The sequence below is a fragment of the Saccoglossus kowalevskii genome, chromosome 5 (genome assembly GCF_978046115.1).
Source record: "Saccoglossus kowalevskii chromosome 5, keSacKowa6.1, whole genome shotgun sequence".
In the NCBI taxonomy this organism is placed as follows: Eukaryota; Metazoa; Hemichordata; class Enteropneusta; family Harrimaniidae; genus Saccoglossus; species Saccoglossus kowalevskii.
In genome coordinates, this window is record NC_140645.1 from 37836522 (window position 1) to 37980700 (window position 144179).

At 37.0% G+C, this 144179-nt stretch overlaps 4 protein-coding genes and 3 long non-coding RNA genes across 11 annotated transcripts in view; 3 read left to right on the plus strand and 4 right to left on the minus strand.

The window, feature by feature from the left end:
- Positions 1–16615: 16615 nt before the first annotated feature.
- On the minus strand, positions 16616–17924 carry LOC146746119 (uncharacterized). The gene is made up of 2 exons (XR_014929447.1): positions 17696–17924; positions 16616–16953 (listed from the first exon to the last, which is right to left on the minus strand). It is a non-coding gene; the product is annotated as an uncharacterized LOC146746119 (long non-coding RNA).
- Positions 17925–24170: 6246 nt separating this feature from the next.
- LOC102806376 (uncharacterized) lies at positions 24171–30440 on the plus strand. Its single transcript, XM_006822709.3, has one exon. The coding sequence runs from the start codon at positions 24171–24173 to the stop codon at positions 30438–30440; it is 6270 nt and encodes a 2089-aa protein (XP_006822772.3).
- A 5067-nt stretch (positions 30441–35507) lies between these two features.
- Positions 35508–66861, plus strand: LOC102805703 (uncharacterized). 2 transcript variants are annotated; one of them, XM_006822705.3, is made up of 6 exons: positions 35508–35645; positions 35889–36193; positions 52655–52762; positions 54285–54415; positions 60199–60469; positions 60756–66861. In XM_006822705.3, the coding sequence occupies exons 2-6, from the start codon at positions 36148–36150 to the stop codon at positions 60974–60976; spliced, it is 777 nt and encodes a 258-aa protein (XP_006822768.2). In that variant the 5' UTR covers positions 35508–35645; positions 35889–36147; the 3' UTR covers positions 60977–66861. The 2 variants fall into 2 exon arrangements, with proteins under 2 accessions (XP_006822768.2, XP_085355521.1); XM_085499395.1 differs by having other exon boundaries at positions 36025–36193.
- Positions 44207–45866, plus strand: LOC146746120 (uncharacterized). The gene is made up of 2 exons (XR_014929448.1): positions 44207–44784; positions 45528–45866. It is a non-coding gene; the product is annotated as an uncharacterized LOC146746120 (long non-coding RNA).
- Positions 66862–76029: 9168 nt separating the features above from the next.
- Positions 76030–83643, minus strand: LOC100373886 (uncharacterized). 4 transcript variants are annotated; one of them, XR_013422382.2, is made up of 3 exons: positions 83447–83643; positions 78555–78708; positions 76030–76208 (listed from the first exon to the last, which is right to left on the minus strand). It is a non-coding gene; the product is annotated as an uncharacterized LOC100373886 (long non-coding RNA). The 4 variants fall into 4 exon arrangements; XR_013422381.2 differs by having other exon boundaries at positions 76030–76211; positions 83447–83638; XR_013422380.2 differs by having other exon boundaries at positions 78567–78708; positions 83447–83636.
- An 11183-nt stretch (positions 83644–94826) lies between these two features.
- On the minus strand, positions 94827–96656 carry LOC144361475 (uncharacterized). The gene is made up of 3 exons (XM_078013437.2): positions 96497–96656; positions 96031–96093; positions 94827–95417 (listed from the first exon to the last, which is right to left on the minus strand). The coding sequence occupies exons 1-3, from the start codon at positions 96566–96568 to the stop codon at positions 94971–94973; spliced, it is 582 nt and encodes a 193-aa protein (XP_077869563.2). The 5' UTR covers positions 96569–96656; the 3' UTR covers positions 94827–94970.
- A 36700-nt stretch (positions 96657–133356) lies between these two features.
- LOC102805485 (GPN-loop GTPase 1-like) overlaps positions 133357–144179 on the minus strand; it is an 18628-nt gene continuing 7805 nt past the window's right edge. Inside the window, exons 5-12 of the mRNA XM_006822704.3 lie at positions 142977–143071; positions 142449–142494; positions 141496–141642; positions 138638–138720; positions 137096–137135; positions 136548–136647; positions 136222–136311; positions 133357–135322 (exon numbers count right to left, since the gene is read on the minus strand). Coding sequence (XP_006822767.2) covers positions 135234–135322; positions 136222–136311; positions 136548–136647; positions 137096–137135; positions 138638–138720; positions 141496–141642; positions 142449–142494; positions 142977–143071 — 690 coding nt within the window. The 3' untranslated portion in view covers positions 133357–135233. The remainder of the gene's footprint in view (positions 135323–136221; positions 136312–136547; positions 136648–137095; positions 137136–138637; positions 138721–141495; positions 141643–142448; positions 142495–142976; positions 143072–144179) is intronic.

A 144179-nucleotide genomic window follows, 5' to 3' on the forward strand; every position in this document is an offset into this window, starting at 1 on the left:
ACATATATAGGTACTGTAAAATCTGTATTAGAAGCCGCGGCTTCTATTAAAATGGTACAATGCAACAGAGGGGATGCGGCTTCTATTAGAGCATGTACACATATGAGAAATGATGAATTTTTTATTCTAAATTATTCAAAAAGAATGGGTGCGACTTCTATTAGGGATGCGGCTTCTAATACAGATTTTACGGTACTATATGTGGATCTCTCTCAGATTTGTTCATTTCATAATGATATCTTAAATTCTCTAATTTTGGTGAATATTTTTGGTAAAAAGTGATATTTTTGACTTCTTGTTAAAAACCGCAAGTCCAATTGCTTTGATATTACATATATAGGTACTACACCTGGACCTCTCTCAGATTTGTTCATTTTGTGATGATATCTTTAATTCTCTAGTTTTGATGAATATTTTTGTAGTTTTTGGTAAAAAGTGATATTTTCGACTTCTTGTTGAAAACAGCAAGTCTGATTGCTTTGCTATTATATATATATAAGTACTACATATGGACCTCTCTCAGATTTGTTCATTTTGTGATGATATCTTTAATTTTCTGATTTTAGTCAATATTTTTGTAATTTTTGATAAAAGGTGATATTTTCGACTTCTTGTTAAAAACTGCAAGTCTGATTGCTTTGATACTATACATATATGTACCTCAGGTAAACCTCCCTCAGATTTGTTCATTTCATGATGATATCTTCAATTATCTAATTTTGATGAATATTTTTGTCATTTTTAGTAAAAAGTGATATTTTTGAATTCTTGTTGAAACAGCAAGTCCGATTGCTATACATACCATACATATTGTTCATTTTCTTATATGATATCCTCAGTTCTTTAATTGAAATGTGCCTTGCTAACAGCGGAGCTATCTCAGCCGATAGGCTGCTTGTTTTGCTGTTCTATTTCAAACTTTATTTGATTTGACTTGATAAATACATAAAAGACAATGGAGTAAAATGATATAAAATATCAGACTGTCTCGTCTTTAATTAATTGTAGATAGATTGTTAACTAATTTTATACTAACACAGTTATTGTATCACAATATTCAATGGGAAAATTATGCAAATTAGATACAGTGTTTGACTTGGGGTCTGGGGAGAACACTGAACTTGGACTGGATTTTTTTAATCCTGAGGCCCTGACCTGAATCACTGCACTAACAAGCAATGAGACATTTGTTATCTATAACTAGAACTGGGTTTTACATGTATTAATCCTGAGGCCATGGCCATAATCATTGCACTGATGACCAATGGGACACATAACTAGAACTGGGTATATTAGTTTCAGAGGACCTGACTTGACTCAGTGCACTAACTACCAATGGGTCATTTGTTATCTATAACCAGGACTGGGTATTATTATTCCCAGAGAACCTGACCTAAGTCACTGCACTAACTAGCAATGAAACTTTTGTTACTTATAACTAATACTGGGTATTATTAATCCCAGAGGACCTGACATAACTCACTGTACTAACTAGCAATGGAACTTTTGTTACCTATATCTAGGACTGGGCATTATTATACCCAGGGAATCTGACCTAACTCACTGCATTAACTAGCATTGGGACTTTTGTTACCTATATCTAGGATCAGGCATTATTATACACAGAGAACCTGACCTAACTCACTGCACTAACTAGCAATGGGACTTTTGTTACCTATATCTAGGACTAGGCATTATTATACCCAGGGAACCTGACCTAACTCACTGCATTAACTAGCAATGGGACTTTTGTTACCTATATCTAGGACTAGGCATTATTATACCCAGGGAACCTGACCTAACTCACTGCATTAACTAGCAATGGGACTTTTGTTACCTATATCTAGGACTAGGCATTATTATACCCAGGGAACCTGACCTAACTCACTGCACTAACTAGCAATGGGACCTTTGTTACCTATATCAAGGACTGGACATTATTATACCCAGGGAACCTAACCTGACTCACTGCACTAACTTCATGTACAAATCAGACTTTTGTTACTTATACTAATACTGGGTATTATTAATCCCTGGGGCTCTGTTCTGGCATTTGTTAATGAGGACTGGGTTTTATTAATCCCAGAGAACCTGACCTAACTCACTGCACTAATGACCAATGAGTCATTTGTTACCTATAATTAGGACTGGGTACTACCGGTATTAATATTAATTCCCCGACCTGACTCACTACACTAACTACTAATGGAAGACTTGTTACCAATAACCCTTAGGTCCTATACTGGGATAAATTAGCATAACATACAAGCTTTGTATTTTGATAGATATTTTAACAATTTATTTTTTTATTATTGTAGGAAACTTGGAAATACTATACAGAGAAATGAAAGAATATGGTATCAATGGCTTCAGTAACTGTAACAATGATTTATGACTTTTTAGTAATTGTATTTGTATACCACTTTTTCAGTTTTCTGATTATTTCATGACTGTATGGTGTATTTTGTTATAACATGATGATAATAACAAAAATATTATAAAACTGTATTACAAAGGTACCATACAGTATAACAACAAGAATTAAAGTGTGATTATAAATTTATACTTAATTTAGAAATAACGTTTCTCTTCTGGACCCTTGTCAGTGTTGGTCACTTTGTAGTAAAGCATGTGATCATGTCAGCATTATGCATATTGTCAACAATTATAATATTTGAACTCTCAATATTTTCCAAATGAGTGAGATGATAAGTAAGATGGTGCATTGTTTATTTTCAAACATGCTATATATTAAATTGTTCAGTACTATGGAAAATTCTATAATATTTGAAATTGCAGTGTTAGATTCTTTAATTGGGCAAATAATACAGTTTGTACAACTACAAGACAAAAATATATTATTTCTGCTTCTTGCAATACCACATTGTGTTGTGTTTATATTCTACAAAATGTTTGCTTTAAAAATTTAAACTTGATTGAAGCATAAAGCTTTGATCTCTATGATTTATGTCTAATAATTTAAAAACAACTGTTCATGTGTAGCACAAATTAGGGGCTTACAGTTTGACCTAGGTTCATGGTGTACACTAATTGTGGTTGGCATGGTCACACTAATTTCCCAGCAGTGTAAAGGCAGATCACAACAAACTTGATATGAGCATCATACATAGTGGGTTGTTATGTCACATTGTTTTGTTCAAAAATGGGAACTGATTGGGATTGATCTTTGTGTGTGTGTACAAGCGTACATCTCCAGCTGCATCGTTAACATGCCAGGACTGCTAACATTCTAACTGTACACATGCATCAAACATCTTGTGATATACCGGTATATATCAATATGTATATACCGATATATACATTGTCCTGAAACCAGATCTTGGTCGTGTGTATGGGATTCTTTCCAATTTGGTTTAAACATGGGATCATCCAATACGACAATAAAATTGATCATGTGTGGGGTCCAGTGCCCTTTAGTTTAGTTCTATATTTTCTGATGAGTCAAGTCTACTCAAAAAATGTAGCCCAAATAGAAAAATTCTTGGGATAGATAAGTATATGAGGTGACTGAGATGGTACAATAACCTCAGTGTAGATCCACTGTTATACCACTGCCACCTGCTGTTGATTCATTCGTCGAGCAGAGGGCAGGGATATTAGGTAGGGTTGCAAATTCCACACCACGCCAAAGCACCATTTGATTACAAGTGGGAACATCAGTACTGTATTTCTGGTGACAAACCAGATTGTAAAGGGGACCCTGTATCATATGATCCAGTACTGTTGGTGGGCCCAGATGTACCATTCTTTTGCAAGGAAGAATGTCTAACCTTGGGCACCATGTTAAATAAATTTTAATTTCCACATAAGTTGCATTTTTCTGATTTACCAAGTGCTTGCTGCAGTCTCTGGCTTTAAGCTGGCACTCAATGGACAATACAAGAATTTGCTGATCGTAACGTGTCCCTTTTTTTACATGGCTAACATCACCCAGAATGTTGTATTTATGGTAAAAGGATATTCACTGAACAGGGGCCTGCAAAACTATTTTGATTCAATGGGACCAAATATAAGGAATTAGTTTAGCCCAGTTCTGCCTAGGTAGTTTGCCATTTTGAGGGCCTCAACAGAGTCAGCAGTCAAACATATTGCCAGAACCAATGATGCTAGGCATAGATGCACCAATATAATATGTGTTCTAAATATGATAAACTGAAGACAGATACACACGAACAATAATCTCATTCATAGGGTCAGAATGCCCAATAATGACAGTCTGGTCGAGGGGAATACAGGAACAAACATATCAACCAAGGAAATGATCGTTGAGGTGGATGTGGTTGGGGTCAGGTGTTTTCAGTGGTATGAATTAAAGGATTCATTTTGTTTCCCAAACCTTATTTCCTGTGACGTTAAATTGTTCGGTTACCGTAGCAAACTACCACAATGACCCTGTAGGACCTTTCAGAAGTCAAGCACAGCTACAAGATCAAGTTGGCCAAAAAGCTTCAGTTGACTCCATCACCAGTGTCAATGGCTCTGCCACGAGTAATGGTAGGCATGATTTTCCAGGAAGTGAGAGAATTATTGGCAAATGGCAGCAGTGCAGTGCCTGTTATTCCCCCTTATTTTTGGTGAACAATAAAGAACAATATAGACCCAAGCCAACTGAATCAGTATATTCTCTCAGAGCATTTTATGTGATGGTACCCCAGCAGAGGTACACTGCTGTGTACATCAGGGGATTTCCTGATATCACTCAAACATTTGATTCAAGATATTAGTTCAATGTTTGCCCATTGTAGCCTCACAGTTTTTTTTCCCAAAATTAATGGCAGTGCCAGTTTTGAGGCTGCACAGCAGGCCAACAATCCATTTTATCCATATCTGGTTGATACAAGAGCAGTAATTTTAGCACACATCCTTCAAACAATCATATCCCAGGTTTCAGGTTGAGAGACCCGGCAGCCACACTTTTTGCATGCACGCACAGTTCAGACAATTATTGAGCTTTTTGGAAATGGCTTCATCTATGAGAGGCCTTGTGCCTCAAACAGCTCTCAAAGGTATGCTCGTCCAGGTCCACACACTCCAGTTGTGTGGATCGCCACATGAGAAATATCATGGACCCCACAAAGCTTGACTGCCATCAAGTGGATGGACTTAACCAACATAAGACGGAGATAACAGATTGCTCCATCAACTGCGGCTATAACACTGGTCATGGACGCCTTGAAAATAGAATGGGGAGTGGCTCCCTTGCAAAGCACAGCTCCACATAAACATACCTAATATGTTGGGGGGGGGGGCATTAGATTGCTTTCTAGATGAAGTATAGAATAAAACAGTTCCCATCCATTGCGACAACACAACTGTATTAGCATATATTACAAAACATGGTGGACAAATCCCACAAACTAGCCAGCTAGTGGAGGAGATAAAGAGTGGGAAATAGAGCTGAAGCCCACCTGGCAGGGATTAGAAACAGTGTGGCCAACACAACACGCAATGCCGTGTTTCACATTCCAATCTCGTTTTTCAGTTTATATGTTCATATATGTGCCTGTAATTTTGAATAGATAATTATTTAGCTGCGCCCCTTTCCCCATTTTGGGATTTACTTGAGGGTCACTAATGGGCTTGAACTCCCGCAGTTCAGCCACCACCAGGGTATACTTTGTACCCATTGAACATACATACAATACATTGGTTTTGGCAAGGTAGATATGGCTTCACTATGCAAAATTTCGAATAATTCCCCGGGAATCTGATAATGCAATGATCAGTACATTAACAAAGGGAATTAAAAATTGTTAGGGGTCATGTGACAACAAAAGAATGCACACTCCTATGTTGGAACCTTTCGTATATTGAAAGAGAATAAATACATGCCACTATTTTCGTACCAATCGTATATTAAATAATAGCAGATCCCGACAACAGAATAATACATGCCACTATTTTTGTACCAATCATATATCGAATAATAACAGATACCGACAACAGAATATTACATGCCACTATTTTTGTACCATTCCTATATCGAATAATAACAGATCCCGACAACAGAATAATACATGCCACTATTTTTGTACCATTCCTATATCGAATAATAACAAGATCCCGACAACAGAATAATACATGCCACTATTTTTGTACCATTCCTATATCGAATAATAACAGATCCCGACAACAGAATATTACATGCCACTATTTTTGTACCAATCCTATATCGAATAATAACAGATCCCGACAACAGAATATTACATGCCACTATTTTTGTACCATTCCTATATCGAATAATAACACATCCCGACAACAGAATAATACATGCCACAATTTTTGTACCATTCCTATATCGAATAATAACAGTTCACGACAACAGAATAATACATGCCACTATTTTTGTACCATTCCTATATCGAATAATAACAGATCCCGACAACAGAATATTACATGCCACTATTTTTGTACCAATCCTATATCGAATAATAACAGATCCCGACAACTGAATAATACATGCCACTATTTTTGTACCATTCCTATATCGAATGTTAACAGATCCCGACAACAGAATATAATACATGCCACTATTTTTGTACCAAACCTATATCGAATAATAACAGATCCCGACAACAGAATAATACATGCCACTATTTTTGTACCATTCCTATATCGAATAATAACAGATCCCGACAACAGAATATTACATGCCACTATTTTTGTACCAATCCTATATCGAATAATAACAGATCCCGACAACAGAATAATACATGCCACTATTTTTGTACCATTCCTATATCGAATGTTAACAGATCCCGACAACAGAATATAATACATGCCACTATTTTTGTACCAAACCTATATCGAATAATAACAGATACAGACAACAGAATAATACATGCCACTATTTTGTACCATTCCTATATCCAATAATAATAACAGATACCGACAACAGAATAGTACATGCCACTATTTTGGTTCCAATCCAATATCGAATAATAACAGAACCCGTCTACAGAATAATACTATTTTGGTACTATCCCTATAGTAAAGTATAGCAGTTCCCGACAACTAAATTATATGTGCTACTATTTTGGTACCATCCCTATAGCAGTTCCCGCCAACTATATTATATGTGCTACTATTTTGGTACCATTCCTATAGTGAAGTATAGCAGTTCCCGACAACTAAATTATATGTGCCACTATTTTGGTACCATCCCTATAGGGAAGTATAGCAGTTCCCGACAACTAAATTATATGTGCTACTATTTTGGTACCATCCCTATAGTGAAGTATAGCAGTTCCCGACAACTAAATTGTATGTGCCACTATTTTGGTACCATCCCTATAGTGAAGTATAGCAGTTTCTGCCAACTAAATTATATGTGCCACTATTTTGGTACCATTCCTGTAGTGAAGTGTAGCAGTTCTTGCCAACTAAATTATATGTGCCACTATTTTGGTATCATTCCTATAGGGAAGTATAGCAGTTCCCGCCAACTATATTATATGTGATACTATTTTGGTACCATTCATATAGTGAAGTATAGCAGTTCCCGACAACTAACTTATATGTGCCACTATTTTGGTACCATCCCTATAGTGAAGTACAGCAGTTCCCGCCAACTAAATTATATGTGCTACTATTTTGGTACCATCCCTATAGTAAAGTATAGCATTTCCCGCCAACTAAATTATACGTGCCACTATTTTGGTACCATCCCTATAGTGAGGTATAGCAGTTCCCGACAACTAAATTATATGTGCTACTATTTTGGTATCATCCCTATAGCAGTTCCCGCCAACTATATTATATGTGCTACTATTTTGGTACCATTCCTATAGTGAAGTATAGCAGTTCCCGACAACTAAATTATATGTGCCACTATTTTGGTACCATCCCTATAGGGAAGTATAGCAGTTCCCGACAACTAAATTATATGTGCTACTATTTTGGTACCATCCCTATAGTGAAGTATAGCAGTTCCCAACAACTAAATTATATGTGCCACTATTTTGGTACCATCGCTATAGTGAAGTATAGCAGTTCCCGACAACTAAATTATATGTGCTACTATTTTGGTACCATCCCTATAGCAGTTCCCGCCAACTATATTATATGTGCTACTATTTTGGTACCATTCCTATAGTGAAGTATAGCAGTTCCCGACAACTAAATTATATGTGCCACTATTTTGGTACCATCCCTATAGGGAAGTATAGCAGTTCCCGACAACTAAATTATATGTGCTACTATTTTGGTACCATCCCTATAGTGAAGTATAGCAGTTCCCAACAACTAAATTATATGTGCCACTATTTTGGTACCATCGCTATAGTGAAGTATAGCAGTTCCCGACAACTAAATTATATGTGCTACTATTTTGGTACCATCCCTATAGCAGTTCCCGCCAACTATATTATATGTGCTACTATTTTGGTACCATTCCTATAGTGAAGTATAGCAGTTCCCGACAACTAAATTATATGTGCCACTATTTTGGTACCATCCCTATAGGGAAGTATAGCAGTTCCCGACAACTAAATTATATGTGCTACTATTTTGGTACCATCCCTATAGTGAAGTATAGCAGTTCCCGACAACTAAATTGTATGTGCCACTATTTTGGTACCATCCCTATAGTGAAGTATAGCAGTTCCCGACAACTAAATTATACGTGCCACTATTTTGGTACCATCCCTTTAGTGAAGTATAGCAGTTCCCGACAACTAAATTATATGTGCTACTATTTTGGTACCATCTCTATAGTGAAGTATAGCAGTTCCCGCCAACTATATTATATGTGCTACTATTTTGGTACCATTCCTATAGGGAAGTATAACAGTTCCCGACAACTAAATTATATGTGCTACTATTTTGGTATCATCCCTATAGCAGTTCCCGCCAACTTTATTATATGTGCTACTATTTTGGTACCATCCCTATAGTGAAGTATAGCAGTTCCCGCCAACTAAATTATATGTGCCACTATTTTGGTATCATCCCTATAGTGAAGTATAGCAGTTCTCGACAACTAAATTATATGTGCTACTATTTTGGTACCATCCCTATAGTGAAGTATAGCAGTTCCCGACAACTAAATTATATGTGCTACTATTTTGGTACCATCCCTATAGTGAAGTATAGCAGTTCCCGCCAACTATATTATATGTGCCACTATTTTGGTACCATCCCTATAGTGAAGTACAGCAGTTCCCGCCAACTAAATTATATGTGCTACTATTTTGGTACCATCCCTATAGTAAAGTATAGCATTTCCCGCCAACTAAATTATACGTGCCACTATTTTGGTACCATCCCTATAGTGAGGTATAGCAGTTCCCGACAACTAAATTATATGTGCTACTATTTTGGTATCATCCCTATAGCAGTTCCCGCCAACTATATTATATGTGCTACTATTTTGGTACCATTCCTATAGTGAAGTATAGCAGTTCCCGACAACTAAATTATATGTGCCACTATTTTGGTACCATCCCTATAGGGAAGTATAGCAGTTCCCGACAACTAAATTATATGTGCTACTATTTTGGTACCATCCCTATAGTGAAGTATAGCAGTTCCCAACAACTAAATTATATGTGCCACTATTTTGGTACCATCGCTATAGTGAAGTATAGCAGTTCCCGACAACTAAATTATATGTGCTACTATTTTGGTACCATCCCTATAGCAGTTCCCGCCAACTATATTATATGTGCTACTATTTTGGTACCATCCCTATAGTAAAGTATAGCAGTTTCTGCCAACTAAATTATATGTGCCACTATTTTGGTACCATTCCTGTAGTGAAGTGTAGCAGTTCTTGCCAACTAAATTATATGTGCCACTATTTTGGTATCATTCATATAGGGAAGTATAGCAGTTCCCGCCAACTATATTATATGTGATACTATTTTGGTACCATTCATATAGTGAAGTATAGCAGTTCCCGACAACTAAATTATATGTGCCACTATTTTGGTACCATCCCTATAGTGAAGTATAGCAGTTCCCGACAACTATATTATATGTGCTACTATTTTGGTACCATCCTTATAGTAAAGTATAGCATTTCCCGCCAACTAAATTATACGTGCTACTATTTTGGTACCATCCCTATAGTAAAGTATAGCAGTTCCCGACAACTAAATTATATGTGCCACTATTTTGGTACCATCCCTATAGTGAAGTATAGCAGTTCCCGACAACTAAATTATATGTGCTACTATTTTGGTACCATCCTTATAGTAAAGTATAGCATTTCCCGCCAACTAAATTATACGTGCTACTATTTTGGTACCATCCCTATAGTAAAGTATAGCAGTTCCCGACAACTAAATTATATGTGCTACTATTTTCGTACCATCTCTATAGTGAAGTATAGCAGTTCCCGCCAACTAAATTATATGTGCCACTATTTTGGTATCATCCCTATAGTAAAGTATAGCAGTTCCCGACAACTAAATTATACGTGCCACTATTTTGGTACCATCCCTATAGTGAAGTATAGCAGTTCCCGACAACTAAATTATACGTGCCACTATTTTGGTACCATCCCTTTAGTGAAGTATAGCAGTTCCCGACAACTAAATTATATGTGCTACTATTTTGGTACCATCTCTATAGTGAAGTATAGCAGTTCCCGCCAACTATATTATATGTGCTACTATTTTGGTACCATTCCTATAGGGAAGTATAACAGTTCCCGACAACTAAATTATATGTGCTACTATTTTGGTATCATCCCTATAGCAGTTCCCGCCAACTTTATTATATGTGCTACTATTTTGGTACCATCCCTATAGTGAAGTATAGCAGTTCCCGCCAACTAAATTATATGTGCCACTATTTTGGTATCATCCCTATAGTGAAGTATAGCAGTTCTCGACAACTAAATTATATGTGCTACTATTTTGGTACCATCCCTATAGTGAAGTATAGCAGTTCCCGACAACTAAATTATATGTGCTACTATTTTGGTACCATCCCTATAGTGAAGTATAGCAGTTCCCGCCAACTATATTATATGTGCCACTATTTTGGTACCATCCCTATAGTGAAGTACAGCAGTTCCCGCCAACTAAATTATATGTGCTACTATTTTGGTACCATCCCTATAGTAAAGTATAGCATTTCCCGCCAACTAAATTATACGTGCCACTATTTTGGTACCATCCCTATAGTGAGGTATAGCAGTTCCCGACAACTAAATTATATGTGCTACTATTTTGGTACCATCCCTATAGTAAAGTATAGCAGTTCCCGACAACTAAATTATACGTGCCACTATTTTGGTACCATCCCTATAGTGAAGTATAGCAGTTCCCGACAACTAAATTATACGTGTCACTATTTTGGTACCATCCCTATAGTGAAGTATAGCAGTTCCTGACAACTAAATTATATGTGCCACTATTTTGGTACCATCCCTATAGTAAAGTATAGCAGTTCCCGACAACTAAATTATATGTGCTACTATTTTGGTACCATCCCTATTGTGAAGTGTAGCAGTGCCCGCCAATTAAATCATATGTGCTACTATTTTGTTACTATTCCTATAGTGAAGTATAATTTGTGTGCAATTTTACTGTTAAAGAATTTTTGTCATTAAATCCATTTTCTAAGAAACATTTAATTTGGAACACACCTTCAGTTTATTTTATTTTCAGGCTAAACGTTGATACTTTTACAATCCATATTTTGTTACTAGTGGCGGTCTTTATTGTCGATATAGTTATTGTCCGCTTGCTCATTAGTAGTATTCAATAGGCTTTACTGCCACCTCCTAGGCCGCTCATTATTGACACGGTACCAAAATAGTGGCAAATACCAAAATAGTGGCTTAACAAACGTTTACTTAGCCGATATCTTGATAACAACAACAGAGCTGTGCATTAAGGTCAAAATAAAGATAACAAACCAAAGAGTACAAGCATATTGTAACACTGATCGCATGAGATAAGCAATGGAATGTTTATTCAGTATAAAATTATTTACATCATTAATAACAATATCAAATATATACGGCTAAAAAAGTCGCCACAAATATTGAGTTTTGAGTGTGAAATATCACTTATGAATGTCGATACTTCGGTTTCTAGAATGTCGAATGTGGCTTCTCTATCATCAAGTAATATTTCATTTTGCAGAATATAAACAATGAAAAGAATAATGCACCGATAAATTGTTGTCATTAAAATATCTTATCCACCTGCCGTTGTCAGAGCGACAATAATGAATATTTACTGATTCAACCTGGATGTATGTGTGATTTAAAACCCGCTAAATTGACACATCATTTATCACCTGATATCTAAGATTTGCGGATACAAAACACAATCATTTAATTTTGTGTTTTGTTCATAAACATGTTATGACATGTCCACGTCGCCGTTATTATCACATACAAGAACTTGCAAGCATTCTACATGCCACTGAAGATGCCGTAGCCATAAAAGGGATATAATCGTAATCTTTATAGTAAATATAGGTGTAGTGCATAGATTTAGTTTATAAGTGATCGAGATCGTGTCTTAGGGTCAAATATATCATATCAAGCTTATCATATGTTTGTTTTTTTATTTTGATAGTTTTTTGCCTAATCTCGTAGATTGAGAGCAATCCGTGTATAATCAAGGAAGATAATGGTATTAGAATATCTGATCACGCTTAGTTGATTATGGCGATGTACGTGAATTTACTTGACCATAGCAACCACCTACAGGTAAACGAAAAGCACGGTCATTAATGTATCTCTATTCTCAAAAACTATATGTTATCGAGTTCAGTTCAGTGCAATTCTGATTAACGATAACGCCACTATACTGTATTATCTTATAAGTAACTGTGGTCTTCGCGGTTTACTATCATTTCAGTGGTATTTGACCCACATCACGTGATATTGAGTCTATTGAACCCGTGTCATGTTTTGACCCTAGTGCTATTGTTCGCTCTATTAACCATAACAACCACATCGACACATTAGAGCGCAATTCCAAATTCTAAGACAAGAGAATTGATGATGGTTGTAGAACCATAACTGCCTCAGCTCAAAGATTGTTATGTAATACAAGGGAATGTAAAGGGAAATGTATTGTAGTGTTACCTCTTTGTAATTTACAATATATCTGCATTAACCTTCACTGTGAAGGACAATATGGGAGTTGACTTAAATGACTGGTAAAAGCAAGGCTGGTCAAATTCTGCGAAATAGTAGTTAGAATCACCAGACACGCAATCGACACGTTGTGAGATATCACAATATGGATGATAAACAGCAAGTGATATTTCCAGAGATGTAGTTGGAATTGAAGCAAATGAGTGACCTATTAACCCATGAAACATACACATATCCGTACATATCATCCTGTCTTATTGTGTGTGGGCAAAGCTGTCATGCACACAATCGAAAAAATATGTTATTACTGTAAATAATTATGAACAATAAAAATTGAAAATAAAAACTATGAACAATTAATAAAGAAAATATGTGATTTGCTATGCAGTTTCCAGAAAATTATTACAAGTCCAGAAGTGCATACGAGTCGTCAAAACGTACAGTTTGGTGACAGAACCCAAATGAGAAGTCTGGAGTCACGGCGAATACTTCTAGTGAGTCACCCCTCTAAAAACGTCATTACTGTGCCAATGACATTGAACTTTGCTCTTCCATAAAGCAGCAGTTTCCATCTTCAAATAATCAAAATAAACTTGATACCCTGGCGAAGCATGTCTATTGTTTCACAACGACTGTCCCAGGGGATTTTCGTCTTCTCAACTTGAATTTCTCAAGATAAACGTCCCAGGGTTGTTTTGTGTACTAGAAGGGCATGTTTATTGGCAGCATTTCTTGTATTAATTTCCATTGCACAAAAAAATAAGAAGCAAATACTGTTACTGAAGCACAGAATTTGCATGATTTTTTCTTCCCGGCCATTCACGCAAACTGCAAACGAAGTCTTTTACCTCATCCATAGTTGTTGACACTTTGCAACCGCCTTGATGGATGTATTGTGACGTATTTTGACCCCGGATTCTGACCTTGCGTTCCGGCTACATGTACTGCCATATCATACCAGTTCAATTTCCTTTCATTATTACATCCAAATGTCATGATATTTAAAACCAACCTTTATTTCACAGTCACTTTAGTTTTCACTTTTCTAAAATTATTTTACTGATCAAAAGACTTTTCACTCCCATCATGCAATCTCCCATAGTACTTCTGCAGACACAGCGTCGATCGCCAACATATCTACAAATAACCTCGCTCTCAGGAGCTGGGGAATAACATTGTCAGTTTTGGCCACATTGTAGTGTAACTTCTCGTCATCTTTATAGATACATTAACAACGAAACTAATCCGTCTCGTGATATATTATTAGTTTTCGACGAAGAACCAAAGTTAAAATTAGTGTCAGCCCGATGACTTCTAGTACGTTTTATGAACACACTCGCGGGCGATTCCATTCCTAAGTATGGATATTTTATAGGTGTTCACATTATTCGCAAATTTAACATTACAGATTGAAATTTACTATATATTTCACATTAGCTGGTTTTATAGATATGTGACGTTTGACAGTATTCCCCACGTCAAATATTTGTGTAATAACAAGCACGCGCTTGTGTACGTACATGTTAAACACAATATGGTTAAAGTGCCTGTGCAATGCCCACTCTCACGTTAACTATTTTAGATCCGTGTTCTACTGAAGTGGGCAGTTATTGATTGTTTTTGTCAAAATGGTTACTTCTATCCAAGTAAATTTAAGATATATCTCGTGCTGTAGCCACGCCCACCTATCCTGAAACGGTCGACTGTTTCCGGATTTCCGACTCTCGCCGAAAGTGCGCCACCAAATGCCAAAATATGAGAGGAAGCCATACCCCTGAGCTGTACTTATATAACACTGCGTGATTCAACATACTTTTAAACGATATACATTTTTCGGTCGGCATTTCTTTTTTTTGTCATTTTTTTTTTTTTTTTGAGATAGAGAGTTTTTAGAAGTTGTTTTCAGAACAAACGTTTGTGATGGTTAAACGTTGTGTTGTGGGCGGTTGCAGTAATACGTATAGTCATAGTGTAAGTATTCACACTTTTCCAAACGATCCGAAGGTGCGACGTCAGTAAACGAAAGCCGTGAAAACAACGAGAAAAGGTTGGGGTGGACCTTCTCCTTACAGCGTCATATGTAGTGTCCACTTCACCTCAGATTCTTTTTTCGAAAAACTGTCTTCGGCCGTGAAAAAACAACTAGGTTTTAAAGAGAAGCGCCGACAACTTAAACCTGGCGCAATACCAACAATTTTGAAAGAAATAGATTCCGAACCAGCCCATGATCACCGAGGCGGATTTCAGAAGAGAGAGAGACGTCGGGTAAGTGTTTCAAATCATTTGACTTGTTTTGCCATCCTGATTATCGCTTTATAGAGACAATTAAGTTTGCGTTATGTAAAGGTATCAATAATTTTTTATAGTAACACGAAAACGACATGTCGGACAAACAGGAAATTACGCAGTCCTTACACACTGCTAATTGTTTTCATTTTCGCAGGCTAAAAGTTTCTGAATTGTTCGGTGGTTGGTGTTGAATGTCGAATTCACACCTCTGTTACTTTCCTTCTAGCTTGATCTGCGAAATAATTTTATGGGGGCACTGGACATCTCGACCCCAAAAAATCCCGACCCGTTTTTCATACCTACAGCCAAAACAAAGTCAGCTTGGACTTTCAGTTATGAGACATGACAAAACAAACGCTGCCAGTGATAGATTTCGCGAATAAAAAACAAAATTAACGCAATCAAAGGCGCCGACCACACGCGTTGGAAATACTAGTAGATAGTACACGATGTTTCGAATTAAAAGATGTCGATCAACGTTGAACTAGATAGAGGTTCGCGTCGCCACATTGAGACAGGGTCGCGTCGATGCGGTGGGTCGAGATGTTCAATTTGGGTCGAAATGTCTTGGGTCGAGATGTCTAGAAATCATTTATGGAATAAGAATCCGGGCTTTGGCTGTCAATGCGTTATCACCAAGTAAATAAGTATGACAATCACGCTAACTCGAGTCCACTCTGAATTTGTCTGTATGTGTGTTGCTCTCAATTATTTTTGTTATCCAATTAAACGCCACCAGTCACGCACTTGTCCTCGTCGTGACCCGACGCGTTCACCCATTTCAACTGAATCTATTTCCACGCGGCGGTCATTTATTTAGTAACTGTGATTTGTCGTTTTTTTTAGTTATTTCCCTATTTTATTGATCACTATAGTTTAACGTCTAGAATGTCAAAATATGTTTTCTTTTTATTTTAATTTTGATGCTTCTACTGGAAATGTACTTCAATAGAGCATGTATGATATGATTCTTTATGGTTTTCTATCTACTATTGTTGAATCAAAATGCTCTCATTATAATTTACAGATTACGTAGAAGAGCTCTTCAATACACTAGACTTGTATGTTGGAGGAGATTGTGTATTACATACACTTGATGATGCACCCCTGCCACTCAACAGCCAGTATGCCCACCCTGACAAAGTCTCGGCAGTTCATTGCCACACTACAAGATTCACATAACAGTGTAAATACATTTCCAGATGCTGCAACAATTATGCTAATAAAAAACAGGCTACGTTACACAGTTCACAAATTTTATTTAGACTTGTGATGAACAAAGAAATATGACAATGTAAACATTGGATTGTCTGTACATGTATGTGAGGAAAATAATGTGAATAAAATATAATTTGTACATGGATTACTATTACTATAGTATATGGTTTTAATTGAGTGACACTGTGTGACAATGAAAAAAGGAAACACATCTTCAGATTTTGGAATCTATGAAAAACCAAGATTTGGTAATTTAAGTCCTAAATAATTCTCTGACATAAATATTGATAACTCTGTTACTGCTCACTCTGGTAGTACTGTAGTCTTTTTCAATAAACTTCAAGTATCCCCTCGTTAACCTGTGGAGGTTTAGAAAATAAATAAGGTCACAATCTTTATTTGGCATTTGTTTATACGTAATTCATTCGTTTTATGATGCATCTTTTTTTACTATAATAAAGGCAACTATTATTATGTTATATATGTGTTTGAATTATGGATGAAAAAAATATTGAACACATTTACAATTAGTACATAAGTATAAGCAATTGCCACCCAATCCTCTCAAACGATTATTCAAAAATTAATTAATTTTTTTTTCTTCATTTTCTTTTCATAATAATATGTCAATTTTATTTCACCAAACATTTTTCAAATTTACGTTTAAAATTTTGAAACTTGCGGATGTAATGCACACCCGCGCTTCGTGTGAAGGGAAGCCAGGTCAAAACATTGGGCATTTTACGTGTGTAGAGCAGCCCACAGAGACGTCGGCCGATCCCAACAACCATATCAGAAATTGTTGATGGTGGAAAAAAATAAGAGTTTCATTTGTGCAAAAAAAAAATCAAACGTGATAAAGTAAAACGCCGATGACATTCGGGCCACACGAGACACTCACGCCTTCGACCATGAACGAAAATCCAATATATGGATGCCAATGCACGTTTGAACGAAGCAGGCAATATTTCTGAGGAAATTCGCGATCTAAGTTTATCGAGCATAATAAAGAGTTCACACATACCTCTTTGAAATTATCGATAAGATATTTTATAAAGAGCAGTAAGCTCAACTAGAACAAAAAAAACTAGAACTTCTTACCGACTCGAAAGTTGTCCAGTGCCGAGGTTCAGCGATAGTTTACAAACGTGCGCCGGGGACGGTGACATCACTGCGACCAGCCACACCAGAACGGACATATCTCGCATCTAACTCAACCCCATGCAACAAATTTGATATCCAAGTGTTCATTATGGCCCGTTCTTCCTCGACGAAAAAGTAAATAAGTGACAATTTAGTCAAAGACGAGAAAACTGCACAAGAAATTTGCCTTATTTACACGTATCGGCAATGCGAGCTGCCCAGCAACTTCCCTTTCTGACGTCACAAGGGGAATTTCTGTATGGCAATGAATAGCTAATGAGGAGCCTCGTTTTAAAATACAAAAAATAAAGTTGCTGTAGACTGAGTTTAAAACACATTTTTTCACTTAAAAAAAATAATTTATGCTTAGAAACATAAAAATTAATAATATTTATGTATCAATTGATAATTTTAGACGTGAAAATAGCAGCCATTTCACAGGCACTTTAAATTGAAAAAACAACAACATGACATTTATTACTGCTCCCATCCACGGTCCCTCTATCCCCGGTCTGGAAACGACTAGCGTTCTTTTGTCTCGAACCGCGGTGCGGGTAAACAAACCGTTCACACCCGGGCCGAGGGAGTCAGGAAGTCAGACAGATTACAATACCGTCAAAATATTCATTAAAATCGGAAAATTTACCGTCATGCAAAGCGATACCTCATTGTATGACTTCAGTTTGACTTCAAATTCGGGCAACCACAACGTAAACAAACATGTAAACAAAATTATCACTATAAAATTTGGATTTTTTGAACCCTGATACGCATCACAACCAGCCTACCAACTCATAAACATCCAGTTCCTGCAATGCAAAGATTAATATCGGGAATTATGTTCATTTTATAGTTTTAATAGGGAAAAAACTTCGCGTGCAAACATGCTGACATCGCTAAACAAATCTTGTCAAAATGGCGTCGTTCATGTTAACGTAGTCGATAGAGGGACTGTGTCCCATCGCATACAGTAACATTTGCAGTAAGATTAGGCTAAATGATATGTATGTAAACATTACTATCCCGAAAGAAGCTCAAATTATTGACTTATGTTACCATGGAATCTGACAGTTTAATGTGGAATTAGTTACTGTAAAATACATTATTTTAGCTGGAATTATTTTCGCTGAAAAGACTTTTTGGCTGTTTTGTGTGAAATTTATTTTCACTGATTTTGTTTTAAGTTAAGTTTTTGTTAAAAACAGTATATTCGCTGTATTTTATTTTCACTGAATTATCCCTTTAGCGACAATAGTGAAAATTAATTCCAAGCGAAAATAAAGTATTTTACAGTAAGTGAATTCTAAGTGTAAATGCTAGTTAGTATGCAAATGTAGAAACCCAAGTTATTAACAACAATTGTACGTGCCTGGCATTCAGTACTAACAGAGCATATAATGTCGTCGAGGTGTGCACCGTCATATTGCGAGTCATTGTTATCGTACGCCGTGTTGATTTACACTCACCGTATGTCCATAAATTAATTACGCATTAGGGTTAATTCAGAGGCAATGTGACAAAGAGTTGAGTGTTGCGCCACAAAAGAATGCGTATGACACGAAAATAACACGGTGAAGTGGTCTAATTCCGGAGTTGATAAGGAACGACGTCAACAGATCGATGTCAGATAAAAAACTTATTTGCTTTAGTTTGGGGGTGGGGGATTTTGACCTCAAAAAGTTTCCATCCTACAAAAACGATTTTATTTTTTAATGAAGTCAAACAAATCTTGGAGTATTTGTAGTTCGTTTTTTTTTCTATCCAATCATGGACAGAAATAACCGAAAAGGAAAAAAAACAAACATCCAAGACGAGAAAATGGTTTGGTTCGAGTGTAAATATGTGCGTCAAATGAGGTTCATTTGTAAAGTCTTTTTACACCCACCCGACAACCAACTGCTATGAAATACTACTCTCCGATTATCAATTTGTATTTAATGGTGAATGTAGTCTGACGCTATGACCAATATTTATCAATTAAGTTTCAGTGGGGGGTAGGGGGGGGGGTAGAAAAAAACTAAAGGAATTAAGTTTTTTATCCGACATCGATCTTTTGACGTCGTCCCTAACATGAATTTGTTTTCACCCAATGCGTGATAGCGCGTATATACAACATAACAGAGAGCCAGGTGGCGCGTGATGTTGTGTAACACGTTGCTTTAAGTCGGGGGATAACATATCTGGATTTGTGTCTACGCTATACTGGTACCAGAACCATATAATAGATAAGCGTTTGTTTTCGACCGACACTGAGCATCGCGGATTAACACGACACCTATGATAAGAATCGACGTGAACTAAAAAACGTCGTGATGTGGGATTTTAGTTTCCACCAAGTTACCCAATGAAAACCTCAGGTGAATTTCGTTTATTATGTTTATGTGGACATAAAATGGTTGGATTTACGTAAAGAAAGACGATGCTACTAATACCATTATTATGACATCACTAAAATTCAGTGGATTTTTGTTTATTTATTAGTTTACAATAAAATATTGAAAGTTATTGTCTGTCATCTCCTGGTTTTAATAACACATTTATTTCTGTATCTGATAAGTCACTTTCAATATCACACATAAGTAGTGGTAGCCTAGTGGTTATCACATCAGACTCATGATCAGTATACCTAAGTTCAAATCTTACCACAGGCTGAACATCAAAAGGGTCGACCCCCTACCCAGGGTGAGTGTGCCACAGACTCAATGGGAAGGCCAATTCCACTGGACGAGATTCATTCACTAACGAATGCGACTTTGGGGGAACCTTGGTTTAAGGTCCGCAGGTGCTTGTGTTCGACCGAGCCTGGTTGACGCCAGGATAGCGCATTAAACTGCCATTTGATAGTCCCATGAATATGAATATGACTTCTGTGGCAAAAATGCAAAGATGTGTCAGCACTTACAATTTGCACATACAAAAAAAAAGTCAGGAGAGACAACAGTGACTTTCAATGTCCAAAACTGCCGCCTGGCACAATAAAAAAAAATAAGTACAATTTTCTCTCAACAAAAACATCGATAATTTAAAATTATTCTATGAAAGTTGTATCCACCGAGAATTTAAAATTATAGCCGTCTGTCTGAATTAAAATGACGAGATACTGGCACAGGTGGTGGTGTCAATTCGTATATGCATTCCTTCATTTAAGATAGACTGGAAAGATTCTCTGTGGTTAAAAACAATGTCAGTGCCTTATTTATAGAAAGCCGAAAACCACCATTTCAGAGTTTGTAGCCAGCCTTCTCAACATTCGTTCAAAATTTATAAAGAAATTATATTGATGGGTATTTTAAATTTTGAGTATATTAATTTATAAAGTTCCAGTAATCAGCTAATTTCAATGCTGATCACTGTTCCTACACGTGTTCCCAGCTTGTCCAATACTGTTATTGGTCACATTTATGCAAATTATCATTCACATACAATACATGCTTGGAAATACCAACACTGACAAATAGAAAAAAAATGGTTGTATTCAGAGATTTCAAATCATACAATTGCGAAGTGTTCGACATGACTTACAGAATATTTCATGACAGTCAGTTTATCAAATTAATGACACCAGTGCAGAATTTGTCTTGTTCTCTTGCGTACAGGCGTATGTGATTTGCATTCAAAGACCACCAAAGCAAAATCAAACAAAACTCTGTAGATCACGAAAATCAATTAATACAAAACCTAAATTATACGCAAAGGTAATTACAAGCCATTACGAGTCAGGTGCTGTTTCTAGGTTTAAATCATACAGAAGCATTCTTACTAGTGTACTTATCATTTCCAAATAATCTTACTATACAAACCTGTTGGATGTGAACCATAATATTTCGAGCTGAAATGGGACGTAATCAATGCCGAGAAACAAAACAATCACCAATTTTACAGTGTGCACGCACTCTTACAGATTCAGTTGAAGTCTTTCAAAGTTTCAATGATCATTTCGTTAATGTGGGTGAGAAATTGACTAAAACAATTCCAATTACATCTCTGGACCGCCTCCAGTGCAAAGCTGTTTCCTTCAATCAGTTACTGTAACCATGGAGGTAATAAGAATTCTTATTACCTCCATGCTGTGACATACGTATGTAGTCTTCTAAACAATCGTGTGGCAGAGACACTCTTTCACCAAATCTTCTAATAGATGCTGTATATATTATTGATCATCCCTTGACTTATATTTATAAGCTGACACTAGTGAATGGTAAATTTTCCAATGTCTTGAAATTAGTTAAGGTGATGCCCGTTTTCAAAAAAGGTGAAGAACGCGATTTACAGAATTGTATCTCTATTCAGTAAAGTCATGGAGAAAATAGTTAACAATCGAATTATTAAGTTTTTTGACAAGTTCAATATATTATTCAAATACCTATATAGTTTCAGAAAAAATACAATCTGAAGTTAGCACTCATCAATTTAGTAAATTCCTTATCACGTCAAATGTACCAATGTAATTTAACACGAGGCCTATCTGTCGACTTTAGAAAAGCATTTGATACTATTGATCACAATATCTTATTTGCCAAGCTCGAACATTAGAGGCATTTGTCTTCGAATCAATGGTTAAATGACTATCTACAGCATCTATTACAGTTCATTTCAATGAGCGCTCTTCTCAAGAATCACGTATTAGGTACGGATCGGAGTTACTCAGGGTTCGTTCTTGTGACTTACTCTACCTTACTCTCATAATAATGATCTTTTGAACTAAATTTTTCAATTTTCGTTTGTTTGGTGACGATTCAAATCTGTTTCATACATATCCTGGGCAAGCCATTACATTTAATCTTGATGAGGTCAGCTTTTATTTAACGAATTTGTTGCCATGGTGCAATGATAACAAATTAAAAAGCAAATCGACCAATTATATAATATTTAGAGTTAAGAGAAAAAGTTAATTGGTCTGGATCGATTATTATTAGGAGTGACTATATAGATGAAGTTGATATAGCTCCATTTGATGGATACTTATTGACACATTTTTTAGTTAAACTAACCATATAACTCACGTGAACAAAATCATCAGGCATTTTTTTTTTCAAATCAGACACATCCACATTACGCACATTAATTACTGTATATTACTCGTTCACTCAACTTCACCATACTTCCGGTCTGGATATCTGGGGGAAGGCGTTCTCGTCACATTTAAATCGGGGGGGGGTGTCGTCACCTGCGCACGCGCTGGAATTGAGTCCCAAGCGACGATAACAACACACGCTAAAAACGCAAAAGCTCATGGGCAGGCGCTTGTTTGTAAACAATGACACTATGGCCATCTGACGCATGCGCAGGTGACGACTCCCCCGCTTTAAGTTATGTCACGAGAACTCAGAAAATGACGGGTTCATGCTTCAGCTTGTTCACAAGCCATTCAGCTTCGATAATCAAAAAAACAGACATACTTGATATATCCAAAATGCACAGACTGATGACTAGCACATTTTTCACGATTCAATGAAACACAATTCACCTTACTGTATTTCAGATTACATTAAACAAGTGAGTCATTCATATCACACTAGACAGCACACCAATCATAATCTTTACTTGGAATATAACCACATATAACATCCGGTCGTTTATCACTTTTTTGTATTCAGGTGCTAAATTACAGAATACCATTCCCACTAAGAATTGTTCCATAAGCTAGCCAAGTGGATTCAAATTAGCAATTCAACATAAACGTTTAGTACTTTAGTACCCCAGACCATTCGTCCCGGTGTTATCGCTATCGCCACACGAGATAACACCGGGACGAATGGTCTGGGGTAGTACTTTAGATATGTTTGAATTAATTTGTATTAATTTGAGCAATTCAAAATCTTTACAGTATAACATACATATGTATCAAAGTTCAAATCAATTGTACTAGGGGGACCGGACTAGACTAGTTGCTATTGTTCGATTACCTATTTACCTCATCTTCATTTAGCATTATAAATGATGTATTTATCACATATGATTATGGTGACAGTGAGTAAATTATTATTATTAGTTCCTGACCATTGGTTTGGTCGAGCATTGTAAATATCCCGCTCAGCAACTGACAACTTTGAGTGGGTAGGGTCAAACTACTCAGGGACTCGAGGTCACTTGACTGACTTACACTGCTATCATCATTCTATTTATTGTAGTAATAAATACAGAAATAACTAATTATTGATTTAATTCCAGCGTTGTGTAAAATAAAATCGCAACTTCCACAATATTCAGTCGCAGATTTTAAAATATATATAGATCAACGCTAGCTATAATAGGTACTACTCGGTGACGTGGATAACATAATTAATTATTAACTTGGTTACCTTAACTGTTTTACGTCAGTCACTATTCTAGATTTGTCACAAACACCGCCTCGCGTATGCCCTGTGTGATATATATAGAAGACACACGTCCGCCGATTATTACTCATTGAATTAAGCCTGGTGTTTCAACAATGCGAAAATCGAAGAGACTACGATCTGGGATCTGGACATTATCTGTATTGCTGTTGTTGGTGTTTGTCAATGCTATGATATTATTTAGGAGTGCGAATGAAGGAGACTCGAGTCAAGTACTAGAAAATATTGTCGCTAAGGTAGGTGGCCCAGAACAGCAGACGCTTATAGTCTCACCGCGACGGAGCTCGTCAATACACCGTACGCACAGACATGGTCTACGAAGTTGGATTGATGTGAATATGAATCATAGCAACACCGAGCATGTTACACCCTTGAAGGCTCCACGAACAACTTACGTCGAATTCTATATAACGCAGTCAGAGAAATGCCGAAGCCGGAATTTTGTGACAGGCGTGGTTCTAATAACAAGTGCGTCAGAGAACTGTCAAAACAGGGACGCTATTCGAGAAACTTGGATGAAAGCTTTAATGAAAGACAACGATGCAATAGTTGTATTGTTTTTGGTAAGTGTAACAAAACAGGAGGAACAGTTACATACACTTGACATTGAGTGCAGTAAATATCAGGATATGATTGTCATCGTCAGGGAAGTTCACGAAAGTTCAAACGTAGGGAGCGTGCTGTACTGGACTTCCATGTACTGCCCAGAGTCTAGATACATGCTTAAAGTGGACGACAGCACAATGATTATACCAACAAATTTATTACGCACACTTGGACGCTCTCCAGGTAACAACTTGGCGGCTGGAAAACTAGTAGTTGATAGTAAGCCGATCAGAGATCAGCGTTATTCAAGCTACGTGCCTAAAAGTTCGTGGTCGGGTGAAATATACCCTCCCTACTTACAAAGTCCGTCGTATTTGCTGTCCAGAGACATTGTGTCCAAATTATTAACAGCATATACAGAAGCACCTGATTTCCCAGTAGAGGACGTTTTATTGGGCATACATTTAAACAGATTAAGAATTACCCCCGTGGATTACGCTGACATGGATATACACGGATTAAAGCGGCAATATTGCCATTTGATAACTACGTCACTTTCAGGTAATTATTTGCCAGGTGACCTTTTATTTACCTGGAACCGTATAATGACCGCTAAGGATCTCCCCTGTGTAAATACGACAAATGAAGAACGTGCATTGCTTGATGGAATGTTGATCACCGATCCACATTCCAACGTTTGCTTTAACAGCGATGATGTCAACGAACAGACGGGCGAGGTATTCCTCCTAATACTGGTCAATACACTCGACGACGACGGTAAATGGAGGCGTCAAACTATACGAGACACATACGGTAAAGTGAAACGCGTCGACGATAAAACTGTCGTAACTTTGTTTGTCTCTCAAAGCGATAGTGCGCAGCGTATGTATGACAGTGGTATTATAAACTCGGAAGATGAGCTGGTAGTTCTGGGAAAATATGACGGCAGCAAAGTACGCAGAACTGTCGGTTTGTTATGGTCGAAGTACTATTGCCCAACAGCGAGTTACGTTATGGTAGTGGACGATGACGTTATTGTTAACGTCAGAAATACGGTTAGATATCTGTCGTCAGTAACGTCAAATTCCTTTGCAATGATTGGTTCTGATATGAAAAATGAAAAAAGTAGATTCAATGGCACATTCATATTGTCTGGGCAGCTGATTAATAAATTTGTGTTTCCCGCAGTAAACATAAGTTCCTACTGCGGCAACACGGCTTTCATTGAAAAAGCTATTCGATCTACCAACGTAAGGACGGTTATCCACGATGATATTGACAATGGCGGTAGAGTACGACACCTTTGTGATCTTGATAAATTGATAGCGTCAAGTGGTTTCTATGACAACATGGCTCAATACCTATCCGGTCTCCGGCTGTGGTTGGATTACCTGGAGTGTGGAAACAGTTTTAATAATTTAACTAACCGTAATTTTGAATATCTTTTACAACACGAGGATATGTGCAAGCGTTTCGGTGAAAACACGCGATCACTGACAGTCCTCATTGGCATTTTGTCGTCACCGGGACACTTTATTCAACGACTGGCTATAAGGCAGACCTGGGGAAAAATTTCGTCAAGGAACGATAATACGTTTATAAAGAGGGTTTTCTTACTGGGTAGAAGTAACTCAGAGTCAATACAGAACAAAATCATTAGCGAAAACTCAAAATATCGTGATATTATCCAACAAGATTTCGTTGAACACTATCGGAATTTGACGTATAAAACAATAATGCTATTAGAATGGGCGTCTAACTACTGTAGTTCAGCAGACTACGTCATTAAAATAGACGACGATGTTTTTCTCAACACCGACAATATGATCCGATTTCTAGCGTTGTCGCCACGAAAGCTGTTTTACTTTGGTGATACGCGAATTGACACACAACCAATACGGGACCACCACAGTAAATGGTTCACCCCCGAAGAAGCGTGGCCAGCCGAGCTGTACCCCCCGTATAATAATGGTCCGGCTTACGTGATGTCCATTGATGTTGTTAATGCAGTGTACCGGGAATCCAAACATTACCGTGTTTTCCCCTGGGAAGACGTCTACATTGGTAACATCACTAACGATTTAGGCGTTGGCAGTTTCCCACACCATGGTTTTGATAATAGTAATAACGTTTTTCGTGATGCATGTTCTTTGTCTGTTGGGCTCACTTCTCATAGTTTTACACCAACAATGCTTTACAAGTTTTGGAGTGAAATGAAATCATGTGAAAAATCTCCTCAAACTTGTTGCTACAGGCAACCAGAATTTATGAGGAGAGCGCCATCTTTGTCACAGAGTAGATACGCTGTTCAAAATTTTGATCCGTTGAAACATTTGCCTCAACTGTGTAACCACAGTAACGACGAACATAACATTCACCTGCTTATACTCGTGGCTTCGTCATGTCAAAAATATGACATGCGCAGGTATGCTCGGTTGACGTGGGCAAACGTCGATTCTATAAAAGGCCGCAGAGTGGCGACTTTTTTCGTCGTTGGAAGTCCTTGTTCATCTTCTTCCATGGAAACATTCATTAAAAACGAAATATTTATGCATCGTGACATTATACAAGTGAATGTCAAAGATAAAACATCTAAACAATATCTGAATTTTAAAATGTTATTATCGCTTCAAATGATGTCTCACTTCTGCGCATGTGCAAGTCACGTGATGATCGTCAATGACGACGTTTTCGTGAACGTTCCCGATCTGTTAACATTTCTTGCAAAACACGGGGATAACGACTTAAATTTAAAAGGTGGACGGTTTTGTTACGATGAAAACTGTACTTGTTCCCGTGGAAATCGTGACGTAAACTATTTACGGAGATTGAAATCATCGATTAGCGACGAAGAAGACGACGAAACACTTGAGAGTGGCCAGAAAGGGACGATACAGATTTCTAAGGTGGATTCGACGATAATATTACTTAGTAATAAAACAGTGGCTTCGGTTAGTGAAAATTTGCGAAAATATTCCGGAAAAATTACGAATATCCAAATTGAGAGAATCGTGGAGAAAATTGGAAAAACAATCGACGTACATACAGGTTTTGACGTCAAGGGGAACACGGCGGCAGTTGAAGCTAGAGGTGGCAGCTCCTGCTGGCTGCATAGAACATTGGCGTCGGCGTCATTTCAATATGCTCCTAATATGGGCATGGTTGCAAGAAACATGCACAATGGTGAACACTTTCGCTGTGACAGGAACGAATACAACCCGGATAATGTAACTGCTTACGACTGTGATCGACAAATTTACGTACGAAGTGATGGAAAGACGACGACACTTCATCTGAGACAAAACAAACATTCTGAATCCAAAAATCCACGCGCGTCATTTTTCATCAATCACCCTGAAGTGTGCCAGTTTAGTAACGGTAAACGGAAAGACGTGTTTCTGTTGATCATGGTTACCACATTATCCTACGAAGAAGAATATAGAACAGCAACAAGAGTCACGTGGGCGAGCACTTCCAAGAAAAGTAACAACAATGTTGAAGTACTGTTCTTTCTCGGCGTTCCCGCGAACACAGCTGATCAGATTGCGATTTTACGTGAAGACAGTCTAAATGGTGACATAATTCAGGGTAACTTCATAGATAATTTCCATAATCAAACAACAAAAACACTAGCACTAATAGAGTGGGTCAGTACATTCTGCGCTGGGGCCAGATATGTCTTAAAGACACGTTCAGATATGTTTGTTAATGTTCGAAAACTTGTCGAATATTTGTCACTGCCATATCGAAACCTTCAAAACGGACTAGCATTGGGGCGACTGCTTGTTCACATGACGCCAGTACGCAATGAAAAACACCTGTTCTACACATCGTACGACACGTATCCTAATACAACCTTTCCCCCTTACCTCGGTGCAACTAGTTACATAATGAGCCGCGATGTTGTACAAAAAGTTGACCAAATGTCTAGAAAATCTGCGATGTTTCCATGGGAAGACGTCTTCATGGGTATGATGTTGACAAAAACCGGGATCACTATGCGAGATCACTCGTACTTCGCAGGCGGCTCTATCTTGGATGATCTATCAACATGCGAGACACAGCTTTACTTCTCCTGGAGGATGAAAACTCCTTTTAGTATCTACGCATATCATCTTCAGATCATGAACGCCGATTTGGACGATTGTCCTTCCGAGCAACGTATCACGGAACATGATTTAACATTTATTCAACTCCCCGATAAAAAAGTTGTCAATTGTGATAATGACGTCATTTTTCTGGTAATCTCGGAGAGTTCAAGTTTTTCACGGAGAAGGGCAATTCGCGAGACTTGGGGCCAGTATTATGAGAAAGTCGAATCTAGGAATATGGCAACTGTTTTTCTTCTGGGGAAGAAGAATTCTCGTGATGTTGAAATGGAAGTCAAAACAGAGTCCCGAGATTTTGGTGACATTTTACAGGGCGACTTTATAGAAACATACAGAAACCTGGTGTTGAAAACTATTATGGGATTGAAATGGATTAATGAATATTGTCTGGGTGTGAATTACGTCGTGAAAATTGATGATGACGTTTACGCAAATGTTAAACTTTTGATGACATCACTGGAACAAATAGACAGAGTTAACATTTATCGTGGGTTCACTTATAGGGGTATGATGCCTCTGAGGGACTCTTCAAATAAAAATTCAGTTTCAAAGGAAGTGTGGCCGGATAGGCCTTTCCCTCCGTACAACGCCGGTCCTATGTATGTATTATCGAAGGACGTCGCAAATCGCGTCTACAAAGCTGCGTTTGACGCGCCATTGCTGGCGAACGAGGATGTGTTTATTGGAACGGTGATACAAAACATTGGTTTGTTACCACAGTCAGAAACTAGAATTGACATTAGTGGAGACCAACACAGTGCCTGCCAACTTAACGGGCTTGTCGCGCGCCATCATGCGTCCTCAGATGAAATGTACAGGTTTTGGTACCAACAAAATAAAAACATTCTTTGTGACTCGCACCAAAAATTTACAAAGTTTGAAACCTTCAAACCTAAATCTTACGTAGACACAACTATTGTACGTTATGTAGATGACAGTCATGTGGCACAAAACTGTAGCCCAGAAACTATAATTCTGATTATAACTCGCAGCGCACCGAACAATTTCCGCGTAAGGACATTGATCCGTAAAGTAGTAGCGCAGACGACAGTTCTTCGGGCAATCAGGGTTATTTTCTTTGTCACAAAAAGTGCCAGTGTTTCTGCGCAGGTGAACGATGACGTCACACAGGAAAGCAGCCAACACGGAGATATTGTGTTTGTAGACCTTGTAGACAACATAGAACATTCTACTCAAATTTTAGTATCTGAACTTCAGTGGAGTTCCGCGTTTTGTAAAAACATGCAGTATGTGTTATACAGTGACGATTCCATTTTCGTTAACTACCTCGCCATTTTTGAATATTTGCGTGCGAGTAACAGAAGCAATTTAGCATCCGGGTATGTACAAAGTAACATTGTCCCCGATAGAGAGCCTTCTAGTGATGTCTATACTCCGGTAGATTTGTATCCTGACAATGCGTTTCCAGTATTTATTCAAGGCCCACCATATTTATTCTCCTTTGATGTTGTGAAAAAACTCTCACATACAACAAAATCGACGCCAATATTTATTTGGCCACAAGTATATGTTGGACAATTGTTGGAACAGTTGGGTATTGAACCAGAACACAATCCTGGCTTTGATGTAACGGGACAAATAAGGACGACACACAAATGCAGCCTTAGTTCACTGTTAACGTCAAACTTTTTTACCACGAGGCAGTTAGAGATTGCGTGGAAAGGTATAGCACAATGTAAACAACTTTAAGACAATGATGTCTGCTTATATCATCCAGCCAGCAAAATGTTTTAATTATATTCTAAATTACAGTGAAAGGCAGAAAGCTGTCGTCATTATACACGTTTCGTCAAACAAAAATAGATACTAGTATTGGAATTGAAAAAATCACCATTCCAGAAATGCTAGTGTGATACCATTGTTAGTCCTAATTAATAGTTCAAAAGTATCACATCAGCTAGCGTCTCATTTTAAAAATCTGGGCGGTCGCAGTTACTATGTCGCATGAAGGCTGTGTGCGCTTTATGGACGTTGACATATTTTGCTCTCGGGTCAATAACTATAATTAAATCTCTGCGTTTCAAGAATAAAAGTTGATGACAGGTATGATTTGTATAAATACGTGTATATGTCAAGCACGAGCTTTGTGCCACTCACTGTATATAACGAAATTTTTTACACTCATTCTCGCTTTTACTGATTTTGTTGTACTTCGCTAAACTTTGAACTTTGCTTCGTTCCATTATTACATCAAAATGGCAAGTAAGACGTGTTTTAATACACTTATTTGTCACGTTTTTATCAGTAAACCAGTTGCCATATGACGTCATATGGCAGATAACCAATAATCTATGCAATGCTTCACTCACTATAATTCAACGCCTAGAAACGATGCTAGTAATATCCCATTCAGATCAATGCAAATATAACATACACTGATACGGGATATCATTGGTCTGAGGGAATTAAAATGTTTTTATTGGCGAGTTTGAAAACGGTACACAGGGAATTCAGCATACCCATGGGATGTCTGAATGAATTGCTCATATTGACATTTTAAAACAACTAATCAATTAATTATTACATACATCGAAGCTTGGCGTTAGTGGCATGAAGCTACCCGGACGAACATAAGATATAAGTCCGTTTGACCTATTGCTCAGAACACTCCGTTGTGCTAATAATATTTTACCGATGAATTTTTACTTAAAGGGGAAATGTATGTATTTATTGAGTTTTTTTTATATAAAATTATCATTTCCATATTTTCACCATTGACTGCCATAGTTCAAAGTCCTATATCATTTGCACGTTGTTTGTCCGACACTTAATGTTATGTTTGCTATTATTTTATCTATACGCCTTTTGTATTGTTATATATGTTTTGCATAACTACGTTGGTTAAATATGTGATGCCATTGGTGTTGTCAAGGTTACACTCTGAGATCATTCCGAATGCTTCATTGAGATCTTTGAACTATGATGTGAAATTGTTGTTTGTTTAACTTGTACGAAATTTGCACTGAACGTTCACAATTCAATGATGTATTGAATTCGACTGATTGCAATCGTTGCATTTTTCTAATTCGAATGCACGTTCGAATTTTATTGGCTTACCGGTTTTGACTAATATCCCAATGTTTGCGGAATCTCAAAGATTAGCTTCTGTTCTGATTTACTGTCCTCGGTGAACAAGAACGAAACATCATTTTTCCCGACATGTCACATAATAATCTAAACACCTAACTGAAATTCGAGGACTGATCTCAGAGTGCGCCTTCATTGATAGAGCGCCCTTTTTTTCATTTACCCCACGCAATTATCCATTAGCATTTTTCTATTTTTCTAATTTTTCTAATATTCCAAAAAATATAGCTTACCTTGACATTTTTACTTTATATTTTTGATTTTGTTCATTTTCTCACAATTCACTCATATTTATACCATATTACATGTCGCCAAATCTGAATTAAATAGCACAACTGTGTTTCACTCTTTGAAGGTATTCCTTTCAAAATTATGGTCAACATTTTGCTATTTTTGCTCATTACTACTATGAATTTGTTTACTATTTCAAATCAAATGGCTAAATTTCGTATTGGCTACAAATTTTCATCAATATTTCGTTGACATTGACATTCAATGGGTTAAGTTTTGCTCAACCACAATACTTTTACTTTTGAAGTCATCGTTCAAAGATATATATATATATTATTAGAACGTGACTATCTATGAATTGGCGATTTTTTACGACGTAAAATCATGTGACCAGCAAATCTTTTATTGACTACTTTTTGCCATCAGAGTATCCTTTGTAGAAAAAACACAATTGTTTATTCATGGTAGATGTTTCTATGCCAACCAGGAGTGTTAACCTTCATTTTAATACACACAGTGGGTGCAATGTTTATTATTGATTATAACTTCATGATATTTGTTATAATAAACGAGATATACAACAATGGTCGATATAAATTCTGCGTTATTGAGTCTCAGAGGGACGTACAACGAGATCGGTGATCTCAACTGCGACACTATGTATTTATTGGCGTATAAATCGTCACATTATTGGAGCAGGTCAAAACAGACAATGTCAAATATTTGAAGATAATTGCTACTTTTTTTATGATGTTCAGATAAAAGATCTGAGATAAACGCTACTGTTTAAGAAGGCTAAGAAAGCCTATTGGTTTCCTAATAAACTGCTGTGACAGTACCTGTGCTATTTTTCTTAATGCTAGTTCATTCACATCAGAACAAAATGCATGTTTGCTGTTGTTAGTAACCGGTCTCATTACGCCATGCCTCGTTAAATTCTTACCATGCATATTATAAGATGAGTAATTTATCTTAAAGTTCACTACTTCCGCTGTACTGTCTTCGTGCATACTTTGCAGTATCCTCGTAATAACCTCATATTATCTTACATGCAAGTGTGTTATCCACTGTTTTCTGTTGTTATATGAGTGAAAGTATCAAGCATTACTGCCGTGTTCCAAATGAATTTATTAGTTACGTGATTGGTGTTATTTCATATTTTGACTCCGTGGCTGGAACCACTTTGCGATTGTCGATACACAACAACATAATTCATTTATATTAAAAAAAATGATCCCCAATTATGTGCAAGTATTTCGGAAGTTGTTCCATACAAACTATGTACTTCCATGTAATGTATGTGAGTGTGTCGGTGTCGCCTAGCTCACGATAGCAATGGGGGACGAGGAAATTCACTGTGTTATGATTACGCTGGAAAAAGCAGCAACAGATGATGGGATTTAGCCAACGAATACGTCCCAGCTACGGGCATTCTCTCTCAATTACGAGCAGCAATGTGCCTCTCAAGACTTTCAGTGTCGACTGCATGTCACTGGCAATACCGTTAGCGTTATCCATTTATCCATTTAAATTCCATCTATTCCAAAGCGGTACTACATGATACTAAATCACTGTTCTCTGGGTCGACAAGTAACGGGCGGGACATTTCACGATGTTAGTATCTTCGTAGTATTTATGACATCGATTTTGATTGAACACCAACTGATTGCGTTTCTGTTTGGTGGCCTAATTTTGAAATAGATTGTTTATATTCACAAATAACTGTAATAACACCAAATTTATACATACAAATCCACTGTACAGCAGAAAACGCAATGTGACTCATTAAAAACGTATCACTGACTTTGGGTCATGTCTCCTATGGCTTTAGATACAATAGTGCCACAATAATTAATATTTGACAATTGAACTACTAATTCAATTATGCATGAACAACATTTAATATCTTGATTGCCACATATAAATTTGAAATACTATTAAATTCCGAGACGTATTTACAATGTCAAAAACGGCCTTGTCACGAGTGCGTTATATATCAATCCTCGCATCAAAAGATTCATGCCGAGTGTCATTTGAGGTCGGTCGTCTGGATTAAAGCATTATTTTAGTTTTAACGCTTTATACAAACTGGTGCTTGTATGGTAAAGAGGTTATTTATCAACGACATAAAAATACGACGTGTGAGAATATCGAACATAAAAACGAGTGATATCTCTTACAAAAAATCTTAAAGGCCCCTGTAGTTATAGGCCAGCGCACTGTGACGTTATATGTTTACTGTCTGATTAGAAATATCGCTTACCGATCAGCAATAGTTCGCGATCTGCTATGATGACATGCCTCGAGTGAATACGCCCTCTATTATGTGACTTGAGTATTTCTTATTATACAGTTATTGGCATTGTCGTAGCACGATATTCAGCTTTCGGGCAATAATAGACACTCGAAACAGTGGCGGATCTAGGGGGGTTCTTGGGTCCGGGACCCCTCCCCCGTTAAACAATTTATTCTATAATAAAAAAAATCATTAACTTAGTCTGGCGATTTTAAAGTTTGGACCCCCCCCCCCCCATAACAAATCCTGTATCCGCCCCTGCACAGTCGCGGATCTAGGGGGGTTCTTGGGGCCCGGCCCACCCCCACCCCCCGTTGAAAAATTAGTTCAATTTGTTTTTGTATAATATAAAAAATCATTTGCGTTTATATTTCATTTCATAAAAAAAAAACGTATCCGCCCATGTAGGGGGTTCGGGGCATGCTCCCCTTACATGTAAAAATTTAGAAATCTAGACTCTCTGATATGCTCTCTGATATCCTGCATTTTGAAGGGCAAATTATGATGACACAAGGGGTTTCAAGTTGATGTTGGAGGGGCGACGCCCTCTAAACATTTTTTCGAGGGGTCAGTGATACCAACTAGCTACAGTCGGAGAGATTGAATTTTTCCTGTCTCAAGTAAATTGAAGAAATATTTCGCGGCGAGAGGAGAAATTATTTTTTTAATTGAAAATTACTCCAATGTTTTAAAAAAAAATCGTCCTGACTAGAGCGAGTCTACACATACCCGTATAGCTTTTCTATGAACCCCTATTCCCACCCAGTATTCCGATAAACGCAAACTTTTACCTTTGGCACCAATTTCAGCCACCCGCCAAAAGTTAACCCTATTTGTTTGTACACAAAGTGACGTCAGCTTTCCATTCTCCTTCCATTCACTCTGCAGCGGCACGACTTTTGGCGCGGTTTGGACGAATCTATTATTGTAACGGGGTAGATGCCGATATTGGTATTGGCAAACGTATATACCCGTTCGCCCAGATCTTATTAATATATCATTACGTATAATAAATATTACTTAATCTATCCATTGATTGTGGTATCGTATCTTATGTTTTATAATTTCTTATAAGTTGCAACACAGTATATTTGTTCACACCACTAAAAAATGGTGACTTCTCATTTAAATTAATAATGAGTAAATGGTAAAGGTCACAGAACGACGCGCCTCAAGAGAAAGTATCCTCGTTCGTTGGAAGTGACACTGTGTTGCTTATCTTACACGATCTTTTCCTGGATGACAGAAAGAAGACAGAAAGAAATTCAAATACTATTTAGGTATGTAATATATGAATTACTGGTGACATCAATATTATTAATCTGTTTATATTTCCGTACTGTTCACCATGATAGAACTGTCTACAAGACTGTGTTGACGTTTTGTAAAATTGCCTTTCTACGTTCTGCCTCATGGGCCTCTACTATTAAGCAAGTTCGTAAACTGTAAAAATATTTATAGATCAATGTACTTGGACCGAAACTGGTGATCGAAACTGATATATAGCACTGTTTCCCCCCCAGACTTCCCGTATCGTATGCGGCAACGTATCTGCGAGTGAGTGGCGAATGAAATGGTAGCACGACAGAGGGGCCACGTGTTAATGTTTGTAGTACTAGTTCGTTGACCACGTTTACGTACTTTCTGATATCATCACAGACATTGGTGTGTATGCGGCACTATTGGAAGTGGGAACAAGTATTTACACCTCAATTCGCAGGAAAATTGGATAATTAAAGAAAATCCCTCAGAAAACTGAAAATATCCTCGGTAAAACCGAGAATGTCGACCATGTCTGGCAGGTTATTGTCTGTGTGTACATCGATAGGTAAGTCAGGTCCCTACTAATAAACATTGGACTGAATTTTAAAATTCATGATGCAACTTGAGCTTTAAATTGGCATTCCTCTCCATACTGACATGCTTTTACAGTGTACCATTTAATTGCGATACTTTATTGCAAACATTACAGTTATGTTTATACACTAGTCAAACAAAATGGCGTCGTGAAGCGAAATGTCACTTTGGGTCATGAGAATGACCTTAAGTGACTTGCAACGTATTGGTTAAATAATACGACGTGTATATGATGAATACTGTGCGGTGATCGGCGTTTTGGAAAATATCACTGCTATTGCTAAACATGTGTCACGATTTAAATTTCCTTTACACATATAAGGTATACAGCAAATAGCTATGACTTGTGATCATTTCTGAACACATTTTTGGACACATGCCAATTATTTGTTGCCAAGGCACATGAATGTTTTTGTGCCCATAGAGTTGTTAGTTTATCACATTAAACTAAGAAAACTAAATAAATCCTGTCAACTCATACAAGTTGCACGGTATTTCATAACATGAATTTGTTTTATATAAGAAAATTTAATATGTAGTAGGCAATTCCTAAATAGCCCTATATATAGCTCTGTTTTGATCAGGTGAATTACGGTAATTGACAATGCCCCCTACGCAGTGATAGTAGTTTTGTATTTGATTGGCACAAATAGCGACCATGCATTGGAACATAACTGTTTTTGGACACATTCAAGATGATCAATCTGAAATATCTGGTTTGATTATTATAATATATATTTATTGATCCAACAATATCATTTGATCACAGTTTTAGTTGCATAATTTGTAAATCAACAAACAACACGGTGCACAGCCTACCCAGAGTTCTTTGTGATTTGTACCAATGAATATACCAAAATTCACCACATGGTGGCTTAATAATGAATTGTTAACTTCTGGGATCGAGTTTATTTATAGGTCTATATAATATTATATATATATATATATATATATATAATATTTATAGGTCTACCTCATATAAACATGTCTATTTTGTGTTTTCAACATTTTTTACCCGAACGTTTTAGCCAGTTTTATTAAGTATTGTGGACTTTGTTTGGGTTGAAAAATGGTATTTTTGATGGTTTTTGGTCTACTACTGCCTCACTTATTTTTTTTAAATACGGTGAAAGCGGCTTCTTTAGCTCGGCAACATGGCTTCCCCAAGAGGTACGTTTAGAAATTCATTTTATTTTTATGTTGTACACCAAAAAAAAAACATTTTTTCGAGAATAACTGGTACTATCCTGGGATTTTGGTGCTTTTATCATTTGGTGTTAAAGTCTGTAAAAATAAAAAGTGTAGTTTTGTAGGTGTTAGGTAGGTTCTCTGGTCAGCAAGTTGACAAAAGACACTAGTCCCCAAATTAATTTAGAAACGTAGCACAGGGCGACCAATGTGATATTTGGATAACTAAACTAATGCAATGAAGCGTCACACACCACAATGATTGGTCAAGAACTAGACTAATATGATATATGTCAAAGGTCACTAGCATTTATTCAACCTTGCATGCAAATGGCGAAAATGGATTCCTGTACAGGGTGATACTATGAGGCAATCTCAACATACACTTTAGTTTGCAATAATGCACAATAATAATTAACAACAGTCAACAGTAAACAAGAGTTCACTAAGTATCAGAATATACCAATTATTGACAACAAGAGTTCACTACAATGTCAACGATGTCCTAACAGGGCTGTGCTTCGGCGTTGCTAAGGTAATAATGTCACGACGCGTTTTTCAGCAATGTCGACGTTCACGCGCGGTCACACACATAACGGTCACGTACTCATAACAAAGTCAGGCATAGCCTCCGGCCTCTAGGTCGACTTCGGCGATTAATACACACACGGGTTGGCGAATATGAACGAGTTGTATTTACTCACGTATTGTATAGCACAATGTTGATGAAGGGTATATTAAGTTAAATAAAGTCTCGACCATGCGTTCGTTGAAATCTTCGTAAGCAGATTCATGGAGCGTAGATTGTTCATTCACTTTTTTACGATAAGAGGTTCACACAGTAATGTCACTCATTGACGATATACACAATATACTAGTATATATACGAGGAATACATGATACTGTCACTTGTTGACAACGTACACAGCGCAAGGCATTCACGGTAACGTCACTCGTTGACGATAGTCGCACTAAAACTAAGGGGTATTCACGGTAATGTTACTCATTGATAATCTTCGTGATTAAGATGTACTCACGGCAATGTCATTCATAGATGATTTCTGGGTGAATGCGAACTTCACATGTTAACAATGCCAGTCCAGCAATACTGCCACTTCCGGGTTTGCAGACAAGTAGTCTCACGGAAAATCGTCCGATCCAATTCGGAGTGATGCCGTCTCACAGTTTAAGTTCAATTCAGCAACTTTCCAGTGATGAAAGTGCTCTTTTTAGTCAGCGACTTTCAGTTTCTACCACCGTGTCCCCTCGTCAGTGAATCCTCCTTCCTTCCCGCATGGTTTCCTTTTTTTCCTCTTCTGTCAATCCGCGAGTGCGCGACCAGTTATCTCAAATTGACTAATAACGTGAATGAATCACGTGATAATAAGCAGAATAAGCAGAATAAACAAATTAATCAGAACAAATAATAGGTCACTCATCAATGTGACAAATAAACACTGGGTATGGTACAATACAATCAGAACTATTTTCTAAGCCGCATCACATGCGCTCCTTGATTGCTAAGTGTAGAACTATTTCATAACGCAACAACTAGTACATGTATGTACCATAATAACTCTATTAGACTGATCAGTCATAAAACAACTTATCCACTATGTTGTGCTAACATAGAAATTACACACGGTTACACATGCCATTTCAAGAACTTTGCAATGATAGGTCATTCGAGTAGATTGCAGAAAAGTAGTATTTGTCGTCTCTGAAGGAATATTGTTCATGATTTTCAAGCCTTATATAGCCTGAGTATTCCACTGGTGAATTAATTATTGTATTATTACTATAAACACATTGCAAATTGTCCTCGTAGCTCTTTTCTGTGTTTGTCAACTGAATTCCACATCGTTAAATTTTATTTGGGCGTCTTTTCTTATTGTTTTGTATTGTTCTAATATTGTACTAGGGTAGACACGACTACCTGTGGCTTTCTTGGAAAATGCTGACCTTCCTGACCTGAATAAGACTGAAAGACAGGCATTAAAAATATTCCCTTGAATGCCCTACCTTGTGACCTTTTGCATGGTCAAGGAGCTTTCTTGTTACTTGTTTGACCTGGACTGGCCCTTTCTTGATAATTGTACAAGTATATTGACCTATTTCATTAGCCACATGCGACCTGGCCTTCATTAGCTTAAATCTGTGAAAAATCCTGGTGTTAACAAAATCGTATTCATGGTTTTTTCTAGAAAAAAACTGCAAGCACTGCATTTCAGCGGCGTCACCAAGTGGGGGATATAGGGTTCTCCCTACCAAGGTGTGGAGTTTTTGATAATTCTAAGTTAAAATGAAGCATTCTAAGGCTACCTTGGGGCCAAAATTACTATCAGACAGGTCACAGTTGAAGACTGTAGCCACATGTGATCCCAGGTCAATCAGAATTTTATGGTTGCCAGAGGATCTGCTCCCCAGGGTAAGGGGCCCATGGCCATGGCATGAGGGTGCTGCGCTCCTGTTCCCTTGTTTAAAAAAATCCCTGGTATTGGTTATTCCCATAACGAACAGATCGCTTGACCCAATAGCACGAAGTATTCCCACTTTTTCAAATTTGGCATTTTCGTCATCTTGTTAAAAATACTTGTCAAAATCTCTGAAGAAAATTCGTTAAGTAAAAAACCTTGCTTGACGATCAGGAACGTTCACAATACCTGTTGGTACAAAGCACAATGAATTCTGGGTAAAATATTGTACCGTGCGTTGCCACCAATTAACTGGAAATAAACTATTTTCAAACTCATGGGGGTATATAGCTTTCTTCCAACTCTCTTCTATATAATGCACATGTTATCTGTATTGCTGAAGCCACTCAAAAGGTATGGAAAGCCATTCTAGCTCTGCTTGCTATAAATGTTTTATAATTTTCAAATGGCAAAACAAACCAGACTAATCGCATGCTTTAGCGGATGAATACGGCTCGTATTGAATTTCACTGCGGTCAATTAACCTCAACTTCAGCTTTTACACTCGCTTGTTTCCTGAAACATAGATACATTTCGGAATTCAGCGTCCCGTACAATTGCAGTATTATTTGTACTTGGGTTCATTAAAATCTTTTTTATTGAATGAATCCTTTACTAGCAAGTAATTTGAACAAATGATTGGATCTGTCTCTTGCGTTCATTGGGGTTATTTTTGTTAATAATTGAAGGGAATTGTTTCTGTAGCCAATGGAAGGATTTTTTGATTTGAATAAAGTGAGAGGATCTTTTCAGATAAAGGTTTTAAAAATATTTATAAATATCCAGAAGACGAATTTACGCTTTCATTTAATCCAATGTATGGGTGTATTTTTAATCAAAATGTCATGTGGTTTATTGATATAAAAACAGAATAATATAATTGAAGGGCTGTGGCTGTCTCACTGAATGTATTCAAATTTTATTCACAAAAATTGTGTTTTAAATGTGAATGAAACTATGTTCTCATATAAAACAAGATGCTGTATGACAACCATCCCTTTTTAAATTAAACTCTAAATTTGTTTTATTTCCTGGTATTACTGTAAACAGAAATGTATTACGTTCTATCGTATGAATTTGAAGTTTAGAAATGACATGAAACATTTATAAAACAATTACCTTGGAAAACCCTCTTATTTCCTTGTTCTGAACATTGATCCTACCAGGAAGTAAATATACATAATTCAAACTAATTAACATTTGATATTACATTAGATGCAACTTTCATGTGGTCATGTGACTGCTAAGTAAATAAATCAAACAAGAACTGTGAAAAAATTAAAATCTTTAGAATGCATGAACTTGACAAAAAATGCCATTGCCGTATAACTAGTATGTTCATATATAATGGTCATGAAATCATCTAATGTTTTTGACGTATAGTAAATTATAGATGATCAGTGTTCTCCCCAGGAATTTAAACCACTGTGGCGGTCTAATTTGCATACATTTGCATATCATTTACATAATAATGGAAATTGACCAAAGCACATTTACACCCACACAATAAACAACATATATTTTTAAAAACAAAGTGGCAGATATTTATTTGCTTCACAGTGTTATAAACACTTTTATTTTGGGCACTTTTGTAATATTAATGAGCTCCGTCACAGGGACAATATTTTTTTTTTAGAGTCAAAATATTACGTTTCACAATTTAGAAGAGTTTGAATTTAAAAATGAAACATTCTCGAAATGCAAATGCTGCAGACTAAAAAGAAACAAATAAATTATAAAAGGTTAAATGAAACTCATTTGAAACGTTTGAGCCAGGATTATGTTCACCACTTTCATGATCTTATTTACTACAAAATTCTCCTTCAAAAAATCGATCATGTAGTTATTTGGCGGATTGTTGGTTATTATTCCGACCATCAGCTCCTAACGTTTACATTTACAGTAAATGAACGAACAAATAACACTTCCAAACGATCAAAGTTACGACGTGACATAACTTACTTCGCGATGTTTTACACCGGTTATACCAATACCGTACTCGACCGCGTTAGCGCCCAGGGGCCTCAACTCAGAAAATCACGATTTTTTAGGGGTGGGCGCTTACCCGAGCACCCCCCTCGAAAAACAGTGCAAATGAAATTTGATTCATCAAGTGACAGATTACGTCTTTGAGGGAAATCAAATTACGAAATTAGTTGAGTCGTCATTGATTTTCACAATGAAGAAACAGAAATGATCACAAAAAATATGCACATTTTATTACAATATTAATTACGTACCGCCAGAATTTACGAAATTAAAAACATTTGGGTCTGTTGGAACACAGTCGAAGTCAAAATTGTCATATTATCTCCACTGACGAAGGTGTTGGATCGTACGCAAACTCTCGATGAAAATCACTTTCCGCCATGATGCATTTGCAGATTTCACCTGCAGCGGCGTCCTTTGACCTAATGGGTCAAGTTGGTTATTAACCAATCACAATGCTGTGTTGTACTGACGCAATTCTTCGGAAATTCCCGAAGACTTTCCAGTAACGCAATGCGGAAGTGAATTATCGATGTCGAAGTACGATCTGTTGGAATTGATTTCAGCGAATAAACGACATAGTTTTTCCAAAAAACTAGTAACTCGCCATTTTTGAGAGTTAAACTGTATATGGCATGAAATATTTACCGCATTTTACTTGTATTAACAGGTCATTGTCGAAGCGTAGTTTACGCACGGTTACCATGTTATACGCATTCACAACATGTTCACAGCAGTCGATATCCACGCTGTATCATATAAAAAACGATTACCAAGATTCGTTACGCAAGACCAAGTTTTAAATTAGTTGCATTTTGAAGGGGTGGGCGCTTTGCCGAATGTGACCCCAAATATAAAAATTGCGCAAAAGTGGGGGGTGGGCGCTTGCCCGGGCATGGGCGCTAACGCGGTCGAGTACGGTAATTCCTCTTACTCGGTCATGATGCCATGCAAAAATTAAAGACTTCTTTTTTTTATATGAAAAAACGTAAAATTTGAGCTAGTTTTATCGGGAGAAATTATTTTTGATCACTCGATCACTTCGGTGAAAACGCAGACCCGCCATGATAGCCATGACGCATTAGTTGACCGGCATGTGTCCTTTGACCCGATGGGTCAAAAACGCCATTTACCAATCAAAATGCCGCATGGTATTGCCGGTAGAACCTGAAGTTTTCCGAATGATCGTGATCATAAAAATTACATTGCGGAAGTTAAGCGATGTCGTAGCACGATGTGTTGGTATGAATTTCAGATGAAAACTGCATGATGGTTTTCGAAAGAGGTGATTAGAAATTTTTAAAAGGTAAAAAAAGTATTGAAAGAAGAGTTTTTACATAATTCACGATGATAACAGTTCAAATGTATTTTACCCAATAACGCAATAAACACGTTGTTTTTTTCTTGAGTAGCGTAAAACTGATCGTGAACTCCGATTTGCCCATGTTATATCGATCGGGTGGAATTGATTTTGAAAGAATTTTAGCTTTCAATCTAAAGACTGCGTCTATCGTCAGAAAGTATTTACTTACAAAGAAAGAGGTGCTAATTTTACAAAATTGACTTGTATTGTTCAAAGCCGCTACCACATCACGCGACTATGTCTATTGTTTACAAATTATTATCCATGACTGGCAGGATGCGTGTCGGTCGGTACGTAAGTATAATAACAATATGACAATAGTCGGAAGCGTTTCCGCGGTGGTCGCTAATTTTGAGTGCCGGTCAGGCCGACCAGCGTGACGAGATCCCCCAATGAAAAGAAGCACTGTGGCGGTCTTGCTAATCACCGTGGCGGTGTCAGACCGGTGTGGCGGCAAATCGAAGCACTGTGGCGGGACGGGACCGCCACGCTGTTTACATCCTGGGGAGAACACTGATGATATGTATCAGGGATTATATTAAACGAGGAAACAGGGGTGCAGCTCTCTCATGCCATGGCCATGTGCCCTCTTACCCTGGGGAGCAGATCCTCTGGCAACCATAAAATTCTGATTGACCAGGGATCACTTGTGGCCACAGTCTTCAACTGTGACCTGTCTGATAGTAATTTTGTCCCCAAGAAAGCCATACAATTCTTCATTTCAAGTTAGAAGTATCAACAACTCCACACCCTCGTAGGGAGAACTCTATCTCCCCCACTTGGTGGTGCCGCTGAATTGCAGTGCTCCCTCTAGCAGTTTTTTTCTAGAAAAACCCTTAGATATTAAAGCATCTGAAGATGTTCTAAAACTTTATCATACTTGACTGTGTGATTTATTAATTATTTAAGATTCATAGTCATCACAGCAATGTGGGATGTGGAAATTGTGGAAATTTTCATAAAATAATTAGATACATGTATACTTATAAATGAGATAAAATATAAAAAGTTCATTTTGATTAACATGTGCCAAAAAAACAACTACAATCTACAACCTTAAAGTGCCTGTGAAATGGCTGCTATTTTCACGTCTAAAATTATCAATTGATACATAAATATTATTAATTTTTATGTTTCTAAGCATAAATTATTTTTTTTAAGTGAAAAAATGTGTTTTAAACTCAGTCTACAGCAACTTTATTTTTTGTATTTTAAAACGAGGCTCCTCATTAGCTATTCATTGCCATACAGAAATTCCCCTTGTGACGTCAGAAAGGGAAGTTGCTGGGCAGCTCGCATTGCCGATACGTGTAAATAAGGCAAATTTCTTGTGCAGTTTTCTCGTCTTTGACTAAATTGTCACTTATGTACTTTTTCGTCGAGGAAGAACGGGCCATAATGAACACTTGGATATCAAATTTGTTGCATGGGGTTGAGTTAGATGCGAGATATGTCCGTTCTGGTGTGGCTGGTCGCAGTGATGTCACCGTCCCCGGCGCACGTTTGTAAACTATCGCTGAACCTCGGCACTGGACAACTTTCGAGTCGGTAAGAAGTTCTAGTTTTTTTTGTTCTAGTTGAGCTTACTACTCTTTATAAAATATCTTATCGATAATTTCAAAGAGGTATGTGTGAACTCTGTATTATGCTCGATAAACTTAGATCGCGAATTTCCTCAGAAATATTGCCTGCTTCGTTCAAACGTGCATTGGCATCCATATATTGGATTTTCGTTCATGGTCGAAGTCGTGAGTGTCTCGTGGCCCGAATGTCATCGGCGTTTTACTTTATCACGTTTGATTTTTTTTGTTGCACAAATGAAACTCTTATTTTTTTTCCACCATCAACAATTTCTGATATGGTTGTTGGGATCGGCCGACGTCTCTGTGGGCTGCTCTACACACGTAAAATGCCCAATGTTTTGACCTGGCTTCCCTTCACACGAAGCGCGGGTGTGCATTACATCCGCAAGTTTCAAAATTTTAAACGTAAATTTGAAAAATGTTTGGTGAAATAAAATTGACATATTATTATGAAAAGAAAATGAAGAAAAAAAATTTAATTATTTTTTGAATAATCGTTTGAGAGGATTGGGTGGCAATTGCTTATACTTATCTACTAATTGTAAATGTGTTCAATATTTTTTTCATCCATAATTCAAACACATATATAACATAATAATAGTTGCCTTTATTATAGTAAAAAAAAGATGCATCATAAAACGAATGAATTACGTATAAACAAATGCCAAATAAAGATTGTGACCTTATTTATTTTCTAAACCTCCACAGGTTAACGAGGGGATACTTGAAGTTCCTTGAAAAAGACTACAGTATTACCAGAGTGAGCAGTAACAGATTTATCAATATTTATGTCAGAGAATTATTTATGACTTAAATTACCAAATCTTGGTTTTTCATAGATTCCAAAATCTGAAGATGTGTTTCCTTTTTTTCATTGTCACACAGTGTCACTCAATTAAAACCATATACTATAGTAATAGTAATCCATGTACAAATTATATTTTATTCACATTATTTTCCTCACATACATGTACAGACAATCCAATGTTTACATTGTCATATTTCTTTGTTCATCACAAGTCTAAATAAAATATGTGAACTGTGTAACGTAGCCTGTTTTTTATTAGCATAATTGTTGCAGCATCTGGAAATGTATTTACACTGTTATGTGAATCTTGTAGTGTGGCAATGAACTGCCGAGACTTTGTCAGGGTGGGCATACTGGCTGTTGAGTGGCAGGGGTGCATCATCAAGTGTATGTAATACACAATCTCCTCCAACATACAAGTCTAGTGTATTGAAGAGCTCTTCTACGTAATCTGTAAATTATAATGAGAGCATTTTGATTCAACAATAGTAGACAGAAAACCATAAAGAATCATATCATACATGCTCTATTGAAGTACATTTCCAGTAGAAGCATCAAAATTAAAATAAAAGAAAACATATTTTGACATTCTAGACGTTAAACTATAGTGATCAATAAAATAGGGAAATAGCTAAAAAAAACGACAAATCACAGTTACTAAATAAATGACCGCCGCGTGGAAATAGATTCAGTTGAAATGGGTGAACGCGTCGGGTCACGACGAGGACAAGTGCGTGACTGGTGGCGTTTAATTGGATAACAAAAATAATTGAGAGCAACACACATACAGACAAATTCAGAGTGGACTCGAGTTAGCGTGATTGTCATACTTATTTACTTGGTGATAACGCATTGACAGCCAAAGCCCGGATTCTTATTCCATAAATGATTTCTAGACATCTCGACCCAAGACATTTCGACCCAAATTGAACATCTCGACCCACCGCATCGACGCGACCCTGTCTCAATGTGGCGACGCGAACCTCTATCTAGTTCAACGTTGATCGACATCTTTTGATTCGAAACATCGTGTACTATCTACTAGTATTTCCAACGCGTGTGGTCGGCGCCTTTGATTGCGTTAATTTTGTTTTTTATTCGCGAAATCTATCACTGGCAGCGTTTGTTTTGTCATGTCTCATAACTGAAAGTCCAAGCTGACTTTGTTTTGGCTGTAGGTATGAAAAACGGGTCGGGATTTTTGGGGGTCGAGATGTCCAGTACCCCCATAAATTATTTCGCAGATCAAGCTAGAAGGAAAGTAACAGAGGTGTGAATTCGACATTCAACACCAATCACCGAACAATTCAGAAACTTTTAGCCTGCGAAAATGAAAACAATTAGCAGTGTGTAAGGACTGCGTAATTTCCTGTTTGTCCGACGCGTCGTTTTCATGTTACTATCAAAATTATTGATACCTTTACATAACGCAAACTTAATTGTCTCTATAAAGCGATAATCAGGATGGCAAAACAAGTCAAATGATTTGAAACACTTACCCGACGTCTTTCTCTCTCTTCTGAAATCCGCCTCGGTGATCATGGGCTGGTTCGGAATCTATTTCTTTCAAAATTGTTGGTATTGCGCCAGGTTTAAGTTGTCGGCGCTTCTCTTTAAAACCTAGTTGTTTTTTCACGGCCGAAGACAGTTTTTCGAAAAAAAGAATCTGAGGTGAAGTGGACACTACATATGACGCTGTAAGGAGAAGGTCCACCCCAACCTTTTCTCGTTGTTTTCACGGCTTTCGTTTACTGACGTCGCACCTTCGGATCGTTTGGAAAAGTGTGAATACTTACACTATGACTATACGTATTACTGCAACCGCCCACAACACAACGTTTAACCATCACAAACGTTTGTTCTGAAAACAACTTCTAAAAACTCTCTATCTCATAAAAAAAAAAAAAAATGACAAAAAAAGAAATGCCGACCGAAAAATGTATATCGTTTAAAAGTATGTTGAATCACGCAGTGTTATATAAGTACAGCTCAGGAGTATGGCTTCCTCTCATATTTTGGCATTTGGTGGCGCACTTTCGGCGAGAGTCGGAAATCCGGAAACAGTCGACCGTTTCAGGATAGGTGGGCGTGGCTACAGCACTAGATATATCTTAAATTTACTTGGATAGGAGTAACCATTTTGACAAAAAAAATCAATAACTGCCCACTTCAGTAGGACACGGATCTAAAATAGTTAACGTGAGAGTGGGCATTGCACAGGCACTTTAAAAACTTGATTACAACACAAAATTTGATTTGACAGGCTAAACTCCTATAAACTTTTTCTTTTGATTGAAAAGACAATAACCGTATTAAATAATTAAGAAAAAATAGACTAATGTACCTGTGTCCTCCACAGACTAGCAATTCTAATCTTGAATATAAATGTAGATTTTAGACCTGTTTTTCATTTTCTGGCTATTACTCTGATTTTCTCGTTTCATCAAAGTCCATTCTGACCATAGTGGAATTCTGCACTATAATTCATCCAATAAGGCAAGGTGATTAGTTTGTAAATATTATATATATAAAAAAAATTGTTTTTCCTAAACACTTTGTAGGAAACGATATAAAAATATATGCCTATCGTAAATATTTGATGGCATGGGATTGAAAAAACATGGTATGTTCAGAATTTCATTTCACCACACAATTTGTAACAATCATGATTCATTATTTGTAGTTCATTGCGTACATGTGTATTGATTCAGTTGTTTTTAAGCCATCAACATTTTGCTGGCTTTTTTTAAAATGTCATAATTTTGTATAATCATTTCAGACAAAGCCAGTGTTACACCCACAATATGGCAAATAATTAGAAAAGTCCCAATGACACTAGTTGTCATTGTGACAAAATGTCCTAAGCCGATTTTGAGACAAACCCGATATGGTTAAATACACTTGTGATTCATGTTTAAGGTAACGAGATAGTTTTTTGGCTTGGAAAATGTAAACATCTATAATCGGAGTAAATTTTACAAGAACCTATACAATCTATATATGTTTGGAAAGCCCTTGACTTGTACTTTTCTATTATTAATATTTTGTGAACACTGTGTTTGTTTTAGCGTCACGTGATTCTGAAAATCGGCGCGGCTGATAATTAACTAACGTGAATACATGTTTAAATGTCAGCTCTACGGTCATGCATGCGGCCAAAAACTTTACACTGTTTTGAAGCAAAGGTCATGAAGTTTAAATCCGTATTTCTATTTTTTAAATTAAGTTTTTTTTTCCTCTCCGAAAATGGAAAATTTCAAGCACGTTTTTTGGTGTTGAAGTTAGTGTATACCGGTGGTTTGCGCGAGGTTTGTGAAAATACGCGATAGAATTTCGCAAAAATGTAAATACGGATACGAAGCCAACATATTCGAGAGTACGGAAAGCCAAACGGCGACATCGTAGCGCTACTCACTGAAACGCCATTTAAAATTAGGTCAACGGCAATTGCCAGAAATCGAACACCGAGAAATCGGCACTTTTATGATTTTAAACTTCAATCAAGGTTAACTCCCGTTTTAGCAGCAACAATTATATAGGTTGGCAGTAAATAAATTACCTTGAAGGTTGTTTTCAGAAAAAATCATGATTCAACATTTATGTCTGTGAAAAAACTGTATTTTTACCGTTTTCTTTCTCGCTATGGAGTTTTGACACGGTCTGTGCTGATAACGAACGGTGACGTCATTCATTACAGCTGGGATTATGCAAAGTGGGCGGTTCTGTTTGCAGGTAGCAAACAACACAAATACTACACTGGGCAGTTGTGTTTGTCAACCTAGCGTATTTATGTTTGGGCCGTTTTATTTGCAAACTTATTTTCTTGAGTATTCCACAAGTTTCAAAGTCTTTTAGAGACACAAGAACACTTTCCGACAATAATTATCAGACTCCCGCGAGCAAACTTGCGCAGATTACGGTAGAATAAGAAAATGGAATGACGGCTGTGGGGTAAGTTTTTTTATGTGTGGAATTGGAAGAAATGCAGAGTAAATTTTCAACACGAAAATATTGTAAATCATCATCCGACGAGACCGTTTTTGTTGGACTTGTTATTTTCGGGAGGGACCTTTTGTAGTGTTCGTGCAAGTTTAGTTTTCATTTTACCTGAATAAGCCTAAAGTGATTTTCAGACAAATTCGAAGGAAACTCTGCCCCTCCTTACCAAAGTGTTAGTCTTACAGCACATTTACATGCACTCTTTTTGCAGGTACGTCGGACTTTGGTTTGATTTTATTTTAAGATAGTAACAACCACCATCAGCTAAATTCAAGTCCATTATGTTCGCAAATAATTGTGCTGCATCAAGTTTTAAACTTGCCACTTTATCTTGAAGATTCTGGCGATCTCGGCAAAGGAAGCTACCGTAGTGTGGCTCCCCAACAGCAAGTATATTGCGGATAACTCTTTTTTTCTCATGATGATAACAGTGATCAATCACTGTCAACAGACTGTAATATTTGTTTCAATTGACGACTCTTTCAACGTAATTCGACCAATGAAAATGCAGTGTTCTAAAATATTGACAGACACTAAACAACCCCACGTGGTTTCTTGTTATGGCTATGACGGGGCTTCAAAGTGTCTTTTTGTCGTCTTTTTGTTGCTTTAACCAGACTTTTCTGGTCTGTTTATAATTCACACTTCCGCATTGAATACGTCGTACTATCTTGGGAAACATCCTTTACCATTGTGAGTACCGCCGTTGAGGAAACGAAAACTGCTGTGAATGACGATGGAGTCAATGAAAGTAAATTACTGAACAGCAAACTTCAAGAGGTGTTAGCTGGGGAAGCTAACTGTGGAGAAGAAGATGACGAATTTGACTTTTTAGACGAAGACAGTTTGAAGGTGAAGATATCACAGATGCCCTTCAAGTATTTGTGAATGACGCTGACGAATCCGACGTTGGGGGCTTTTAGTTTTACAGCCAAAACAAAGTCAGCTTGGACTTTCAGTTGCGAGACGTGACCCAAAAAAAAACGCAGCGAGTGATACATTTCGAAGACAAAAATACAAAACAATCGCAATCAAAGACGCTGACCACGCGCGTTAGAAATAAATAGAACACGCTGTTTCACTGGCTTCTTTCACTCACGCAATATAATTATGCTATTTCCAAACGCTTATATTGATCACTGTAAAAGTGGATATATTCAAACCAGCCATCAAATTAAAAATTCGGATCTCGTTGAATGTCAATCAACACGGAACTCGGTAAGGGTCAAGGCCCCCTGATCTGATCCTAAAAAGCATATAATGTATCAAACAGAAATAAAAAAAAATAAAAAATCTCCAACTGTGACATTGTACTTTTATTTTGACAATAGATTTATTAAAATAACATTTAGAACATAAATTTGTCTTCCCAAAATATTTTTAAAAAAATCTTAAAAATTACCAAACTGCCGTTAAACGGCCCGGGCGAATTTATGGCAAAATCCGGTAACATGTGATATACTCATGTACTATTTTGTTTATACAAAATTTGTTGTGTTTCGAAAGTGTTTTTTGTTTTTGTTTTTGCTGTACAGCTTCCTCCTCTTGAAACGAAGCAGTGCACACATCTTATCAGCTGTGTGTAATCTACAAACAGATATCTTATCAGTTGTTTGTAAATAGCTTAGCCCCAGATCAGTTATGTTTGTTAACCATGAATATTAATGAGAAGCACTCATGGGGTGTACACTGGATAAACAAAAAACTTGGGTATTTGTTTGCACACAAGGAAAAAATCAGTTTACTTGTACAAGATATTATTTTTTCAATAAAATAAATACACTAATGTATGTGGCATGCCTTATGGAGCTATGCTTGTGATTTTCAAAAAAAAAAATGTGAAAAGTGCCCAAAAAACTATTCCGCTACCTTAATGTGTATTGAATATATTTGTAGTTTTACTCCGCAAGCTTTGAATTCAAGTCTTGTGGGTAAATATGTCATTACAAAAATGATCTTCTGACTGATTTGAAACTATGGAATGCTGTTATTCATTGGTTCAAATTGACTCACAAATTTCTATTTTTCTTTTCTAAAACATGAAGCACAAATGAAAATGTTGTGGCCGCTGATTTTTCGTTTTTACACTTATTGTGTTTGAAATGTGAATTTTATTTATCAAATTACAAATTTCATAACTATAGTACCGGTAAGATGTTTTTCAAGATCCATTTATAACTTTCTGTTGTCAATTACACTCGGTTAATTAGCATAACTAGTTGCATCATTTGTGTGTCATAACAGTATAGAGGGCGCACTGTAGTGATGTTGTTTTTCTAGTGTTCTTCAATATTCATAGATTGTGTCAATATCTTCACTCACTCATTTTTATTTTCTTTAAGTGGTTACTAAAAGTAGGCTTTTACTAACAAATTTCAGTAGACAGATATATTTAGCTTTTTGCGTCATGTGATAGTGTGACCCAAAGCCATGTAACAGTGTTCCATCTTGCACAGTCTGATTGGTAAATCACATTGATATTATGACATTTCTGATTGGTTGTCCCATAAAATGTCAAAACATAGCTCCTTCAGTGAGCAGACAATTTTATTTTTGTCATCATTGTTTGAAACGTAATCATCAAAGTGAATTTTTTTGTTCCAGATATTCACAAAATGGCAGTTAGCGATTTTTTGGTTTCTAATTTTTACAACCTTCGTCCACACATTAGCCACTACTACTTGACAATTTATTGTTGATACGAGATAGAACATGCCCCAAAATTTTGCAAAAATTGTGTATTAATCACAGGTGAACTAGCTGCCAAGTACAACCAAAAAATGTCATTCGTGTATGCTAATGAGATAGAATGTGAGATAGAAGGTGTTCACACACACGCATATAATAATGATTGATGAAATAGGTTCAAATGCATACATGCAAGAAATTGTCATTATTTCCATGTTTTTTACCAAAAGCATTGAACATATGAAAATTACTACACTTGCTTAATATCATGGGTCATGTACATGTATATATTTAAAAGTTAAAATAAATGTTAATGTGACTTAATTTGCTTTATTTTCAGGTTACCATATTCTGTTAATGCTATATCTTGCATCACAGTGCTCTAGTATACCCTTAGGACCAGCTCATTTAAGTGATATAGAACATAAACGAGGGCAGGCTAATACTGGTGAGTCATGTTTGGATATCTTCTTGATACACATGTATCTTGGGTTGGTATTACTTTCTTGTAGACCCTGACCTATATATGGACCATACCAGAAGTGAAATTATTTTAACATTATAGTTATTTTATCTATCAGAATTGCACCTAATAGTAGCGCAAATAAACTAAGAATTCAATAAATTTGCACATAGATAGAATCATTGATATGCGACTTGTTTTAACCATGGAACACAGTCAGCTGGCGCACACGTGATAATAACATAAATACGATATTTACTATATGGGGGCCGCCATCTTGAATGACGCATAAAACTAAATAAGAGACAAGTTGTGAAACGCGTTTTACAGATTCCTACAAATCAGGACAAAAAACAATCTTTCACAAAAATACGGTCCGTTGGGGTTATATTAAGCCAACCGATAACAAAATTCGACCTAATTTGGCGTTTTTGTGTAGAAAAAAATCCCTTGCATACGAACACCTAATTACGCGAAGAACCTAGAACACTAAGCCGGGGTATTTGAAACCGAAATTGTCATCTAAGCGTTAGGCCGTCGCTGATTGGCTGCTGAGCTGGAATGCCAATTTTTAGTTTTAAATACCCCAGGAAAGTGTTCTAGGTTCTTCGCGTAATTAGGTGTTCGTATGCAAGGGATTTTTCCACGCAAAAATGATGAATTAGGCCGAATTTTGTTATCGGTTGGCTTAATATAACCCTAACGGACCGTATTTTTGTGAAAGATTGTTTTTTTGTCCTGATTTGTAGGAATCTGTAAAACGCGTTTCACAACTTGTCTCTTATTTAGTTTTATGCGTCATTCAAGATGGCGGCCCCCATATAGTAAATATCGTATTTATTTTATTATCACGTGTGCGCCAGCTGACTGTGCCATGGAAATACCTGTCATTTACATCTTCTTACCTGGGTCTCCATGTCGTTGTCTGGGCTACGCCCGTCCTATCTGGGTCCCCCCAAATCTTATCTGGGTCACCCCAAATTTTTATCTGGGTCACCCCAAATCTTGTTAACTTGGTCTCCCATGTCTTGTTACCTGTCTTCTCCATGTCTTATCTGGTTCCCCCAAGCCCTGTTATTCAGATCCCCCATGTCTTGTTACCTGGGTCCTCCATGTCTTATCTGGCTCCCCCAAGCCCTGTTATTCAGATCCCCATGTCTTGTTACCTGGGTCCCCCATGTCTTATCTGGCTCTCCAAGCCCTGTTATTCAGATCCCCCATGTCCCGTTACCTGGGTCTCCCACGTTTTATCTGGCTCCCCCAAGCCCTGTTATTCAGATCCCCCATGTCTTGTTACCTGGGTCCCCCATGTCTTGTTATTCAGATCCCTCATGTCTTGTTACCTGGGTCCCCCATGTCTTGTCACCTGGGTCCCCCATGTCTTGTCACCTGGGTCCCCCATGTCTTGTTAATGTATTATAGTAAGATGCCTTAGAGGATGCACTGCTTTGTTATAAAATAATTATTCACTCAATCACAAACTACTATTTCATGTTTTTTATTGCAGTTACAACTACCCAACACCCAAAACATTTAATACAATATTTACAAGATTTAGTTAATATGAATGATGGTCAAGATCCATTCTTTAGTTTTCCAACTAACCAGCCTCCGCCTAAAATACCAACGTATCCTGAGGTAAGTCTTGTAATACTATTCATATTGGCTGTGTACATCTGAGGTTTCTAGCAAATAATGTGTTAACCCCAATGTTGCACTTTACAAATACTCCAACTGATTACATAATGGCTCCAGACTTGTAATGGAGTTATGGGGAAACTGGGATTGTCATTGCATATTGCAGTGTATGACACTGTGGGAGTGTGTAAAAATCCTCGGCAGTCGCTGGCTTGTTAGCTGTTGTATATATCTGGTAGCGTCGCTTATGTGTGGGCTTCGAATACGAAGGCAACGTTCAGTACCATCAATGTGGTGAAACCCATTGACGGTGCTTAACGTTAGTGTGCATGTAACGTAAATTTCAATTGACCTCACTGTGATGACACATTGGTTGTGGAATACGGAAAAGAGCCCGAAGCATGCGCACTGTGTACACAATATGCTAATAACCTTTAATAAGATTATGATGTAGACATATCTCGTGAATATTATTTGAAAGTGAAATTATTAATAGAAAGCATTTAGTATGAGACGCCGGAATCGCGTATATTCAGTCTTGAACCCCACTTGTGGTTATTTGAAGACTGTAAACACTTTCTATCATATTAAACTGGTCACCAAATTTAACAACTGCTTTCTCGTTTTACAATACAATCTAAATGAGCTGCGGCAAGTCGAAATAGGTCTTGATGCATACAGCGCCATACATGCATCATCTACAACTATAGTGATCATAATGTCTCATGTACAGTAAATCTGCATATTTCACAATCTTTTTATTCTGCAATTTACAACTATGGATATCATGGCACTTATTGTATACCATATTTAATGTATACTGGTTATTTGCTTGAAAACCTAGCATGATTTGAAGTAGAAAGTAGAAAAACAGTCTTGTGTGAATAAACTTGCTGTTTAACATGCAACAGTAATGGTAAATACCATTGTTACCTGTTTATAAGCAGGCTTTCCGTATTTACTTTTACAGTCTTGGTTCTATAGACAGTCAGTTAGAAACCTAAATTTAGATAGCTAAACTTAGATAATTCTGTGTATGGCTCTTCCCAAAGACCTTTGAGGCCTTGAAAAAATCAAAAAATGAGACATGTTTGAAACGATTCAGCAATACAAAATTACATCTGACTTGAAACCTGTATGGGCTTCCAAATATGCAGGGGTCAAGCTGAACAACCACTGCCTTGTCCAGCAGGTGTCAAACTGGAGAGCCATTACCAGTCTTCCAAATATCCAGGGTTGAGCTGAACAACCACTGCCCTGTCCAGCAGGTGTCAAACTGGAGAGCCATTACCAGTCTTCCAAATATGCAGGGGTCAAGCTGAACAACCACTGCCCTGTCCAGCAGGTGTCAAACTGGAGAGCCACTACCAATCTTCCAAATATCCAGGGTTGAGCTGAACAACCACTGCCCTGTCCAGCAGGTGTCAAACTGGAGAGCCATTACCAGTCTTCCAAATATCCAGGGTTGAGCTGAACAACCACTGCCCTGTCCAGCAGGTGTCAAACTGGAGAGCCATTACCAGTCTTCCAAATATCCAGGGTCAAGCTGAACAACCACTGCTCTGTCCAGCAGGTGTCAAACTGGAGAGCCACTACCAATCTTCCAAATATCCAGGGTCAAGCTGAACAACCACTGCCTTGTCCAGCAGGTGTCAAACTGGAGAGCCACTACCAGTCTTCCAAATATGCAGGGGTCAAGCTGAACAACCACTGCCCTGTCCAGCAGGTGTCAAACTGGAGAGCCACTACCAATCTTCCAAATATCCAGGGTCAAGCTGAACAACCACTGCCTTGTCCAACAGGTGTCAAACTGGAGAGCCATTACCAGTCTTCCAAATATGCAGGGGTCAAGCTGAACAACCACTGCCCTGTCCAGCAGGTGTCAAACTGGAGAGCCACTACCAATCTTCCAAATATCCAGGGTCAAGCTGAACAACCACTGCCTTGTCCAGCAGGTGTCAAACTGGAGAGCCACTACCAATCTTCCAAATATCCAGGGTTGAGCTGAACAACCACTGCCCTGTCCAGCAGGTGTCAAACTGGAGAGCCACTACCAGTCTTCCAAATATCCAGGGTTGAGCTGAACAACCACTGCCTTGTCCAGCAGGTGTCAAACTGGAGAGCCACTACCAGTCTTCCAAATATGCAGGGGTCAAGCTGAACAACCACTGCCCTGTCCAGCAGGTGTCAAACTGGAGAGCCACTACCAGTCTTCCAAATATCCAGGGTTGAGCTGAACAACCACTGCCTTGTCCAGCAGGTGTCAAACTGGAGAGCCATTACCAGTCTTCCAAATATCCAGGGTCAAGCTGAACAACCACTGCCTTGTCCAGCAGGTGTCAAACTGGAGAGCCACTACCAGTCTTCCAAATATCCAGGGTCAAGCTGAACAACCACTGCCTTGTCCAGCAGGTGTCAAACTGGAGAGCCATTACCAGTCTTCCAAATATCCAGGGTCAAGCTGAACAACCACTGCCTTGTCCAACAGGTGTCAAACTGGAGAGCCATTACCAGTCTTCCAAATATGCAGGGGTCAAGCTGAACAACCACTGCCCTGTCCAGCAGGTGTCAAACTGGAGAGCCACTACCAATCTTCCAAATATCCAGGGTCAAGCTGAACAACCACTGCCTTGTCCAGCAGGTGTCAAACTGGAGAGCCACTACCAATCTTCCAAATATCCAGGGTTGAGCTGAACAACCACTGCCCTGTCCAGCAGGTGTCAAACTGGAGAGCCACTACCAGTCTTCCAAATATCCAGGGTTGAGCTGAACAACCACTGCCTTGTCCAGCAGGTGTCAAACTGGAGAGCCACTACCAGTCTTCCAAATATGCAGGGGTCAAGCTGAACAACCACTGCCCTGTCCAGCAGGTGTCAAACTGGAGAGCCACTACCAGTCTTCCAAATATCCAGGGTTGAGCTGAACAACCACTGCCTTGTCCAGCAGGTGTCAAACTGGAGAGCCATTACCAGTCTTCCAAATATCCAGGGTCAAGCTGAACAACCACTGCCTTGTCCAGCAGGTGTCAAACTGGAGAGCCACTACCAGTCTTCCAAATATCCAGGGTCAAGCTGAACAACCACTGCCTTGTCCAGCAGGTGTCAAACTGGAGAGCCATTACCAGTCTTCCAAATATGCAGGGGTCAAGCTGAACAACCACTGCCTTGTCCAGCAGGTGTCAAACTGGAGAGCCACTACCAATCTTCCAAATATCCAGGGTCAAGCTGAACAACCACTGCCTTGTCCAGCAGGTGTCAAACTGGAGAGCCATTACCAGTCTTCCAAATATCCAGGGTCAAGCTGAACAACCACTGCCTTGTCCAGCAGGTGTCAAACTGGAGAGCCACTACCAGTCTTCCAAATATCCAGGGTCAAGCTGAACAACCACTGCCTTGTCCAGCAGGTGTCAAACTGGAGAGCCATTACCAGTCTTCCAAATATGCAGGGGTCAAGCTGAACAACCACTGCCTTGTCCAGCAGGTGTCAAACTGGAGAGCCACTACCAATCTTCCAAATATCCAGGGTCAAGCTGAACAACCACTGCCTTGTCCAGCAGGTGTCAAACTGGAGAGCCATTACCAGTCTTCCAAATATCCAGGGTCAAGCTGAACAACCACTGCCTTGTCCAGCAGGTGTCAAACTGGAGAGCCACTACCAGTCTTCCAAATATCCAGGGTTGAGCTGAACAACCACTGCCCTGTCCAGCAGGTGTCAAACTGGAGAGCCATTACCAGTCTTCCATATATGCAGGGGTCAAGCTGAACAACCACTGCCTTGTCCAGCAGGTGTCAAACTGGAGAGCCACTACCAATCTTCCAAATATCCAGGGTCAAGCTGAACAACCACTGCCTTGTCCAGCAGGTGTCAAACTGGAGAGCCACTACCAGTCTTCCAAATATCCAGGGTCAAACTGAACAACCACTGCCCTGTCCAGCAGGTGTCAAACTGGAGAGCCATTACCAGTCTTCCAAATATCCAGGGTTGAGCTGAACAACCACTGCCCTGTCCAGCAGGTGTCAAACTGGAGAGCCATTACCAGTCTTCCAAATATCCAGGGTTGAGCTGAACAACCACTGCCCTGTCCAGCAGGTGTCAAACTGGAGAGCCATTACCAGTCTTCCAAATATCCAGGGTTGAGCTGAACAACCACTGCCTTGTCCAGCAGGTGTCAAACTGGAGAGCCATTACCAGTCTTCCAAATATCCAGGGTTGAGCTGAACAACCACTGCCTTGTCCAGCAGGTGTCAAACTGGAGAGCCACTACCAGTCTTCCAAATATCCAGGGTTGAGCTGAACAACCACTGCCTTGTCCAGCAGGTGTCAAACTGGAGAGCCACTACCAGTCTTCCAAATATCCAGGGTTGAGCTGAACAACCGCTGCCCTGTCCAGCAGGTGTCAAACTGGAGAGCCATTACCAGTCTTCCAAATATCCAGGGTCAAGCTGAACAACCACTGCCCTGTCCAGCAGGTGTCAAACTGGAGAGCCACTACCAATCTTCCAAATATCCAGGGTCAAGCTGAACAACCACTGCCTTGTCCAGCAGGTGTCAAACTGGAGAGCCATTACCAGTCTTCCAAATATGCAGGGGTCAAGCTGAACAACCACTGCCCTGTCCAGCAGGTGTCAAACTAGAGAGCCATTACCAGTCTTCCAAATATGCAGGGGTCAAGCTGAACAACCACTGCCCTGTCCAGCAGGTGTCAAACTGGAGAGCCACTACCAATCTTCCAAATATCCAGGGTTGAGCTGAACAACCACTGCCCTGTCCAGCAGGTGTCAAACTAGAGAGCCACTACCAATCTTCCAAATATCCAGGGTCAAGCTGAACAACCACTGCCTTGTCCAGCAGGTGTCAAACTGGAGAGCCACTACCAATCTTCCAAATATCCAGGGTCAAGCTGAACAACCACTGCCCTGTCCAGCAGGTGTCAAACTGGAGAGCCATTACCAGTCTTCCAAATATGCAGGGGTCAAGCTGAACAACCACTGCCTTGTCCAGCAGGTGTCAAACTGGAGAGCCACTACCAGTCTTCCAAATATCCAGGGTTGAGCTGAACAACCACTGCCTTGTCCAGCAGGTGTCAAACTGGAGCCACTACCAGTCTTCCAAATATCCAGGGTTGAGCTGAACAACCGCTGCCCTGTCCAGCAGGTGTCAAACTGGAGAGCCATTACCAGTCTTCCAAATATGCAGGGTTGAGCTGGACAGTTAATACCAGTCTTCCAAATATGCAGGGGCCAATCTGGACTGCCACTCTGAGAAACTGATTGTTCACATGAAAATGTAGTTACAATTGAAGCTTTAAATTTGTGTACTATGAAATCCACTGTTTGCCATCTTTCTCAAAATAAATCTGATAATTTTTTTGCAACATTAATAGAACATCAAAACAAAATGTAGGTACTATATTAATAATGTGATTTCTGTATTTATTTTTGTGGTTGTCTCAATATATATAATTGGTTATGCCTGGACCAATTAAATTAAAACTTGCATGCATCTTGGGATACATATGCATGTCATTTGGTTTTGTGATGAGATTTAAGATGGCTGAATAGCTGCCAATTTTGTGCTAAAATCATATCAGACCAGATCTTGGGCATGTATGAACAAATTTTATTCGAACTTGGTACATACATTAGAAAATATAGGAACTTTTTTCAGATCGGATTCAAAATGGCTAACTGGTGGCCATTTTGTTTTATTGGATGATGCAAGAACGTCTTGTGTGTGAATTTTTGTTTTATTATGTTTCATATATTATTTCCTTATTTTTTCAGATACAAGAAAACGTAAACAACCTGCCAAATTTTATTCCTACGTACAGTCCATTTGGTCCATTTGAAGTAACTTATGAACCAACAGCATACAACGACAATTCATTTTATGGCAACTCAGTGACAAGTTCATCTTTTATAGCAGTTGCTATAGCGATTGTTGTGATACTGATCATCAGTATTGTGGTGACTATTTATGCCATTAAGGGCCGGAGAAGGAATATTATTATAATGACGATACGAAGAAGTGGACGCATGCTTGACAGAGAAGGAGGTAGGGCGTCTTTTATTTTATAAAATATAAAATAATATGATTAATAATACACATCTAAATCCTTGACAAGTTGACCATTAAACGCAATTATTTTCCCCGCAAAAAATGTTAAATACTTTTTCTAGAATTTTTTGTCAATTTTGGACTAAATAAACATATTTCTACATTTCTTACAGGGCTTTATCAAAATTTTTGAAAAAAGTAAAGCATTTTTTGTTACTTTGAAACCGCGATTGCAAAATTATTAAATGACTATTTATTATTATTGTATCATTTTGTATTGTAGAATACTTTCAAACATTAGCTGATGGAGACAGATCACTACTGGTACAACCAGCTCCAATTGTGTACATGCAAGACGGTCAAGCATCCACTCCACCGACCCAAGTGCCCGAGCCTCCACCATACACAGAACACGAACAAGGAGAAACTCTTCTGCCAAATGAAATGCCCCCACCATACACGGAAGCTTCAGGTTCCAGTACGGATAACCAACCATGTGATTAACACTTGATGGAAGAATGAGTTCTCCGTTTTAATTTCTATATATCACTATGCCATGGATACCTGTAGGCCTAACACCCCACCTTGTTCTCACAGCCATGTATTTGTGAAGGGAAACTTACTGCGAGAAAACCATGTTTGTTTGGTTCAGTGGTACGCTGTGTAAGATGTCAGAACTTCATGTTCATTGTGCATAGCATGTAGTCTGTACTCTCAGCAGGGCCAGACTGTCATTTTGCTAGGATCAAAGCATGTTCATGAGAAACAGTTTTAACAAATAGCAAATTTGTGTTTTTTAAAACTGATTATTACATTAATTATTTGAATGCTGAAATCAAAACTCTCTTGGAAAATGCCAACAAATGTTGGCTTTGTTGGTGGAGGCGCTAACTTCTGATACAACTTGAAAAACTGGCTCTGTGAAAATTGAAATACGCAAAATTTTCACTTGCCCTAACTTGAAAATAACTCAAAAATATTCACATATCTGGACAGATTTTATTAAAATGAAATTAATTTTATTCATTGTTAACCAGTTGGTATATTGGTGTTTGTTACAAAATGGCCGACGAGTGGCCATTTTGCCTTGTACCACTTTCTCAGACTCCATTTGTAATGTACTATATACAAGCATACTAATTCAGGCCTTTAACTTCATGAGCTTTATCAAAATTCATAATTGAAAAGGGTAAATTTTACTATTTCATCTTAAGTTTTTTACCTTGTAACATCAAAGATGGAAGGGAAAGTATATTAGGGGAAAAATGTCTGTCCGGCGGCGGCGTCGTCGTCGTCGTTGTCATTAATAATTGTCATTGTGTGCATAATAACTTTACTAATTCAATTCCAAACTTTATCAAACTTGGTCACCTTATTCATCAGTATAAAGTCTTCCCTGAGTATGAATGACAGATTTCCTGTATGAAAATATCATGCAAAAATTGAGAAAATCTGATAAAATATTTTGACTGATGACTGATTCAAAGGTCACTGATCTCAGTGGAAATATGCATTGTTGTCTGTGTTCAATGAAGCGAATCATTTATCTTGTAATAATATCCTTGGTATCCCATGGGAATACTAGACTGGGTTTCAAAACCAACTCATGGAGAGAGTTTTTGCACAGTCTGATACACATTTGCAAATCTAAAACAGAAAACAAGATGTCAGAAGAAAATAAATATAAGCCCCTCCTATGAATTGGGTGCCAATTGACAAAGAGTTCATTCGATAAATGTAAATTCACAGGAATTTGTTTCAGCTATTGAAACAGAATGACAGAGCTTTTATAGTAATTTAAAATGCACTTTAAAAACAAAGATTGCAGTGTTTGAAGATGTAGATTATAAGGAGGCAAAGTACTGTTGACTTCTCTCTCCACTGGACACCAACTAACTACTAGTATGTAAGTTGATTTACATTACAAAGCAGAGCTTGCAACATGATAGCTATTCATAGAGGGCATTGTTTACTTTTCAAATAATACAGTAGTCACTCAATGAATATAATAAGGCAGTTCATGTTTGTCCCAGTGAATCATTAATTTTTGACAGACACCTGTACAAAATACTTGGGCAAAAGCCAGCTAAGATTTTCTGGTTCTGGTTTCTTGCATGGTCTATGAATCTATTCACGTCTAAATGCAGCACCTTTTTTCCCGAGATGAGGAATTTGTTTTTATACTAAAAAATCTGAATTATTTTGAATAAAGCTGGAAATTATGTCCCTTAAAATAATTAAACAAATCAGGCACCAATGTTTTTGTACTAAAAAATCTGAATTATTTTGAATAAAGCTGGAAATATGTCCCTTAAAATAATTAAACAAATCAGGCACCAATGTTTTTGTAAGATATTTACATCTATCAAGAACATTCGGTAAACTGCTTTCCCACTGTTGTTTCAACCCTAATACTTATTTGTATTCAAAATTAATTATGACAATGCATATTCATATTGAAACAAACTGTGATAGAAAGAATAATATTATATAACAAAGGGCAAGGTCACCAGAGTTCAACTATGTTTAGTAAATTTCTATGAAAAAAATCCCAATTTACTAATGACAGAGAAAGCATAGACTTCACGGAGGCATTGGAAGAAATTTACCCATTGTTCAAGGAGTTTCCCTTGGTTCTTTCAGAAAAATGTAGATTTAATCAAGATTTGCCTTGAAAATAGTGCCCTCTTAAGTTGCAGTGCTAATTAGTCCCCGTTCGGACGTAGTCCGAAAACGGGGACTTATGTTTTGCCCTGTGTGTGTGCGTCCGTGATCACCTGTATCTCGAACATGCATTGACCGATTAAGTTCAAACTTCACTCATACATCACACATTATATGGGACATATGCACATGCATTTTTTTCATGATCCGATTAACGATAGCCGAATAGCGGCCATTTTAAGGCCGAAAATGCATCAAAATCGCACAATTTCACCATTCCGGACCCGGATCTCAGTTATGCATGGACGGATTTTGTTCAAATTTGGTACATACATTAAACATAATAGTTACCATTTAGTTTTAGGCGCAGTTGAACCAGGCCATCTGACTGATATTCTAGTTTTAACAAATTATTTTTACTGATCGTTCTACCTAGTCGGATTTATTTTTATGTCATACATGTATATGATGAGTGTCAGATAGCTGCTTAATGGCCATTTGGTTGTATTTTACAAGGATGAGAATTTTCTGCGGATCCGCAGATTTCTAAAGCCATAGGGATCGATTTTCTGAAACGTCTAAATCCGAAAAGAAAATTTTAGGGTGGGTAAGAATACAAATCATGTTCATTCTTGTTGGTATGGTCGAAGGGAGACAACTCGTGGTGTTTCCAATGCGGAATGTTCGAGACTCTTTTCATCAGTGCAATCGTCAAATCCGAAGTGGTTTTGAAGTAATAAGTAACTATTAACATTGGCTGGGTTTGCTCCGACGGGCCAATCAGTGAAAAGCTTTCATTTTCTTTTCACCAACGGCACCATTTTATTGTTTCAATTGTTAGCTGCCTTGGATCATTGTTTACAAGTTTCATGCAGCGATAATGGTGAAATTGGTTACAAAAGACAACAAATCAGCTTTGTGAGAGATCAATAAAGACATTAGAAACAAATTTCGTTGGGCATGGCTTGACAAAAAGTGACTTTGACAGTGTGAATCGGGAAGAAAGATGAAGTGGTAACTGAAAAAAATTGAGTGACTTCATCGGCAAGTGCGAGGTCCCGGGAAAGGCGCAGTGTCTGTATTGTAACGATTTTATCAACTATGGTTCTCGGACCTCGGCTACTTTACTTCAGTTGAAAATTAAAATTCTCATTCTCATCCCTGACTTTAATGTCAGTTTTCTTCCACTTTCTTTAGCTGTGTTTCAGGAGATATTGTCATACACAATGTCGAAGGTACAGTTATAGGCAGTATGCAAGTACATTCTCTACAAATCAACTGGAAAATTTTTCAATAATAATAAAATGGCCTTATGGTAAAAATATTCAAAGTAAAATGAAATCTGTATTAAACTGAAAGCAGGCAACGTCAAGCAAGTCCTAATTGCTCCATGAATGGTTAATTATTCTAGTTGCATAATCCTTGCAGTGTGTAGCAGAATATGAAGCCTGGTCACTGAATGTAATTTTTCCTGACAATAAGCCAGTGTACTAAAAGAGTTATTTTTTACTACACACTTATCCAAATTACAGTGGTAAAATAAACAAATTTTTGATAAGGGCATTCTCTGTACGATGTTCAACATGCAATAGGCCAGTAGTGTGGGCACTCTATTTATTTCAACATTTTTTGCTGTACATGTTACCATAGTTGCTGCATGTTTGGTAACTTACTGCGAATGCCTTTATTACAAACTAATTATGTATTTTTCCCCTGTAGAGGGTGGTCATATTCAATATATAGGTTATATGTGATGTGTGAGAAATACATATTTTGTTACGAACTTTAAACATGTGCTGCATGACGAAGCCACAGTGTTGCCAATCTCTGTGACTGACTTAAAAACAAGATTGGAGAAAATGTAATTTATAGTTTCACACTGAATTGTAATATAATTAAACTTTTTGTATATATTTAATACTGGTTGGTATACTAAATATCTAAATATGAATCAGTTTGTATTACAATGTTGCATCGTTGAGAGATGAAATCAGTTTGTAATGTGTACATTGGGTAACATAATTATATTTTGATACTTTCACATTTTCAATCAACTAGAACTTTGTATGAAGGATTAGGCTACACTGATTTAATTTTATGGATGACATCCTCTGGAGACCACAAAACTAATGCGTGAGGGCGAAAAAAAAAAAAATCTTGCCAAAAAAAAAATCCTGCTAAATCCACAGGACTCTCCCTGGCCGACGTCAATTGCGTACCAGTCAACAACAATCCCTCCGTTTTTTCTCTGAACTTTTATGCTCGCGTATTTTGGTGGCGCAGTCGCCATGTTGGAATTCTCGGCAACGCAGTACCCATGTGCAGAAGATCATTTACGACAAAATAGGCACGTTTGAAGGTAGTCCAAAACGAGTTTTACGACAAGCCCGGCGCTTTGCGACAATATGAGTCAGCAAGTTCCGGACAGAAAACCGATATGTGGATACTAGTCGTCAGAATTGTTTTTTTGTTTTTTTTGAGAACAGGCTAAAACTAATGCGCGCGCGGATGTCATCCATAAAATTAAGTCGGTGTGGCCTTAGACCAAATGTATGTGGCGTTTTACTCAATACATGCTGCAACACTAATGCTTAAAAAGTATGCAGAGTACTGTATACTGAGTGGAATGCCTCATAGATTACTTGCTTGTGTGGAGTGCCATATAATGGAATGTCTCAGTATGAATTGAGAACCATACCTTGTATGTTTCTAGATTTTTTTAAAAAAAATAGCTAAGATGAAATGCTTTGGAGGTCTTGCATGAATTTACAGATTCTGAAATTTTATATGCTACCAATATCATATTTATATGCAGTAAATTAGTGCTTTAAAAGTGTATAAAATATGGAATAAGTTTTTACATAACTCTTGATGGATTTGTTTTGGATTTTTACATTTATGTGAATTTGACAACATTGACAGTTTTTACATGATCTATCACATGTAGAGGGATTTGTGGGCACATGCATGTCAAATGGAGAGGGCTTTGTGGGCACATGTATGTCGCATGTAGAGGGATTTGTGGGCACATGCATGTCAAATGTAGAGAGCTTTGTGGGCATATGCATGTCACATGGAGAGGGATTTGTGGGCACATGCATGTCGCATGTAGAGGGATTTGTGGGCACATGCATGTCAAATGTAGAGAGCTTTGTGGGCACATGCATGTCACATGGAGAGGGCTTTGTGGGCACATGCATGTCGCATGTAGAGGGATTTGTGGGCACATGCATGTCAAATGTAGAGGGATTTGTGGGCACATGCATGTCAAATGTAGAGAGCTTTGTGGGCACATGCATGTCAAATGTAGAGAGCTTTGTGGTCACATGCATTTCACATGGAGAGGGTTTTGTGGACAACGTGCGTGTCACATTTCCTGTGAAAAATATACACTTTGCTAATCCAATTTGGTATTAAAAGTGAAATTCTGAAGTCCTATATTCTTATTAAGATTATTTATGTAAATAACATTGCATTTTAATTGGGCAAATTGTGTTGTAAAAAAATCAAAGATCATAGGTCCTGTCTGACCACTCAGAAATGTTGAGGTTGCTGCTGATTAGGCATATACCGGGGGTATTGCAATCTGCCATTGGTAATGTCATCCCCTCAGTGGCTGTCAGCCATATTTAATGCATTGTACATTATGTAACTTTCTGACACCCATCCTGTAATGGAATTCTACTTTTTATGTTATCATTAAATAAAGTTGCTGGGATTGTTCAGTGTTTGTTTCAATTGTGTTATTCTAGCTGGGACCACTTATTAGTGTTCTGATACCTCTAATCAGATGCATGTACTCTACCAAGATCTCTGGAATTGGGGGTTGGGGGTTCGTTTTGGTAATATGTTGCATATAACCAGGAAATTTAACAAAAGAATGAAGGCTACACGGCATTAACTTTTTGTTTATTTGCATACTTTGTCATTTCCCAAAATAATAGATTTGTGATTATGTTTCCAGACGTAAATCCTGTCGTGGTCAGAATTTGTAGCTGTTGCCAGAAGGTTCCAGCAGGCTTAGGTATTCAGTCTATCACGCGAGGTTTAGTTAAATGTCTATTTTAAAGTGCCGCATAAATCCTGTTTTATTTCCACAGAACTTGTTTTATTCTGTGCTGACTGGCATTCACATAGGCTGTTGCAGAGAGAGTCTGTGTAACTAGTTGTCATTAACAAATGATTCACCAAAGGTCAGTTGAAACAGGGACTTGTAGTATAGTTTCCATGGGTGAATCAGGAGCTGACACCCCTGTACCTATTTTCTTCAAATCTTTCATATGCTCAATATGTTACCCGATACGTATGCAAATCTAGTGATTCGGTCAAAGATTGGCAACTGGTGGCCATTTGTGGTCAGAATACCATACTGTGGTGTATTTTTTACATGTCTAACTAGATCTCTGGCATGCGTTTCGCTGATTTACTTTAAGCTTGATAGAAGGATTAACTATTACGGGTAGTTGATGCATACCACTTTGATTTGTAATTCACTGGCCAATTCATTTTTAACAAATTGTATTTTAGACGTGTATCTTGTACAAGCTTTGAGCAATTCAAAATTTATACCTTGATTTCCATCATGGCACACATACAATAACATTGTCATCTGATCATAAAACGGCCAACTGCTGACTGTTTTAGTGTTATTTTGACAAGTCCACCACCAGATCATGGGTATAAAACTTGGTGAAAGGAGTAATCATTACTGAAGGTTGATGCATGTCACTTAAGGTAGAGATGCAGTTTATTTGGCTTGCTTTTTAATTGAGTAATTAGACAATGAAGATGGTATTATATGTCCAACATGTTATATATTTTCTGAAAGCTTATTATACAAACTTTGTAAAACTTGTCTTTATTTTAAATATCCAGAATGCGTTTTTGATTTTGGGTCAAAAATATGCTTTTTTGGACAAAAGTGGTTTAAAAAAAATTAGCTTAAAAACTTCAAGTCCGGTTGTGGGTAAAATTACATCACTGGATACCTTGGTATACTACTAATTCAAATGCGTCCACTCATCTCTCTAACGGCTTTCAAAGTCGCACAGCATGACCTCAAAGTTCACTCTTTTCTATTTTTGCATAATTTATATATATCCATGTTAATTGCGGACTTGTTATTTTTGTTCCACTCGCCGTAATAAACTGTCCGGACGCATTTTGAAGGGGGAACACCTTGTCAATAATGTGTGAAATTTTCGAGGCAATTGGCCAAAGCGTCTATCAGCTATTTTAAATTAAAACCCAAGAATTCACCAAAAATAGAAGACGAGAAAAAGGCTAATTTGCATATTTGCGCGTTAAACCGGGAATTACTGCTTTGTCATACTTTCTAGACTATTGAAATTGAAAGTTAATGTATAGACATAGACATTTTATGTAAAATCGTTGGACCAGAACAACTGCTCTTGAATATATAAATCAGAAACACGTCATTCATACCAGTGTTTTGGTGGGGTCGGTAAAAACACGTGTCAATGCCCAGTAAACATTACGTCATCTCATGAATTATTAAACAGGGGGCGGTCCTAGGAAGGTGACCTTTTATCACGATCAAAACATCATGGCTTCTCTTCGATGTATTTTCAATAAAAAATCTACGAGTATTTCAGAGCCTGTGGTTTACCGTGAAGAGTACAAAGTGGGATATTAAATTATTTATCCTCGATGATTTTTATGTAGTATTGAGAACCAACTCCAGGAAGCGAACGCACAATAATGAATAATCGCGTAATCCTAGAATCGAAACGCGAGGCACAGAAGTTTTGTTCAGCGTCTCCAATCCCATTTTTCCCACTGCAACATATTTGTTAAAAGAAATATTTGAATTCTGTTCGTTTTTTAAGGAGGCAATTTTTTTATTTTTTCCATTTTGGTAACGCCTTATTCAGGGATTTTCTAAGACAGTCGCATACAATCAGCGCACGGATGTACGTACAAAACATGCTTTTGTACTACCGGCGACGGTCGCCTGCAAGAAGAGAGCTCCAGCTCCTAACGTAAAAGTTTTAAAATTTCGACCAGTTTTAAATAATTTGTGTTGGAAATTTGACATGTTTTAAGAGTGCAAAATTAAGGTGCATTTTCGAGCGGTCGAATTTTTCTGAATAGAAATCAGCAAATGAAAAAAAATAGGAGTGCTAAACAGTGTGTTCGTTAGTTTTAAAAAAAATGGAATGTCCGTCAAATTGACGTAAACTTCCCCATTTTTCACGGAAAAAGCAAAAAATCATCAATCAGTAAGTATTATGACAAGGAAAACAAAACATCAGACGCGGAGAAGCGGTCAGCGCGTCAAAAGAGTTGTTAATAATAACTTTATTACACTACTAAAAAACCTTCAGAGGGTTTTTGTATGGTAAGGAACATAAATACATACAATACATAAGAGATAAAAAATAAAATGTTAGTAAAATAAAATAAATTAATTACTTTCTGTGGTTTTAAAAATTGTGCTCTTTAAGTATTTTGCTAAAGCTATATTATTCTCCATAATCTTTTTAAATATGGAATTCACATCCATTGTGTAAATATTTATTGAACACTCATCAAACAGTTTTTTTCTTTGTTCTATATAGCCAGTACAAAATAGCAGGAAATGTTTTTCATCTCCTAATGCTTTAGTGTTACATTTATTACAGTGTCTATTTTCTAATTCTATTTTGGGCTTTGTTCTTCTACCTAATTCTATTTCTAAGTTGTGGTCACTCAGACGGAATTTTGAAAGCATTTTCCTGAGACTGAAATTTGAAATGTTTTGCAAATAATTTTCCATATTATAGCTTACTTTGAATAGTTTGTATGTTCTCAGTTTTGTTCCCCTATTTTCATTGGTTTCACTGAAATTTAGTTTTTCTCTCCATCTTTGAATATAAAACTCAGATAGTCTGAGTTTTACTTTTTTTAGTATTTGATTCCAATTTTCCATATTGTGATCATTTTTTATTTTAATTAGATCATGTCCCAGTGTAGCATTAATAGTCCTTACCCAGTTTGAATTAATTTTTATCATTTCATCCAGGGCTAATTTTAAAATGTGATTATCTGGCAGACTATATAGTCTATGGCAGTATTTAATTTGAGCCAAATTAATTTTTAATTTTACTGGTAACCTACCAAGTTCTGCTTTCAAACCACTAATTGGCGTCATTTTACTCACTCCTAGGATAAACCTGTAAAAATGACTGCAAACTTGCTCTAAACTGTTACTGTCAGTTGTGATTTCATTGGCCCAGATTTCTGCACCATACATGAGTATAGGTGAAATTAATTGGTCGAAAATTTTCAAACTAAGTGCTGGTGAAATTATTTTGTGGTTTAAGACTGTTTGTCTGATGCTGAAAAGAGCCTTCATTGATTTATTTTTTAACATAGATAAGTTTGTTTTAAATTTCCCATTTGGAGTAAATATTGCCCCTAAATAGCAAAACTCGCTAACAGCTGTTATGTCTTGGTTGTTGATTTTAAAATTCATGTTTTTAATCAGTCTGTTGCTGCAATTAAATACCATGACTTTAGTTTTCTTTACGTTTACTTCTAAATTCCAATTTATACAATAGTCATTTAATTTGTTCAGACAGCTTTGTAGGCCGTCTTCCGTTTCTGAAATAAGTGCAAGGTCATCTGCATATTGGATGCAATTTATAGGTTTCTCGCCCATTAGAACTGGTTTATCAATTTGATCCCCAAATAATTCTGGCAGATCGTTCAGAAAAATGTTAAATAAAGTTGGTGATAAATTGCAGCCTTGCTTAACTCCACAGGTAGACTGAAATCCATCAGTTATACCCTCTGACAATTTAATTTTATATTTAATATCCTTATACATAGATTTTATTATTTCATAAAAGTTCCCCGTGATACCACTGTTTTGTAACTTCAGAAAGAGTGCATCCCTCCAGATGCTGTCGAAAGCCTTTCTAAAGTCAACAAAACATGTGTATAACCGTCTTCCAGAACTGCTGCTTTTATTTTTATTATAAATTGTTTTTTCAACTGCTGTTTTTAACAGGAAAATTGCGTCTGTCGTTCTCCTGTCTTTCCTAAAGCCAAACTGCATGTCGGTAAATAAATTATTTTCTTCCAAGTATGTGGTCAATCTTTGATTCATTATGCCAGTAAATAGTTTTGAGAGACAACTTGTTAATGCAATAGCTCTATAATTACCAAGATTTAATTTGTCGCCTGATTTGTGTAGTGGAACAAGAATCGTAGATTTCCAGGTTGCAGGAAATTTTCCACTATCTAGAATACAGTTGAAAAGTTTCTGTAAACATCTTATCATTAACTTATTTTTGGTTTTCAACATTTCATTGGCAATGCTGTCATCAGCAGCTGATTTATTGTTTTTTAGTTTGCTAACAGCGCTAAGAATTTCTTTGTATGTGATATTTGAGTTTAGATATTGGTTGGGAATTTGTCGCATTTCTTTTTCTATAAGATTATTTTGTAACTCATGATTTTTAATGTTTGTTTTATTATAGAGTTTTGAAAAATGATCAATCCAATTTTTTCCGGATATTGTTGTGTCTTGATTTTTGGTCTTTTGATTACGTAGGCTTTTCAGCACAGACCAGTACTCATTTTGGTTGGCACTGTCCATATGTTCAAGTTTGGACACCAACATGTTTTTATATTCTCTTTTTTTATATTTTATAAGTTTTGTATAATGCTTTTTAAGAGTATAATATTGGTGTTTGATATACGGGTTGGTTGGTTGTTTTGTTAGCAACTTAGAGGTACTAATTAATTCCCTTTTTAGTGTAGAACACGACTTATCAAACCATTGTTGTTGTTTTGGATGTTTATAGTTTTTATTATTTATTGTTCTTTTATTGGTTACTTTTTTAAGGCAATTATCTGCTGCATTAATTAATATTTTGTTGAATTGATCTGTTGGTTCATTGACATCACTGTCTTTGAAATCATTGGCAAGGTAGTTTTTGAACATTGTTTCAAAATTTGAATTTTGTAACATGATTTTGTACTTTTGCTTTGCCTCAACGTCCCAAATGAATTTTTTACAGTGCGGTTTCAATTTATTCACAAGCTTTGTGTTCTTGGTGTGATTGTAATTTACAGTTAGTGAGAAACCAATAGGACAATGATCTGACAAGTAATTAATATCATGAATTTTAAGATAATCAATATGTCTGTGTAAATCCTTTGTGCTAATGCAGTAATCAACTGTACTTGAACCGACCGGATTATGACAGGTAAAGTTTCCATTTAAATCACCTATCTTCCTACCATTGGCTATTAAAAGATTATTTATAGTACAAAGATCGACTAATTGTTTGCCAAACTTATTGTTAGTTTTATCTTGGGTGTGCCTTTTTTCAAAATTTTCTAAAGTGTAATTATTTGGAGTGGGTACATGAATGTTATCTCCAAAAGCAATGTAATCAATTAGATTTCCAGTGCGACTATTGAAATCACCTGTTATAATTACCTGGCCCTGATTGGAGAAAACTGTTATTTCTTTTTCTAAAATGCCAATGTTAATGTATCAAGTTACCGCTCTCTGTGATTTATTTTTCATTGAAATTATTTGCTTGTTTTCAATTAATTTTAACGTACCTCTGCAATTTAATTTAGCATTGTCAGTTATTTGCTTCATTGAATTAAACGGAGTTCGTCCGGTTGCAAACAAAGCTGTCTCGCACCACCTAGCAAAACTTGCGAATGATCGGAAAGTATGTATCTTCCCGACCCAGTGCAATATATCCGGTTAGAATCAAAGCTCACGTGTCCCTTATTTTAGGGACCAGATTCTGCCGTAAATTCGGGATGGGATTTAGAAAAAAATAAAATAGGACTTTTAAGGTGTATTTTGGCGTCATTTTCGGACATTTCAATCATTCCTGATGTCTAAAATAGAGTCTAAGTTTTACCGTAGTCATTGACGCCTATTCAAGAGTATGATGTTTATTATGACTAGCGTGAATGGGTAAGCTTCGTTTCGACAATGAGCTGTTATCACTGTAAACAATGTTAAATTATTCTTCACATGCTCAGTTTATTTTTTGAGAACAATTATTTAAAAATAAAATCTCTCAGTCAATCAGAAACTCGGATTCACGCCTTCAGGGAAAGTCACGTTTGGACGCTCACATCGATTTTGTTTTTCGTTCGGCGGGCTGATGCCTTCAGTGTAGCTTTTGCCTCTTCCGACATAGAAATCATCTGAATCTTCTTTCTACCTCTCTTTCTTTTCACACCACGCATAATGTAATGATAAAAATTAGGAAAAAACGCTGAGGAAATATAATGTTTGGTTTGCTAGCGAGCGATAACTGATTTGAGAATAATTGCACATGCGCGTGAATTGAATGAACTATGACCCGTACAATCTCGATTTGCATATTGTCAATCAAAGGTCCTGTTATTTGATTACTCATGCAAATTAGGCAATTGGACATAAACATTGCCACGTGTGAGTGTTTTTTATTTTTAATCAGAAAATAACCAGCAATTTTAACGGTGTTCTAATAAGAATTCATTGGTCAAATTTTCACAGAATGTTCTTTAGATAAAAATCTATATAAAAAACGAAAAAAAATATTTTTGATTGAAATTCACAAATAAACTGCATCTCTACCTTAATTTGTAAAGTCAAGGTGGCTGACTCAACCAACTATCACAAGTACTGCAACATCGAATGCTTTTTGCATATATGGGGTAACAAACTTTATTGTCCATCTATGTGGGGTATATGATGTGAAGAACTATATTGTCTTCTGATGTGCACGTGTTGAAAAGTATATAAATTGGCAAAGACACTGATTTGCTTTCAGTATGGAGTACGCTGACTGGTAGATTGGGAGAACACCTGGTGTGCAGATTTTTATTAGCATTTAATGTGACTTCTGTGTGGAATCAATACTCTTGAGAAGGTGTTTTGTGCTCGGCGAACTGTCTACGTCCACCTGTCTTGTCGAGGGTCGACCACGCTAAGTATATCTACGCCTACATGAATCACGACGTGATTTGTTAAAAAACAGAAGAACACCTTGTAACGTGACATTGCATTGCACACCCACATACCCTACTAGGTATGACAGTTTGGGCAAGGTTTATTGTAATATTTTGAGAGAACTCCTTAGAATTTAGGAAATTTAGCGTACCATTATTTTGATCTATAGTGATTAGCGGGGGGGGGGGGGGGCAAGGGTTATTTTCGTTCAACGTAATTACAATATTTTTTGGTTCGTACAACGTAAATTGAAAAAAATAATTCCGTAATTCTGTAGACAGGCTAGACGTACAACGTAATCAAACATTATTTTTTTTCGTACACTGTAAAAATGTGTCATTTTTCTCGGCACGTACAAGAATTAACATCCAAATAAAAAACGTCGTAAAAAATAATCAAGGGAAATTTCATTTTCGAAACTGTAAAACGACTAGATGCCAGTGACACAATTCACTGCAAAATTCAATTTTCACTGTAAACTGTAAAAACGTCTTTTTTTTCTTGTAAATTGTAAAAAGCCATTTTTATTTCCCGTAAAACTGTACCAGCTACCCCCCTTGTCTCCCCTCTGATTACGTAACCGATTGTCAGCTAGTTATCACATTGTTGGCTTAATACTTGGCTGATTTTACCTTAAACTACTATAATAGTAGTCTGAGATTTTAGGTGTGCTTACGTTGTATATCTTTGTGTATTGTAAATGTTATATAATTAATTTGAACGTGTTTCTTGCATTTCAGTAAGACACTGTACAATGCGAGTCATCTCTAAATGTATTGAAGTTATATCGTGTGCTTGGAACCTTGGTGACATAGCATCCTTCCCAGAATGCGTCAATTACTAATACTGCAGGATTTAAGACACTATGTAACCGTGGCAATCTTTCAAAATAAGAGTAGAGCCAAACGAGTTGCCCACAATGCTTGCATTGTAAAATTACCACCAACACATTTTTTGTCAAATGACATGAATTCATGGGAAAATAACAAAAAGATACCGCACAATTGAGTAAAAATATATAATTCGTAGCCGCGCCAAACTATTAAATCTGAGGCAATCTAAGTTTACTGCCGGGTATTCAGAGATCAGTCACGTGAAACAGCGCCACCACCGACTAAGAGCGGACACCTGGTATCGTATCAGAAATGCACTAAATCTGAAATTGGGTTTATCTATAGACAATCATGTATGACCTCAACACTGACTTATATTTGAATGACGTCAGTCCAAATATATCATGTTCAAAGTTTTTTTTTATGACCAGAATGGGTGACAGTCAGCAAACATTTATCCGAATAAATTGGACCTGGTAAACAATATGGTTGAAGCGCGATGGTCGAATTTCATGTAAATAAACAATGTATTTTCCATACATCGCTATGAGTCCCATGTCGAACAGGACGCGGCACGACGACTGCCGCACTTCAAATCACATTAGAGGCGATCAACAATACGCTTACTGACAGGAGAGCTAAAGCCGGGTCACTTGAGTTGATACCTTTATGACTGGTATCACCACAAACATCTGGAGAAATACACGACGATATAGTAAAATTCCCGCCCTCTGGCGACAAGGGATTTTGTGACGTAAATGACCTGGGTAGATGTTGAAAAAAAGGCCGTCCACACGCCGATGTTTAAGTATTTTGATCTGTATTCTCTGTCTATGAAAGTCAATGTTGTCGCCGGAAATTGTCTATTTCTGAACGGAGACTACAGAACAAAAGACAGTGATTTTGTACATTTTTCACGTCATTTGTAATTATAGGAAATATGCATTACGTATATTGCAATGTTTACTATCTAATCAATGAATCAATGAAGTCATTTGGCAACAGAATAATTACCGCCACCTCATATTCAACAGACCGAGTTTGGTCAGTGAAATGACTGAAATAATTTATACAAAAGTCAGTTGTTTGGTAATACATATGATGCTTTAGAAGATTTATTTTGAAATATAATAATAAATAACAGACGTATAAAGTGACGACAAGTTAATAATAGTAATAAATAAATAATTCTTCGTCAAAATGCGTCTTTATTTCTCTTCTCGAGTGTCTAACCGACTCATGAAGTCTCCTGGAAACACGTCTACTGTAATAAAAGCAGAGATAAATCTATATTACATCTTATTGATAAACCCTTGTGCCCGCTGAATGTTTACCCGTCAACAGAGGACGCACGCGCTTATCATATTACACTCTGGCCAAGCCGTGTCAATTACATAATTCGTTTTTAAAATCTTGGTCCGACGCGAAATTGGGAATTTTGAGTCAACACCAGAGATTTTACAGATTCGAACTTAAAAGCAATTATCATATGAAATTATCATGATTCCTCAAAGCATTTTGATTACAGATGAAAACATATATTAACATGTTCAATATTGTGCATTCTGATAACAGACAATTTGAATTATTATTAGTCGTATATTCACACTTCTAATAATCGAATTATGTTATGTATTGATAGTTATTCAGTTGTACATACCAAATCAATATACGCACATGTTATTTTTATTAGCGGATTATATTGTTTCATCGAACGAACGTTTTTAGCTCAAAATAAAACCATATTCCAACGTATTCATCAACATAAAATAACAATATTTAGAATAAGTTACAGATTTTTTTTATTTAATATACATTGCCTCTAATTACATCTGACAATTCGACCTTTGCAAACCGTATTCAGGTGTTTTGATTTATAACCACTCTGTACTCAAGCTACAGATCGCGTTCTGATTGGTTAACATATCTCAGACTCTCAGAACGGAGCTCCAGTTGAGTCGAAGCAGAATTCGATACACCGAAATAACATGTCAACAATTTGCCCTCTGATTGGTCTAGGTGTTATGGTTGGGTAACCAATCAGGGACAATCCTGTGAGTAGGTTTGCATCGAATCAAAAGCTGACTTGGTGCGATTTGCATATTGGGTTGGAACTGATGACGCAGTGGAGTGAAGCACTTTTGTATATGCATAGAATAGTGGAATGGAGGTGAGGGAGTAAAATTCGGAATAAAACAAAATGAGGTAACCAGGAATTTTAAAACGTTATTCACTTTTTGATGTTCTGTTTTTTTATGTTTTTTGCTTTAAATGGTTGAAGTAATTGCAGGCAGCTACGCGTCAGTTAAAATGATTTTTTTAAATAAAATCTAATACCAAATTTTTATATTTAATTTTTAAACATAATTACGCTTAATGTTTAGTCATAAATACGCTTTTCAAAATGGTCAACAACAAAGGGTAATCACAATAATGTTTTACTAAAAGCTGATTGGCTAACCAGCATTCTCTCATTTACTGCCGTTGGTGGCGTGATTGACATAATGACTGATTCAGTGTGCCCAGCCACGAGTACACCAATCCATAATTCCAGGATGAACAGTATATAAAGAAAAAAACATATAGGGCAACCAACGTTTAACAATATATATATTTGTATTCTAAGCACTATTTTCTTAACTCCATACGAATATTGCGTGACGGCTCAACGTATATTGTGACCTCACCGTTACATGTGCAACATGGCCTTATGTGAGTTTCGAGTTAATAAATAACAAACATTACACTTGGCTCAGGCTTGCAAACATGGGATAGTTTTCAATCATTCTCACGGAGAAACATTTAATATTGACGGATACACCGAGTGTATCTATATAAATATTAAACGTCATTTCAAATGTGAAACCAATATTAAAACATATAAGACAAATTTTCTTCAGACAAAGCTCCATGAGTTTAAACGTCACGAAGTCCATTCCAGTTTGACAGGGTCAGATCCCGGGGGCTACTTGCATAGAAGTGCAATATGCGTATGTGTCGCCCGACTGTGGTGTCATTTCACGTTATTTTGTTTAGAAGGGGGTGGGTTATCAATGATTTGGTTTAGAAGTGTGTAGCAGTTATTTACTTTTTCACTGGTTCTTATATTCAAAGCCAAATACTGGAAAAGGCTGAATAAAATGCATTGTCCGGATGCGCTCACTGGTTGCGAAAGTTGTGAGTTGGGTGTTTTTTTTTTCACTGAAAAAAAACTTCTGTTTAGAAGTGGGTATATAAATAGAAAAACAAATGGTTTAGAAGTTAGTATGGTTTACGAGAGGTGGGCTTCACATCCTTACCTACTTAATATGAAAGTAGCCCCTGTGGAGTTCAGATGCTGTTGCTACATCATATTTCAATTACATTGTTCTATACTAAGGTCTAAAAATGTTATGTTTCTGGCCAACGTGCCGTGTCAAATAGCATTAGCGTCCCACCGCCCTATTGAAAAAAAAACTTGAAACAGAGACGTTTTTTTTTTCGCGGGGTATAGTATGTAATTACAAACTGAGTCTGTTGGAGTATGCCTCCAATTTCCAAATGTCCGAGTTACCGCTTGCTGTTATTGAAAACAACTCGAAATGTATGAAAACGTAGTGACACTTACATGCCTACATACCTGACGATGGGTCCATGCACAGAAACTTTCGTTGTTGGTAGTCAAACATGCATTTGTCGGCCCATGGTGGGCATGTACACCGCTGTACGGGCCTGGCACTGATACCGGCAATACGACCCAAGCATGGCTCATTTGTGATACACTGAAATAGATGAAGACGAGACAAAAGTTATTACGAATAAATGTCATCATCGATACAATTAACGTTATACGTTTCATTGTGACAATTTGGTGTCTTTTTCAACCCGTTTTATGTAATTTTATATTTTTTGTTAATAAACACTGTTGGTTTTATCTCATGAAAAGTAACAAAAGTTAACTTTGGTGCTCAAAAGAGTTAAATGGATTTGAAAGTAGTTTATGAAATAAAATAAAATCAAACAATAATCTAACAATTCTTTACTAGTAATCTTAATCTCGAACCACCGTAGCTTACAAGAATAATAAAATAAAATAAAGCTTCGAGATTGCATTCTATAGTTTGGTGAAGAGATTGAACACAACACAATCAGCATCGGTTTCTGAGTGAATGTACGCATGGGAAACATATTAAAAACTAAAAGAAATTCATTTCAAAATGAATTTCATTTTTTTTTTATTTTGAAACATTGTTGCATCAATTCGACATCTTCTTTCCCCGATGGAAGCCATGTATGAACTTCGTATATGTAATCTGCTTAAAAATAACGCGGCACGTTTTTTTTTTTAACAAAAACGATGCGTCAGTGATAGATGCACTTGGTTTATTATATGCTTAGTCACACCATTCAGACACGATCCGTCGGGGCCGAAATAAAAGGCAGGTATATGTTAAATTGAGAAAGACACGGTCCCTGGGGTTTGGAGTAATACAAGAATATGTTAAATTCAGGAAGCTCGCATTTTATCCTAGTAAAAACGAATGGAACAACCTGTCAGTATGTGTAAAATAAGATTGACGTGTTTTTTTGGAATTACGGAAAGTAGAACGAATTTAATCAGCAAAACACGCTTTTCAAATTTACTTGTAGTGAACACGTGTCTGAATTCCGGAAATGGGAAGACATAGTATGTAACAATACAGAAATAACGTAATTAAAATATGTGACGTCATCGTGATTATTAACAGTTTTAAACTATATTGGCAGACAGCATAAAATATATTTTATATCATTATTATCTGGCTATCAGGACGTATAATTAACTGAACGCAAAGATATATTGTACATCGCCAGACATGGAGAGGTCTAGATTATGACTATATGGTCGTATTCAAAATGGCGGCAGCGTGACGATTTCACAATAGACTTGTACTTGGCATCACCAACGACTGATATCATGGGGTACACATTTTTGCGATAATTAGGGAAAAGAAAACCACTAACACATCGTGGAATGGTCAAATCTAAGATTTTAAGCGTTCATATTTGCGAGGAGCGCAGCGCAGCTATTGTTATTCGTCCGTGGTCGCTAGGTCACCAAGACTAATGTCAGATTTCATGAACAATAGCCCGTATATGATAACTGTTACGGTGACAATATTGTCATATTGATCACGTGACAGTTTGAGGTTTATTTATTTATTTATTTTCACCATAACGCAACGGAAAACACCATAATAAGTGAGCACATAATATAAATTCAAATTACCTGTCAGCAGATAACCATGTACCCAATTTGAGTACGGATTTTTTAACACCTATGTTAATAACACGAGTTGGAAATTCTACTGAAACGATGACAAATTTGAATAAAGAATTCCGGTTTCAATTGCTGTTTAGCTATGTTGTGCTCTAGAGAGCTGATCGATGTTGAATCAATTCTGGCCGGCAGTTATTTTAGCATATCAGTTTCGTACCGAGTATGTTGATGTTATGTTGTAGGCATCCAAGTTACCTATGAAAGTATACAATATGCTTGAAAGAAAAAAAAAGTGTTTTTTTTCATATAACATTAACATATAATTTATAACATTTTGGTCTCTGTACATGTTTTTGTAAGATATCTCTGGAGTATAACATCTACTCATCTTGTGAAAAACTGGTTCAAAAGCCACTGGCTATAAAATTTATTGAAATGTTTTGCAGCATCACGTATTATCCGAGTTGAAGAAAACTGAGCGATTGGGTCACTGTTAGTCACAATTTAATTTGAGTGAGTAAATCACGGTAATGTCAGAGATAATTGGTATTTGCGCTATATATCCCGAGGTACATGGCGAGTTTTAAATGTCATACTACGTATTATTAACTAACTGCAAAATATTTCAATTCAAATGAACAAATATTTTAATAAATTATTAACTATGTTTTCATAACATGTTAACCAAGACGAATCGGAACCACGATCTCTATGACAACACAGTTTTATTTGTGAAATACTCCAATTAATGACTTTTTTTTATGGAGCTCATTTTTTTTCACCTAGCTAAAAGTTGCCGATATATACTGTTGCATATATACATCCCTGAGGTACCGACGATTTCCGTCTATTGGATAAAAGAACTTACACTGCTCTCTACGGGACTCCTAGATGCAGTCCGCCGACCTCCCTCTGGGTTCGTCAGTTAGTAGCCGTCAAATTTCATGTTGCGTGACGTATATAGTAGCAGTGAAAGCAGTCATTAATTGACGTTTATTGGACCAGTGTAGTGTGAATTGAGTCATATAAAACGTAAGTTTGATGACACACCTAGTGACGAGGACGTGTTTCGATACAACAACCACGTACAATCGGCTATGGTGTGCGTCAGGTGCCCGTGTATGAGTTACTGAGTTTGATTCCATTCTACGGAAGCATCGCATCTAGTTTAAAAGTTGGCCGAAGATAGGCTGCCTTAAAAAATGTTGTTGTTTTTTTTTAATTTTTTTTATTTGTCTCATATTTTGGGTCAACGTTCTCACATTGTCAACACTTTAGAGCTCTATCATTAACAAATATCAAATTACCGTGAAACGTGCAAACATGTTATTTTTTTGAACGCTCTGCATAACATGCAAGGCTGCACATAAATAATGAAAAGAATAATTGGTTATAGAAGACAATTTGGGAATTTTAAATTCAGTATTCATTAATATATGTCGTGAATTAACGCATTACGTCAAAACGTCATAGGACTAGCATATTTCATTTGAAAATAGGAGCATGGCTCTTTCCCATTACAAATTTCGTGCACAATTGTTATCAGGAATCAACTCACTAAATGACTTCAAAATATAAGAATTCCCCCGAAATATACATCACTTAGATGGTTCGGGATGCTGAGTCCAAAATAGCAAATAAAACCAGACGCTCATCACGATAAAATGTCGAGGCGTTTTATTTCTGATATTCCGGAATATTTCTCGTACGAGGGTTTTATCCTGTACAAATATAAACGAAATAAAAAAAAACATTACGTTAGAACCTTGTCCCTGGGACTCACGTCTCAGGAATCTCGTATGCTAATAGTATTCAGGGACTCGCATTACGTCGTTCTGATACTCCGGCGATTCAGACCAGCTTCCAACAAGTAAAACAATCTACCAATCTTTATAATGTGTGATTAATTGATATAATATAAAAGACAATAATATATTATTATTTAAATAAGTATGAGACGTCAATTGTGAAAACACTATATTTTCTTTCAATATAACGGATATTCTTTCCGCGAAGCACAATAATACAAATTGTCTGAAGACGATTGATTGTCATATTTTTTCAGTTATTAAAAATTGCACAATGTAACTTACAGTTTTGATTGATGTTATAATACACTATGAAATACCCAATTAATCAAACAAATTCGATATTTACACTGAAATTCAACCCATACTCACGGGTTAGCATCTTTAATTCAATATTTAATGTAAAAAAAACACAATATCACAAAATAAATTTGACAACACTTTCTAGCGTATTTACTTCAAGTTGCCGCCGTAATTGTACTATGGGATTTCCTTCCATGCACGATATTTTTAAGCAAGAAATTGAAGTAATGCGCAGTGTGTATTTTCCATACTGCAGATATTTCAAATTATTATTTTTAATCTAACAACAAAAGCCTCAATTGTGTATAGTATCTAAGTCTAAAGCCAGAAATCAAGATGAAAATTGTATCACTACACGCGATATGTTTTTGCATCACTTTACCGTCCGAATTTACAGTGAATTCTGGGTCACTTTTAAGACACATGGAAAATCAGGGATAAGAAAAATGCGTCACAGTGCATCACATATGCATTTCGATGTTATTTTTAAACCCAAGTTCGTAGCGGATTTTGAGTCCGGTATAGATTGTCTGAAACCACCTTCCGTAAACAAAGAAACTTCGCTTTTACAGCTTTCACAGTCGTGTTTTACCCACTACAGGGTAATTGAGTATACGGGCTTGTGTTGTTTAAGTCGTCTGAACATACAAATCGATAATAAAACTGTATATCTAACGTGACTTTGAACTTTTGGGTGTTAGGAATTTTATGCGTTAAATATAATAAAACATTACATGTATCTTGATTGATCGTCGCTGTTAACAGGACACGACGTCATATCATATATAGTATGCCATGTTGTCTACATACTTCAATATTATAATTCAACTTTTTGAAGTTTTATAAACGTGTTACTTCTATTTTTAAACTATATGTGTACTAAATATGTGACCAATTTACAGATTTGATAAATACGGGATTGTCATCGTAAAATATACCCTCACAATGAGTATGAAAAATAAATAAATATTTTGTATTAATAAATACCGCATTTCATCTAATTGTTATCATCTTACTTATAATAATATTCAAATGCAATTATATGTTACGCTCATTATCAGCACCATTCAGCTGTTGTTGGCGATAATATCCGATAAACTACCACAAAAATGCAAGTTATTTTTAAAACAAATTAAAACAGTCACTTACAAAAGATTCTTCGTTAAGACTATATGATGTCACGTCATACGCATTAATGACGATAATAGCGACCATCATGACAACTGTAAACTGCAGCATTGTAGGTGACATGATTTCACGGTTGATTCTTGTAACAGCACACCGTAGTAAAGTGAGAAATGAATGACTGTGTCGATATCATGTACTACCACGCCTTATATAGGTAGTGACGCGGAACACTCAACAGGTGGGCAGGGCTCCCTAAGCGAGCAGTTATTCGCACAAAAGAAACTTTGATTATCTCGATTCGGCGAAATTGGAGTTTTTGAACGAGTGCTCGACTGGGGGGTTTATCCGGTGTGTGTAACTTAATCAGCGAAGTTTGTTTCGTAGAAGGATTCAACTACAAGTTGACGTTTTGAATAAATTTTCCAATATGGGGGAAAGCACGATTATACATTTTAGAAATTATTCAGCACCATGTGAAATAATGGACGTCAAGTTTTGTACATTAGTATGTGTCAGTAAATAAAATAAAATATCTTATATATGTTGATTTGCTTTGATTATTCTTTTTACTGTATTTATTTGGAATATACCGAGATACAAGTCCCCACTTGTTAAGGAACCACATTGTTACATTTCAACCGCTGGCTTGTTTGATTTCATGAGCAAGTGGTCGCACTGTTAACTTGTTTATTTAACTGTTAACTACTAAGCATGTCAATCTTTCCGATTTGAGGAGCCAATTTCATTTCTGAGATTAAATACGGACTCCGAGTAAATAGACTTTTATTATTTCAATTTTAATGAAAAACAAGAACAAATACAAACTAGCGCACACATCGCGCACGATGAGAATTGCTTCCTGCCACCGGTGTCTCTCGAAGTCTATTAATAGGTACATTTTAACGTTTACATCATCTAATATAATAACGTAAAAATATAGGAACAACGGTAAATTCGCTGAATTCTATTTTCACTGAATCATTCCTTAAGCGAAAATAGTGAAAATTAATTCCAAGCGAAAATAAAGCATTTATTTTACAGTACCTGACTCTACTCCAAATGGTCAAAATATGCATCATTTTTTAAACTGGTTTCTAAAGTGAGATTAATTCTTCATATCTCAAAATTAATATAGAAAGAAAAAGTCATATATTAATACGAATCCTTATATTGTTTACACATGATGACTTATAATTTAGTCAGTTCCCATTATGATAATTGTATACCGAAATATACAAAGAGAATACTGTATATTTCCCACAATGCACTGCATATGTGCAGTAACATGCTCAGTAGTTCAAAATTTGAATTTGGTTCGATGATGCTCTGTGTTCGATATAGATGTGAACCCCATACAACACACGTAGCACATGTTGTTTGTTTACACGAAATTCGAAAGCACGCTGCAAAGAACACTCCTCTGACTTATTGTCAAGTTTCATAATATTGTTACATACAATTAAAATATTGAATTGATTCTGTAATCGTGGTTATATTTAGTTCTCCGTGTACATAAATACATACATTTGATAAACGGTTGGAGTGTTCTTAACGGCGAACTTTATGGAATAAAATACTGATTTTTAAAACTGTCACAGGATATAATGCTTAACTTCCCTCTCAGTAACGCCCAAATAATTATTTGAATTTTACGGTCGTAAACAGAACCGAAGTGTAGCCTACAGGAAATGAGTCATCTCAATGAACCAAACCGCTTCCTGGAGTAACGAGATTGTGTTCCCCACACTGACGTACATAGGGGGTGTGCTTATTTGATTTAACAGCAATACGGTGCATCGTGAGAGGAATATTTCGCTTGAAACGTAAACATATCATACAGAGCCACGATTAAGGTGAAATGATGTTTTCTGCAAGATATATTAAGTAGCACCCGTATGTACGTCATCATTAACCTTGTTATACAAGTCGGTTTACGCTTTGATTATTTTACAGTTGTCATGGTTTCATTTGTTGCAGAAAAAATACTATCAGAATTAAACTAGATGGATATATACAAATATTTGCTTTCCAATAAGCTAGAAATTAAGATGTATTTTGTTTAGTGTATGTTTGACTTTATAAGAAGAATGCATGTGATATTTCTACGAACTTGAATCATTCATAGACTCAAATCACAGAATAAAAACCGAGAACAACACAATGCTTCGTCACGGAACAATATATAGACCAAGACAATGCCCCGACACTGAACAATTTATATTCTATAAATAAATTTTGATTATTATAAGTCAATGTTTTTTACGAGGCGACAGGTTTAACTGTTTTCTGGAGCATGTGTTTTCAATAATTTAGGTAGTTTTTCTTTTACTGTAAACTTGAACGTAATGCGCTTCGTTAGTCATACCCCTGCACTTCTCCGGACATAACGAAATGACCACATGGAGGAGATAATCCCATGTTATAAGAAACATGTGCAGTTTATATTATACGTATATTTATCAAGTTGATCACTGGCGAAACTCATGTCAACATTATGACGTTGTCACCAGAGCAGCGCGTCTGATACAGTGTATATGTTCATTCGTCGATTATGATAACTAATCAGAAATCACTCTGTAAGTCTTCTCCGTCATCGCGATAAACATAAACTATATTCATATGACGCGAGAATTTACAGAAAATACAACAAAAAGTGGCTTCCACAAAAGTGGGAATTTAGAAGCATGAGCAAATACATAAATTAAAATAGATGGTTGTTATTAACGGGGTCACACTGTGCTATAATGTGAGCACCGCTGAGGTCAGTGTAATCATGTAAATTATTACTGTATTATTTGTAAGTATTAAACCGCTATCGGCAACAGTTACACATATGATTTTGTAATGCAATTTGACACTAAGTTGTCGCGTATAACACTCCAGCTTAGACAACTAGTGAGTTGATGAAAAAGTGAGACTTAAATAACACAGTTGTTTTTTCTGACTTGTTTCTTTTCCGAGCTACATGCTGAAAAGACATATAATGCATTTTATGACCCGAACTGTGATTTAAGCGAATTTTGACCCGTAATAGTTATATTTCAGTAATGAATGCTGAAATTGTCGACACTTTTGCGCGAAAGAGGTCCCAGTTTGGAGGCACATATGTCTACAACTTTGATTACCCCCAAGTTCAAGTGAGAAAAATACATTCCTGCTGAAGCTAGTAATTTAGTAAATTATTAATAATACATATTGTGTCAAATCATGGTTACCAACTTCAGGTGATATATAGAATAAGTTATAAATACATTGTCACCACGGCCTGGCGTGTTGTTTCTCGTTGCGTGTAATTACAAACGATTTGGTAGATCCCAGCTATCACGAACCTGAAAAACGACTTCGTTGTTTTCCGTTCATTCAATCTCACATTGACTTCAGATGCTTTGATGCGTACAGTTGCTCTTAATCCACACAGTGTTATGTTATAATTCACATACTGTCGGTAAGTGGGAAGGAAAAACTCGGCTTACTTTCATTTGTACACAATGATTCCCCCCACACACTAACATTGCTATCCCGAGTCCCCACCTTCCTTTAGCTGCTTCTGGAAAGCACACAGTCGACATCGACCGGTCGATAATTCTTTTGTACTGCAATTATACTTTGTGGGACTCCTCGTAATAACCACATATTCACTCGTTTTTCTAATATTATGGATACAATTACCCCTTCTCTACGAAGTTCACATGGGAGGCCGATATACATATGTACGACATGTCAGTACTCGACTGATTTTAAAAATGAAATGCCCCTGTAATCAATATATTGTGCAGGAGTGATCCGAATGTGAGGCTGGCTGAGCATGGACATGTCCATTACTGTATTGTAAAGCGTAAGTGGGGTGCATTATCTATGGTTAAACACTGGATAATTACACGCGCATTGGCGTGAAAGCAGTGTATTAACGGTATATTGGTTGTACATCGTGGTTCGCAATCCACTGACGCGTGAATCCGGCATGCGTTTCCGCTTTCCATCCCCTTCAGCAAAGTAGACAGGAAAGTACTAGAATTATAGTTACAGGGTTCGCGTAAGATATGTTCGCTGGAGAGAAGCAGGGTGTAGATTGTGCCAGTGGTGTTAGTCACGTGATTAATAGCAGGAAAAAGAAGGAAATATAAGAGAGTGAGATGAACAAACGAAAAATAATCGTGTAAAATCAAGGACTTTGTATTCGTTATTATTTCTTCATACTTCATGATTGTTTAGTCCTATTTATATTAAAGCAGGGGAGTCGTCACTTGCGCATGCGTCAGATGGCCATAGCGTGTCATTGTTTACAAACAAGCGTCTACCCATGAGCCTTTGCGTTTTAGCGTGAGTTGCTATCGTCGCTTGGGACTCAATTCCCGCGCGTGCGCAGGTGACAAAACTTCCGCTTTAAGACTGTTATGCCGTTGTAAGTTGCAGTCACGTTGTTGTTGTTAAATTTAAGCGCTGAGGGAAACACGGTACGCGATGATTACCGAGTGATGGTCAACTCCCTCAACGGGAAACATTTATCTCGCAATATAACGACAGAACACTTAGTAACAAGTGGTGCATGGATAACTCTAGAATGGAAAATGGGAGTTTGGTTTTCGCCACAGAAATCAGACGGTGGACATTGAAGATTTTTTTTTAGAAAACTGCTCAATAATGTTTTTAATTTAGCCACCCTTTTTATTAATTAATGAAATGACCACTTTCAAATCAAATTAACATCGACCGCTTACAGATAGGTAATTAATTACTGGTTTCTCAGTACATTAATTTATTCTAACGCTGTTGCTACATTGTTTTACGTAGACTGTACCACCAATTACCCACAATGCAACACCAAATGCATCAAGCATCAACGCATCGAGAATGACGTCAGCGTCCCTGTGCAGAATTCATGACACAATATCGCGTTAAGTAAAACAATACTTGTATATTATAGTCAACTCGTCTTTCTTATTGCTGAACACTCCTTTACTCCAGTAGAAAAACAGGCATTTCATGTATTATAATAGCCGCAAAGATTGTAATGAGAATATACGATGATATTTCACTAATAAAACCATCAGTTAATTTTAATATCAGTGCAATCTTTGTATTGAGCAAAAATAGTATGTCATCTCAGCTTCATGTTACGTGACATACTGTAATTTAAAATATTTTATTTTAGCTGGAATTAATTTTTGATGATTTTTGGGTGTTTTGTTTGAAATTTATTTTTACTGATTTTTGACAAGTTAAATGTAAAATATGGGAAAAAGGGTATATTCGCTGGATTTTACTTTCACTGAATCATTCCCTCAGTGAAAATAGCAACAATTAATTCCAAGCGAAAATAAAGTATTTTATATTATATGACGGAGTCATTCATGTCTGCTTTGTTTATCATTATTGGATACGCCCATATATCTATGGAAATAACAACCGCAAGAGCCTGGCTGTGCAAGCAATTTCTCTAACGTAGTAAACAAATCGGACCGATTCATTCTACGTGACCTAGTGATTTATACTCCAATGATAGTACACTGGTATAGCAACTCAAGTTACAGCGTAGATAATTGGTGATTTAGTCAATTATGGTATATGCTGTTTATAACGAGGGTGTGACTGGGAAGGGTCCCCCCCAAAAAGCAATATTTAGAGGGTGGAGTACATTTACATGAAGACAAATACAAATGACTACGTGATCAGGATTTGGTACTAAAATGTCCCTTATGCTGTTTGTCTATAAAACATTCCCTGAAATAAGCTGCATATTTCAAAATTATGTGCTAGACCTAACGAGGGTGTGACTGGGAAGGGTTCCCTAAGAAAATAATATTTAGAGGGTAGAGTACATTTACTTGAAGACAAATATAAATGACCACGTGATCAGCATTTGGACAAAAAGGCTGTTTGTCTATAAAACATTCCCTGAAATAAGCTGCATATTTCAAAATTATGTGCTAGACCTTAGTTCCCGGGGTTTGAATTACGCTGATTTGGTTATGACACGTACGTGTTTTTTATTATCTTTGAGATGAACTGACGGCCATCCATTATAATGCATATGAGAAATGATGCGATGCACATACTACTTGTAAATTGTTCAATCATTATTAAACTGTTTTCCGAGAAATTTACTAGGGCTTATATGAGAAATGACAATATATATACTGAGCGGTATTCGCATCAAACAAAACAGCAAGTTTATAATTGATGATTCGGTTAATTTCGTGTCGGTTCAAAACTATCCATGATACCTATACACAGCGGCTATAACAAATATTATAGTTATTTGATATTACACTTATGGCTTCGAATTACCTCTGACAATGCGTAATTCAATATGGTGGTAATGACACTGTATAATCTAATAACAGCTAGTCAGACTGCCCTGTGCATTAAATCATTAGCACTGACTAGATAGCACGCTGTGCTCTATTTATTTTATTAGTCATTTCCATTCAACCAACAAAGGCAAACCCCAGGGTCAGTTACCATGGAAACTAAAATCAGCTAAACCATTTCGTGGTACTGAGATTTGCGCTAATTGCTTTGTGGCTTAATATCTGAATTTGAATCTGATTTGGTTGATTGAGTTTTGCGATTTATTAATATTCTAGGATGGCTTTCATGTGACCGAGTCGCATCGTGACCACGTGCACCACTACTATACACGTATACATGCGTCTTGTTATGTTGAGCCTTCGTAACCGACACCGTAAGGGACACCGTAACCGACACCGTAACGGACACCGTAACCGACACCGTAACGGACACCGTTGGTATTACTCGTACTGTGCACACTGCCCCCAGTGGCATCATTTGTCATCAATGCAGGTAGCTGTATATTACTGGGTGCAATTATATTGTTACAGCATCAAACATCTTAAAGGTCAAAGGTCACATTGCACTCTCGATGGGTTACATGATTCTGAAAAAAACAAAGTACTTCAGTCATTTTAAAGCAAGCTTTTAAAGCCTTGTTTTTCAGGATTATTTTACTTTATCGAATCAACCTGTTATACTTAGGTTATCCTAAGATAGGTGTAAACATACTCTTTTTAACTCTTGTTGATATAAAATTTAAGTTTCACTAGACGTTTATTTGTTTTATTGAATATATATATTATTTTGAAATAATATTAATTAACTTACAGTACGATTACAGGGCGTTGATAGCGTTTTGAAGATCATTTAGTGTCTCTGGGTGAAAACGCAAGTCATCTGCATACATCATACAATAGACATGGAAGCTAGGTGTTTAACAGAGATGGCTGGTAATTGTGCAAGGAATGTATATGTTCTTTAATGTCATTTATGTATAAATTAAAAAGCAGATGACTTAACCCATCTCCCTGTCTGACGTATTTATCAATAGTAAAATTATTGGTCAAACTATTTTTAACTTTCAAACATCCTACAAAGTAATTAAAAATAGCTTATTACAATATTAAATTGTCCATCGTTGCTGGCCTTATGTAAGAGACCCGCGTGCCAGATGGAGTCAAATGCTTTTTTTTAAATCAATAAAACAACCATAGAGTTACCTTCGCAAACATGTGGTCACCTGTGACAAATTTAGGCATGAAATCAATTTCCTCTTTGACAATTAGCTCAGTATTGTGATAGATGACCTCTGACACTCTAAAGTGGAAGTACATGTGTTGTGATAGATGGCCTTTGACATTCTAAAGTGGAAGTATTGTGATAGATAACCTTTGACATTCTAAAGTGGATGTATTGTGATAGATAACCTTTGAAATTCTAAAGTGGAAATATTGTGATTGATAACCTTTGACTTTCTAAAGTGTAAGTATTGTGATAGATGAACTTTGACATTCTAGAGTGAAAATATTGGAATAGATAACCTTTGACATTCTAAAGTGGAAGTATTGTGATTGTGATAGATGAACTTTGACATTCTAAAGTGGAAGTATTGTGACAGATGACATTTGACATTCTAAAGTGGAAATATTGTGATAGATAACTTTTGACATTCTAAAGTGGAAGTATTGTGATATATAACATTTGACATTGTAAAGTGGAAGTATTGTGATAGATGACCTTTGACATTCTAAAGTGGGTGTATTGTGATAGATGACCTTTGACATTCTAAAGTGACAGTATTGTGATAGATAACCTTTGACATTCTAAAGTGGATGTATTGTGATAGATGACCTTTGACATTCTAAAGTGGCAGTATTGTGATAGATATCTTTTGACATTCTAAAGTGGCAGTATTGTGATAGATGACCTTCGACATTCTAAAGTGGCAATATTGTGATAGATGACCTTTGACATTCTAAAGTGGAAGTATTTTGATAGATAACCTTTGGCATTCTAAAGTGGCAGTATTGTGATAGAAGACCTTTGATATTCTAAAGTGGCAGTATTTTGATAGATAACCTTTGGCATTCCAAAGTGGCGACATACGTAATAACCGTAGATACAATGTCGTATATTAGATTTTCTTCGCTATGACATTAAAATCTAGAATTTTCTAAATGAATTTATCTGTAAATTCTATATAGAAGTACATTTTTGTCGATGGTAGTAACCTGAATTACACATAGATAATTTACCTAATCCTATCGAAACATCATGACAGTTGAATGTCTTTGACAAAAAAATCAATATCGCATCCGAAGCAAGTGCTACTTTCCGAACCTGTCACATTACTGTCATGAATTAGTTTTCGCGTATCTGTTGACCGACTTGTTTAGCTGATTACTAGTGAATGGCTGTGTTAGATCTGTCGTCATTTAGACTAATGCGAGGTCTTGGACGGAACTTGACTCAGTGATTTGAAACTAATTACGATATAACCGTCGCCATCCGAACCGCTATTTCTGACAGTTGGTATTACTCGTACTGTGCACACTGCCCCCAGTGGCATCATTTGTCATCAATGCAGGTAGCTGTATATTACTGGGTGCAATTATATTGTTACAGCATCAAACATCTTAAAGGTCAAAGGTCACATTGTACTCTCGATGGGTTACATGATTCTGAAAAAAACAAAGTACTTCAGTCATTTTAAAGCAAGCTTTTAAAGCCTTGTTTTTCAGGATTATTTTACTTTATCGAATCAACCTGTTATACTTAGGTTATCCTAAGATAGGTGTAAACATACTCTTTTTAACTCTTGTTGATATAAAATTTAAGTTTCACTAGACGTTTATTTGTTTTATTGAATATATATATTATTTTGAAATAATATTAATTAACTTACAGTACGATTACAGGGCGTTGATAGCGTTTTGAAGATCATTTAGTGTCTCTGGGTGAAAACGCAAGTCATCTGCATACATCATACAATAGACATGGAAGCTAGGTGTTTAACAGAGATGGCTGGTAATTGTGCAAGGAATGTATATGTTCTTTAATGTCATTTATGTATAAATTAAAAAGCAGATGACTTAACCCATCTCCCTGTCTGACGCATTTATCAATAGTAAAATTATTGGTCAAACTATTTTTAACTTTCAAACATCCTACAAAGTAATTAAAAATAGCTTATTACAATATTAAATTGTCCATCGTTGCTGGCCTTATGTAAGAGACCCGCGTGCCAGATGGAGTCAAATGCTTTTTTTTAAATCAATAAAACAACCACAGAGTTACCTTCGCAAACATGTGGTCACCTGTGACAAATTTAGGCATGAAATCAATTTCCTCTTTGACAATTAGCTCAGTATTGTGATAGATGACCTCTGACACTCTAAAGTGGAAGTACATGTGTTGTGATAGATGGCCTTTGACATTCTAAAGTGGAAGTATTGTGATAGATAACCTTTGACATTCTAAAGTGGATGTATTGTGATAGATAACCTTTGAAATTCTAAAGTGGAAATATTGTGATTGATAACCTTTGACTTTCTAAAGTGTAAGTATTGTGATAGATGAACTTTGACATTCTAGAGTGAAAATATTGGAATAGATAACCTTTGACATTCTAAAGTGGAAGTATTGTGATTGTGATAGATGAACTTTGACATTCTAAAGTGGAAGTATTGTGACAGATGACATTTGACATTCTAAAGTGGAAATATTGTGATAGATAACTTTTGACATTCTAAAGTGGAAGTATTGTGATATATAACATTTGACATTGTAAAGTGGAAGTATTGTGATAGATGACCTTTGACATTCTAAAGTGGGTGTATTGTGATAGATGACCTTTGACATTCTAAAGTGACAGTATTGTGATAGATAACCTTTGACATTCTAAAGTGGATGTATTGTGATAGATATCTTTTGACATTCTAAAGTGGCAGTATTGTGATAGATGACCTTCGACATTCTAAAGTGGCAATATTGTGATAGATGACCTTTGACATTCTAAAGTGGAAGTATTTTGATAGATAACCTTTGGCATTCTAAAGTGGCAGTATTGTGATAGAAGACCTTTGATATTCTAAAGTGGCAGTATTTTGATAGATAACCTTTGGCATTCCAAAGTGGCAGTATTGTGATAGATAACCTTTGACACTCTAAAGTGGCAGTATTGTGATAGATAACCTTTGACATTCTAAAGTGGATGTATTGTGATAGATGACCTTTGACATTCTAAAGTGACAGTATTGTGATAGATAACCTTTGACATTCTAAAGTGGATGTATTGTGATAGATGACCTTTGACATTCTAAAGTGGCAGTATTGTGATAGATATCTTTTGACATTCTAAAGTGGCAGTATTGTGATAGATGACCTTCGACATTCTAAAGTGGCAATATTGTGATAGATGACCTTTGACATTCTAAAGTGGAAGTATTTTGATATATATCATTTGGCATTCTAAAGTGGCAGTATTGTGATAGATAACCTTTGACATTCTAAAGTGGCAGTATTGTGATAGATAACCTTTGACATTCTAAAGTGGATGTATTGTGATAGATGACCTTTGACATTCTAAAGTGGCAGTATTGCGATAGATATCCTTTGACATTCTAAAGTGGCAGTATTGTGATAGATGACCTTTGACATTCTAAAGTGGCAGTATTGTGATAGATGACCTTTGACATTCTAAAGTGGAAGTATTGTGATAGATAACCTTTAACAGTCTAAAGTGGAATTATTGTGATAGATGACCTTTGACATACTAAAGCAGAAATATTGTGTTAGATAACCTTTCACATTCTGAAGTGGAAGTATTGTGATAGATGACCTTTGACATACTAAAGTGGAAATATTTTGAGAGATGACCTTTGACATTCTAAAGTAGAAGTATTGTGATATATGAAGCGCGGTGGTCGTCGTAAATAAACAATGTATTTTACACGCGTTGTATATGTCGCTATGAGTCCCATATCGAACAGGACGCGGCAAGACGACTGCCGCCATATGATCTTTGACATTCTAAAGTGGAATAAAAAATCATCCACACTCCATACATGTGAATGTAGCACCAACAGAAATGAATACACCAAAGAGATAAAACAAGTTAATAACATTTATTAACATAAAGTATGTGATAAACAAAAACGTACTAAATGATACTTCTGGGATTGCTGGTATCGTTTATAGTTTACATTTATAGTACATTTATAGTTTACTTTATAACATTTTCTGGTCTGCTTTAAATGGAATGCATATCAATTTGAAGCATTTCTCGTTTCTTGGTTGAACTAGTCGAAAATCCCGAGTCATGTGACATTTCAGAGATACTTCTTGGAGTCATTACTTGGTACAACGGGCATGTCATTGTTCTTGTTAAGCGTGACGTCACTTCCTTTAATAATTCCGCATCAGCAGGTGTCGGGTATTTAACTTTGAGGGAGTTTCCAGGTAAACTTTCTGAATCTGCGCAAGTTTTATTCTGTGGGCTATGGTTGCCACTTTTATTGTTTAAAGAAGCCTTTCTTTTTTCTTTCAAGAAAGCGCCATCAATAGGCATGTTGTCTCTTGCTTTTGTTTTTATCTTTGGTGGATGTTCTTTATTATGCTGGTGCGTACAGGTCAGTTCATCCGTTTGTACATTGACGGACTCTGACGTCATAGGCGATATCTTTTTTACACTTCGTACCTGCAATGTGTGCAATGTTATGAAAATAATTAATATACAATATTTTGGATAAAGTAAATTCACACAGAGAGATTGGAGGAGAAGTAATATTACAAGTATCACTTATTTAAACGTGTGTACTGTGACGTCTTTGCCAACCATTCTGCGCATGTCTGATGACAAATGTCGCTCACTGATCAGCACAAGCTCGTGATCTTATTGGCTAGAACCATACATGCATATATAAAAACAACAGCAGCGAACAACTAGTTCTTGCCAACAGGTCACTGTGCACTCTTTTGTTAAAGCGGGGAGTCGTCAGCTGCGCATGCGTCAGATGGTCATAGCGTGTAATTCTTTACAAACGAGCGTCTACCCATGAGCCTTTGCGTTTTAGCGTGTGTTGTTATCGTCGCTTGGGACTCAATTGACGACCCTCCCGCTTTAAAGGGGAACCGCTCAATCCCACGGATTGCTCCAAAGAATCATGGGACACTATTGTTTATGTTGTTTACAATGTTAATCTATCTTTTGTTATCCATTGTTATTTTAACCCAGAAAGCAAACTTGTTGTAAAATTAATCTTAACTGGAAGGTGCCCCTTTAAGTTATTATTAATAATTTGACGACTTACTCTCACCGCTGGAGGTTGTACCTTTCCAAAATTTCGTTTGACAAAAAGAGGTCCACCACGTTCCTAGAAATAACGTCATCAAATTACATCCTTGCATTAAAATATAAAATAACTTTCGCTAATTTTGTCTATTTGTTTCCAACGTGCTGGAATCCATTACCAATATACAATATCGCTAGTAAGGTTGTACACATTGTCTCTCATTAGACGTGTAAACTAACATTTAATATGCGTTCATGTCATAATATTATAATTCTCATTAATAAAATGACACATGAAATAGTTATTAAATTAAAATATCAATATATGAAACACGCAAGAATAATTAAACACTTCCAATCTTTGACGTTTTTTCAATCGTATTTTATATCCATAGAGTCCATATAAAAATTGATAGAAACACAATTGTCGTCGTTGTTTACATGATTATGAATATTAATTATAAATAAATAGAAATAATACTCACGCACATATCACGATGTACCACGTGATTAGATCTACAGGTTTGGGATCTCTTCTTCTCTCCTTGAACCCCCATATTTAATTTTTTACATCGCCCTCTACGTTTACCATTCAGCGAGAATGACGTTTCCTGGTACGCTACACGTCTGCTGTTAAATGCAGCGAGTCGCGTATTATGTCGCGTCATTTCACCATGTGTCGAATCGTTGAATATTGCTTTAAATGTTTCTGTTAACTCATTCTGAAAATCAGAAATATATATAAATACTTAATGCTTTACTGGGTGAAGATTTTTATTAGTTTAGGAGTTACTGACATTCATATGCGGGGATAATTTGTGTTTTATACTAAAGAACACAATGCGCTGAAGAGTTAGGTAGTGTTGGTATTGTGGTTGTTATCTGGGTTCATATTACCTCGTTCCTAGTAGTTTCTTTTTTATCCATCATCCAATTCGCCACCTTCTCTCGAACTTCGTCTGATGTGAGAAACGGTACAATCATACAAGGTCCCTGAATATGAATTATAGAATTATCTCGTTTATTAAAGTTTTCATGCAGTGAACAAACAAATGTGTTGCTACTTTCCTATTAAAGCTAATTTCGGCTAGCCCATATCAGTATCATAAATAACCACCCGGGCGATATTGAAATAGTAGGGCGTTATGTGCATAATTTACGCTGATACTAGTATTTTCATTTACGCATACTGTACTGGCGAGACCAAAACGACTTGCATATCAAACTAAATAATGTAGATAACAAATTCCCGTGTTTGATACTCTATGATGATGATAGAAACACCGGTGTATGATTATCGTGAGATGACAACTTTGTTTTGGCAGCAAATTTAGCAGTATTTGTTCTATGAAGTAATGAATTAATTACATTTAATTTTAAGCGGACGCATAATAACACTTTTCTAATGATGTCATTGTTTAACCAAGATACAGTATCAAGCAAAATTATCGTGAACATTATCATAAATATTTTAAATTATCCTATTATCTCTTTAATTGTGAATGATTTAGTAATAAAAACGTACAATACACAGCATGGCCATAGCGAATAGATATTGCACTGGATATTGTAGTAGAGTAAAAGATAATATTCCAAACGTCCACTCCATAGTAAATAGTACCAGTAATAACAGATTGACTTTTAATTTATCTCTGAAATAGAAAAACATATTGGAAATATCAAATATTACACAATGGTGGTTCCCATAACAATTATATTTACAGAAAAACTGAACTGGACTTGTGTGGTACGCCAAAATGGAAGTCGTTGGAAGTACAGATCACACCCATTTTCGGACCACCCAATTTTCAAATCATTGTGACCATCTCGTAGTAAAAAATACTGTATACATAGTACGCACTGTTAAAAAAATCCACTTCCGGTAACGCGACAAACGAGAAAAGGTGCGTACGGGGGCGAAGAAACTTTGATTACCCAGTTCTGATAAACATTAAAATATGCCTCGACTTTAAAACTATCATGTGAGCTTTGTATGTGAGGTTAGTATATGAGGTTCGTATGTGAGGTTAGTATGTGAGGTTAGTATGTGAGGTTAGTATGTGATGTTAGTATGTGAGGTTAGTATGTGAGGTTAGTATGTGAGGTTAGTATGTGAGGTTAGTATGTGAGGTTCGTTCGTTATATGTCGGGCTAGAGGGATATTGAATGTCACTCGATGGCATTGTAACTAAGAGGAACACGCTTTAATATCTCAATTTAGCGTACCTTGCTTTTGTCACAGGTCCACGGGGCTCGTCATTCGACAATGAGAACTGTTTTGTAGCATAACCCAAGAAAAACAAATCCACCTAAAATATTCAAACAGTTTGAAACATCTAGTTTCATCATATTACATTTATTTATTTGTTTATTAACGATTTATTGATACATATATTATGTTTTAAAGAAAACAACATTTGTATTCAATCAGTTCATTGTTTCACTACGAATATTTACAAGCACAAACATAATGAGTATAATTCCATACCAATAATTATAGATATAATCATGACACGACAATATTTAGCATTCATTACTTATTACAAATGATATTACGTATTACTTACCAAAACAAGTAGTCCAAATGAAGCCAGCATAATGTACGTCACAATACCCGATGGAAAACACCTGCCAGGGATGAAAGTATGATTCGGTAACTAGGTTTGTATACATCTATTTCAGTGTAGCCCGTTTTGGGAGTTTAGACCATATACGAACCCCATGAAGACGACCTTTGACTTAATATTTTGCATCTTTGCAACCATTATGCCTAAAAGTGCATATCCGTCACAATTTTATTATTTAACATTGAATTGCTTTCAAGGGCAAATTTGTAAAAGCTGTCGTTCATGACTGATCTATTTTACCGCGCCGACTAGAAATGCCATCACGTTTTCGAGGGGGTAATTATGCTAATGTGGGCTCATGTGTACTATTCATTAATTTCAGTGTATAATTCCAGACTTTTATCACCGTGTGTTTAGGGTTCATATATTACTACTTTAATCGCGGTTTATTCGTTTTGATTTTCTCTTATGGCATTTAGTAATCAAATGAATAACACCGACCTTAATGCATCGCCGTAATCATCGTAGTATATGCCAGCACTTATAATAGGTACTACGGCAGAACACACTGCGATAGAACATAATACTTGGTATTATTCTATGATTATTACTCTGAGTACGAACAATTCATAGTTAGTATTTCTCTGACTCATGTATTTTGTTTAGCCCTCCTCTCTAGATGATTAATTCCAAATACAGAAGGCACTTATGATTAAAAACGCACTTGTTGTAACTTCAGAATTGTTAAGACGACTTTATACATTACAGGGTTGGCGGAGCATGCATGTCACGTTGGCGGAGCATGCATGTCACGTTGGCGGAGCATGCATGTCAATTTGGTCGAGCATGCGTATCACATGTAATTTCGCGTAGTCTGCAACCAATCTACAGTAAGAGTACATACTAATGCAGAAGGGAGTGATATCGACACTTACCCCACCCAATCACTCTGTACGTAATAATGCGTCTTCTCAAATATGGCCGCGACGTCGTCACCATGACGTACGTATTATATGCGTGGATGGTAAGCCAATGAAACTGCGTAGTCACCAAATAATGTAGAAAAACAGCTACGATTGTACACACCAACTGTGACGAAAATAAAGATTATAGTTAGCAGGGACTATGAGGGCGCACTTCAACTACGTGGATACGGGCAGAACGCTCACCACACGACGTACGTGGCGCGCGCGACTAAAACGACTTTTTGAAAATGTACGACCAAACCTCAGAATCGATAGACTAAAGTGGTATATGCGTCATAACCCGTACACACCCGGATTGCAGAAATTTGACAGCAAGTTCAAGTTTTCGAGTTATTCTATTCAACCTATTTGAAAGCGGGCAAATAATGTTTACATCGATTTGATTGTTATTCAATAACACTTATTCGAAGTTTCATTTCAATCGGACATTCCATTTTTAATGAAGCTCTCTGAATATCACCGAGGTGTGTTGATACTGTCTATGGCAACTGGTCGCTGACCCTTAGTGTACCTCAGTGGTGAATAACACTATTCCATTCAAATATTAAACGGAAGCTGTTATTAATTGAATTTTCTGTAACAAATTTGATTCCCGGTGTACTAAAACAGCTAATCTATAAGACAAACGGGGGCATTAACGCAGCGCAATATGAAGAGCGCCCAATTGCGACACTTTGTGGATTTTCTTTTGTTTTACCTTATTTTGTGCTCTCTGATATCCAATCAAGAGCGTCAGATTGATGAGTAAGATGGAGACGGCTAACGAGAATTCGACTTCAACGCTGGCGGAACCCAATAACCTGTATCAGTAACCAGTCAGGCAATAAAAAAGAGAGTATTGTCAATCTCACAATTTATTTTGAAACATGCAAATACACGCGTTCAAAGTAAGTACACACCACCGCGTGGTAGTACACGTACCGGATCACGCGTACCAAGTAAGCACACTTCGTCACGTGGTACACGTACCGGATCACGCGTACCAATTAATCACACAACACCACGTGGTACGCGTACTGGGTCACGCGTACCAAGTATGCATATAGAAATTAATTCAAGTCTGCAACTTTATAATATGTTGGTGTTTGTGTTTGTGTGTGTAGTATAGAACCTCGGACTATTGTATTGTATTACTAGTCTGAGATAGAACTAAGTGTTTGGGGATATGGATCTCATAGTAGAAGGTCATTGCATATAATCCAACCCATCGCAATGTAACGTGGTGCAACGCATCGCAGCATACACTCACAGTTTATGCGGGAATCCATAATACGTTGACATAAACACAACAATATAGCAACATTGTGTGAGCATGTACTGTACACCAAAGAATGGCAGAGTAAATATTGCGATTTATGTCCAATTAATCTATAAAATGATTTATGTATTTTTGAATATCCTCGCTCGTTGAGAACAAAATGGTTTATGATTTATCGTAAACTGAAAACTGTAGCTTTTGTATCGCACTGTCAAATATTCGTTCGTTGGAAATTGAAAACCCTACTACGCATGTGCAGTAATTGTTATTGCAGATACCAAAACAACCAGAGCACATGGGCATTAGATAACTTCATGACAAATCGTCACAATTCAACAACAGTATTTAGAATTACATTTTTTGTCATCAATATTGCATCTTTAACTCTATTACCTGAGAATTGGGAATGCCACGATTATAACAACAGCAAAGAATGACGTCAGACTTGTAGCAATGATTGTGAACAAAGTCAGCTGATATAGTAGTTGTTCCTGTCAACACAAATGATACTAAAATAACCTTTACGTATTCTTAACATACGGTAAGTATATATACTTTCCAGAACTGGGCTAATCTATTTTTAGACACGATGTCTGTAAATACGTTAACTTAAAGCGCAAGATTGTAATCGAACTAACAGTATTAGAAATATTACGAAAAATAGCTCATACTTGACGTATCTGAAGATCACTCTTGACAAATCAGTTATGCTTAAAGCGGGAGGGTCATCACCTGCGCACGCGCAGGAATTGAGTTCCAAGCGACGATAACAACACACGCTAAAACGCTGTCTCACGGGGTAGACGCTTGTTTTTAAACACGCTATGGCCATCTGACTTCGTAAAGTCAAAATTTCGTCTCAAGTCACTTTGTACCACACGGTCATTTCGCACCACATGACCACGTTGTACCTCGTGGTTGCAATACCCAGGGCCATTTCAACTTATTTATTTTCAAGTCTATATTATTAATGAACAACATATTCTTCTTAATGAAAAATAACCTTCTCGCTTAGATATTAACTTTAGTTTACAAGTGGTGCGAAGTAATTATCTGGTACGAAGTGACTTCAGACATAAGGGTTTTGGTCAGGTGCGACAAATGGTGACAAAGCATCGAATGGAATTGCTACAGCGCCCTCAACGCATACACTTGACTAGTTTCCCACCTCATCTAAGATCCCTTCCAAATGTAGACAGTCTGACTCGTCTGGTAAACTCCAACGGGCTGTCCCATTGTCAGAATCACAATATCTGGACACGTGACCTGCGCAAGAGCACAAAATAATAATATTTTTAATATATAGATGATTTATTTGTTCTCCATTCTCAGAATTTATTCAGCTCACTCTCACGACAAAGACCAGTGTGGTGTACATAATATCGAACTATGGCCCGGAACTTGAATAATATATTGTAACACACCAGGTTACCACGTTTAGCGATAGTTTACACATGATTGTTTTTAGAAGGTACTCAATTCACCAATAGTTGTAGCTGTTATCTTATCGGTAAATGTTTGTTTGTTTAATGTTTGTTTTCCTATTCTGTTCTATTTGGTATATTCCAAAGTTTGTGAAAAATATTACTCAACAGCAAAAAGTGAGTTGTTTGTTTCATGTTCGCCTTGGCACAAGTTTATCAACACACAGTGTATACAGGGATTTCAACGACATAGTTAGGCGAGAAGTTCAGAACGATATGAAAATATTCCATACACGAAACAGCAAACTGACGACAGAGAGGTCATGGACCAAAATATACTATATTTTTCGACCATACGCGGAGTTAGATATCTTACCTGATTGGTTGCTAGGGCACGAAACTGTTGCTGACTGTGATGACAAAGTCGCCGGCCAATGGACACCATTGTAGACATCGTCTTCACAAAATAGAAGTTCCGCATCTAATAAAACAGTCAAGCAGTAAATATTGAATGGGAATTTAGAGACGACATTTTGAATAGATTTTACAAGGCAGGTGATAGGAATATAAGTATTTTACACTATTCCAATAAGTCCTCTTCCGCCGAACCGATTCTGTGACGTAATAATGACGTAGTTGTACATAAGCAATGCCGTTTTAATATGGAAATATGCTTGCTTGAGAAGTCGTTCATCATTTGTAATATAACATATCCAAAAACAGTATTTGTATTTGACGCTTGGTTACAGATCAAACAAATCGCTTACACACAGTGGCGTCACAAAAGCACGTTGTCGTTAGAGGGCGCTTACTGTAAACTGGTTGCATCTTATTAAATGCTGACGACAATTGTGACATCATAGTCAGTACCGCATATTTTATAGGTGCATATACAAACTGGGAACAATCGCCAACTTCACTACAAAATAGTGTCAAATCATAACACTTATGGGTTGGGACATTCATTAAATTAGGATGAAATGGTTTACCTGTCGTGCCCTTGGTCGTAGTCGACAGTACATCACGTGATAGTGTTACTGGTTGTGAATGAATAAATCACAAGAATAATTAAAACACCATGTATTGGTAACTTAAAGGTTAAATACAAATAAATGGTAGAAAACTAAATTTTCTACTTAATTAGTAAATATATGTTAATATATAGCCTGGTTGAAAATATTTGAACAAAAACACAATTTTAGCTTAAATCATCACAATTATTGTTACAGACTGTGGATGTAATGTATTAATATATATTTTTTAATTTTCTTAATTATTAGAGTTGTCACGTACTCTCACAATTCGAAGAGTTGGTATAAAGACGTGATTGTAGTATGATAACGGGGATGGTACAAGTTTTTCATACATTTTAACAAAAAATCTGGGACATTTTACAACCGGATGCCTTACCAGTCGATGACGTCATCTTAACAGAGCCTATTCTCGGGACGGTCGTTTCCTCTACTTTTTCTGAGTTTGAAAAAGAGCAACAGTTGAGTATTACATGTTATTCATTGCATGACATGAAAAGAAGTCACACGACTAAAATTGTTTCAAGATGCGTTAAGTAGTAGACACCTGAATTTAATTTCTTTAATAATTAATATGTAATAATAACTTATCATTGATTATATTTGTCTGCAAATCAGTGACAAAATATTGAGAATAAAGAACGTTTTATCAAAGTCTAAGTATCGGCCATATATCTAACAAAGTCGGTCGTAACAGTCACTGCAACTTTCTTCAAATTAATAATACAACACAAACGCTGTTATTTAAAGGTAGCTGGCAGTACTTTTATTTTGAATCCGTATCGTACTTCTAAAGTATTAGTTCGACAAAATCACAATTAAATGTTATTACTAAGACGTTTCTCGTCCAAAACCTAGCGTACCCGTGTATATCACAATCAGTGGCCACAACTACACTAGACCATTGAAATCATTTTAATTACCCAGATACTCAAAACTTTTACTCACCCGTGGACGTTTGTGGCATTGTATTTGAAGGTGACGTCATCAGCTCCATTGGAGTAGTCAATGTCGAAAGTAACGTTGTTTTTTGGACAGGTGTTGTTTGTTTCTTTGTTGACGATTCTACAATTATTGTAGTTTGTGTGGTATACTGTATTGTAGCTAAATAGACAATAGCAAATAGGAGTATGCTAAATCTCATTCATAAATGCGATCAATTCAGATTCAAATTATTAATAATTAGATACTTTCAAAAATTAATAACGGTTTAATAATATATATATATATATTGTTATTTAATGTTTTCAGTTTCTTAATATTGTAAGACTTCCTAGATTGATCCAACACTTATCCATTTAGCGCCATATTGTTTCAGTCAACATTTTGAGAAAATATTTTTATGCTTTGTTGATTTTGAACAAAATTGACATACTTTCTTATTGGTTTCAGGTATTGATCAATATCTTTAAACAAATTAATATTTGGTGAAAGATAACACAACTCATAAATCATTTCGACCGAGATCACTAAGCCCACTTACTCATTGATTCTGATGTTGTCAGTTTCGTTGTTGTCGTTTTTGTTGTTGCCGTTGATGATGGCGATGTTAACGATGTGGGCGGTGGTTGTGACGTTGCGATTTCAACAGCCGTAGTGAATTGTGCCATTGTGGTTTGCCCTATATTAGTCGTGGGAGGGCGCTGTGTAGATTGTAAAATGTGATCTGAAAAAAAAACCAATTGTTACTTGTTTTGAAAATTCTCTTGAATTGAACAAGATGACAGTAACATACGTTTTGGTGCTGAAATAACCACTCCAAAGTTGACTTATCTCTCGTTATCATTGCAAATGTAATTGAACATAATTAGTTGACAAAAATAACTTTGATGGAAATAAAAACTAGGTAGTCGTCGCGCCACGCATGCGCGAAATATATGGGTCTCATATAAACAAAGATGGCGATTTTGACTGTTGCGCAGATCAACGAGTACAAACTAAGGCGTTTCCAAGTTTAATTAGGTAATTTATAAGTCCTCTTCCGCCGAACCGCTTCTGTGACGTCACAGTAGATGTACGTAAGCAATGCCGTTTTAATATGGAACTCTTCTTAGCTGAAAAATCGCTTATCATTTGTAATCTAACATATCCAAAATATTGTGATTGACGCTTGGCTACAGTTCAAACAAATTGGACGTCATCGCTTACACACAGTGAAGTCACATAAGCACGTTGTCGTTAGAGGGCGCTTGTTGTAAACTGGTTGCATCTCATTGTGAGTGCAGTAACCACAGTGACATGTAAAATTAATTTAGGTGATTGGAAGGTATCGAAAGTGTCACCGGCGGTATTCAGTGCAAGTCGCGCCCAGGTCAAACCTTATACTTGTGATTTCCATTTGAAGAGCGCACTGGATTGTGGGAAAATCAATGTTTATCAACACAAATGTCGCACATGCGTAGCGCGACGACCAGCGCGCCTTAATACTTAGATTATCACTTATTGATTAATTATTGCGTCTGTCGAACCAGTGACGTCACGGCATCGGATATGACATACCTCTTCTGTATTTACATACGTATCCTGCTTGCGTGTCACATGACCTGTCTCTCCATATACCAGTAGCTTTGGCGTCTCCAGCTAATATATCCACACAATGTTCATTACCTGAAATTATATGTACAATTTGACATCATATTAATCAACGAAGATTCAGACCGATCTGTTTTTGAAGCGAAATCAAATACATTCATCAAATAATCCTGAACTAGTGACAAAACAAGTCACCATAAAATTGATAAAATATTGCTAAATTTATATTCAGTATTTAATAAAAAAAAAACTATCATGACCTAAATTTGTTTTACATTGAAATCTTAGTAAAACAGAATTAAATGTCGATGAAATGTATTGGCCTCTACCATAATATATATATATATATATATTATTGATAAAAGCAGATAGGAATTCTGCGCATGCTCACCTGCTGCGTTGTCCGGCTGTCCTTGTTCCCACCCTTGTATATTGCCAGGTACCATGTGACCAGTAACCCAGTTATAGATCAAGTCTCCCTGGTAATTACCGGTAACTCCAATCCAGAGATAGACATTGGGAAATGGAGGCATTATAAGCTCGGATACAATACTGCAATAGAAAACAGGAAATAAATCTATTTTAATTTCAAAATAATGGAATAAACACAAGATCATCGTTTTCTATTTCGTTGGTATATGCGCTCATTCGATAATCCAAACATTTTTTTCAGGCGACATTGATTGTGACTATTGTCTTTTCTTGTCCCATTTATTGTACGCGAGTCAGAGTGATAACCGCACAAACCGCATTTTTTTTGAATCACTAATCTACTACGGCGAATGTTAGAATACATGCATATCCCCAGAGTCACTCCACTGTCGATTTATTGCAGGGGCTATGGGACAACTATAATTCATAATTGGTATTTCGACTGGTTAGATTGTTTCCACAAAGAGACATGGTATACTTGTTCTCACTTTCTTTCCTCCAATGAATCAAATGAAACAAGGTCTGCTCCAGTGATTTCCCGGCATGCACTGCGTGCGTCACTCCATGACAGTGTGTTTTCATTCACTTGGTAACAGTTGAGTGATCTCTGTGCCCAGCCATCTTGACAGGAAACAAGGCTTTCTGTAGACATATCTGAATTGAAGGAAATGGTAATTTGAAAACAATAAAACAATAATGTCACTGGGAAACACTTCAATTTCATCTCATTTCGGTGTACTATTTAATCGTCTCAAATATTTTTTGTGAGACATTTTATGTTTTCACTTTTATTATTTATCACCGATCACGCAGCACTGTGACAATGAATACAACAGGGCTATGTAATATGTGTTGTCAAAATATAAAGCGGCAATGCGAAGAAGTATTTTTAAGCATTTGTAAAAAAAAATGTTGTCTGATATTGCATTTTGAAAAACAATATTAGGGTATTCTTTATCGTAACATAATGTGTCTGTTGCAAACATATCAGTATCAGCTCGATGGAATAGTGAACAAATGAGTTTTTAATTAAATGTACGTACTGGTGAATACGTGACGCGTGCGTATTAGATTAGAGAATACTGCGATGTTTGCTGTTAAAACAAGGTTTTTTATGGGAAAATCATACCTCAATCGTAATCTTAAGATGCAATATAATGAATAAAATGTTCAAAATATATTAAAAGTTATCCATATTGCCTCTTCAAACCAAATAACCCAGTTAGGACGGTAAATCACAAATGGTAATTTATACAGAATAAGCAAATTCTACATTCCGTGACGTCATTCCGTCATCATTGTGAGAAAACTCAATTTACAAGCTAAGCTAAAATACCTTGACTTTTCAAAATGGCCGCTATTTTTGCTGGTTGTAAATTTCGAGATAACAACAAAATGACTGATTTTTTAATTTTAGTTAATTGTGGTTTTTCTTTCACATTTGGGAAATATTTAAGTGCTAGGTAAATGTTATGTTTTCTAAACCAACTCAATTATTATGATAGCTGGCGCGCTTGTGTTTTTTTTTTATGTATCTCACTAATTTAAACAAAATTGTACTTCAATTACTGTTATGAAATAAGAATACTTAGACGAGGCATTTGTTGATGTACATTTGTTGATGGAGTTTGTTAAATGTACGAACAAAACAAATAATTTTGCTTCGTAAAACTACTAGACTAGTTCTTACCTGTATAAACCATTGGCTGATTTAGTAGTACCACTGCCATAGCAACGCAAATAAAATAAGTCGAATTCATCTTCAGGAATACGAAGAAAATAGTCCCAATATATAACAAACTTAATAATAAAGTAAATGCAATGCATATGCTGTTACATGTCTGCACTTGCCACAATATCCAAGCATTCACTGTACTGTTATCCCAAACCAGTTCATCCCGATATCGTCCGGGGCCACGGCAAGTCACGCTCAGTAAAAGTACAATCTTTATTGTGATTTTTTAAATATTAAAATGTAGCCATATATCCACGCGCATTGGCTTGAGCGCTCGTGATTGTTACAATATAGGTAGTCGAAACGGATGCACCTGCGGTTATTTCCGACAATTAGTCATAGTTGCCTTGGTTACACACATTTCCCACTCTTCCGGTATTCGTAATAAAGTCCCCAAAACGATATTGAGTTTAATTGTTGCTACTTGTAAGATTTAATTGTTCGATAATAGTATATATTAAGAATTATATTTGTGATATTGTATGATTAATAAGAAAATGTTATTGGTCAGTCTATGACCACGTGATTACTGATAACCAGGAATTAGCATTCTCCTCACCACAAGGAGCTATTATTCTTCGGAGTCGTGACAAGGGTGTCGTGCTAACCTAACATCCGCCACAGCCAGGCCAGTAAACGACGTAAAATATCAACCGATTTCTATTTTATTATCGGAAAAATAATCGTCTGTTACACGGGCGTATTTTCCGCCATGACCTACTACTTTTAGGCAGGGTCAGTTGTATAACGTAAAAGAACAGGCTGGCCTGCGTGACATTGCTTTTCCATTTTGTTTTTTGTTTCTGTGTACTTGCATTTTGACGAGTGTCAAATGCCAACTTCTACATATCAAATAAACAAACAAACAATAAAGAATGGAATTGCGAAGATATGATGAAATAGACGATCACGGTATATGTGCTTGTGCGAATTCACTCTTTTAACGGCTACCATGAGTTAATTTGCATAAGACACAACGTTTACAAGGAAACATACTGTAAAATACGTTATTTTCTCTTGGAATTCATTTCCGCTATTTTCGCTGAAGGAATGATTCGGTGAAAATAAAATCCAGCGAATATACCTTTTTGCTGTATTTTATATTAAAAAAATGAAAAATCAGTAAAAATAAATTCCATACAAAACACCCAAAAAGCCTTTTCAGCGAAAATTTCATCTAAAATAAAGTGTTTCACAGTGTATCAAACCCCAAACTTAACAATTCCTATCTGTTTCATCGTCACATTTGATTGCATACTGGATGTAGATGTCGATATCAACCAGTGTGGCGGAATAGGTATTGGTAGTTGATATCAAAATGTACTCGAATGCAATATTTCTACCGATAACTAATTTCAAATGTACTCCAATAATGCTTTACACGGTGGGCACAGCAGTGTTACTGCACCCCCCCCCCCCCACTGGGTGATCTATGCACAAATCACTGTGTTCAAAGGGGCCGTGTCTAGTTGGGGAATTGTTTAGTGGTATATGATGTTATATGACGAGACGATTTAAAGCGGGGTGTCGTCACCTGCGCATGCGCCAGCGTGTCATTGTTTACATACAAGCGTCTACCCGTGAGCCTTTGCGTTTGCAGCGTGTGTTGTTATCGTCGCGGCCTGGGACTCAATTCCCGCGCGTGCACAGGTGCCGACCCTCCCGCTTTAAAGTTTTTGTATTTATAGTTTATACAGCGCCGATCTTACGTAAACATAATCAAATATACGTCATTACAAGTAAGTTTATTTCAGTATAGCACGGCAACGTTTACATATTAAATCATCATCGATCGTATAATTATATATATAAGAATAACAACGGAAGATAATTTGTCAATAAACCACTACTTTAGTATTGAATACTAATTGTATAATAGAACGGTAGTTCTCGAGCAGGGCGTTCGAATTTTGTGTTGACAGACAATGTTCTTTCCAGAACGCGTTGTATACGTCTTTATTTTCCCTACCTAGCACCACGCTGTGTGACGACAAAATGTTTTTAATATTTATATAATAACACATTCTATCAGTAATACAAAAAATAGAATATATGGTTAAACAGTCGATTGAATCTTTAATTCAAATGAGCCGTGCAAACACTGCTGCCAATGGCTTTTTCTTGGTCGCGTAAATAGTTTGCGCATGCGTAGTAAGACTCATCTAGGAATGACTGAGCAACAACGGACTGGTGGGTAGTGAAGTGTGACGCCACCAATACTTGATGTAACTTGCACATGCCTGAGTGACGGTACATATAGCGCCCTCTAACATCAAAAGCATGCGGACTTCTCACAGAAACATTCACCAGCTGATACATTTCAACTAAATCGTATGTTTGTTTCAGCGCGGGTTCCTGCCTCAAGTGTTGCATATATCTTACTAATTTTCTCAGTGTCTGGTGGGACAGAATACTAACAGAGTTTACACTATCAGGATAATCATGCTGTTTACATTTACAGAAGCTACCTATACAGTGATACACAAGCCCCGATGGTGCATCCAATGGCGATGAAACAGCATCATTGACCAGAAATCTTACTACATTGTCAACGTTTACAAACATGTCCTCTGTCACAAACATCATATATTCGGGAAATCCGCATTGAGATGACCACTGAATGGCAAATTGCTGCATTTCAGAAAATCCTTTTGCCGAGTTATGCTCTGGGAATCTCCCTACAAGTATATCTTGTTCGACAATGTTTTCATTAAATATGAACGTTTGAAGATAAACGTCTTCAGTAGAGCCCACTAAAAACACGATTTGAACCCTTTTCCCATCTACCGACTTAGGCATCGCCCACGACAGGCGTGCCATCATCCGAGAGGAGTATTTGACTGAAGATGTCATGACAACGACGAGAAGAAATGTGTCAGCATTGTCACTTTGAAGACAATCTGACGGGTGGCGTATGTTCTTCTTGTTATTCCATGATAGGTCATTGAATGTCACGTGTCCTGGTTGCTTATTATTGCAGATACATCCATTGGGATCGGTGTTGCATTTTTCCAGATATGACCAACTGTAAAACATTCGCATTGGATCAAATCCATGAGAGGTGAGACAATGCCTCAAGTCACAGGCCCTCTTGTAGAAATTCATCCGATCAAAACGTTTATGAGGTAGAGGAGCTACTCCAAAATTTGCTAGGAGGTTACCAATGTAGACATCCTCCCAAGGAAATAAAACTGACGTCATCGATGCGTGGTATGCTTTTTGGACAACATCTATAGACATAACATAGGCATGGCCATCATTATATGGGGGATAAGTAGACTCAATCCAGGCATCTACAGGGGTGTACCACTTACTCCGTGGCTGTCTAATAGGGTGGGTCTCAACCTTTGTCTCCCCAAGATAGAATGACGTTCTCGGGGCATATTTCAGCAGTTCCACCATATTATCAACGTTGAGGAACACATCTGTGTCGATTTTGATGACGTAATCAACACGTGTACAATACGTAGATGCCCACTTCAATAACATTATCGTTTTGAGAGTTAAGTTCTTGTAGTTCTCTTTGATGTTCTCTTGTATTATGTCACCATATAAATAAGATTCTTCTGCAATTTTATTTTCACCATTACTCTCTGTGCCAATCATAAACACGCTAACAACCCTCACGTTACCATGGTGATACTTGCTCCCCCAGGTAGAACGGATGATATGCCTAATTTGTGATTCTCGTGCCCTGGATACGATCCCCAACAATATGGTAAGCTCTTGAGTGCTGTCAAACACAGAACACTTCTCAGGTTCATTTATCAGGTAAACATAGTCATGCGGACTGAACTGTACATTAGATTCTCTGACTTTGCTTCCTCCACCAATCATAATTGATCTTCCTAAGTTTACACTGTGACATAACAATGGCGCCCATTCGTTGATGCCTTTCCAATATTTGAACATCATGTCATCAGTACTTGACATGTATCTTGATGTGATTGCTCGGTTCAAATCACAGAGATGTCTAAGCTGACCACGACTATCAAATCCAGGATGATGCACAAGGTTAATATTTAAATCATTGAATATTTTTGCAAAATAGGATTCCTCACTGACATTGATCATTTTGTAGTTTTCAGAAATGTGCAAAATGTCTCCGATAAGGTCATAGGATATAACATATGCATGCGAGTCAATATATTTTAAGGACGGACTAGGATGACTGTCTAGAACCCATTGACTCCCCTTTCTATGGAATAACTGTTCTCCACGTTCACGTACATCACCAAGGGCTAGTCGTTTATTCGGGATCATTTCTAAAACTTTCAACAAATTATTTGACAGAAATATGACATCGTCTTCTACTCTGACAACAAAACTGACAGTATAACAGAAACGTTTAACCCACTGTAAGGCAGATAAAATGATATCAATCTTCCCAAGATTATTTGACAAAACGAGAATATCTGCGAATTCATGGTTCTCCACTTCTACTGACGCCTTTAATATCTTATTTTTGGGCATTCTGATGACAAAGATAGTTATTGCATTATTCAGATTCATCTGATTGTAGTTCGCCCATGTGTCTCTTATGGAATATCTTTGCGGGGCGTTAACAGCATCACTGAATATCAGAAAAAGGAGCACTGTCTTCCGAGTGAGAGAAGCCTGTGCACACTGATAGTAGGGATTCTGTACATAGAGTTGTTTCTCTTCAAAAGTCTCATCATCTTTACAAATTCCTGGATATACTTCCAATGTGTTCCAATATGTTTCTATTGTGTTTTTGTTAAGAGAGCTTATAGACAATGCATTAGAAACATCACAAATAAACCGTGTTACTCCTCTTGGGTCGATCCTGGCTGACTCACGTAGCTCCACATCAATTCCATGAAGAAGTATTCCAAGGTAAACATCATCATGTGGAAATAGGTGAGTTTCCATGGCAACTACATATAGTTCATGAGCAACATCCCCAGACAAGATATACGTTGGATTTTCCAGATATACTGGGTATCTAGACTCAGGCCATGTATCAATAGAAACGAAAGTATGTTTATTGGGATCTCGTTGCGGGCGTATTCCAGCAAGAGCCCTTCCAATTACTATCTTTGAATCATTCACGTGCCCAAGCTCCGAAAAAAGAATCTCGGGTTGTATAAAAGTGGCATCGTTTGTTTTCAAAATAAATTTCGCATTTGCACAGAACTCTGTAATCCATCTCAGCATAGTAATTGTTTTTAGTATACGGGTCTTGCTGGTATCTAAAAAACTTGTTTGAATAATATCTTGAGAATAAACGTGTTCACTCCTGATATCAATATCGTCATCTAAACTCACACCAATTACGAACATTACTGCCGCATTATAGCGTTCTTTTAACACTTTACCCCACGTGTTCCTTATAGTCTCTCTTTGTTCGACATTTTCCGGCAATGACGTCACAAAGGTGACCAATGAAATGCCTTTTAAATTACGACAAGCGCCTTCGTGATTGGTCAGAAGATTAGTCAACGGTAAGATCCTCTTTTGCACTTCTTCAACTGGTAACTGCAATTTTCCTCTGATCGACATGGCTAATACGCTATCATGCAGCTCATCTTCTAAATATTTCACATAATAATGTTTATCCTCGGTATTCAGGCTTTCACTGTTTTCACCATTGAGGGCATTATTGTCAATATGCACGGACAGACTATCGGTCTGTATAGGAACTGTATCATCTTCATTCAGTTCATTTTCAGCCACAATGACATTTCTAGGAACTGTATCATCTTCAAACAATTCATTTTCCGCCAAAATTTCTTCTTTATGATTACCAATAACATAGTTTTGAATTATTTTCTCCGCTTTTTGTTTCTCCTCTGATTCTCTAGACATTAAAACAACATTATTATCAAAGTCCGCAGCACCAATAATTTCTCCATCCTCGTATATTTTTCTCAGGAATTCTTTTCTTAGGATGACTTTAGCTTCTGATATAATTCTTCCACCAAAGTTTGATTTCTGTTCTGAGGTGGAGAAATGCACGTAATAAAACAGCACCAAAAAGTTGATAATTATGAGTAAATAAAGACAAGTGACAGCAAATTTTGTCTTTTTCCATCGAAAAGCCATAGTTCCGATGTGTTCTGTAAAAAAGGAGAATAGTGATTAGATAGGCCTCCCTGCTCAGTTTAAGTATCCTCGGGGGCGGAGCTACGTCACAAGACGTCCCACGTTGCTAAGACGCGCACCACTGTACATGCATTTCTATGGGCTCTGTGCGCGCTGCTGTGGAACGCCGGTCGAGCCGGTGAAAATTCGAGAAAACAACACAAACTCATCTTTGAAGTAATCCTGAAAAAATTTTAAAAATTTGGACAACAATTTCCTGCGACTATATTTGGGTCCTCTTTGTTCATTTTTCAGAAATGTCATATAGAAGCACATTTACTGACATGTCACCATATGTGCAAGTCACGTTCTGGGTGCAAAACCTCCTCGAGAACGTATTCCTCAGATTACACGATGCATATTCATGATGTGGTAATAGAATATATTCAGTGTGATATAAATTGGTAATGCAAGAACGTTTTGCTTCTCGTCACCCCGCGTGTTAGTTTGGTGTCTACGCTTTGCGCATTTTGCTGGGGCAATTTCACATACCGGCGAAGTGCGCCACCTAGAATGGAGCAATGAAATGTTTGCTTTCTGCTTCAGATGTTAAATGTTGAGCGTTCCACATACATAATGTTGCAGTATTAAATCATGGAAAATTAAACCGCAACATTTAAATGTTTTTCTGGGACGAGAAGCAGCCAGCTGTTTTGGATCTTATTACCAAACGCTTCAGCGTGGTATTAAGAGTTTGTTTTCAGGGGTGGGTGATACCAAGGTGGGAAATGGATGCACATATGGGGTTAATTCCTTGAATTGCAATATAGAGGGTTCAAGCTGAAATACAATATATAGTGTTTTCATGTTTCGTCTGATATTTCTGTGGTATTCTGCTGCTGTAAGTAATGCACGATTTGTTCCGAAATTCAGTATATTGTGTGTATTCCAGGGTTATTCGTTTTTTGCTGAAAACACCCCTATTTTTTTAGTGGCAGAGTCGAATAGTCTGACTCCCACTGGGAAATCTGCATTGTTGCTTGAATGTGAGTTAATTAAACACCTTTTCCAGACCGGCGAAAGAGTATACAACAGCCAATTTTAACAGCCTGCCACGTGATTTTAGTCTGAATGTCAACATGAAGAGGCTAGTCCATTTTACGCAGGAGTAATTGGGAGTAGAATATGTGAGGGATAGTATCAACAGAGATGTGTATAGTGAAAAGTAATATCTATCCTTCATTTGCATCTCTGAGCATTTCTGTTTTAGTATATTGGTTTGAAAATGTTGAACTTGCATGATTTGCAATGTGTTTTTTTAATGGGACTCCCCTATTGATCGAATCCCGGGTTTGAACGAGAACGGCACACCACGTGATTCGTTTGAATACAATGCTGATGGCAAACATGCCGTGTGACTGCAGTACTGCACTGACGGGATGACTTACTGGTACTGCATGCTACAACTTCGCTTGTGATGTTGCTTGTTAGCCATGGATTATATGAATCTTGATTACCAGTCAAATGTTGCTCATTTGACGTTGGTAATCTTTATTTGGAACTGAGTAACTTCCTGGTACTTCGTACTATGATAAAAATCAGTCAACATACATCAAGTTCTCTCAATCGTAGTATTCCATGTGATGTACACCTAATATGCCAAAAATGTTGCTGAACGATTTGAACTGAATAAAAATAGCAGACGAAAATTTGTTTACAAAATAAAAATACTTCGGTTGCCAATGAAAACCGGTAAAAAACAAGCAATATGTTTTCGGCTGTTATCATGGAAGGGACATGAACGTGAAGCTAACGTCTGTTTATAACTAAAACCGGGCACCTTATACGAGGTTCGCAAAATAACATGGCAGTCATTAGAAGTCACTTTATTTTATTGTTAGGACGTATTCAGCCGTTAAATGTATTATTTCCAACCGTTTTGCGATAGTATTTTCTAGATTGGAGGCAGCATTTACATTTTATTCAAAGTTCAAAGCTGCGTTGGGATTCCGTTGACAGTGGTAACAATGTCGGCGCCGGTGATCTCTTACCAGTGCGCAACGTAGCCACAATAAAAGGCATGATCATTTGGGCACTGCTATTACAAGACTTTGGCTGTTGCCATGGTAGCGGTGGGTCAGGATTGTTTTTCCAATTAGTGATGGTACGACCTGCCTGTCAAGTATGAACCGTGACAAAATCAGCCAAGCCAAAAAAAATCACAGAAGAGTTAAAAAGCCATTCCTGCTGAACAGTTACTCTAACTTCGGGGTCAACTTTCTCATTAATGAAAACAGATATCAAAAATTCAAATAGTAACTTTTTGCCCACACTCAAGCCGAGTACAATGAGCTATGTCTGAGGTGTTGTATCACAGGGAGTTGGACAAACTTATGTATTTTAATAAATTATTGAATAATAAAATGTTATATAACTTTTCTTTTACCCCCCTCCCCTTCCTGGTATCTATTTCAAGTATTTTTGTCAGGTTCAAATCGCTCACCAGCATTTTTGGCATGTTAGATGTACATCACATAGAATACTAGGATTGGGAGAACTTAATGTTTGTTGACCACCTGGAATCTGAGTTTTATAAATCTTGAAGGGCTCTCGGAAGATCCACCCGCTGCCTGGACCCGCAGTGAAATCTCCGATTAATATGGAGCCGCAACCATCAACATCGATATACCATGAGGTTTCTGTTGGCGACGTTGCGGCGTTACTCAGTTCCAAATAAAGATTACCAACGCCAAATTAGCAAAATTTAACCGGTAACCAAGACTCAGTCCATCCACGACAAGCAAGCAACATCACAAACGAGGTTGTAGTGTGCAGCTCACGAGTCAGCGACGACCGATTTCAACGAAAGTCATTCCGTCAGTGGAGTACTGCAGTTGCACGGCATGTTTGCCAATGCACAGATCTGTGGAGGAACTTTTAACTTCAACATCAACCGTGTATCGTAGTCGCCCAGTTTAAGTTCTGGTTCTGTCGTGGTCCCAACTAAAGGGCGACAGTCGTCGTGTCGCGTCCTGTTCGATATGGGACTCATAGCGACGTATACAACGCGTGTAAAATACATTGTTTATTTACATGAAATTCGAACACGCGCTGCGCTACGACCACCGCGCTTAAACATCCACGAGTTATTTATTCGGACAATGACTTAAATTAGACGTCTGATTATTTTATTTTCACACGTACAGCGACACGCGTTCTACACTGACAAGCGTTGCTAGGTCGCAGCACTGTCTTGGAGCATATTAATGGGCAATTGGGTTCCCCGATCTAAATTTCTATCCCGGTTTGTTGCACGTTCTTTTTTTAATATGAAATAATCAAATATGGGACATGTGTATAATAACAGAACCCCACACCCTCCCCGTGGCTTCGCTCGTGAAAGTACGGCAGCAGGATACACCGCATCACTCGTGAAAATAACTTCCATACGCAATGAAAGCCACGGGGAGGGTATCTGTCATAATACTTCATTATCACTGAAAACATTTTTCCCCTGAAATAAATTCCAGTGAATATGCCATTTCCCCCATACTCTATTGAGACACAGCGCAGTGAAAATTGGATTCACATGTAATGCTTGAAAACATGTCAGAAAAAATAAATTAAGTGAAATTCTACGTGACTTCATAATAGTTGGAAATGAACACATTACACCCGACCCTACCACTCTATATACAATGTAAACTACACCCCAAAACATCCTTTCACCCACAGTTACTACCGTGTTTCACCAGTGTATTCTATTTGACGTCAGGAGAAATTGAAATAAACAAATTAATTATAATTTCAGCCTCTAGTTGACCACTGATTAAATAAACTACCTCGTCTTTATGTCAACTTGCAGTTATTCGTTGCCTACACCAGTGACTTCAAAATATATGTTTCAATCCCAGGAATTTCACTCGCTGTTAATTGCATGGGAGTGGCAGTCTTTAATGAATTTCTATTGTCATGTCAATTTCTTGCGATTACTCGAACATTAAGGCTAGCTGTAACCACATACCGCCTAGGTGCTGTAATTAAATCCTGGTGTAAGCACCATATGAACTATGAACAATGCATGTGAAGCCAGCTGTGGGGTATATTCAATCCTATAGATTTCTCATTGTTTGGTAACTATTTGCTGCAAATGCAACAAAAATCAATATAAAAATATTACCCACACAGCATTCTACAGGTTACTTGTATCATATTAGATATTATTCATTTTCTACAGCAGTTATGTTATCAATATTAATATTACCAGCATTCAAACCATTGTTACCGCAGTTTATACAAAGTTAGGTTGTTCAGAATTTAAAAGACTTGATTTGATCTTACATGTTGAAATGAACATTAAATGTTGAAACGAGTTTATATGACTAAGAGCACATTATGGTTGATCCATTATGTACCACGGCTAGCTGATAACATACACCCTGGTTATGTCGCTGTAGAAGAAGGCGTGTGTCAATTATCTATCTCAGTATGGTGGTGCACACACCATAGTAATATTTAGCTGCAAGTCATCGTCACCAGGGTATGGCATATGATCTGTCAATACATCATGTTTAGGTATACGTGTAAACAAAGTCTTTGGGATCGACTCACCCGCATTCTACAATATGACACGGATCAAAAATGAAAGAAAATAATACCATAGTTTGATAGACATAACTGCTTTGTGATCCGTAAACCAGGTCTCTTCGTTTCAAAGTTCTACTTATAGTCGACAATCGCTATTTTAAAATATCGGAAACCGCTACTGGTACTCGAGTCCAACTTTAGTTTTCTGCGCATGCCCAGCTGCACGGCAGGCTAGAAAACTATAGTAACCCGCAACCCCGCACGTTGATAAAAATAAACACACACAGCTTTTTTGGACTATTGGACCCGCTGTACGTTATGGCGTAGTCGTCCTAAGGGCAGATACAGGCCAGGGAATAGGGGGGGGGCGTTTCTCGGTCGATGGGAATGCTCCACAGAATATTGAACAGTGAATCAACACATACAAGCTGACAGAAATTGCTGGACGGTTTGACGTTTAAGTGGAAACTCCATTCGAGCCCCGGAAAGAAAACGAAAACGAGAGAGGTCATCCTTGTGCACACGCTGCATATACAGCTGCCCCTATATGTACGTGATGTGGAGCCGAGTTGTTTGCTAATAACGACTTTCTTGTCTATCTTTATCTAAGATCTCCAAATATATGAGGCTAAGTTGGCCCTGTGAGGTATGGTTGAAAAGTAATCAGCCTGGCAATTTTTAAATTTATTGTTGGTGGTTAATCGTCATTTATTTTTCAACAACCCCAAAATAAAAGAAATCTTTTTGACGCTTGTGGTTTATACCATACGCATGTGGAGTTTCAATTTTATATCAGATTCAAATAATAGCAGATTCAAATGTGTGGTACAACATCGAAGCGTGAACACTATAATCGCTGCGTACCTATCCTCCGCGGATAGAGTTACGTCATAAGACGTTCATCGTTGCTGAGACGCGCACCACTGTACCATGTATTTCTATGGGCTCTGCGCGAGCTGCTGTGGAACGCCGGTCGAAGGTAGCTAAATTCGAGAAAACAGCACAAAATCAATAATGAAGTAATCCTGGACAACCAAATTTATATATGTTGGACATGCAGGGGTAATCTTGTTACACTGTTCAGGAGTCTCAACAACCATCCCAAAGTACAGTTTTCTGAGAGTTTTCGGCCTTTGTTTTCATCGTGATGGTTGCAAGGCGGTGAAAATGCCCGGATGTCCGTCCCGAGAATACTGTTATTCGTGATGACCGGTACAAATCATACATCGCATACGAAGTAATATCTTACTATATTGTAACAGAGACAACAAATTTTAACAAATCTTAATAGATAAAAGTTGCTATGGCCGATATATTCGACAACGCAGGTGATATTTGCAACTAAATCATTGTTCTCACTTTCCATTCCAACTAGTAAGATGTTACTTCATTTGTAGCTGTCTGTTTTGGACGATTGCCTAACATCGTCTACTGTGAACAAATAATGAACACGGCGGCATAACACACAGGATTCGAACGTGCCATGTTGTGCCTTGTCGGTCTGTACAAATATAAAAACGCACCTTTAACTCGCAAAGTAAGATCTATAGCCTCTATAACCAGGGTATGAAAAACATCAGATCCACGCCTTGATACGTATCTCCACACTCTTTAGATTTGTACATTTCACTTCTTGCTCTGAGCACATTTCCTTGCATCGAGGTACGTTATCACTGCTGACCGAACCACACCGTTTTCACCACTGTCGAAGTGGTGGTATACACAATCTGGTGAGACTATTATTATTAGTCATTAAAATATACAATATGAATTCAATACCCTCATCGTAAGTTTACCATATGGAAAACTAAATGATATAAATTTATATTTAGTTCACTCATTGACGTACATACCCATACTCAACCTACCTTCAGATAATAACAATTTCCTGCCTATATCTTAAAATACAGATTATATCCACAACACAATCATCGTCATTCATTAATGTTTCATTCAAAATGTAATAATGTTCTAATTTTGAGATATATGTACACCTGTCTACCATCACATCGAGCCACGGTATCAATCTAATACGTCTCTATACCAGCATACGTTAGTGTAATATGATGTTGGTTACAACTATTATAATATTATATATTAATGAATGACAAATAATTCAAATGAAACGAAGAAAGTGTATGACTTCAAGAATATATTGTGTACATCATCAACTGATCAACTTAAAAAAATACTTACAACTTGTGAAAATAGAGCGAGCATGAAAAACGTGAATTATTTTCCAAATTAGATTTATGTCTTTTCTAAATATTTCAAACACAATCATTCAGTAATAACTCCCCACATATTCTATATCATCTTCGATTCCTACACCTTCTATTACTAAAATTTTGTTTCATTTTTTATTTGACATTATTTACATCAATAATTTTCGATTTAATTTATGTTTATATGATCACTCATGATCCGCGATGTATTATTTTATGTGTTCACATCGTGACAGATGATCAGTATTATGATTGATGTACCTGCCGAGATATTTTAACCTGATATCCAGTCTTCATAAAAATTATGGAAACATTAACTTCTTTATTTTAGGTCCACATTTCGTTCATTGACAAGTTGCCACAACAGTTAATACCATATTATATAATATATATGTTACTTTTTCTCACTCAAAACACTACGTACGTGATTTGCTTTGAGTGTTGACTTAATCAAAGCATTTTGACTTGTGCGTTTCGCGTCCCTCCTTCAATGAATTGGAAGCCAACATAATATCATAAAATGAACAGAATCAGATACATGTTAGATACATGAAAATTTACAACAGGTAAAAATTAAAAAATGCACTATTAAGTCTGCAGTAAAAAATCGAAACGTGCAACGTTCACTCAGTTCCAATATGCTCTAATAACAGTGTCGTGTTGTGTTTCATACTGTAACAATCGATAATACACTCTAGTGACCCAGAAATGTTTACGTTTATTTAAAAACTCGAAAAAGATCAAGTACTAACCAAGCACGATAATGGGCAACACTGGGACCATTCACTATACGTTGATGACGCAGTCGAAATGTTAAAACAACCACCATCTGTTCAATGGCACCATTATGTTGTAAAGGGAGAAAGATGACCCTATTGCCGAGCTGTTCATTTGTAGAAACAAAACATATTTATCGTATAGTCTTTAAACCAAATTAAAATATATATCCTGGAGATTATTCCAGAAATACTGAAATAGCGAGTAAAGCCTCGTTAACATATATGTTTTATAGAAGTCAATTTTAATAATGACACCAGTGAATTATCTGAATGGCTCAGCAATAAGTATCGCCCTCTCAGGTCGACAGAGAACAGCGTATCCTAGAATGCATGTTTACACACAAATGCCACTCGATGTCAAAAATGTTGTACAATATTATCATTCATGGATTACTCATCCAATCAAAATTAGTAAAATAATAATGCGTTATAAAGTGTAGCTCTCTCGCTAAGTACAACAAATAATTGTCGTTTTACAGTTAAAAGTTTACTAAGTGACTAAATGTGTTTTTCTCATCTCATCTCAGACGGATGTGTCACGTTCAGAAAAATCTCGTGCCCCCCTCATTGTGGCCCTGGGTCAAATAATGACGTAATTTATGGTTTGAATTTGTGAGAATTTCGGGCAATCATTTCCCAAATTGGTTGTTTATTCGAATTGTATTTGCCAACGCGTGTACGTTTAAGAACACGTTTCAAAATACTACAGGCGACACAGCGTGCGCGTAACATTAAGTCGCATTACGTCATCAACTTGTAGCCTCGTTCAGAGTTCAAGTTTGTTTATGGCGTACACGGTAACCATAAGAATTTTTTTTTTTGGATTTCGCGGTGTTCTGAATAAAATATTTACAGGATGTGATTTTAGTATTTATATTACAACATGCAACAAAGCAGGTGGTGTGACGTACTCGGTCAACCATTTAAATACTACGTGATACTGGAACCAGCAAGTCGTTTTTCGAAACTATAGCGGATCCAGGAGAAGGTTTCCATCAATTTGCGCAAATTGCAAATATGTTTTCAATCCTAAAAAAAAAAGGTTTTTCCACTCAACAACTCCGATGACCGCAACTCACTGTAAAATTATGGCAAAATAACATATATGCTCGTGAAATAAGATGCATTGTAATTAGCGAGAGCTGTTCCACCAATCAGATCACTCGACAGTAATCGTTCGCTTATTGGAACAAACATTGAATGTTTTGGGTATATTCTTCTCCGCACAATCAAAATAGTTCCCCCAAAGGGAATAAAACTGATGACCAATCGTGTACATTTCAGCGCCCATAAACGTCCGCGAAAATATAACATCATGCAACTCACACACTTTAAACTGCTCGTTTACACCCGCCTTACTGAAAAACTTGCCTATTCTATCGAAACCGGAACTACTTTTAAGGACAATGTTTTGACTAGTGATGGCGTTATCTATATCGTATGTTTCTCTTAGTGTGTGACTGATTTTCTGCAAAGCACGTCGGGATAGAATGACGGCCAAGTACAATGAAAATTTCGAGCGAGCTGTTTGTGGTCCTTTGTCAGACTCGCACTGGCAGGTATGTCCCAGACAGGTATAAGCAAACGGTTCGTTTCCATCTGAATCGTGATACTTGCTCAAAAATGAAACTAAATTTCGCAGATTAACAAACGTATCGTCATGTATAAGTACAACAGTTTTTGCTGTCCCACAGTATGTGGTAGCCCAGCGCAACGCAAATGAAGCCTTGTACATTTCGTGCGTTTTGTAGTCAAGGAAACTAGCTTGTATGATATCTTGGTGGATGCGGCTCTCAGATTTGATGAACGACTGGGTGATGATGTCGGAGGCCTTTCCCATCACAAATAAGACCCGAATATGTATCGTGTTAATGACGTCATAGTTTGCCCAAGTCAAACGAATGAATTTTCTCTTGTCGTAGTGTGTGGGCGTAGTCATGACGAGAATAAGAATGTCAATATCGTTTATGAAACAGAGAGTGGGTTTACTAACATGAAGTTCCTTTTCATAAGCTTCTATGCGTTGTAGCGTTTCGTTAGTAAACACAGCTCCGTTTTGTATGATGTCAGACAGTGGTGGCTCTGGCGGCGGGTACGGTCGAACTTCGTAACGTTTACCAAAGTCGTCATCATTAGGGCACTTGCATGGTATCGTTCCATCTGCACATGCACGAGTGTTGTTCCATTGGTTCCAGAGCTCCCCGTGGCTAAAATGATGAGCGGAAAGCGAGGAGGCAAGTCCGCACGGTGTCTGGTACAATTGATTCACGTTGTCAAATGCTGAATACGGCGTCGGGTAGATCCGAAGTCTGGATAAGAGCGCCCCCATAAACACGTCCTCCCACGGGAACAGGGAGATTGTGAGAGATGCATAATATGTAATATGTGCTACATCGGGAGAAACTATATAGACCTGTCCTGAGTTGTATGACGGGTAAGTAGCGTATGGCCACGCCTCTTCCGGTGTGTACCATTTGCTTTGAACTTCTCGAATAGGCCGACTGCCAACACGAGTATCACCAAGGTAGAGATTATCTCTTGGCGCAGTGCTTAAAAGCGTCAACATGTTTGTCCAATTTATGTAAACGTCATCGTCAGACTTGATGACGTAATGAGCTCCGGGACAATGTACCGTTGCCCATTTCATCAATGATACTGTCTTAAAAGTCAGGTTTCTGTAAGTGTCCTGAAAATCTCCTTGTATAATGTCTCCATACCTCGCATTCTCTTTCTCGAGAGATAATTGTATTTTGGCGAGTTTTGGTCGACCCACAAAAAATAATGCCACAACCTGTCCCGTTTGTAGTTCTCTCAGGTGACCCGGATGCGCCCATGTCTGCCTTATGGCTTTCCTCTCGGCTGTGTGACTTGGGGCGGTCATAATGCCAACCAAAAGTGTCAACGTCTCCCCACCAAAGGATGACTGATTTTGGCGTGGCGGTAATTCGCATTTTGATGGGTGATTCAATACGAAGGCGAAATTGTTTCGAGAGCCGATGTTTGCATCTGACTGTCCTGGTCTTACAACGCGTTTGAGGGAAGTTCGCGAGATGTCGTTTAGGAACATTCCTGTGCGAGCATTGCAGTTTAAATATTCTGTCCATTCTTGTAATCCTTTCCATGAACGGTAAACTTTTTTACTTTTCATTTGTCCTACCGTGAACAATTTATGAAGAGCACAGATACGTGGATCAGCGTGGTAAGGCATAAACGCGTCATCGTGGCGTATTGGTATTCCACACTCGTGAAACATAATACCCAGGGTTATTTCACCCGATTCCGCCATTGTTCCAACAGCAAATACTCTCATCACTTCCGCGACCACGTCACGTGATATAACATATGCACTGGAATCAGGATGAGGTGGGAAATAATCATAAGACCAGTTTTGAATATTGTAATAACTTGTGACATGTGGGAATTTCAGTGATTTAGTATGGTTATGGAGATGTCCCATAACTAGGAGACTTCGCGATGCTCTCTCGTGTAGGTATTTGACCAGACGTTCGGTGTGAACAAATGTGTTGCCCTTGGTTACTAGGATGTAACGTGCAGTTGGACAATATAGCTGAGTCCATTTTAATGCGGTCAGTAATTTTAATGTATCGTTTTCGTTTCTGTTGTTCAGACCGATTGTCAGCAAATCGTAATATTTTGCACTTTCGCTCATGATACTCTCTCGTTCTTTCTCATTGGTGGGTTGTGATACCACAAATAAAGGCGTTACAACCCGCTCGTTGATTTGCTTAACGCCTCCCCAGGTTTCTCGAATCACTGAGCGTTCTTCGTGATTTCGAGCAGTCGACATGATAAGCATCAAAACAAAGGTCTCGGAAGTGACGTCACGTCTTCTGAAGCACGTCATTGGTGCATTGGTGACCAATGGTACTTCACGTTGTGTAGTTGAGTTGCCGGAGAAGATAATAGCTGTGTCATGTTGGAATTTACAAAAAGTATTAGAGTAAGTCTGGTATCTGTTCCATGAGAGTGACAACATTTCGTAATACATCCCGCTCATTGTTAATTTGTCTCCAAAGTCACAAAAGTTGACTGACGCTGGAGTAAGCAGTAGTCCACTACTAATTACCCTGACATTCAGCCGTTTAACGTGAAAATCAAGAGATTTGGCCTTTGCATCAATTTGGTCCACGCTTAGACTGCTTAGTTTTAAAGCGACGTCATTCGACATAAGTACGTGTCCAATATTACGTAAATTCGACAAATTAGAATTATTTGCAGCCATGTAGGTGTTCGTTGCCCCGGTAACATGCATTTCCTCAAGTGCACGTTTCGATGCATGCTTCCTACTTGATGCGCCCTGTATGTAAATATCGCCCCCATGTCCCATGTTTTTCAGAAACTTAACTAAATTCTTGATAATGAGTAGGCAGTGATCATCCACTATCATTAAATAATCAAAGGAAATGTTCTTTGGTGATAATACCCACCTAAAGAGAGACGTTATGCCACCGGCATTGCTATATATGATTACATCAGTACTGTTGTCACGTTTCATTTCAGCGTCGTCAGGGGCAGTCACGATGAACTGGACTGTAATATAGTATTCTGGTTCAAATTCTCTTAAATAAAATGGATGCGCCCATGTTTTGCGTATCACGTTTCTGTATTCGGTGTTTTCTGCCCGGGATATAACTGTTATTAACACTGATTTACTGTTTTTGGCATTTGTACCTGCCGCGCCGTCCGCCAGACCTAGTTGCGGGGAGGCCTGTATATTACTATCGGACTTTACCTTTGAAGGACCACGCTGAACGCCAACAGCGTTCCATCTGGTGAGTACATAACTTCCTTGTGCAATGTAGTTTTCAGTCTTCTTCGTATTCAATATTGAAAACAATACAGCCATATTGATAATGCAGAAGATACCCACGATTATAAGTATCCTACTGAGGAACAGAGGTTTAATATATAACGCCATGCTGTACATGTGTCTGTCTCCTCAAACTGTGCTATCAAACAGCGGCAACGTTCTGCGTGCTACATCAAAGATGTCCGTCAGAGCCGGCAAGCTGAAGTTAAAAACTGACCAGATCCAGACATGTATATTCTTAACGCACACAGACCGGTGGCAAAATAAGTCCAATTATGGGAGACATCTCGACGTGTAAATGTATCCCAGCGTTTTAAACTCAACTTATCCCTTTATCGTGATAACACCACCATGCCAAGTACACGTCAAAGTATGTCGAGTCTACACTGATACCTCATGACCCCAACCGACCTGCAACCTTTGTGCTGTCAACCGGGTTCTTGATTAATCAGCGGAATTGTTACCATGGCAACATATCTCTGTAGATCGGAACTTATCCAACCGAGGTGCTTACCTGGATAAACGCATGACTAAATACAATACGGTCGTTTGTACTCGAGACATCGCGATACGAGTGTCCTATTCTGAACGCTGTTATCTACTACCCACTTTTAACTAAATCTACAAAACTCACACGTATTGTATAATCATTGTAAAAGTTGGCACTTCTACACGCCCTTCACTAAAGATATCCCAAAGAAAATCTGAACCGTTCAAGTAGAAGAACTAATGACGGTTACACTGGGTTTTCCACGTTACTATACGAACAATTTGTTGTTGAACTAATTAAATAGATAAATTACAACAGATGTCATTTATAACATGAAATTAATTATTGAATGAATGAATGAATAAGTGAACGAGTGAGTGGATGAATAGATGGATGAGTAATTGAAAACAGTCAGGGGCTCATGGATATATGTATTGTTCCCATGGTGTATAGATCGTAAGTTGTCTGTTCATATTCTTACGAAGAATTTATGTATTTTTCCATCAAACCAGCTTTGTTTTCTTATCTCGGCGGTTTAACGAGACAAGTACAATCCCACTATGGGTACATGTGGTGGAATAATTGACAACCGGATAATGTGATGATTACATTAATCATATCTCAATGACATTTCCACTCAGTGTCAAGGTACCACAGAGTCCGTCGGTTTGAAAATCAAACAGATTGAACACTGAGTATTGAACAAATTTTCACATCTGAAGCAACTTATTGTTAGAAATTCTTTCCTAATCTTACACCTGATTTGTTGCGCTTTCACTGTGCTTCTAACTTATTGGTAACCATGCTTCGTTCACCGAGGCGTGGAACCTGTACCACTGTTTATGTAGTATTTATAGTTGACACGTACACACTGTACTGTTGACGTCATGAACTACAACGTGCCATGATACAATGTATCCAGTTGGTATTGATTGACGACTATATACAAGTAATGAATGGGGAACTGGTTGAAATAAATCGAGGTCGTTAATTTAAATAGCTAACAGGTAGTTTCTAATTTACAGCTAGTACACTTCGCCCTGCTAGTTTTCATTTATTGTGGTTCGGACTTTGTTCTTTAGGTTGGCTGCCTGCCCTTTACAAGTTCCTAGTCTAACTTGCTATGCATCTAGTAACCCCGAGAACACACACATATTATTGTACTTAAAAAAATACAATTGAATACATGTATGCCCGGACACTGTGCCTAATTTGGATAAATATTTCAACCAGACTTGTAATATGTGATTTATGCAAACATTGCACTCGTACATATGATAGCAAAGTTAAAATGAAATAGACATTTATTCTAGATTAGTTGTTGCATTTACTGTCTACATCCTTAAAAACGATGTGAACATCGCATCGCATTCAAATGTCCAGTTAGGGGTTCCCATTTGAAAACCTCCCAGGAACTTATTTTATATTATTAATTCAAGGTAGAGATGAGATTTCACTTACAAGTAATACTCCGGGGAATAGGTACAACTATTTTGATATTTTGTATTGTTTTTGTATTGTATCTCTTATTACTGGTACAATGTTCTATAGCCTTTTTGCCGAGCTTTGGTTGAGAAAAAGCTTAACACTTCCTATGGCATGTACAAAATAATATGTACAACCATCGCACAGAATGAGGGCCGTCCATATGTAACAAAATATTGGTAAATCAGAAAAAAAGAGACAAAGTTTGAACACCTCATTTGCATACATTTTTGTTATCAAGAAAATCGTATTTTTTAAACCGGGAAAATCGTCACCTGCGTGTCTACAAACACGCGTTAGCTGTTGCGTTTTTAGCGTGTGTTGTTATCGTCGATGGGGAATCAATTCCCGCGCGTACGCAGGTGACGACCCTCCCGCTTTAAGCAGAAAAGAGCAAAGATAAAATGAGCAGCGAATTGCTCCACAAAGTCTATGGAACGTCCGGACTGAGTTGCTGTGGTAGGAAGACGACATAGTGCGTACCACATTTTGTTTTAATGAAGCGCGGTAGCAATGACGGAAGACCAAGACACTGTTTAGCACTCCTATTTTTTTTCATTTGCTGATTTCTATTCAGAAAAAATCGACCGCTCGAAAATGCACCTTAATTTTGCATGTCAGATTTCCAACACTAATTATTTAAAACCGGTCGAAATTTTAAAACTTTTACGTTAGGAGCTGGAGCTCTCTGCGACTGTCTTAGAAAATCCCTGAATAAGGCGTTACCAAAATCGGAAAAAATAAAAAAATGCCTCCTTAAAAAACGAACAGAATTCAAATATTTCTTTTAACAAATATGTTGCAGTGGGAAAAATGGGATTGGAAACGCCGAACAAAACTTCTGTGCCTCGCGTTTCGATTCTAGGATTACGCGATTATTCATTATTGTGCGTTCGCTTCCTAGAGTTGGTTCTAAATACTACATAAAAATCATCGAGGATAAATAATTTAATATCCCACTTTGTACTCTTCACGGTAAACCATAGGCTCTGAGATTTTTTATTGAAATACATCGAAGAGAAGCCATGATGTTTTGATCGTGATAAAAGGTCACCTTCCTAGGACCGCCCCCCTGTTTAATAATTCATGAGAAGACGTCATGTTTACTGGGCATTGACACGTGTTTTTACCGACCCTATCAAAACACTGGTATGAATGACGTGTTTCTGATTTATATATTCAAGAGCAGTTGTTCTGGTCCAACGATTTTACATAAAATGTCTATGTCTATACGTTAACTTTCAATTTCAATAGTCTAGAAAGTATGACAAAGTATGACAAAGCAGTAATTCCCGGTTTAACGTACAAATATGCAAATTAGCCTTTTTCTCGTCTTCTATTTTTGGTGAATTCTTGGGTTTTAAATTAAAATAGCTGATAGACGCTTTGGCCATTTGCCTCGAAATTTTCACACATTATTGACAAGGTGTTCCCCTTTCAAAATGCGTCCGGATACTGGCAGTTTATTACGGCGAGTGGAACAAAAATAACAAGTCCGCAATTAACATGGATATATATAAATTATGCAAAAATAGAAAAGAGTGAACTTTGAGGTCATGCTGTGCGACTTTGAAAGCCGTTAGAGAGATGAGTGGACGCATTTGAATTAGTAGTATACCAAGGTATCCAGTGATGTAATTTTACCTACAAACGGACTTGAAGTTTTTAAGCTAATTTTTTTTAAACCACTTTTGTCCAAAAAAGCATATTTTTGACCCAAAATCAAAAACGCATTCTGGATATTTAAAATAAAGACAAGTTTTACAAAGTCTGTATAATAAACTTTCAGAAAATATATAACATGTTGGACATATAATACCATCTTCATTGTCTAATTACTCAATTAAAAAGCAAGCCAAATAAACTGCATCTCTACCTTAAAATCGCACTAAAACAGAAGTTGCATTTCACGCCCCAAATATCGCTGTCAAAATGGAAAGATGATGCGGGATAGCAATAACGGAAGATCTTTTTAAAATCGCACTCACTAAAAGAACAGTTGCATTTCACGTCGCGAATACCGATGCCCAAAATGGAAGGTTTGCTACGTGCACTCGAAGAAGTGCTGAAAGAAATGTTAAATTACAAGAATTACAAGAACTATATATCTTTACAGGAATAGCGTACAACACTTCTGATTAACATATGCAATCGGTCACAGTAGCTAGCTAACGGTAAGTTAAGGGTCATTCCAGACACCCATCAAAGGCAGTACTAGTACTAATGGTGTAATTGATTTCCATTGCATGTCACCGGGGGAAGGTCTTCCATGCTACATACAACCCCGGAGCAACCATTATATGATGATCAATAAGAAATCATTTCACACGAGTGTGTAGTTGGGCTGCTGTGGTCAATAGAGGGCATAACTCAGATTTTTTGGAACCATGTACGTACATTACATCCATGGGGAGGGCAACACGAATTCGTAACGGTGTTACACCTGATACTGCACGGGTGGATCAGGACTAAATTTGTTTTTATTTCAAAGAAACAGGACGGATGAATTAAACTGTGGCTCGCCCTTGGCAGTTAGGCAAAGATATGTAAAACCATTTGAGATCTGATGGCGATTACATATACACGAGAAAGACCAATTTAAAAGAAGAAAAAAAACAGGAGACGAGAAGTATAAGTGGCACACTCTGACAACAGGGAATACTTTGATTTATACGGTAGCCTTGGCGGTATGGACGTGAAGTCAAGACCGGACAACAGGGGATATTTTGATTCATGCGGTAGCCTTGGCGGTATGGACGCGAAGTCAAGACCGGACAACAGGGGATATTTTGATTCATACGGTAGCCTTGGCGGTATGGACGCGGAATCAAGACCGGACAACAGGGGATAATTTGATTCATACGGTAGCCTTGGCGGTATGGACGCGAAGTCAAGACCGGACAACAGGGGATACTTTGATTCATACGGTAGCCTTGGCGGTATGGACGTGAAGTCAAGACCGGACAACAGGGGATATTTTGATTCATACGGTAGCCTTGGCGGTATGGACGCGAAGTCAAGACCGGACAACAGGGGATATTTTGATTCATACGGTAGCCTTGGCGGTATGGACGCGGAATCAAGACCGGACAACAGGGGATAATTTGATTCATACGGTAGCCTTGGCGGTATGGACGCGAAGTCAAGACCGGACAACAGGGGATACTTTGATTCATACGGTAGCCTTGGCGGTATGGACGTGAAGTCAAGACCGGACAACAGGGGATACTTTGATTCATACGGTAGCCTTGGGTGGTATGGACGCGAAGTCAAGACCGGACAACAGGGGATACTTTGATTCATACGTTAGCCTTGGGTGGTATGGACGCGAAGTCAAGACCGGACAACAGGGGATAATTTGATTCATACGGTAGCCTTGGCGGTATGGACGCGAAGTCAAGACCGGACAACAGGGGATACTTTGATTCATACGGTAGCCTTGGGTGGTATGGACGCGAAGTCAAGACCGGACAACAGGGGATAATTTGATTCATACGGTAGCCTTGGCGGTATGGACGTGAAGTCAAGACCGGACAACAGGGGATACTTTGATTCATACGGTAGCCTTGGGTGGTATGGACGCGAAGTCAAGACCGGACAACAGGGGATACTTTGATTCATACGGTAGCCTTTGGTGGTATGGACGCGGAATCAAGACCGGAGGCCACTTAGCACAATGAAAAAGAGTACTTGTGAATGTGTACGTTAACAATGAATCCCAGGGAGGGAAGCCTAAAAAGTAGAGGGTTTCCAGTCCTCGTGTACTTTTTCAAATTCGCCTTGTTTCTTTCAAAGTTATATACCTAGTGTTATCCGAATACCTCTGGGAAATAAATTACCCATTGTCACGACTGGATAAAAACGGTTTATCTGTGCAGGAAATTTTCAGTGTATGTTTTGCTATGGTTTAAAACTCCCCAGTGTCAGCATCGTGGTAAAATGAATTATCTGAATTTTATATCTTTAATCCTTTGAGGATGCACTGGGACTAATTTAATGGTGTCGTACGGTCGTACCACACAATACATCACTTGTAACGAATGTCTACTATTTCACGACAGTTGCACTTTATTTGCAACAACACTTACATCTCATACCATACTTTTTGTTCATTAGTTTTACTATTCATCGTCTCGTTGATCGCAACATAAACTATATATGAAATCATTTAACTAGAAAATATAAAAAATATAATTATTCGAGTAAGTCTCTGAATGACAGCAATATTTTCAAATGTTCAAAAAGTAGCTTTCTTACAATAAGGTTTTTTTTTCGAATGATACATTTTATGTTTTTTTACTTCGACAACTGTCAGTCTTCCCAGAGTTATACAGTCGGGGATGGGGCTTCTTCTTGATTCTGTTTAGTGTATATATATATATATATATACCGTATATACCGGTAACTATAAAACCAGACTCGTATGTCTGTATTGGTAATTATGATTTACCATCTATATTCAGATTATATTGGGATAATTGCAAATGATACGAAAGATATTTTGTATTCCTTTAAATCGTGTGTATCCCACATTATTGACTTTCAGAATGCTTCATTAGAAATGACATGTTCCATTAAAATGAAACTACTAATACAAGTTAATGAATAACTACCAAATTGATGTCTGAAAAATTAATTACCTATTTCCAAACATACGAAGTAAAATTTTAGATAAATGTTGATAAAATCATATGTATTGTAATATACTGTGGAATACTTTATTTTCGCTGGAATTAATTTTCGCTGAAAATGATTTTTGGGCGTTTTGTATAAAATTTATTTTCACTGATTTTTGATGAGTTTAATGTGAAATATAAGAAAAAAAAGTATATTCTCTGGATTTTATTTTCAAGGAATCATCCCTTCAGCGAAAATAAAGTATTCTACAGTAACCAAGCTCTATCGATGTTTGAAGAGGCTTACAAACTGAACAAGGTCTGAGCAATTATCAGTATTTTTAATATGCCACTCAAAATTCTATGAATCTACAAATAAGTCACCAATCAAAAACCAAACATGGCTAGCTTTGATTCAGTACGACTATCGCAGAAATGTGTTATAGAGGTGTATGTTTCCACAAGATATGTTGGAAGCCCGAATGTAGAGAATTATCACCCTGAATGATTCTGAAGTATAGTATTGAAAAGTTTACGGAAAGTTCAAAAGGAACCCTCCGGGGGAAAACAGTTGTTCTTAGCTATGGTGTGCCTTTTATTGATCTATTACAAATACAATTTGATCTGATGTATCATGGGAAGGTTACATATAATATACTGGGTAGATTTCAGAATAATTACAAATCAAGTCCTACAAGTAGTCTTAAGATATGCACAAAACAAAGACACACAAGCTAATCTCATTAGACTTGCACACTCACATTAACACTTTTTGTTGCGGGGACTGGATTTCATGGCCTTGGAGTGAAAGAACACTTGTCAAGCGCTATTATGAAACATTCCTCTATCACTCATGTTACATTCATCATGGAAATTTGGTGTCTCGGTGATGGTGATAAAATTATATTTAAAATATATATCAAAGTACAGTGAAGAAAATAATACATGCAATGAACTTCAGTTATGATTTGAGTCAGTACCAATACGAATGGTAGTCTGTAAGCATACTGTACACATACCATAATTAGAGTGTTATTGACTGAACTGTCAAACGACCAGTGTGAATATATTTCACATACAACAACACTGAAGTAAACAAATTGACATGCAGAATGAGCTTAAACTATAGTCGCTTTGCAAATGGGAATAGATTTTTTTTTTAAATATTACCGGTAATTCTTTTAGACTTGCACACATAAATGATTACATACAAAATAATTTTATGCAACTTCTTGACTAAAAACTATACATTATAACATTTTCGTAAGAGTCATATAACTTGCTGTACAAGGTTCTATATACGATTTTACAAACTGATGTATGAAATGTTATTATTGATATACATATCTTTTACTTTGACTGTTATTTCATTAAAAGCGGGAGGGTCGTCCCCTGCACACGCACGGGTATTGAGTCCCAAGTGACGATAACAACACATGCTAAAATCGCAAAGGCTCATGGGTAGATGCTTGTTTATAAACAATGACATGCTATGGCCAGCTGACGCATGCGCAGGTGACGACTCCCCCGCTTTAACATCATTTTATGTTAGAGTGAACCAAAACATTTCAAATTAAATCAATGACTGATGCAACACAATATAAGTAGTACATCTATTAAGTATAAGATTTTATTTACAGGTGTACAAAAAATAATAGTGGGCATTTATTCAATGGTCTTCTAAAATTATTGGTAAATGAGCAATAAAGTATGAAATAAAAAAAAAATGGGACACATTCATCATTATGTGTTCAAAATAGGACTCCTTTTTTGATTTACTGCTGCATATTTTTATCACTGAACACCATCCAAATTATCAGATGATTTGAAAACATGTATTTTGGGGTGTATGGCATCCATGTAATAGCTGTTATGTTACACATGGATTCCTACTGAAGACTGCACATAAAAGTACATATTGTTCCTGTACCATTACAAAAGAACATACCAACATTACCAAACACTCTGCATTTTCATTATAGAACATAATAATATTGATATAAGATTCACTATGTACACTTCTGTTAAAATACTGGGTTGTACACAATGGTGTTTCCAGACAATACTGAAACATACCATCATGGTGATTCCTTCCAATGATACTCAGAGACCCTATGGTGATTCCAATGATATTTAAAGATCAAGGGTGGTTCATATGATACTGAAAGATACCATGGTGAATCCAATGACATTCTAGTGCTATGAGGCTGGTTCCGATGTCTGTTTCTGATCTTTTTGTTTGGCAAGAAATCTTTTAAAAGATTCATATTCTTTTCTTTCTTCCTCATCTAAGAAAAAATAAATAAAAGATTTAAATCATATTGGCTTTTATATTTATTAGAAATTAAATGAGATTAGAGTGATTAGAGATATTTGAGAAGAGCCCAGTGCAGGAATATTCCTCCTTTTTATATTGCTAGGTCCAGATGACCGGTAATAACATGTGGTGATTGTGTTGTCATTTGTCCACCACATTTGTGGAATGTACTTGCAATCCACATAAAAACAGCCCCATTAGAGTCAATTTCAAGGCAGCATTGTACACTATTGTAAATTATTAATCTGTAATATATACAGTTTACATGACACTTACATCAGTTTTAATGTGTGATATACCTTGCACTGTTTATCAAACAATAATAGAATTACAGCCATTCCCTAGCATGTTAGATAAACATAGCTCATCTCAACAAAAATCAGTGTTGTCAGTTTCTAATACAAGTACTGTAGAATACTTTATTTTCGCTTGGAATTTATTTTCACCATTTTCGCTGAAGGGATCATTTCGTGAAAATAAATATTTCACATTAAACTCATCAAAAATCAGTGAAAATAAATTCCATACAAAATGCCCAAAAAGCCTTTTCAGTGAAAATTAAGTATTCCACAGTAAATCATTTAACGTTCCTTTTATCCTTTCAATAAACTCCACATAAAGTCATAGAAAACACATGAGCTAATGGCACACTTTATTTAGTCATAGCCACTTAGAGATCTTTTAGTTGAAATAACACAATCAACTTTAACAACACAAGAAGATAAAGATTTTATCATTCTAATTCAATGTCTTTTAAATCCCATGCCACTTAGTTGGTAGGCTGAGTGAAAAGAGGGCTACTAAACATGTGACCAATATATCACACTAGTAGTAGGCAGGAGAATCTGTTTCCTGCAATGAAAACTGTACCTTCTGAATCCATGGTAACTGTCTCCTCTTCATCAGAATCATCATCATCTGCCCGAGGACCTATCACCGGTGCCATTTTAGTCAATAGCTCTGTAGATACAATAACATGATTCATTCTGTTTGAGTGCTTGTTTTGGCAAAGGTATGAAGATTGATCTGTGAAACATACCATTACATCAGACAACAGTTTGTGATGGAATATACCCAGTACTAATAATTTACTTTTGATGCCAAAAAAAACATTCCTTATTTAGGAATCTGAGAATATTATTACCAGGGAATATTGGCAGTGACTACCGTAATTACCAGGCAAGTGGTTAGATTACCTTGTGAATGAGTTTGTTGGATTTTAACATCCATTCCCTTTCCAATATCTTTCCTCAATTTTGTTAGTTGTTCTTTTTGTTTCTGTTCTTCAGCTTTTATCTGTAGTGGTAAAATAATACTTAAGTTTATCTGCATAATCATTATTGAAAGAGGTAGCAGCTATTATCATATATATTTAAAAAAAATAATGATTTATATCTGAGAAGATGCTGGAAGTTTTTATATAATAATTGTCTATTTAAAAAAAATTAAGTGTGTATATATCTTGCTTTGTACTCAGTATTGATATAAAAGTGTGTCTTTTTAAGTCAAAATCTATCCATAATTTCTGTGAAGGTTGATAATAAATTGCACATTTATTGGTTTATTATGTACAATCACATTATGCATAGAATAATTTCAAAATTAGTGATCTGCATAGCATAACAAACCCATGGCATAAGTGAAGTTTCAATCAGAATAATTCTGGATTTTAACTTGACCTACTTTAAGTGTTGTGATAATAAGTAAAATAGGGAATAACAACTGTCAATTTTAAAAGTATTACCTTTTCACGTTTCAGCCTTTCAAATTCTGGTTTGTATTCTCTGAAAGATGGATATATAAATGTAAACAAGTGTGGTGAACTTTGACATTAACTGGGTGACATGAACTTTGACATTAACTGGGTGACATGAACTTTGACATAACTGGCTGACATGAACTTTGGCATAACTGGCCGACATGAACTTTGACATAACTGGCTGACATGAACTTTGACATAACTGGCTGACATGAACTTTGGCATAACTGGCTGACATGAACTTTGGCATAACTGGCGGACACGAGCTTTGGCATAACTGGCCGACATGAACTTTGACATTAACTGGGTGACATGAACTTTGACATAACTGGCTGACATGAACTTTGGCATAACTGGCGGACACGAGCTTTGACATAACTGGCTGACATGAACTTTGGCATAACTGGCTGACACGAACTTTGGCATAACTGGCTGACATGAACTTTGACATAACTGGCTGACATGAACTTTGGCATAACTGGCGGACACAAGCTTTGACATAACTGGCTGACACGAACTTTGGCATAACTGGCTGACACGAACTTTGGCATAACTGGCTGACATGAACTTTGACATAACTGGCTGACATGAACTTTGGCATAACTGGTGGACACGAGCTTTGACATAACTGGCTGACACGAACTTTGGCATAACTGGCTGACATGAACTTTGACATAACTGGCTGACACGAGCTTTGGCATAACTGGCTGACATGAACTTTGACATAACTGGCTGACACGAACTTTGACACAACTGGCTGACACGAGCTTTGACATAACTGGCTGACACGAGCTTTGACATAACTGGCTGACATGAACTTTGGCATAACTGGCTGACATGAACTTTGGCATAACTGGCTGACATGAACTTTGGCATAACTGGCTGACATGAACTTTGACATAACTGGCTAACATGAACTGTGACATGACTGGATGACATGAACTTTGACATAACTGGCTGACATGAACTTTGGCATAACTGGCTGACATGAACTTTGGCATAACTGGCTGACATGAACTTTGGCATAACTGACTGACATGAACTTTGACATAACTGGCTGACATGAACTTTGGCATAACTGGTTGACATGAACTTTGACATAACTGGCTGACATGAACTTTGGCATAACTGGCTGACATGAACTGTGACATAACTGGCTGACATGATCTTTGACATGATATGACATAAACGCATGATAGATAAAATTAGAGATTGCATGCAGTGTAGTGTTATACCAGCTGTGGCACACAAGCAAAAACATCCCTACAAATACCTTTCAATACATATGTACTAAACTCCTCTATAAGAGCACAACTTTCTTTCACAGGCACTATTAACACATATATGGCAGTAACTGTAAACAATGTACACGTATTCAAAACATGCTTTCTAAGCTTATTTGTTCTACAGACCAATGTATATATCACTGGTGCATTTCTGGTTAGAGAAATAGAATTTCTCTCCCTGTTTTTCTTGAGATGATTCACAACAATTTCAGGCAATAAATGTGATATCTACAACACTTACGTTTCATATTCTTCAACAGCTTCATCTATTTTGTCAAGAAATTCTTTGATGCCATCTCCTGTGACAGCAGAGACTCCAACACACTGCAATGCAGAAGATTATGGTCAATGCGTGAAGGGAGACGGTCAATATGTGAGATGGTCAAAATGTGAGATGGTCAAAATGCGAGACAGTCAATATGTGAGATGGTCAATATGCGAGACAGTCAATATGTGAGTTGGTCAATATGTGAGATGGTCAAAATGCGAGACAGTCAATATGTGAGTTGGTCAATATGTGAGATGGTCAATATGCGAGACAGTCAATATGTGAGTTGGTCAATATGTGAGATGGTCAAAATGCGAGACAGTCAAAATGCGAGACAGTCAAAATGTGAGATGGTCAAAATGCGAGACAGTCAATATGTGAGTTGGTCAATATGTGAGATGGTCAATATGCGAGACAGTCAATATGTGAGATGGTCAATATGTATTGATGCTCAAGATGTGAAAAGTTCAATATGTATTGACGGTCAAAATGTGAGATATCAAATATATGAGATGGTCAATAACATATTGATGGTCAAAATGTGAGATGGTCCATACGTATTGATGGTCAAAATTTGGATGGTCAATACATATTGATAATCAATACATATCGATGGTCAAAATATGAGATGGTCAATACATATTGATGGTCAAAATGGGAGATGGTCAATATGTGAGATGGCCAATATGTATTGATGATCAATACATATTGATGGTCAGTACGTATTGATGATCAATACATATTGATGGTTAATACATATTGATGGTCAGTACATAATGATGGTCAAAATGGGAGATGGTCAACACGTATTGATAATCAAAACTTGAGATGGTCAAAATGTGAGATGGTCAATGCATATTGATGGTCAAAATGTGAGATGGTCAACACGTATTGATGATCAAAACTTGAGATGGTCAAAATGTGAGATAGTCAATGCATATTGATGGTCAAAATGTGAGATGGTCAATACATATTGATGGTCAAAATTTGGATGGTCAATACAAATTGATGGTCAAAATGGGAGATGGTCAATATGTGAGATGGCCAATATGTATTGATGATCAATACATATTGATGGTCAGTACGTATTGATGATCAATACATATTGATGGTTAATACATATTGATGGTCAAAATGTGAGATGGTCAATACATATTGATGGTCAAAATGTGAGATGGTCAATACATATTGATGGTCAAAATTTGGATGGTCAATACATATTGATGGTCAAAATGGAAGATGGTCAGTATGTATTGATGACCAATACATATTGATGGTCAAAATGGGAGATGGTCAATACGTATTGATGATCAATACATATTGATGGTCAGTATGTATTGATGATCAATACATATTGATGGTCAAACTGTGAGATGGTCAACACGTATTGATGATCAAAACTTGAGATGGTCAAAATGTGAGATGGTCAATGCATATTGATGGTCAAAATGTGAGATGGTCAATACATATTGATGGTCAAAATGGAAGATGGTCAATACGTATTGATGATCAATACATATTGATGGTCAAAATGGAAGATGGTCAATACGTATTGATGATCAATACATATTTATGGTCAGTATGTATTGATGATCAATACACATATTGATGGTCAAAATGTGAGATGGTCAACACGTATTGATGATCAAAACTTGAGATGGTCAAAATGTGAGATGGTCAATGCATATTGATGGTCAAAATGTGAGATGGTCAATACATATTGATGGTCAAAATTTGGATGATCAATACATATTGATGGTCAAAATGTGAGATGGTCAACACGTATTGATGATCAAAACTTGAGATGGTCAAAATGTGAGATGGTCAATGCATATTGATGGTCAAAATGTGAGATTGTCAATACATATTGATGGTCAAAATTTGGATGATCAATACGTATTGATGATCAAAACTTGAGATGGTCAAAATGTGAGATGGTCAATGCATATTGATGGTCAAAATGGGAGATGGCCAATACATATTGATGGACAAAATTTGAGACCGGCAATATTTGTTATAGTCCTCATATCATGTTCTGTTTTATACGGAAACATACAGCTACATACACAATGTATTGTTTAGATAACAGTGGAACATTAGATGACAAGTCATTGTCAATGACACGTCCCCGTTCCGTTCATATTTGAGTGACATATACATTCAAAGCAGATCATGACCGAAATGCACCTGCATATGTACAACACATTGTACTAAATCTGAACAAAATCCATCCATGCATGCATGACTGAGATCCGGTTCCGGAATTGTGAAAATATGTGATTTTGATGCATTTTCGGCCTTAAAATGGCCATCATTCAGCTATTGTTAAGCAGATCATGAAACAAATGCACATATCTATTTGTGACATGATGTACCATGTGTGTGTGAAGTTTGAACTTGATCAATCCAGACATGTCTTGGATACGAATCCAGAACTGAATTCTGTAACAAAATGGCCGCCAGTCGGCCATTTCGAACTTGATCTGAAATAAAAAAAATGACGTGCATCAAGGACCTATTATGTTTAATGTATGTACCAAATTTGAACAAAATCCGTCCATGCATAACTGAGATCCGGGTCCGGAATGGTGAAAATGTGCCCATATAATGTGTGATGTATGAGTGAAGTTAATCGGTCCATGTATGTTCGAGATACAGGTGATCACGGACGCACGCACACAGGGCAAAACATAAGTACCCGTTTTCGGACTACGTCCGAACGGGGACTAAAAATGCAAGGATCAAAATTGTTCCTGTGATCACAACTTATTTTTGTATTCAACAGAGACCAGCTGCTACAGCAAATTAAATTGATAACAATAATATCTTACTTTTAAATGTTGGTAGAATTCATCTAAGACTAGACTTAGTGATCGTGTCAGATTTGATGTGTACGATGTTTCACTCTCCAATGCTTCTTGAAATGATTCAAAGTCTCTCATCCACTCTATCGCAAATTCACTGTCAACAATGTCTGTCTGTAAATAAAGATTATATTTTTTTCATTTTTGTCATGGTTTTCATCCTGGTAAGATAATAAACTTATTATCGATAGCTTAGTCAAACATTTGTGCTATGCAAGACTATGGGAGGATCCACATTCTGTGTCGATAAAATCCCATAAGAGGGGCTATGGACTCACAGCTAATTATCTTCAGTGATTGCCAATCATTAAAAATCACAAGTAGCAACAATATCCTGTTATCCATTTGTCGATGACACGACTTTGAATAACATGATTTTTGAATAAGACGATTTTTGAATAACACAACTTTTGAATAACACAACTTTTGAATAACACGATTTTTTTGAATAACACAACTTTTGAATAAGATGATTTTCGAATAAGACAATTTTTGAATAACATGACTTTTGAATAACACAACTTTTGAATAAGATGATTTTTGAATAAGTCGAATTTTGAATAACATGACTTTTGAACAACACAACTTTTGAATGAGAATTTTCGAATAACACAACTTTTGAATAAGACGGTTTTTGAATAACTACTTTTGAATAACACAACTTTTGAATAAGACAACTTTAGAATAACATAATTTTTGAATAAGACAACTTTTGAATAAGACAACTTTTGAATAACACAATTATTGAGTAACACAACTTTTGAATAACACGACTTTTGAATAACATGACTTTGAATAACACAATTTTTGAATAACACGATTTTTGAATTACAAGATTTTTGAATAAAACAATTTTTGAATAACACAACTTTTGAATAAGACGATTTTTGAAAGACACAACTTTTGAATAACAGACTCACCTTGTTTAAAACGATCACAAATGGAAGTCTATATTTGTAAAGAATACTGCAAATAAAAATGTTTTCATTATTTTCTGAAATACATAAACTTTTTATTTTAAATAAAACAGCCTGGTGACATTTCTAGTCATTGAAGTCACTGCTGTCTTTTTTGTCCTAGGTGCTAATTGCTAGTGTTTCATGTACATTCTAACCATGTGAGGTTATTACAAGGATGCAGCAAAATAAGTATGTAGGCAGTATTGGCCGATGCACAGCAGACTGTGGCTGACCCAATCACTTTTGCCTACCACCCTTGCTTGTAGGCATTCATGCACACTGTGGCCCAAGCTTGACCTTGTGAACACCAAAAATCAATGTTTTACACAAACTAAACCTGCGTATTTTGATCCATATTTTTTTTATCAAAACCAGTAACTAATTGCAAATAATATCTATTTGGTCTAAATTGTAACCAAAACATCACATAAAAATTACAGAAAAGATTGGAGAATATTGAAGCAGAATTTGGCGGGAATAAATACCTACCTACATGCATATAACATATTTGACATGAATGTGACAGGATTGACAGACCTAGGGGTGTCCATTACATAAACAACGATGGTTGGAAACGCTGATGCCTGCAAAGACATAATTATAATATATCATTGCCCATATTTGGACATGTTTACGAAAATCATCATCGTAAAAATAAAAACATCAGTACATATGAATTCAAACAAAGCACTTGAAATTTAAACATTCTTTTATAATCTACTCAGTGTTTCAGCACAGATCAATACATCTGTTTTCTCATCCAATAGGGCATTGTGGGGGATTCATTATCGTTTGAATGAGGTAGTACTCTAATTTGTTCCATGACATTAAATGACATTAAACTCTACTGAAACAAAACGAAAAATCAAAGACACGATTTTTCGGGTTTGCGACGCATTTGATTGTTCAAATCACGGAGATATTCCTCAAATAGGGCACTTGTCATCCAGGCTTTCTTATTTGAATTACAGTATACAGGCAAAGTTTTTGGATCAATATTTTTAAAACAGCGTGGTTTCGCTGCCTTTCCGATGACGAACGGTTTTATATTCTCGCCAGTCATGCTGCATGTAAACAACGCGGTCAGTCTCTCCTTTGAATCTTTGACGCCTTTACAATCGTCTGATTTTGTTCCAAGTGTTCTATCAGACAAGGCTCTAAAATAAACACCAGTTTTATCGGTATTAAAAATATCTTCTGGCCTGTACCCTTCACACAGTTGACCAATGCGTTGTTTGAAATCTTCCACCACTTCCAAATCTACATCGGCACTCTATCCGTTGACTTTGAACGATTTAATCGAATAGCGCCCTCTCCAGCTTTCAAGGCATCCGTTAGAAGCTTTGAAATCTTGGACACCAAGTTCAGACGCAAATGACAATGCTTTTTCCTGCAACATCGGACCAGATATCGGAATATGCTTTGCACGAGCCTGCTGAAACCATGTCCAAACTAAGCCATTTATTTCTTCAAATTTCGATGAAGTATTGATGTGCTGTCTGGATCCATCGATGTTATTTTCAAACTGCTTCATGTAGTCTGCCTTTTTCTTTATGATGTCTGTCACTGTAGATTTCCCGATGCCATACTTCTGGCTAACTTGTTGTCGAGTTAGATTTGTTGACTCAGAATCCTTGATAAGCTTGACTTTGTCAGCTAGGGTAAGTTCTACCCTACGACGTTTCTGTGGTG

Bases quoted from the DNA above. Each gene is read 5' to 3' on its own strand.
- LOC102806376 (XM_006822709.3), top strand. From the start codon at position 24,171: ATGCGAAAATCGAAGAGACTACGATCTGGGATCTGGACATTATCTGTA.
- LOC102805703 (XM_006822705.3), top strand. From the start codon at position 36,148: ATGTCGACCATGTCTGGCAGGTTATTGTCTGTGTGTACATCGATAG. The intron at 36,194-52,654 runs GTAAGTCAGGTC...CTTTATTTTCAG, and splicing joins GTCTGTGTGTACATCGATAG to GTTACCATATTCTGTTAATG. The intron at 54,416-60,198 runs GTAAGTCTTGTA...TTATTTTTTCAG, and splicing joins AAATACCAACGTATCCTGAG to ATACAAGAAAACGTAAACAA.
- LOC144361475 (XM_078013437.2), bottom strand. From the start codon at position 96,568: ATGGGGGTTCAAGGAGAGAAGAAGAGATCCCAAACCTGTAGATCTAAT. The intron at 96,094-96,496 runs GTGAGTATTATT...CGTTATTTCTAG, and splicing joins TGGTACATCGTGATATGTGC to GAACGTGGTGGACCTCTTTT. The intron at 95,418-96,030 runs GTAAGTCGTCAA...CACACATTGCAG, and splicing joins TACAACCTCCAGCGGTGAGA to GTACGAAGTGTAAAAAAGAT.